At 47.1% G+C, this 130,873-nt stretch overlaps 2 protein-coding genes and 1 long non-coding RNA gene across 5 annotated transcripts in view; 1 reads left to right on the plus strand and 2 right to left on the minus strand.

Moving 5' to 3' along the window:
* Positions 1–48,373: 48,373 nt before the first annotated feature.
* Positions 48,374–106,163, minus strand: AMOT (angiomotin). 3 transcript variants are annotated; one of them, XM_042039872.1, is made up of 13 exons: positions 106,080–106,163; positions 80,881–81,046; positions 78,562–79,480; positions 71,605–72,058; positions 70,061–70,205; positions 68,638–68,730; positions 65,950–66,095; positions 56,307–56,456; positions 54,642–54,832; positions 52,663–52,785; positions 51,788–52,020; positions 50,805–51,029; positions 48,374–49,804 (listed from the first exon to the last, which is right to left on the minus strand). In XM_042039872.1, the coding sequence occupies exons 3-13, from the start codon at positions 79,431–79,433 to the stop codon at positions 49,704–49,706; spliced, it is 2,733 nt and encodes a 910-aa protein (XP_041895806.1). In that variant the 5' UTR covers positions 79,434–79,480; positions 80,881–81,046; positions 106,080–106,163; the 3' UTR covers positions 48,374–49,703. The 3 variants fall into 3 exon arrangements, with proteins under 3 accessions (XP_041895806.1, XP_041895804.1, XP_041895805.1); XM_042039870.1 differs by lacking the exon at positions 106,080–106,163 and adding an exon at positions 94,384–95,189; XM_042039871.1 differs by lacking the exon at positions 106,080–106,163 and adding an exon at positions 85,849–85,987.
* Positions 106,164–109,144: 2,981 nt separating this feature from the next.
* On the minus strand, positions 109,145–120,634 carry PGK1 (phosphoglycerate kinase 1). The gene is made up of 11 exons (XM_042040117.1): positions 120,478–120,634; positions 117,863–117,913; positions 116,926–117,081; positions 116,668–116,812; positions 114,438–114,541; positions 113,620–113,739; positions 112,694–112,808; positions 112,221–112,400; positions 111,509–111,686; positions 111,227–111,325; positions 109,145–109,605 (listed from the first exon to the last, which is right to left on the minus strand). Exons 1-11 carry the CDS (start codon positions 120,540–120,542, stop codon positions 109,565–109,567), a joined length of 1,254 nt encoding a protein of 417 aa, XP_041896051.1. The 5' UTR covers positions 120,543–120,634; the 3' UTR covers positions 109,145–109,564.
* A 4,885-nt stretch (positions 120,635–125,519) lies between these two features.
* LOC121670217 overlaps positions 125,520–130,873 on the plus strand; it is a 7,883-nt gene continuing 2,529 nt past the window's right edge. The window contains exon 1 of the long non-coding RNA XR_006018072.1: positions 125,520–127,239. This is a non-coding gene — a long non-coding RNA (uncharacterized LOC121670217). The remainder of the gene's footprint in view (positions 127,240–130,873) is intronic.

A 130,873-nucleotide genomic window follows, 5' to 3' on the forward strand; every position in this document is an offset into this window, starting at 1 on the left:
AGAGAAAGAGACACACACACAGACACACTCCCACCCCGAATTTCCTTAGCATGCATTAGAGGATGCTTTCAGTACAACCAGGGAGCTGTGACCAAAGGTTGGCACCATTTCAGAAAGGCATGATTTCCTCAAAAAAAAAAAAAAAATCATTTTTAAAGATAATTAATTGACCCATTTCATCTTTTGCTTTTATTCTTTTTTTCTTTTATGTGCTATTTCCTCTAGCCTATCATTCCTAATCTGTAACTGTGTCACCTTTTACACAATCACATTTCTTACAATAGGCATCTTAAAAGAAAATTAATCCTAAAGAGTCCAATCTATCCTGGTCCTTTCTGGGCTCGTGTTTCTGATCTGATCCATTTTTTCCATGCTGCTCAAAAGGAGTGGAAACAAATCTTCCTGCAAATCACTGCCTCCTTCAGCCTGTGATTCCTCTTATATGATTCATTTAGTTCTGTATAGGAAATAAAATGAGGCGAGATGGTAGTTTTTTTCCCACTGAGGCAAGTTTATATTGGGACTTCTTGGAGTCCAGCACTTCTTACTCTTCTTACTCTCACTGTGGTACTACTAAAAACACACAGGAAAGTGAGCTGGTGAAGAAGAGCTGTGAAAAATGCGAGGGATCTGCAAGGTTTCTCCATGTTAGGAAACACAAGGGTTTTGTCTCAGGCTGCTCTAGTAAACAGAATGTAAAAATGCAGAGTGAGAGATGGAATAATCTCCCATACACAATATAATTTCTGTGGGAGGAAGACGTCTGCACCCTTAGTTATACTGAACATGTTCTCCTTTGCCTGCATTGTGCTTTTGAGTCTCGAGTCTCTAAAAGATTCCCCTTGGAGAACATTGAAATGAAAGACTGAATCAAGAATGAATTAATTGTGCTCAGTCATTTTAACGCTCACGTTACCTGGTCCTTCGGAGCAGTGGGAAGAGCAGCTGCTGCTCTGCCCTGGCAGTTTCTGCTCCCTGCAGCCAGGAAAAAGCTGAATCTTTGTTTTTGATGTTTATTTCAGCCCCCAGCATCTTGGGGAGCACGTGAAACATTTGCTGATGCCAAAGTGGTCCCAGTCCTGGGATGGGCAAAGTGCAGGCTCCTGCTGAGCTTTGTCAGGAGCATTTGCTCTCCCAAGGTCTTCTCTACTGCAGAGGCACTTCAAATTTAGCCAGGAAGGCTCTGGTGAAGGAGTATCACATACAAACTGGTATTTCAGCATTGGTATGTCAGCTTTCAATCCTGTTTCAGCTTTCCAAGTCCCTTTACAGACTGGAGGTCACCCAGGCAGGTTGACCAGGGCTGACAGCAGTGACCTGATCAAGGTGCCCTCTGGTGACCCCTCCCATCCCAGCCTACCATGGCAATGAAAGTTGGTGGCTTTAATTTAAGACCTAAATAGTGCTGTGACAGCTTCACTCCCCCACTAAATATCACCCTTTCCAAGCCCAAGTCCCTTGCCACCAACTGGGGAAATTATTCCCCTTTGTTAGATGCATTGATGTGAGGCATGGATGCTGTGGCAGGCAGCTTCTCCTCTTGGAGCACCATTTGGCTTCACACACAGTGTTCTCTGGGCCTGGTTTGTGGCCAAGGAGCCAGCAGCAATGTCTTGGGTGCATGGTGAGCCCTTATTGTGCCTCGTCCTTGGCATCAGATGTGGTGGGGAGCACTGTGTAAAATTGGATGTGGAAATAAGAATAGTCCCAAAAGGCATGTGTGAGTATTACTGCCCACTAAACCTGCCTGCTTTTAATTTTGGAAGTGTTTCTGCTGTGCTGCTCTGAGCTTCTCCGACCTTTCATTCAGCACAGGCTGTCTCAGACTAGTCCAGAGGCTACTGAGCACTCAGGATGTGCAGTGGGGGAGAAGGAGAGAGAAAAGACGTCTGGAACTTGGATATTCCCTCCAAAGAAGTGCTGTTTCTATGCCACAAATCAAGTGCTCTTTGAATTTTCAAGGCTCACCGCCTCTTCCAAAGTGGCACAGAAAAGTCACCAACCCCTCAGGAGAGTCTTATGCCCATTGACTTTACAGCACGTTGGAGAACAATGCAAAATGAACATAGATTATCAAAAAAGTCACGGAGATCAGCCTGAGTGAACATTTTGGCTCTGGATGCAGCAGTGCCAAGTCAGAAGACAAGCAGATACACACAGCTCGGCTTTTTTCATAAAAGCACACTTTAAATGGATGTCATCCTTATATATTTTTAGCTTTTAATGTGAAGTTTCACCCCTTTAAAATTAACTTCCCTTCTGACATATAATGATGTGATTGTTCATCACATCTTTGATTCTGCATTAGCTGTTGGAATTCGAAACTCTTTTTTCCTCTTTTTTGAGTGTGTCTTAATAACAAAGTTCAGTTTAAAAAAAAAAAAAAAGTTTGTCTTCGTCTGCATTTCCCATGCGTGTGTAAAACTCACAGGCAGCTCCAGAGCTGCCTCCTGATCTGAAAGCCCTCCATGAGTTTTTATAAACTCTACAATATATCGCTGTCATTTCGTATTTAACAGCAGGTGCTATTAAGGGACATAAAATATGTCAGCGTAACCCCCGGAGGAAATGGGAGAGGAGCGTCTTGGTTGCAGAGCTTTGTGTGCAGCAGGAGAGTGACAAGTGGTGGGTGTTTGGTTCTGGCACGTTCTCCTGGCAGGCTCCTTGCCTTGAGGGGTGGGGAGTTATGGTACCACTCGTGTGGCACCAGCTCGTCATATATGAATTGCAAATTCCGATCCTCCCTTTTTTGGGGGGGAGTTTTTGGTGAGGAAAAGGCAGGACACTACTTCTTGTTTAGCAAACAGATCTCCTGATGTTCCCAAACGGGGAGGGAAAGGAAATCCTTAATGATACAGGAGTCATCAGTCATTGTCACATGGAATCAGCTGGGGTGTAAAGGCATCATTATCGTATCAGTGTCATCCCTGGGCCCTGGGGAGAAGGTGGTGACAGACATTGTGACAAAGTCAGAGAATCCCAGAATGTTTTGGGTTGGAAGGGACCATAAATCTCACCTCATTCCATCCCCACTGCAGGGACACCTTCCACTAGACCAGGTGGAAGGTGTTGGAAGTCAGACCAATGATTTTTACTGCAACCTGGAAAACTTCTTCCCATGTAGTAAACCTGGAACAGAAAGAAGCAGGAAAAATTCCGAATTTAGATCCCATCTCTGAATTTCACTGGATCTGATACATCTCCGAGGCTCTGGGCTTGGCAGAGCAGAGGGTGCTGATATTACCTGCATTTCCGAAGTGGAGGATCTCTTCCTCTGCAGTTGCATTTCACTCATACGACGAGATTAAAAAATTCTCAGTGGTTCTGTACACATGTAGGTGTATATATAGAGATATAGATAGATATATATGTATCTGTATATTCATCCACCCCTAGTGTGAATCTAGAGCACAATGTCCTTCTAGCCCAAATTTAGATAAAGGTCACAAAGCACCCTGGTTTTCATAGAATGGTTTGGGTTGGAAGACACCTGAAAGATCATCTACTTCCAAATCCTCTGCCACAGGCAGGGTCACCTTCCACTAGACCAGGTTGCTCAGAACTCCATCCAACCTGGCCTTGAACACTTCCAGGGATGGGGAAGTGTTCAAGTGTCCATTTCATCCTGGCAGCATCCAGCCTTTGTGCTTTTAGGAATCTTCTGCTACATCTGGGCTCTTGCTTGTACAGCACATGGAATGCAAGCTACAACCTAAAATACTCAGAGGAATTAAAAGCATAAAGGCTGTGGAGTTGTAAAGTGAAGGAAGGAAAACATTGGTTCACTGGTAAAAAGAAAGAAGGATTTATTTCCTATTTCATTCTTATTACATCGTGGATAATGTCAGTGAAGACAAAATGCAAATGGCACCAGGAAGAACAGAAACTTCCCCTAAATCAGGGTTTCTCACCCTTTAAGGGGAGAGCAGCTCCCTAAATGAAACCTGTCATGATTTTGGTATAAGAACAAGACACTGCAAAGGATGGCAAGAGATGTCAGTGTAAATGAGGCATGGGGTGTTCTGAGAGCTCGGGAGAGGATGTGTGCTCTCGAGCCAAAAGGTTGTCAGGAGACAGGGCTGAGGATCAGAGTAGCTGGAAACTGCTCAGGACTGGCAGGAGAACACTTTCCTGCCTGCTGTGAATCCTGTCTCCTGTGCACAGTTTGAAGTAATACAAAGTAGGCTCTGGAGGAGATAAATTATATTATTAGCTGTTTCTGACTTACTACCTTGCTCTGCATGGAGATTGCTCTCTTCCATGGACAGGGATTGGGAAGCATCACCCTAAAGAGGCTGGGATCACAGAGGGTCTGTGGGGTGTAGGTTGCAAAAGCCACCCAACCTCAGTGTTACAACAGTGTAGATGTGTACACACACACAGAGGTATAAATGTGCACTTGGGCCTGCTAAAATGCACAGTAAACACAGCACCATGTTTTCATGTTGTCTTATGTTCTCAATACTATATAGAGGACAACAACAGGAACAGGGAAGGAAACAGAGTTTTTGCTCCAAGCAAAATAACTGCAGCTTTTGACATCTACTTAGCTGGGAAAAGGCAGAGTGATATTAAAAAAATAAGAAGAACAGAAAAGCAAAACCCCATTTTTCAAGTTAATTAAACAACCGTAGCAGCCCAAGTTCTTGGTAGACTCCTTTGAAATGCACGGAGTTATCGCTCCTGCTTTAAAGCTGACTGTAAAGCACATCCTTTATCTTTACTCTCCCAGCCTCCTGCTCTCTGTAGATGAGTCCAGCTGCAGCCCAAGGAATTGCAATAAAGCACTGCAAGTGCAGCAAGGCAGAGAAAAGAGGATGACTCCATGTCACATGTGCAAGATCTCCTGGCACAACATGAGGAGTCACTCACAGGGTACCCTGGGTGTTGGGTGCAGCTGTGTCCTCTGAAAGCCCCAAATATCTGTAGTGAATGTGGCCCTCAAATAAAAGGTGTCTCACTTTTACCTGTGCCAGGATGGGTCCAGAGCCTGCTGGGGTATCCACGATGGCAAAAAATGGCATTTTCACTGTCGTTTACCAAAGCAATCCATTTACCGCAGTCTGTTTCAGCTGAGGCTTTCCAGATGCTCCTGCTGTGCATTAATCACCGACAGAAACCCTGAGGGTGGCTGGAAGAGCTGAGTGCTGCTGAGACAGGCAAAGAGAAAGAGCTGGTGCAGACAACTGGAAGGTTTTTTGCAACACGGCTTGATTGCAGCCATGCTGCAATTTTTAATGTGCTTATGATTTAAGATTACAGAATGACAGAATGGGTTGGGGTTGGAAGGGACCTTAAAGATCATCTTGTTTTACCCTATGGGCAGGGACACCTTCTGCTATCCCAGGTCTCTCCAACCCTGTCCAACCTGGCCTTGGACACTTCCAGGGATCCAGGGGCAGCCACAGCTTCTCTGGGCACCCTGTACCAGGGCCTCCCCACGCTCACAGGGAAAAATCTCTTCCCAAAATCCAATCTAAAGCTGCTGTATGGATTGTTTGCAGCAGTTTGCCTTAGAGAGCAGTGGGTGACACTGAGATGAGGGTGTTGGTGGGTGCCCAGCACGTCTGGGTGCTGCGGAGCAGCATTTGAGGCAGCAGAGGTTGGGGTCCCAAAGGCAGCAGGATAACGCAGGCCAGGAGCTCCCTCCTCCTCACTGAAAAACAAGAGATCTTCATAAAGACAGAGATTTCTTTCTCTTCCTCACAACTTGCAACAGCACTGACAGCCAGGGCAGGGGGCTGGAACCAGGGAAATAATTTGGGGAGCTGGAGGAGGCACAGGGAAGCCTGGCAAGGTTGGGGGGTGGATGTTTCAGCAGGGCTGGGGCTGTGGGCAGGACTCAGGGCACCCTTGCAAGCGTGCCCTTTAACCAGGTGGCTGAAACTGCAGCTTGGCAAGACAAAATCTGCATCATCCAACTCCACTGAGCGCCATGGAAGAAGGCCAGAGGCTTTCTGGCTGAGTGGATGCATATTCCTGGCCCATAAAATGTTTGGGGGGAATATGGGCTTGATATTGCTTTTTATGCATGCTGGCAACAGGTTTTTTAATAGGGTCACTCCCCAGAATGGCTGTAATGGTATTTATATTGTAATGTATATTCTGAAGGTATAATCCTCTGGAAGTGTCACATTTATGGGAAAATCAATAACATTTTGAAAGTTCTTTAATGTTTTATGTCACATGTGCTGCTTAAGTAAAATAATGGGCTTCATCCTCATTTACCAAGAATGATACCTTCATATTGAAAACCAATGTTTTAAAAAATTCATTTCCACATCGGATTTGAAGCTGGATATTTAATATATAGATATTAAGGGTTTTGATTAATATCTTAGTTCCGCTGTTCATAGAGCAGTGTTATTAATAACAACAGGGAAAATGGAGGCACTCTTTCATGCAGGCTTTAATGGAAAAATTTATTTGAAAGTTTATCTTGGAACAACAGGCATTTTATACAAGAAAAAAAATATATTGGTTAGTTTGCAGACAGTTATCCTACCAAAAATCTCTTGCTCAGAAAGGTTTTGCTGAGCTAAGGGCTATTTCCTTCATCATTTCTCCAAGGAGGCAAGGGCATCTCAGCAAATTCTGCTGAATAGAGTGTTGACAAGAGATGCAGATTGACACTGCAGCTCAGAAGATGTCTTCAAGCAGCTGTCACAACATGTCCTTATTATCAAATCTCACATTCTATTGTCACCAAAACCTAGGTGAAATCTTTATGGCCCTCCATGACAACATTTCTGTATCAAATGGGAGGTTCCTACTCCTACATCTAATGAGCCCTGAAACCTGATGATGGCCTCAGGCAGAACATGGCCCAAGCTGGATTTCAACAACATGGAATTTTGATAGAAATTTTGCTTTTTTAGGTGGGAAGAAGGGCACATTTCTGTGAAAAGTGTCTTTGCAAATCACCAGAGGGGAGGGAGCTGGGGAGGGAGCTGAGAGTGCTGGGCTACGTGCTGCTCTGGTGGTCAGAGGAGCATCAGGCACACAACTGAGCACATGGCTCTTTAATTGGCTGCATAAATAACAATGTAGGATCTGAGAATGCAAACAGCTCAGCTGTGATCGGTGTCTCCCACAGAGCCCGTCCCCGCCAACCCACCGCTCCCGAGATGCCTCTTTTAAAGGTGGCAGAGTCCAAAACCCTCACTTGCCAAAAAAGTTTGAAACTGGCAGGAGCCTCTCTCAAATCCCTTCTCCACAGTTGAATTCCCATATCCTCCCGGCAAGTGCCTCATGTGCTGTGAATATTTTATTGGCTCATTCCCTGGAGCAACCTACACACAGCTCCCTCCCATCCCTGCTGGCTCCTGTGCCCCGGGGAAATGTGCCTGGAAACTCAGGAAAACCCATACAATCTCCAGTCAAGCCACAGCAGCAGTGTCCTGTCCAGTTAAGCAGAGGCAGGTGAACTTCCATGTGAGCAGAACGGGAAAATAGTAGAAAAATTACAAAGAAATCTTTTTTTTTTTTTTTTTTTGCTTAAAATACATTTCCAGGCAATACTGGTTTCTTAAAATGTTTCTCTCTCAGATTTTCTCTTGCTGGACCATCCTGGTGTGCTGGATGCTGGAGATGCTGCTTGAGCAGTTTCCTAACAGGGCTGATGCAAACCCAAATCCCACCAGCCCATCCTTTCCCTCCCTGGGGGGGGAGGCAGGCTCGGCAGCAGAATTGAGTAAAATGAGGATTTTCAGCCACACAGAGGTGATTGCAGCCAGAAGGGCCAGAGCAGAGATTTAATCAGGGCAATGTGCTTTTAATTTGCTTTTTTTTCCTCCTTGTAACAGGCCCACTGAACAGCCTGGGAAGAGGAATAATTAATACATGAGGCCTGAGAGCAGCCTGGGTAGCAACTGCAGAAATTTCATTGAAAGCCAGGTTTAATTGTGCCTGCCAGCTCCCTTCCAGCAAACTGCTGCCACACCAAGTGCTTTGGAGGAAAAAGGGGACCATTTGCTCAGCAGCTTTGATGTTCTGGGCTTGCTCAGGCTGCCCTGGAGGGCATTTCATAGAATCACAGGATGGTTTGGGTTGGGAGGGACCTCAAAGCTCATCTCCTTCCACCCCCTGCCATGGGCAGGAACACCTTCCACTATCCCAGGGTGCTCCAAGCCCCATCCAACCCAGCCTTGGACACTTCCAGGGATCCAGGGGCAGCCACAGCTTCTCTGGGCACCCTGTGCCAGGACCTCCCCACCGTCACAGGGAGGAATTTCTTGCTGTTGATGGGTTTCCCTCTGTTGGGGAGCCACAGAGCTTCTCTGCCTCAGTGTCTGAGATGAAAACCTGGATGAGATGCTGGGGAAGTACCCATGTGCCCTGAACCCAGAGCAGCACAAAGCTTTAAAGCACAAAGAAAAGAATGACCCAAAGTCTTTCCACAGGCTTAGACCAAAAAGCTGACGTTGTTCTCTGCAGTCTTTTTGAAAACTAAACAGGATCGTTTTTCTGTAGAGCAGTGCTTTTTTTTTTTTTGTTGATGAAAATCTAGAAGGTTTTGAACTCCTTCAAAAAATACAAAATTCCCCATCTCCCTTTCTACGAGTCAGAGTTACTGGATGCGCTCAAATGAGATTCACCAACATCAGTCCTCTGATCTGTATTTTGTGATGAATAAACTCACCTTCAAAACTCTCCTGACTCGAAGCAAACCTGTAGGAAGAAAACAAATGAGCAAAAATTATTGCCTTCTGATAGTTATGCCATCGCTGACATGATATTTTATTAAAATTATGACCTGTCAAAACTACAGATTGCCCTCCACCTGCCCTAATAGTCCCTTCAGACTGTGCTATCAGAGCCCTTGGGAAGGCATCTCCCATTGCCCTGCCCACTCTGCATTTGCCCTGCAAATTCTGTAAGTCTCTGGAGCATTTAAATCATGAAAGGGAAGAAGGAGGCCGGGAGCTTGTTGTGCTGCACATATTGTTTTTCTTTGCACCATTTTCTTTGCTCCCCTTTCAATCCTTGTGTTTCATAAACTCTCTGCAGTTCTGCTGGAACAGAAATCAGCTCCCAGAAGACATTTTAAGAGCAAATGGTCCTGAATTTCCAGGCAGGAACCTGTTCCCAATAACAGAGCAGCTTTTAAGGCCACGGTGCAGGGTTGCAGCTTAAACTCAGGATGAAGCAGTGGTTGGGTGTGAGCGAATGCAGCAGCTCCACGGCTGTGTGAGCACTGGCAGGAGGCACTGCAGGAGCTGCATTTCCCTCTGATCCCAGAGGAAAAGCAGAAGCTCCCCCCCAAGTCTTTAATTAAACTCCTGGATAATGAGAAATCTCAGTGTGGAAACCCTCCAGTAGCACAGGGCAGAGTTAACACTCATCTCCCAGTGCTGGGTCCTGCCAGTGCTGGATCCTCCAGCTGCTCCAGCCCCACCACTGCCTGTTCCTAAAGCATCACAAGAGTTGGCACATCGGAATTCCCACTCAAGGCATCTCCATCGGCCGGGCTGGCACCGTGCTGGTGCTTGGCTCAGGCTCCAAAGCTCAAACTGGGAGGGGAAGACCAGGACAGAGGGCACCAACTGTGCTGGCAACCTGGAGGCAGACACATCATCCAGGGAGGAAATAACATTCTGTGGTTAGTCTGGGGACGTGGTTCCAAATTCCTCTGTAACTGACTGTGACGAATGTTCCTGGGTGGCATCAGTTTTTCCCAACATCCTCGAGCCACTTTGTGAAGCATGCCCTGCTTCAGATGGGCATCAAAACTCAGAGCAAGGCTGATTATTTGAGGTTTCTTCTCTGAAGAACTGGGAAATTGTAACAGAAAAGGAGATTACAGCAGAGACCAAAAAAAATGCAATTTTTTGAGCAAGACGTTGTTACCTACAAAACCCAGGTGCGACCTTCCCTCCCCCAGCACTCCCACTGCAGGGTACAGTCTCCTGCTGAGACAATAATATGATTTTGTGTTCAAACAGAGCTTTTTAAAGGAGGAAATAGCTACTTTCCACCTTCAGGAGAAAATGGAGGTCAGTCGTCCAGGGCTGCACGGTGAGGCTTAGCAGGGACAGCAGCAGATGAGGGACATGGGCTGTCAGCTCCCCAGGCAGACTCTCGTCTCTCTTGGCCAAATTGCTGGTGACTCAGTAATTTCACTTTCCGTTTCCTTCTGAACCTCCAGCAATTGTGAGTCGTGGGGCTGAGGGCAGTGTGATCCCCAGACCCAGAGTCTAATCAGGTTTTTCAGTTCCTAAATTCTCGGGTAGATTAGAAAGGCATTTTTGTTGTCATATTTAGGTTCATTAGTAGCCTGTCAGATAAATTATCTCTGATCTCGCTGATGACACTTGGTTGGGCTCCAGCTCCAAGCAGACCACAACGCTGCTGGTGGCTGCCTGTGCTATTCCCAGCCAGCTGTCAGCAGGAGAAGAGAAATCATTGCAAATTTTGTCACTGTCATTTGGTCCAGATTGGACAAACTATGATGGAAACTTTAATGTCTCATCAAAACAGAGCCATTGACTGTAAGTGGCCTTTGCAGGCTCTTCCTCTCTGTGCTCTCTAGAGCCATCTCTGAGTTGTTTGTGAGCAGCAAGGATTGGAGTTGGAAGGGCTGTGTGCTGGCAAACCTGATCACAGGACCTTCATTGGCTATGGGGGCTCCCATGGGAGACTGGATTTAAACTAAAAGAAGAGAGATTTAGATTATATATTGGGAAGGAATGGTTCCCTGGGAGGGTGGGGTGGCCATGACACAGCTGCGGCAGAAGCTGTGGCTGCCCCATCCCTGGAAGTGTCCAAGGCCAGATGGGATGGAGCTTGGAGCAACCTGGGATAGTGGAAGGTGTCCCATGGCAGGGGGTGGAATGGGATGAACTTTAGGGTCCCTCCCAACCCAACCCAAACCATTCCATGATTCCATCATTTAACCATCAATGTGTGGTTGCTCTCCCCAGCCACAGCCTTGGGAGCAGGGAGACAAAATGAGAGGCAGAAATGATCAGCCCCAAAGTCTTCTGCCTTTTAATTCATTTGCAGCCGATAAGTGACTTGTTGTTACAACCCGCTCACATTTTAAAGAGCATTCTGGCAGGTTTCCACCCCCTAATACCATATAGATAATTCTCTCACAATGTACCATAGATAATGCAATTAGCCTAGAGTTTCCATAGACATGTTTTATATTATCTACTTAAAATAATTCTGTTTCCTTGCTGTAATCTAATCTAGCTGTGACTTGGTGTGCCCTAAACAAGATATATGGTTGAAGACAAGATAGAAATAATAAGCAAGGGGAGGATAGGTGCTGTGTCCTTGTTTTTCGATTGAGACACTATGGATTTGGAGTAGATTCATTGCTCTGGCTGGCTGGGGTGGTATATTTGTGTGACAGTGAATATTTTAAAGGCATTGCTGATCAGAGACTCATGGAAATATTAAGGTTGGAAAAGCCCTCTGAGATCACTGAGTCCAACCATTAAGCTGACACTGCCAGCCCAGCACTAAACCATTTTACTAAGCACCACATTCACACGTTGCTTGAACACTTCCAATCACATCCCTGAGCATCCTGTTCCAATGCCTGACCAACTTTTCAGGTGAAGAAATTTTTCTTCTCAAATTCAGGAAGATCAAAGCACTCTGCTGGAAGAGTGTGACTGAGCCCCTTAGTCAGTGCAGCCCCTCATGGCTTTGGGAAGAGGGCAATGGATCTGCAGGGTTATTCCTGCTGCAGAGGCATGCAGGGCCTGCCAAAATCTGTGAGAAAATAAGGTGATGAACCAATATTCATGGCCTCAACCATCACCTCTGCCTTCCTCTGGCATCCAGCTGGTCCTGCCGGTGTCCAGGGCATGCAGAGTGGTGAGCACTCCAACAAGGAGCATCCTTCAGCAGCTCCTTGGCACGGCCAGAACACAGCTTTCCCTTCAGCTCAGCTGGCACCTCGATAAACACGGCTCCACCACCCCCAAAGCACAGGAAGGGCCCAATGCAAAGCAAAACATTAACAGTTATTAGCACTGGAATGAGATTTAATGATATGATTAGCAGGTTAAATAAGGACTGATGGGGATCATCCAGCTGCCAAGCTGGAGGTGTTTGCTGTGGAAAACACACATTCCCCACATTGCATATGCTGGAAATCTGAGTGACCATGTGAAATGTCCTGTGCCATACCCAGGAGCTCCCCAGTGATGTGAAAAATTGCCCCATCTACATCACAAAAGAGGTTTGAGGGTTTTTATTCCTATGTCATCCTCTAATGATCTGTGTGCTGCAAAATTAATTTCTATTTGGCTGAAAACCTGGATGGGCTTTCAGTATCTATCAAAACTTCCCAGTCCAACATCTGCCCTCTGCAACCACAGGCATCCATCACTTTTTTTTCCCCCCGTCTTCAAAGCATCTTGTCATGGATGGGCAGGAAGTTCAGGAATTCAGATGACTTGTATGGAAAGCAAGAAAATCCCCTGTTTAAATATCAGACCAGATTCTGCCTTGCATTTTCATGCACCCTCTGTTCCCATCAGGACACCTCTCTGGTGGCGTCTCAGCTCAAATGCCCTCAGGTGGGGTGAGTGCCACAGTCCCTGTCCCGAAGACAGGGGCTCCTTTTTGTGCCCTGGGGACTGAGCTCTATCAGTCAAAATCCTGGGAATGGGCACTCCTTCCTCCTGCCCTGAGCCAGGAAGCCCACAAATGTGCTTTCCTTGTAGACATGTATATTTTATAGGCAAACATTCAGCCTGCAAACTCCAAACATCCTTTGGAACTGTTGTCACATCTGAAAAATCTGATGGAAGCAGGAAGGCTCGCAGGTATAATACAAGTAGTGGTTCTGCCACAGTTTAAAGTCAGATTAGTCGATATAAATGGAGGCCCTGGTTGTGCTTGTAGCATCAGAGATGCATCAGCTGTTCAAGCTTCTGAGTGCCTTGTTCAGCAAGGCACTGGAGCATGTGCTCAGCTGCAGGAACATGAATCCCATCCCTGCACTCTGTGGGATTCGTGGCTGTGCTTAGGGATAAAAACACCCTCAAAGTGGCTTAAGTGCTCCAGGAGCAGGGATGGAGCATCTCATCAGCTTCCACTCTTTGCCACAGTGGCTCTTTGAACAGGTTCTGTGGCTTTCAAGAGGTTTGTGTTTGTGTAGAGGAGGCTGAGTACCCAGCCCCACTGTCACCTCGCTGTCTCCGAAAGCCACATTTATTCCCGGCTGTCTGTCCCTGCCTCGGACCGTGATTTCCACTTGAATTCCGTCACTGGTTTTGGCTTCCCTAGGTTTCAGTGTCTCAGTCCAAGTACACAATTTGTTCGACTCCCCTCGATTAGAAAGGCGTTCTCCCACATTTATCTATCTCACGGAGATAAAAGAATGTATACCATAAAAATAATTTCAGATTTAAACCCCTGCATTTATAATACTTCCCATATCGCTCCTTTTTTTGTCTTTAAAATTACTCTATCACCACTGAACTGCAGCGTCTCTAATCCGCGTGTGGATGAGGATGCAGGAAATCCAAAGCACATTATTAATACACAGCAATTTCCAAAGCATTAGAAGCAGACACGTATTATGGCAGATGCTGCAAAGCAGCAGAAAAATCTAATAACATGTAAAGGAAGAGAAAACCGTACTCCGGAAAGCTTTTTACAAGTTGAAGGAGGATGATGTAAAACCCAGTGGGCAGGAGCATCTGGAGATAAAGGAAATGGGCGCACAGAAATGCAGCACGCAAACGCTGAGCGCACGGCTCGATCACAAGTTAATTGCTGGGGAAGGGGTGGCTTTGTTCTGCGGCTATGAGAGGGTCCCAGCCCTTCTCCGCGTCCCAGCAGCGCTGATGTCCCGAAGGCAGGCGCTAATGGCAGGATTTATCACTGCCATCACACTTCATTACCGCAGTTTAGTGTTTAATGGAGCGAGCAGAGGCTCCTCGCCTGCCGTGGCCCCCGGCTGCGGCTCCTGGGCGCTCGGGATGGGCGGCTTTAAGGGTTAATTTAATGAGCCCGGCGGTGTGACAGCGCTGCTTGTCCTCACTCATCGGGAAAACAGAGCCGTGGCAGCCCCGGGTGGGACGCCCAGAGCCCCAGGGTGATGGTAGAACCCCATGCGGGATGTGCAGAGCCCCAGAGTGATGACAAAACCCCAGATGGGATGTGCAGAACCCCATGAGGGATGTGCAGAACCCCATGAGGGATGTGCAGAGCCCCAGAGTAATGGCAAAACCCCAGGTGGGATGTGCAGATCCCCAAAGAATGACAGCCCCGGGTGGGGTGTGCAGAATCCCAGAAAAAGGACAGCCCCGGATGGGATGCCCAGAGCCCCAGAGCAGTGGCAGAACCCCGGGTGAGATGTGCAGGGTCCCGGGGGGCCTTGGGTGAGATACAATCACTAACAATCACTTCCTTTTCCTCCAACCTTCCTGGTCAAAGCCATGTTTCAGTGTGGTGTTTACCAATTTCTGATTGGCAAGAAACAGATCTATATTTTTAATGAGATTCAAAATTTATTCTGCTCTCAGGCGTGAACTTTGAACTCTTGATATGAATTTCAATCCTGCAGATACACATATGAATGGTCTTCATGCGTGAGTGGTGCTATGGAGCTGGACAGGGACTGCTTGGATGAATGAAGCTCATCACATGCAGAAGTGTTTTTAGAACTGAGCAGCCCCTTGTGAGGTCTCACTGCACAAAGGAGGCAAAATCTGGCCCCAAAAAAAGGGAGCAGGAGCCGGACACAGCACCCACAGCCCAAAGGGAGCAGCACAGCGCTCATCCTGCAGGTCTCTCTCTGCCCCAGAGGGAGGGATCGGAGGGTTTATGGCTCTTGCAAGCTTCTCTCTGATCAGGGCAGGTTTACAAGAGTGTGTATAAACATGAACACCCTGTGATGGGCAGATAATGAAAGCATCTCCATAAAAAAGGAGAAGAATATACAAATGACTGAGCAAGCAATGAGCAGTTTGAAAAAGTAGAGGCAGCAGCCAAAAATCCCGCTGCATGATGGTGTTTGGATGCTGGTTGTCACACACAGCAACCCAGCCAGGTAATTTGCTGCCTTTAGAACTGAAACAACTTCATTTTTCTTGCTTGAAGTGTTATCTTGGTGCCAGCTGCTCTTGTGCTGCCTCTGTTTTGCCCTGCATCCCGTCAACCACACTGCTCTGCTGTGGGGAGATGTCAGTTTGAGAGAGCCCACAATCTAGTACAACCCCAATTCATCCAAATTCTTCCTGATACTTCAGTTATCGGATCAAAAAGAGCCTCAAATTTGGTATCCAAGTCACATAACACATGTTAAAGAGCTTGGAGAGTCAAGCCAGCTTCAGCTACCCTGCTTTAATTTTTTAAATGCCGAAGCTCCCCAGGAAGCATCCTTCAGAGGAGGATACCTACTTAAATCCTAAACACTCTGATAAAAACGCTATTTAAAACACTGGAATATACGAAAAGAGGCACTTGAAAGTGAATAAAACATTCAGCAAAGTAATTGTGCACACACATAAAACACTCACCCCGTGCACACTCCGCTGGTTTTGCTTTCTAAGCTTCAAATGATGGCCCATGAATTAATGCTGAATAGAATGTGAAGGTTATGGAGTGAAATAAAATACAGTAGCAAAAAAAAAAAAAAAAAAACCAAACTCTATAAATAAACCCTGCCTGCTGTCCTGAGCTGTCCCCCAAACACACATTCTTGTTCCACCCATGAATTGTAGTGCCTGGTATACTGTCCATCGGGGATTTAATTTCATTATTTCATCAAGGGAAGATCATAAAACCTGATTTTACAGCTACTGTAGAGAGGCTGAAAAGTGCCCAGGGAGGAGATGAAGTGTAGTGTTATTCCTGATTGACTCGAGCCAGTTAGATTGATTTCATCAGGAGGAGAATATTTATTAACATCTTCTCAGCCACTAAATAACCAGAACGATTTAGAGTCGGTGCCTGTGATACAGGAAGTCACCCACACCCTCACCAGCACCCTGGACAGGCCTGGTGAGCCTGAGGAGTCTCGGTATCCCTCTGCAAGGGTGAGACATTCATTTGTAGCACATTTAGCATAAAAACCTCGCTGCATTTCCTTTACACTCAGCCTCTTTTAGAGGCCACCTTGTGTGTTGTCCTGGGGTGACTTTGCGACCTCTATCCCCTATCGCTGCCCCATGCCCAGAAATTAATTTTGTGTCTTTCTGTGCCTTTAAACTGAGCCTGAGAGGGGGGAGAGACAAAAGTGAGGGAACTTTCTAAGCAGTTTGTTTTCTTGTTTTCAAGGACACAGAGATGGAGACGGCTCTGTGTTCAGCTGCGGCAGCAGAGCGAGAGTGGGGAAAGCACCCTGCTTGCTTTCAGCCAGGTTTTCAGCTCCTTTTTCTGTCTCCAGAGAAGGAAAGTTGAACTTTTGTTTTCCTGGGACTGTGGGTTTTTTTCCTTTTTTCTCTGCTGGACAGTTTCAACATCAGAATACATCAGGAGGACTTTCCACCGAGGCCTTGGCCCTGGAGGGGGGCCCACCACCCCGTCCCAGCTCCAAGGAGGGGGAGAGAGAGATCTACGGAAGGACTCTGAAATTTTCCCAGGTTTCTCTCAGCAGAGTGAGAGGTTTTCTTATTTAGCATCATTATCCTTTTCCCGTGTGTTTGTTAAATAAATAGCTTTTATCTCTTTCACTTTCCTTCGAGGAAAAAGTTTCTTTTTTCCCAGACCTGGTGGGGGAGGGATGGTTGTAACCTGCCTTCTCTCAGAGGATATATTTCTAAATTTGGCCAAACCAGCACATGTGTAAAATGAACTTTCATCCATCTGCATCTTCAAACTTAGTGGAAAAGGCTGGGTGAATCTCCTGGATGGCCCTAGATCTCATTTCAAAGGCATCTTCATAAAGATACTGAAATAAATGATGAAGAAAAGCCAGCCCAAACCAGCTCCAAATCCAGCTGCCGTTGAACTATTTGGGACATGCAACTTAGGAACCTCAGCCATTTTAAAATAAAATCAGACATCTGATTTTTCTCTTCTTAATTTAAACCTCATGGCCATCACTTGTGCCTTTCTGCAGGCGCCCAGCTCGGATCCCAGAGGTGATGGATTGTCTGTGCCTGCTGTGTAGGGCAGCTCTGCTGCTCTAAACTAGAACTGTTCTCACCCAACAGGTTTAAGCTGAACCTTTTTTCCCTTCACCTTTGAAAATATTAAGTCCAACATTAATACGAGGTATAATTTTTAGGCTTCTTGTTCCCTGCTTCCCAGATGCAAACTGGGCTGGACCCCAGCAGGGGTCAGTGGGGCAGAGCTCAGCTTTCTCTCTTCTTTCAGTCTCCATAACTTCTCCGTGTTTCCAGTCTGGATTTTATTCCATGCCAATTGGCACATGACAGCCCGGCTCCTGCAGGGAGGTAGTGAGGGAATACCTTCCTCAGGCACACAGGGGATTTTGCCCTGCCCAGAACCTGTCAGTGCCTCAGCATTGTCCTCTGCTCCATGGGAAAGGCAGGTTCACCTGCCTGCAACTCCTGTGCTCCTATTCCTAAACTGAAGGATGAGCTTCTCTGCTGGGATGGCAGGAGGAGGGGGTTACAAAGACCACCGGACCTCTTTAGGGTGACCCTGAGAAGGCAGCAGGGCCACCCCAAGTCCTTCAGCTCCAAGCCAAGCCCAGGCACTGCCAGTCACAGGGATGTCTGTAATGGTTTGCTTGACTCACAGACAGAAACTCTGCCAGATATCCTATCGAAAACCCCTACTTTTGTGTTGAGAAGTGGAGGCTCAGGGCAGTGTTACCAACCCAGTTTTAATTTAGAACCTCCTGATAAGCTGGTGCCACTTAAATGACTGCATAGGACCCATGCTCCGACGAGGTTCCATTGCTGTCTGCCCCTGAAGTTAATGTTTCCAAATATTTCTATATTTCCATCAATCATTGAGAGACTTCTTGTTTCTCTGAGCGTGCCATGTGCTGGAAGCATCCCCTCAAAGGGCTGCCAGGGCCAATTCAGAACCTAATCTTGTAATGAAAAAGTTTCAAAATGGCCTCAGGTTTGAATACATTAAAAATGAAGATAAAATTCTCGTTGGCATTTGAAGGTGCTGAGTTGATCCCTGAGCCACACTGTGTCCGCAGCTTGCCCTGGAACTTCTCTTTTACTTACAGAATCATAGAAAGGTTTGGGTTGGAAGGGACCTTCAAGCTCATCCCATTCCATCCCCCCTGCCATGGGCAGGGACACCTCCCACTGTCCCAGGCTGCTCCAAGCCCCAATGTCCAACCTGGCCTTGGACACTTGCAGGGATCCAGGGGCAGCCCCAGCTGCTCTGGGCACCCTGTGCCAGGGCCTGCCCACCCTCCCAGGGAACAATTCCTGCCCAATATCCCATCTAACCCTGCCCCTCTGGCAGTGGGAAGCCATTCCCTGTGTCCTGTCCCTCCATCCCTTGTCCCCAGTCCCTCTCCAGCTCTCCTGGAGCCCCTTTAGGCCCTGCAAGGGGCTCTGAGCTCTCCCTGGAGTCTTCTCTTCTCCGGGTGAACATTCCCAGCTCTCCCAGCCTGGCTCCAGAGCAGAGGGGCTCCAGCCCTGGAGCAGCTCTGTGGAAGTGCAGATTATGAGCTGTAACACTCAAATGAACCCTGAGCTCTAAACATGGACTGGGACCCCCAAAGCAAAGTTTCTTATCTGGCTTTGGTGATTGGCAGCCCAGATTGCCTCTGCTCTGAAGAGACCAAAGCTGAAACTCAGCTGTCAAATCATTAAGCCAGATCAGGCTTTGATCCAGGTTTCCAGCCCATCCAACCCTGTGCATCCCAGCTCTGCAGTGGATTCACTGTCCTGGTGGAGAGATGTATTTTCTTCTGGAATGAACAGTCCTTCAGTACTAATATCTGGCACAACCCTTCCCTCTAAGGGATGTGCTTCCCTCAGTAGCAACACTGAACAAAGAAGAGGGATCTCTGAGGAGAGCTATCAAAACCAAGAGGTCAGAAGGGAAGCAGAAGAGCTCAGGTACCCAAAAGCAGCCCATTGCATTGCATGACAGCTGGTAAGATTAAATTGTTCAGAGAAGAACAGCAAAAGCTTTTTCTTGTCTTCTCATAGTTCTCCCTCCAGTACTATTTTAATCAGTTTGGCAGGAGAAATGTCTGCAAGGCATCTCTCACCAATTTATTCTTTTTAGTGGTAAACATGTATGAAATGACAGATGTTCCTATGGAAACTTGAATCCCGTGGCCACTTGACAAGTTGTAGAAAATGAGGCCAGGGGCTTGTAACAAGTGATATGCTCATTACCTTGCCCGTGCTGAGATAGCAGGAAATACCCACCTGGCTTGGTGAGACAATTTCTGAGAACAGATGTGTTGATATTTGCAAAGCACTTGGAGATCCAGCATGGAGCAGCAGTGCCAGTGTGTGGTTTGGAGCTGGGCCCTGTTCCCTGTGAGGACAGCAGCAAAGCTGGGGCCCAGAGGTGGTTTTCAAGATTTCCAAGTGCCTGACCTTGCTGTTTCAGCAATACTTAACATTGCACTCACATACACACACATATACACAAAAACCAATAAATAAGATTTAATAATTTAATCATTTTTTCCTGGTACTCACACAGCTGCACTATTCTGGGAATCACTTCATTGCAGCATTCAGGGGCAAATTAGTCTTGTCAATAATTGCTGAGTGACAAGTGTGTTGTGTTTTCTCCTCCTGGATGTTTCCATCTCTCCCTCCCCTGTATTTAAGCACAGACCAGCACTTCTCGCTTGCTGTTCCCCTCACTGAGGGCCAGAGCTGTGACTCTTGTCTAACACTGGCAAGGGAGATGGACACCCAGGCTCTCTTCCCAAATAGGTTTCTGCCAGAGTAAAGATTCCATGGCTTGGGATTTGGTTGCTCTGAGATGAGCCTGGTGCCACCCCACCAGCCCTGTGGATGGTTAGCCCAGAAATGGGGTGCTTGTGCCATCAGACTGGGTGTCCCAGTCCTCAGAGTTCAACCAGCCAGTTTTCCCCTGTGTAAATTCTGAGGCACCCATCCATCCCTGCAGCTGGTGCCCTCTTTCCTGGCCACTCCACTCCTCCCACACCACATGGAAATCAGCACTGGACTGTGGAGTTTGCATCCTCCAGTGCCTCTGACCTGCTCAGGGTGCTGTGATGCCTCAGGGTTGGGTGTCTGGCCATGCCTGGGGTGGGAGATGCACAAAGTTCACAGGATCAGAGAATGCCCTGAGCTGGAGGGACCCACAAGGATCATCAAAGTACAACTCCTAAGTTCAGTGCTTCTACCAAAATCTGAGCCACAAAAATCGGGCGATAAGGGAAAAAACCTTTGGCCTGTAACCAGGAGTGTGTTTGATACCTGTGGGGATTAACAAATTGATTGTTTTCTGCTCCTGAAGATGAAGCCCCAGTGCCTGCACCCTTTGCCCTGCCTGGGGCAGCTGGGTCAGGGTGCAGAGCCTCTCTCCCCTCTTTTTATTCCCTACCTAATGCAGTCAGAGTAAGCTTTTCCCTTCATTTCCCCCTCTCTTCTCCATCAAGCAGGGCTGCAGAGATTCGGGCTTTCCTTCCAGGCACAGGCAAGCCCAATATCCCCTGAAGCCCCATCCCTCCAAATCAAATTTTGCTCCCCACCAAGGTCTTACTCCACTCCCCGTGTGCTGTCCTGCATTGCAGCCAATCCCATCAGTGCTCTTACTCAGACCTGCAGCTGAAATAAAATGCTTTTTTGTACAGGAAACACTTTTCCCAGAGCTGGCCACGGCACCCACCACAGAAGCAGTGGATAGGGATGGTCTCCCTGATGGACCACGGCCGCTCTCCCGATGCCCTCAGCCCTCGCTGGAGCTGGGCAGTGTTGGCTGGGGACCAAACCCTGGGCTAGAGCTGCTGGAAAATGCCTTTTTCAAAGTCAGGGCTCAACCTGTTGGGGAGAAAAACTCTTTGATCCATTTTCCTGGCACTTGCAACAGAAATGCAGCACAAATCTATTCCTGTGGGAATTTTCTACTCGAGGTACCAGGCTGTTTAACATGAGCTGGGGCTAAGCTGCCTGGAGATCAGCATGACAGAGGCAGCTCAGCTCTTCTTTGGGTCATAAAAATATTCTCAGGCACGTTTTTGGGTCAGGAAAATGTGTGGTAGAGCAAGAAAAAACCTCCAGCCTCTCTGTCCTGCTTGGAGGGGCTGCAGGGTGCCCTGTGCTGGAGGTATTACAAACCACCTCAAAAAAAACCTTACTGCAATCCACAATATTTTGGCTCCAGCTCTCACAGGAGTGGCTGGCACATCTCACTCCTCATCCATCCTTTCCAGCAGCCCCTGCCTGCCATGAGAACAGCACCAATTTGATCCCGCTGCTCCTCAGTCTCTTGACCAACAAAATTGCCAAATTAAAGCCTTGGAAAAGATTTTGACATCCTCAGCAGGAGTTGGGGAGGGGACGACGAGGAGGAGATTGTGAGCTCAGGTCCCCAGAGCTGTAAGTAGTTAATGAGGAAACTGCTAAGGATGAGGTTAAACCTGGCACTCCCCTCGGGTGAGTTACTGTGAGCATTGAACTCCAGGGCCTAGGAAAGCTCTTTTTTGGGCTTCACGGACTGTTTTCTCTGCAAACAAGTTTTAAAGTGACTAAAAGCCTGAGTATTATCAGCAGACGTATGAAACTACCACGTCTGCTTAGCAAGCACAGGAATCTGTGATTCTTTAGGAGAAATCAACCCCCCCTCAGTGCCACTCAAGCATCTCCATGGCCCTGTGGGTTTATTGAGGTCAATGGTTGTGTGCAGCCACCTCGAAAAAAAGAGCCAATGTCACCTCTGAGTCCCCTCACAGCCCAGGTGAGGCACTGGAAGTTGTGTGGGGTCTTCCCCAAGGGATGCAACCCACAGGGAAGGTGACCCCATGGAGGGAGCAAAACAAAATCCAGCCCCCATCATTTATTGTAAAGATGGGCTTCATCTCCCCTAAGAGGCAGGAGGTGCTGCTGGCTCCTCTGGATGTCCCTCTCCCCTGGGGGACACAGCCCCTTTCCACCTTCCTCTTACACCTGAAATCCTTCCTTTCACCCAACCAGGTTAACATTTCCCAGCTTCTCTCTCAGTTCTTGAATAACTAATACAGCTGGAAAATACAAGTTGTAGGTGTTTGTTTTCCTTCCCTGGGGACTGTTGTTGCTCCTTGTCGTGGCTTTTCCCCCCAGGCTCTTTGTAAGTGCCTGCCTGCACATCCCTGAGGGACTGCTGAGGTGCTCAGGTGCTTCACTAAGGGCTTAATTACCTCGAATTGAAATTTGGCCTCGTTTTCTATTTTTAACAGTGGCCCAAAATTAAGGCATTGCTTAAGGAAAATACAAAGAAAAACCATTTTGGTTTCCTGCTAGAAACTGGAGAGGGATTTACTGAAACAAGCTGCTAAACTGGGCTCAAAATTAGGGATAACTCATCTGTGGTGTCACTTCCTGACACACGGAGCACAGCATCCATCCATCAGCCCTGGTCCTGCCCCAGCATCGGGATCAAGCAGGCAACTGCACCTCACAGTAAAGCAGGTCTGGAGGACAAGCATCACTGCTCCACAGGGAGTGGAGCCCTTCCCAATCACTCCTAACAGCCAAATAACTTCTAAAAAGACATTAATGCTTCCTGGAGCAGAGCTGGAGCTGTATTTCTGTGTCATCTTCTCGGGTAATTGTCACTTGTTTGGGCCTGTGGCGCCTTGGCAGCAAGGATGGGTAGGCAATAATGGAGCAGGTTATTAATTATGCTGCTTTATAAACTCTCCATCTTATCTACAAGCAGATCTTTACTCTGACGAGGAGCCTGTGCACGCAGGCACAGCCAGCTACAAGGTGTTATTAATTGTAGCACATCCCTGTTTACAGAGATACAACCCCGCTTCCACCCAGAAACGGATTAAAGGAGACCTCTCCCAGAAGTGTGTGTGAAAAATGGACCTGAAATGAAATTCTTCACCAGGATGCTATTTTTAAGCCAGAATTGCATTTTCGCTCTACAGGCACATCAGCCCTGCAGCAGGGGCGTTAGATTAAACTGCAAAATTTAAATAAATGACACTTTAAAAATGCCCCGGAGTCAGGCAGCTCCCGGAGATGAGACGTCTGCAGGGAGAGAGCAGCGGCATGGTTGTGCTGTGGGCATCTCTCCTGGCTGGGGAAGCTGCTCTGCCCGGCCCAGCCCAGCTCCCAGAGCCCCACCCCACCCAGGCAAAGCCTCTTCTTTCCCTGTGCATTGCTCGTTAATCCTCGCTCATCACAGAGCAGCCGGACAAGTTGGAAATTGGCTTTTGAGTTGGCTGTGGCTCACGTCCCTCTGGTCAGAAATGACCCAGCACAAGAGCTGGCAAAGCTCCCTCTGTCCCATTCCACTGGTCTGGGAGCCCATTGCCATCGTTTTCTCAGCATCAATCCGAAGGGGCTTTACTTCTGCTCTCTTTCATCAGCTGGGCTTTGCACAGGCTCAGAAATTTGGCTGAAATACAGGAAGGCCCTAAAGACACCGAGAAGATAACACTGATAAACTTCCTTGTGCTTATTAGCATTTTCCCAAGAAATGTTTCATCCTCTCTGGTAGGCAAAGTGTCCCTATTTCCCCAAAATACCCAGGCTGCCCTCAGCCCCATCCTCCCCTCCTCGAGCTGTTGTGACAACACAGACACCCATTTTTACAGAACAACTCACCCTTACTGATGTCAAATGTTGTTAAAATAATCTTCTTAGAAAGCTGCTTGATTTATGGTTACTTTTTACTGCTGGGCTATTTTTTTTAAAAGAAAATCAATCCTTTTGTGTTTTCTCCTTTGAAAAATTCCTTCAGTAAATTTCCTCCTCTGAACTGCTGTGGCAGAAATCACTTCCCTGCCCTTTCTGCTTTTTAAGAAATGGGAAAATCGGAGGCAATAAATGACAAACCTCTGAGCCTCATTGACAGAAACGGGATAGTTCAGAAAAACAAATATTATTTATAGTTATCACTGTTTTCCTACTTGGTTTCTGTTTTTCAGCCGTGTCTCCTGAGCTGTGCTACATCTATGGGATAGCATTTATGGCTTTTTTCCTCACGTTGTTGGCAGTGACACGGGATGCCACCCCCTGTCCCTGTGATGGTGTGGCAGCTCAAATCCCTGTTTCCTGGAGTGCACCAGGGACTGCTCAGGAATTTCCCTGCTTGCTGCTGGGAGAACAGGCAAGCGGTTAACTGGGATCTCCAGCTGCTCCAGAGGCTGGAGGATGACTCAGTGCTTGCATCAGGCTGTGAGAGTTCAATTGCTTTTGTCCTTGTAGGGAACTGGTGTTATCAGCCCAGCTTCTGCACATGACATGCAGTTCTTCAGTCATTTTATGCAAAAGTGCACAGTAGGACAGTTTTATTTTTGGATATGGCAATGAGTGAAAGTTTGGCAGGAGGAGGCAGGATTTGGATGGAGGAAATCAGATAGGGCTCCACCCCACGTCTCTCCAGCTTGGGGAATTTTGGATTCGAGCACTGACGCCTGTTTTCTTTGCACACAGCAGAGCTTTGGGACTGAAGCCCCAAAGCAGCATAGATAAAAACAACACTTAGAAGGCTTTTGAGAGAGCCGTGGTTTTTCCTCTGGGTGTCACTGGGGAGGGAGGACCCCCACCCTGTCCCTGCCAGCTCACACCAAGTGTGAGGTCACCCCAAATCCCACCAACAAAACACCCCTGCAGGGAGATGACTGCAAAACCTCAATCCAACCAGGAGTTCTGCTGTCACCTCTACATCCATCAGATGCACCTTGAAGGAGGGGAGAAGGCCTGAGATTAGATTGCCCTGCAATCTTCAAGAAAAACTGCTTTTTGATGACAAAAGTGATGAATTGCTGTCCGTTCTGGGAAGATCATATCCATGTGTGGCAGTCGGAGCCACTCAGTGCTCTGAGGCTGAGGGGGATGAATCAGTAGAGTGGGGCCTGGAACTCATCCAAGGGAGAAAAAAAATCTCTATTTTATATACATATACACATACCTCTACACATGGGTATCTTGAGCCTGAAACCCATTTTCTGCTGTCCAAATAGCATCAGTTTTCCATTAAATACCCTGAGATTTTACCCACTCCTGCTCATGCCTTTGTTTGCACCCAGGAGAGGATGTTACGAGGATGAGGAGGGAAGTTAATGACGCCCATATGATGAGGTTTCATTAATAAACTGTTACCTCAGTGGCAGATTTTTCTCAGACTGTGACTGGTCTAGGTTGGACAGGTCTAGGTTGGAGCAACCTGATCTGGTGGAATGTGCCCGTGGCAGGGGGTTGGAACAAGATGGGCTTTGAGGGCCCTTATGATTCTGTGGTTCTATCATTCTATAATTGTCTGATTTTACAAAAGCAGGTATAAAACACACAATGCCTTCCCCAGATAGTGCTGTGGTTGAGATATTAATGGAGAAGAAATTGCCAATCTATTAAAAGACATCTGCTTTTAAAGATAAACCCAGCTAGCTTCGCTATTTCTGAGGTGACTCTTTTATTCCCAAGCCACCAGCTGAAAACTGCTTGGAGGCAGGCTGGGGGGAAGCAGGAGGGATCATTCCTCCTCTGCCCCAGCCCTTTGTAGCTGCTCCCCTGGCCTGGGAAGAAAAGCTGCTGCTCTGACATCTGCTAAAGCCTGGGCAGGTTTTAGTGCTGCTCCTCATTTATTGTGGCCTTTGGCCAGCAGCTCCAGGAGTGGCTCTGGCCACCTTGTCTGTTTGCTGTCTGGGCAGGCTGCCACGTGGGAAGGGGTAAGGACATGCAAAATCTCCTCCAGCATCGCTGCAACAGGTTGTAAAATACTTACAGCACCTGCAAGCCATGCAAGACTGGGATCTGACACGACACTGGCTTTTCTGTTTCCCAAACGGAGGAAAATACCAGCATTTAAAACACTCAGAGCCTGCTAAGGTCTGCTGTCAGGGCCAAATGTCAGGTTTCTACACATCTTTACAATGGCCTTAAGTGTTGTCTGGAGGTTTTGGGTTGGTTTTAAGCCTGTCTTTGATCTCTTGGACAGAAATGGCCAGGAACATCTCCAGGAGGCACATTGCAACCCAACTCATGGAGGAAACTCCTTCTCTGAATAGGATCTTAGAAATGGTTTGTGCTGGGAAGGACCTTAAAGATCATCTCATTCCACCCCCTGCCATGGGCAGGGACACCTTCCACCATCCCAGGTTGTTCCAAGCCCCGTCCAACCTGGCCTGGGACACTTGCAGGGATGGGGCAGCCATTCCCTTCAGTACACCAGGAAAATCACTGTCTTTGGAATGCAGTAAATCTGGATATGGGCTGTCTTTATAAGGCAGAGGTTTGGGTGGATAATTTATAAAGGACGGTAATAAAACAGACTGCACAGTTTAGATCTTAATAAAACTGCAGCGCCTTTTGTCTGATTTTATGGACAAATTTTATTAACTTAGTACCTTTGTACCAGAGAGGTCTGACAGGTTTCTTATGGCTGTGAGCTCTCCTGAGCAGCAGAAGAAGATCAGAAACATTTAGTGCCCGACAGCAGGAGATCACAAACCCCTTGCACATCCATCCTCCTGCAGGCAGAGGGCAAATCACAGAATTATGGAATGGTTTGGACTGGGAGGGACCTTAAAGCTCATCCAGTCCCAAGCCCTGCCATGGACAGGGACACCTTCCACTGTCCCAAGGTACTCCAAACCCCATCCAACCTGGCCTTGGACACTTCCAGGGATCCAGGGGCAGCCACAGCTTCTCTGGAGGAGCCACTGGCCTGGAGCCACCCTGGCTGCTGGCCAGGGCTGGCAGCACTCAGGGACAGCTGGTGCCTGGGAGCGCCGGGAATTAGGAACGGTTTGCTAACAAAGCTCATTCCAAGCCATAATCAGCAGTGCTCAAGCGCCCATCCACAGCCTTGCTGTGTCCCACCCCCACACCTCACATCGGAGAGGGTTACCCAAAAATACAGGGGTGATTCCTGCCTGTGTCGCTGTGACAGAGGGAGACTCCTGCTGGAGGACTCATGGGGATGGGTGTGGGAGGAGACCACGGCAGCTGTGGGTGAGAGCCCCTTGGGGACACCCCAAAAACAGCTCTGCCTGCATTGCCCATCCCAGCTTCTCCCTCCAAGGGATAAAATCCAGGTGAGAGCAACAGGTCCCAGTGCACTGCCCTTCCTCATCCCAGCTGGTTCATGGATGTTTTCACCTGCTGCTAATTTTCCAAATTATTTGCATCTTCCAGGACCAGCTCCCCTTTGTGAGCGAGCCACCACCCATTTGTGCCTGGCTCATTCAGTTAATGTCAGTAAATTTCTGCAGTGCTGATTCTGACACTTGTGTGCAAGACCTTGCACCCTCCACCATGGCCATGGGCTGAGGGAAATGGCCTTGGAGAGCTTCCCCACCAGGAACAGCCGTGGGATTTAGGGTGTTTTCCTTGGAGAGCTTCATCCCCGTGCATGACACAGCCCACATAAAGAGATCATCTGTGTGTTTTTCTCTGCTCTTTCCTGCAGGCAGGACAATGCCAGCAGACATGGGATGGTGCTGGGGTTTGATTGGGACTCAAACCCCATCCCAAGGCATCCACACTACTGAAGGACACAGCCAACATCCTCCTCCCTTGTACTCCAGGTTTAAAAAAAAAGGGGGGGGGGGGGAAGGAAAGAGAGAGCAGCAGCATTCTCATTTTGTTGCCATAGCAGCCTTCTGGATTATTTAGACTGATAGCATTTGTAAAAATTCAACAAAGGGTAAAGGATCACTTGGAAATGGGAGCAGATGTAACAGTGCGTGCCATATGCCACTGGGAAAAAAAATCTATTGGCAAAGGCAGTATCATCAGAACGAAAGCCTAACCCATATTGTGCCACGGAAAATGTCACTTTCTCTAGATTACAGGGTAGAGCTATAAAGCAGAGAAAATTCTGCTCACATATATAATTGCTGGAAGCACAGAGCCGCGGGGAGGTGGGCTCGCCTCCCCTCCAGGACTTGATGAACCGCCATGTGACACAAAGGAAAGTTGTTAACATTAAAAATTAATTAACCCTCACACGCAGCTTAATGGAACTCACTCCTGAGAAATCCTGCCCGCACAATGGATGAATTATAAGGGGCTCTGCGAGCGGGGTGAGTAACAGAGCCCGTGGAAAGCCGCTGACTTTACACCCTGAGCTGCTGCTGCTGCTGCTGCTGCAGCAAGGGCTGCAATAATGACAGAGCCTCTCGGAGCACCAGATCAAACCCAAGAGCTGCTAAAGGGTCCAGAACATCTGATGGTGCTTAGGGGAGTTACCTTGAGGAGCTATCCCAGCTCCAAGGAGGGAGGGGACTGGAGGCCAGAGGTGGTGAAGAGCTGGGAGGCTGTGGGTGAGGAGGGGCTGCTCCCCAGCATCAGCCTCGTCCCATCGCTCCTGAAGAGCGTGGCCCAGTGCTCCTCATGAATCCAGCTAACACCAGAGCCATGCCAGAGAGGCACGTGAGGGCTGAACTGAGGCCAGCACATCCAGTTTGTGGATGGATGAGGTTGGACAGGGCTTGGAGCAACCTGGGATAGTGGAAGGTGTCCCTGCCCCTGCAGGGGGTTGGAATGAAAAGAGCTTTAAGGTCCTTTCCAACCCAAACTATTCTGTGATTCTCTGGTTGTACTTGGCAGGGTGGAAGCCTGGCAGGGGAAAGCTCTGGTCTCACCTCCAGAACCCTTCTCTGCAGCTCCCTATAATGGAAGGAGGATAAGCAAGAACTCCCATTGCCACTCACCCAAGGCTGCACGGGGCTTAAAGGGCTCTTATTTATCAGATCCTCATTATGAAAGGGGCTGTTAAATGCCCAGACCTTCCTACAGCAGCCTGGGCAGCCATTCTGGCCATGGCCCCTTGCTTGCTGCTGCTGCCGCCGTGATTTTAAAATAAATAAATCAGAATGGCCACGTAATTATAGGAAACGAGGACACACATTAGGCTGGAGCAGCAGGGAATAATTATTTGCTGTCCTTCAGCACCCCAAAGCAAACAGGAGTGGAGGGAAGGCTTGCTGTGGGGAGGGATCCGTGCTGGGGCTGATCTCCCCAGTCCCAGGACATGTTCCCCACCCTGGCACTGGCACAGGACCAAGCACTGGCAGCCAGGGATGAGAAGCAATCACCAGAGCCGGGTGGTTTGGCACAACCAGGAGAGCCAGAGCCACATGCAGAGGGGAGGCAAGGACATGGCCAGAGGCACAGCAGGGGTGGAGATGAGGAATGGAGCTGAAATATTCCAAACTGGAGCGCACAGAGCCCCTGAGTCATCTCGGGCAGGGAGCTCTCAGCCCAAGGGCATCGAGACACAAGGGCCGGCCCCCGCAGCTCCTCGGGTGTCCATTGGGGTGGGACATCACCAAAGCCAGCCTGGAGGCCAGCAAAAATCACCTTGTCTGCCATTTCCAAGGAAAAAGTTGCTTTATTAAATTACCAGCCTGTGGAAAACGTATATCCTGTTCCTCTCGAGAGGAGAGAGACGCATAAAATTTGGGCTCGTTTTGACAAGATACCTTCAGTGAGTGTAAATCACCCACGGGTTGATTAACTTCCCTTCTTAGGCAATTCTGCAAGTTAAATGACAAAGCTTCCTCTCCTCCTGAAGGCTTTTACTGAACTTGTAATGAATCCAGGTATAATAATGTCTTTCTTTTTTATTATTGTTATTATTACAGAGCCAAGGCAGCACAGCAGCATTGCTGCCTGGGAGCTGTTTGTCATTGGTACAGGACACCTCTCGCTGTTTACCTGGTTTTCTCCTCAAATACCAGCAAATTAAAAAAAAAAAATGTGGAAAGAGAATTTCGTCAACCATGACAAATGATGCCATTTTTTGATGCATATGCAAAACAGCAAATTAGGCATTTGCTGATGCTCTTTCTTTTACAACGCAAAAGGGATGGGATGCTGGATACGGCCTCTGGCAGCAGCACAGGAGGGAGAGGTGGATGGGGTTGCCAGAACCAAAATATGATAAAAATATCAGAAATCCCCAGAAAACTCAGAAATTTCCCAAACTGGCCACAGCTCGTTTATATTTGTGACAGCAATGGCACCAAAATCCCACAGAGCTGGGAGCCAGGCAGCCCCCTGGGATATTCATCTCCTGGCCCTGTCTTGGCTCCAACCTGCACAGCTTCTCCCTGCTGAGATGCTGAGGCACTGAAGAGGAAGCTTTCCAGGCTGCTCAGGAACTATTTTAATTCAAGGCATAATTATTTGAAACAGCAATTAGGTGCTTGGTGAAACTCAGACAGAGACCCCTCCCAAGTCCTGTCTGAAGGGATCACTGAGCACCCCGGGTTATCACCTGTAGCATTCGTGCCCACCCCGATGGCTGGGGGAGTTTTGTTCCCTTTGTGGCTGAAGGAGGAGGATGAACATCCCTGTTCCTGGCTCTGCACACCTTCATCCCAACTGCTGAACCAGTGTTTTCCCCTGGGAAGCTGCCCCCAGGATGCAGGAACCCATTTCATCTCCCCAGCTTCACCTGCAGCATTTTGCCTGTGAGAACACCACAGCACAACAACAAAAAAATCTTTATGTGTGTGTTCTACTCACACCTTAAAATCTGAAATGTAAAATATAATAATTTTGGAGCCCACTTGCAGCAATATTTCTCTCATGCAGGGCAAAGAGCTGGGGCTGGGGCTGCTCCCCTGCTCCTCCTTCCTGCAGAAATTCAGATAAAAGAGGGGGAAAAAATCCTGCAGCTTCCTACACCAGGCTCAGGCAAAGCAGGGATGTGCTGTTAACACAGAGGGGTGATCCTGTGAGCTGCTGGAATGTGTTCTTGGATTGACTAATAACAAATGGTGATTTCTCTGGGCTGTAATAAGAGCAGGGACTGCAGCGAGGAGGGATGAGTGAGCACCCACCCTGACAAGGGCGGTTCCTCAGCGAGGCTGGCAAAGCCTCTCACACCTCGCACAGAAAGTCCAAGTATCTCTGTGATAAGTTTGATAAATGATGGAATACATCCTTAAAAATAAACTGTGTCAAGGAAAGCTGATAGCAATAAAGGAGTTATGAGAGGAGAGGAAATTTGCCATTCAGAGACAGATAACCTTGCAAATACTCTGTATTCCTGACACAGAAAGAACAGAACCGACACGCTCCCTGCTCTCCCGCCTATTCCAAAGAATCCGAGCTTTTCCACAAGCTGTGAAAAGGATCGTGCTTTATCTGCTCCTTCCCAGGTTCAGCTGAGGTTTCAGCAGGAGCTTGCTGAACCATCAGTGCCTGCAATTAACACTTGCAACTATTTTTACAGCGGGATCTGGGCTGGGTGTTGGAGAGCCCCCGGAGAGAGGCTCAGGCACACACTGCGGCGAGCGCAGCTTCGGGAGGAACATCACCCTGACTCCGCAGGCTGCTCCCTCCCTTCCATCCCCACAATGCTCATGGAACCCTGGGGGAACCCTGAAAACCTCTGGTCTCAGCCTAATCCTTAGGGGGACCCCACTGGGCACCCTAAACCCAGGGCTCAGTGTGGTCCTCACTCCCTGCTGAGAGCACGGCCAAGTGCTGCTGCCCTCTGAACATCATCACCAAACCAGAGCTTGGGACTTCCAGAGCCTCGAGGTTGGAAATTTGTCAAAAAAAAACCTCCCAGGTGTTATTTGGGCTGCAAGGCAGCCAGCCTAGAAAGAAGAGGCTGGAGCCTAAGGGCTCTGCTGCAAGCTGGGGTGGGGTGGAAGGCTTTGGGCTGTGCAGATCTGAGCTGTCCTAGCAGAGAGTTTGGGAGCAAGAGGAGATTGTATGCAGGATTGCTGAGGGAGGCTATGAGAAACTGTCCTGAGGATGAGATGCTGATTTATTTTGTAGCAGATTAAACCCAGTGTGGCTTCACAGAGCTCTCCAGCTTTACTCCAGGTCCCTCAGCCAGGACAGGCTGCCCACTGCAGGTACAAATGTGTCCTCTCATGACATGTCAGACGCTTTCCATAAGCAGAAAAAACAGTCTGGCCTTGGAAACTCTGGAGTGTTAAGTCTGGAATTGAATACACAACCTGAGACCATCTCTGGGGTACCCCAAATCTCTGGTGCCATGGGGGTGATGGTGACCAAGAAATCTGAGGTGATGTCCAGTGCTGTTACCCAGGCTGAGGATGTGAAGAGCAGCATTTGATTATCCAGTTCCTGGAGTGACCCAAATATAGGTGGCAGGTCATGCTGTGGATCACTCATAGCCACAACAATGACATTTTTTGCCTCTTTCTTTATTGCAGGCTCTGCAGGGCCAATGACCACTCACACTGCCCCAAAGGACACCTGCTGGAAAGCCACAGGCCTAGCAGGAATAAGTAAAAAAGCTTTCAATACAGTTTTCTTTTTGGTATAAATCCAAGAGAAGCTACAGTGAGTGGAAGGAGGCAGGATGGGAGGCACGGAATGGGAGGGAGGTCTCAGGGCTGCCATGGGCATCACTGTCCCACAGGACAGCTGCAGCCACCACCTCCAACTGATTTACTTTGGGGAGAAAAGGGGCTATATTTGTATTTGTGGCAGTATTTCACACCCCTTTGGTGGCAAGAAGGGGCTCCTTCTCCTCCCTCAGCAGCCTTATTCCCTGGTAGCCACGATCCAATGATTCTGCTTTTTAATCTGCCTGGGAGAAGGGGGATAATTAGAAACGAAGCACACGTGCTAAGAACATGCAATTACAACCATTGGGTTACAATTTACGTCTTATCCTTCTGTGCAAAGTAATTAATATAGTAAAAGATTATTTATACCTGAGTGAGTAGAAGGCAAAGTTAGCTCTGCTCAGTGATGGGACAGAGCCCAAATGTGACAGAGCCCAAAAGTGGCTGGAGGCTGGAAACCCAGGGAGAGGAATTCCTGAAGGAACAGGAACTGGTGTTTGGGAAAGCCTCCTCTTCTGGGTACTTTGCAGTAGAGGAAAAGAGAGACCTGGCTGGTCCTGCTCTGCCTTTCCTCTGCTCCCACTGCAGCACCTCTTTGGGGCAGGGGCTGCCCTGTGGGGTGGGTCTGACCCTGCTGAGGTTTTGGGTTTTATTTTAGGGTTGAGATTTATTAAAGATGAATTTAAGAGACTTTGTCCCCCATGCCTATGCAAAAGTCTGAGCAAATTAGCAGGGACTAATTTTTTTCTGAGGATGCACAAGCAGTCGGGACCCTGCAGTTTAATGAGTTTTTTCCCCTCAGCTCTGGCCTGCAGCTGGTCCCCACCAGCATCAGTTCAACGTACATTTTTATTAAAAATCACTGCAAGCTCCTGCCAGGTCACAGAAATAAGGAACTATTAAGCCTCAGCATCCCAGGGAAAGTTGCAACATGCCCAAGGAGAGCTGGCATGAGGTTCCCTTGCCCTGTCCCTGCTGTTTCTGGAGGTGGAAGCCCCAGGGACAGAGGATGAAGGCAGCAGGGATGAATGAAGCCCCTCCCCTGGCAGGACCCCCTTGGTCCAGGCTCAGAGGCAGATTTTGTGTGCCTTGGCTCTGTTTCCATGGCAATTTGCTTGGGAGCACCACTGCAGAGGGAGCATCCCCCTGGGAGCAGAATGGCCTGCAGGGCTGGGCGCGGGGCAAGGGTAGAGCTGCTGGTGGGTTTGTGCATGGAAAATGTGGGGAAAGAGCAGAGACTTGCACTTCTACTTCAATTTTTGACTTCAATTCAACTTTGACTTCAATTCAATTTCCAAACTGCTGCTCTTCTCCTGCGCTGGTGGGATTTACAGCCCTGTGTTCATCACCAGCTCTCTCCTGGCTGGTCTCTCCTCTATGTCCCACCTGGGCAGGGAGGAGCTGTTTTAGCCACTTTTAGCCCAAAGCAAAGGGCCAGACACTGCTGCCAGCCCATGGCATGGACAAGTCAGCCAAGCAGGAGCATGAAGACATTGGCTTGGGCACCAAAACAGCTGAGGGGGTTCACCACTGTCACAATCCATGTCTATCCAAGGCAAAGCCTGGGTGCACAATAAAGGTGGACCAGGAAACAAACTTCAGCAGCAGAAGGCACGTTTTAAAACCACCAGAGCACCCAGCAGTGATGCAGCTGTGAGGACACAGCTTGAGCCTCCCCCCAAAATGCACTCAGGTAAACACCCTCAGTCCAAGGGGTGGTGGGGTTCAGCTCAGTTTGGGAAGGCGTGGAGGTTTGGGAGTGGCTCAGGTGTGCCTGTGTCTGCCTTCCAGCAGCTCCAGCTGCTTTCTGATCCACCCAAGCTCCTCTGGCACAGGGGTTCTGCCAGTCCCAGATGGGATCCTGCAGGGAGAAAGGAGAAAATAGGGACAAAAGGGTGTGTGCTGAGGCAGCTGGCTCTGTGCTGGGTGCTGGGTGATCCAGGGGAGGTCATGGTCCCACACAGGCAGCAGGTCCCTCATGCCCGGGCTGTGCAGGAGCCTCCCCAGCCCCTCCAGTCACGGGATGCTGCTGCTGGAGTCACCCCAGGGCAGGGTGCACACAGTCAGAGCTGAGCCCTGGATTCTGCTGCCGGACCAGAGCATTTCATCCCTGGAGCAAAATCAGGTATGAGAAAGCAAAAATTACCTTGGGGCAGGTGGCTGAGGAGCAGACAGGCTTTGCTTCATTTTTTTTAATGACCCAGCCTGTTTCCAGAGTCATTTGCAAGAACCCTTTGACAGTCATTCACCCTGCAAGAAAAATTGGCTGTTTTACAGTTTATTAAAGGATTATTGCTCTTTGACAGTGCTGTAAACACGCAGGTGTTGTGGTGGCAGTGCAGATAAACAGTCGTGTCCATCTGGCTGTGGGTCTGCCTTGGCTTAACCAGCCCCAGGGTGTGACATTGGACTGGTGATGATGACTGTGAGCATCATCACCTTTTGGAACAGCACTCGCTCCTCAGATTTATCCATCGTGGCTCATTTTGTTCCTTTGGCACCAAGTCCTCACACACACATCTCCCACCTGGGGCACTTGTGCTTCTCCTAAAGGTCACTGCCATGAGTCAGGGTGATTTCTTCTCCCTCCAGGCCTCCTGAAATTCGTGAAGCTCATTCAGCAGGGAGAGATGAGCATTAAGGAGTGCAAAAGGATGTGCAAAACAGCAGTGAAATGTGTATTTTAAATTCTTTCCAGCACTGTAAAGATGGGGAAACCAGCAGCAGGCTCTCAGGGGCCCTGGCTGGTGGCGGGTTTTGCTGCTCTGTGACACAGTGGGGTTTGCAGGCACAGCCACTCCCTTCTCCCCCTTCCCTTCTCCCTCTCAGGGAGGAAGGATGAGGCACTGAAAGTCACCCAGCTCTGTGCAGTGCCTCTGCTCAGCTGCTGCCCTGGGCTCGAGTGCTTCACAACAGTTCTGGTGGCCATGGGAGGTACTTGCCAGCAGATGCTCCTCACTGCTGCTTCCAGAAATTGTGGTATAAAGCACTGTAATGAAAAATGGACAGAGCAGGGCCTCCAAACACCCTCTGCCAGCAAATGCCTGCCCCGGGTTTCCTTCCTTCAGCCACTTTTCAGAGGAGGCATACGAGACAGTGGCGATGCTGCAGAGCATCAACCCTTTGAAGGAGCATCCAATGCCCCAAGAGCAGACCTGGGCTGGGTTCTGCTGCTTTACAGCTGAGCTCAGCACGGGGCAAGGTGCAACCTGTGGTGTGAAACTCCGTTTTCATTCACAGCCCTCCCAGGAAGCGCATTAGTCTGCATTCTGCTGGGATAGACCCATGGTGCAGCCTGTGGGCTGTGAACTCCCGGGGTGAGAAGGGAATAAATGACTCAGTGGTGCTCCTGCTGAGCAGCATCTTCCTGTCCATCATCCCCAGCTGGGCTTTTCCCATGTGGGAACTGGGGCAAAACAATCAGCAAGCCTGGGATGAAGGAAGGGGCAGCAGAAACAGCTGATGTACCCAGGACAGCCTGTCACTCCTGGTGATCAACGCCATTGATGAACACTCGGTGAATTGATCCAGAGGGAGAGGAAACCCCATCAGGTCTGTGGTTTAGTGGCCCTATATTCACAGCTATGCTGAGATTGCTCAGACCCCAGTGGAACTGCTCCTCTCACTGCCCAGAACCACCCTGCAGGACACACTCCTCACCCAGGTGCAGAATCCAGAGCCAGCAGGTGTGGATTGGTGGCTGGGCCCAGCTTGGGCAGAGCACCCCACTCTGGATGGGGTTTGGTACCCAGCCACAGCCTCTGCTCCTGCATCCTCTGCTCTGACCAACACATCCCTGTGCCCAAACATCCAGAAAACCACTGGGAAGGGAAAGATTTTGAACACAGCCACAGCTGGGAGTGCTGGTGGCACGGTGCCTTTGCAGCACTGCTGTTTGTCCTCCTGCCAGCAGCACCGAGAGCCTCCAAGAGGATTCTCCAAGGCCAGCGGCTGCAGATGTGAGGGCAAAAGCCAAGCAGCACTCTGAGCTGACAGCTTTGCATCTGGCTTCTGCTCTGAAGGAAGTAATTAACAGGAATAATCACCCAGGAGCAGCAGCACGGCTGGGAGGGGGGCAGGGTTCATCATGGCCAGCTGATGGTGGACAGAGGGATGGTACCTCCTTCTCCAGGGCCAGCAACAGCAAAAGGAGCAAAAAACTCTGGAAAAGGAGAGAGAAAAGGAGGTTCCAGGCAGAGCCTTGGGAGTTTCCCTCCACCCCAGGCACCGGGCAGACTTTACAGAAGAGATTAAATAGTTCAGTGGTGGCCTGGCGGGGAAGCAGCACTGTCACGTTCTGAACCTTTCCCCTCGCAGAGCAGGGATCAGCTGCCCCAGCTCCTGGTGCGGTGACCAGGGCGCTAGGAGCGAGATAAGGGGGAGGAAAAGTTCCCCTGTGGGATTGCTGGCTGTCCCCATCACTGTGACCCGTGAAAGAGAGCAGGGCCAGGCCTGGCACTCGTTACCTCCTGTCCCATGTGCTCTGCAGCACGGTGGCATCTCCCATGGCACCGGCCTTGCTATGTGGTCACAAAACTCCTCCTCACCTGGCTGACACCTGCAACACCCATGAGGGAGCAGAAAAATCCTAATAAAATTAAATGAAAGCACTTAAAGCATTCCTGGGAGCTTGCAGGCACCCCTGCTCCTTGCTGCCAGTCACACTGGGAGCAGGGCATGCTCCCCAGATGCCAGCCCATGAGGGGACAACATCAGGTACCAGCAGCAGGACCCAGGGTCCTGTGTGGGGACATGGAGCTTTCAGAGGCCCAGTGGGGAGTGGCAGCAGCTCTGCTTCCTCAGCCTTGCTAGAAGACTTGCAGATGGATGTTAAAGGCATTGAAGTTTTAATTTTTTATGGTGTCTGACCGTTTATTTTTTAATTAAAGCTGCGCCGGTGCGGGAAGGGCTGGAGCTGTGGTTCCTGTGGCTGCGCTGCCCTGGCAGATGCTCGTGGTTGTGTTTCACCCACAGGTTGGGAAAAGAAGCAGGGTGGCCTCTGGGGGCACAGCCCTTTCCTATTTACCTCAATAAAAACGCTCAGAGTGCCATCTGTACTGAGTAGGGTTCCTAAGAAAGAAGAAATGAAGAAACTCCTCCAGGCTCCATCACCTCCAAGATACCAGATCCATCTTTTGCACTTACAAATGACATTACACATGTGCACCCCTGGAATGGCCTTTCTAGTGCTTCTGGGGGGAAGTAGGATGAAAAATCAGCCCAGGGTGCAGGAGCTGCTGGCTCATTTCTGGGAAAGAGAAACTGAAAAGTTCCTGGTTTGGGTGCACCAGCACATGGAAGTGGGGACTGCTGGAGTGGTCACCCCTTGCTTTGCCTTTCACACCAGCCCTGCTCTCAGCCAGTCGCTAAAACCAGGCATGAAAGAGACTTAATTACATTAGCAAATGGCTCCCAGGAAATCATTAACTCTTTTATGGAAGTGACCTCATTAGGCACCATTAAATCGGGCAGAAAGGGAGCCATCTGGTGCCTCTGACATCACTGCTCCAGCAAGGGATGGGATGCAGCCACGTACGCCTGGTATTCCCAGGGTTCACTCAGGGGTTATTTTCTTGTCCCTACAGCCTGATCCCAAAACATGAATCCACATCTGTGCTGAAAGACACCTGAGTGACCAGCACAGGCACAGGACAGCCCGTGCCAGGGAAGTTCAGGACCAGTGCCTGGTCCAGGAGATGGGAGTCCTGCACAGACCTGCAGCACAGTGGCTTTGACAGAGGGAAGGTGGAACAACACAGATGAAATCCTGAAGGAGTCAGAGCTGCCTAGGCTGGGAACACATCTAAATCAATAACCAGGCAGCCCAGCGTAAATGGAGATAATTAATTACCTCTCACTGCATTATTTATTATTGCAAGGATTTATCATTTTCTATAATGATTCATTATTTTCTGCTTGCTCCCTTCTGCAGCTCCTAGTCCCTGGTGCTGAGTCAACTCCAGCCCTGGGCAAACGGCTCACCAGGGAAAAGCAGCCCTGCAAAGCTGCTGGGAAAGCTGTTTGGTGTCCAGCATGCCAGCAGGTCATCCTGTTCCTGAGGCAGGGGGAATGAGCAGCCCCCTTTTTGGAGGGGGGAGTAACTGATGGATGTGTCCAGCCTTGCTGGATGATGAATGGCTCTCACGGGGGCGAAAAGAAGGGCTGCACCTGGCAGGCAGAAAGAGCCCAGGCACCTTCTTCAAAAAGCCTGAACATATATTTGTGGAAGAGTTGTTGAAACAGAAGGAGGAGGCCGGCAGTGGGATAGGATGGGGCTGTGGTTTGAGTTGGGACTGCGGGATGAGCCAAGCCTGGTCCTTAGCTGGAGGCAGGAGGCAGCAGACAGAGCAAATCGAGGGCCTTGATGCCCCTGCCTGGCTGCCAGCTCTGCCAGCAGCCCAGGAACCAGCAGGACGTGGAGATGGAAATTCGGGAGCGGCAGTGCCTAAGAGTGAGCATGAAGAAACACAGCTGGAAAGTGACTCTTGTTTTTCCCCATCTCCCATCACTGAGGCTGCAGTCGGCTGTGATTATGTTTTACCAGAGAAAACAGCAATATCTGCCCTATTACCTGCCCGGCAGCTGCAGTGAGTAGCCCTGGGGGCTGGGAGCACTCTCCTTTTAACACAATAAATGCCATTTACTGCACCCATCGCCGGGATCAGACGATATTTTCAGTTTCCCGGCTTGAAGCTGCTCCAGTCTCAGCTTCCACAGCAGGACCCAGCTGGTCCCCGTCCCTCACGGCCCCACAGGGAGCACCCAGCGAGTGGGCTTGGCCGAATCTGGGGTGCCCAGGCTCAGCCCACTTTGGCACCCACAGCCTGCAAAGCCTTCATTGCCTGGTCAGTCACTCTGCACTTAGAAAGACACTTTCAAGTTTGGATACAACGGGAAAAGCCTTTTGCAGGCAGCTGGGAATAAAGCGGGTGGTTTGATTCTTTTTCTTCAGGTACATTGGTCCTCTGCGAGACACAGGAGCTGATGCCAGGGCTGGTGGCTCGTCCTGCTCATCGCTCCCCAAGCCCCGTGTCGGGAGCGGGGGGATCGGGAGAAGGGATGCAGCATCGGGGAGCGAACCAGCAGGGAGCAGGACATACGGGATGCTGACGAATAACACCGGGCTCAGAGCGTGAATTCTCCGGGATGCAGCAGCCAGGGTGGCTGGTAGCCGAGCGGGTGGCTGCGCTGGCCCGGTTTCCCAGCGAGCTCCGGGAAGAGGCTCGGCAGCGCTGCGAGCGATTGCCATCTAGAGGTGTTTGGGGAAGCACTGCTGCCCTCGACCCTACAAACACAGCCCGAGCCGTCAGCAGTGGCACAGGTGGTGCTCCTGTGGGGCACAACACGGGGGCTCCTCCAGGACTGCGGGTGGCCGTGATGTCCCAGGACACCCGCCCGCCCCAGCACGGGATGGCTGCGTCGGGTCAGACCAGGAGAGAAAAGCTGATTGTGGCCGGGTTTGTGGCAGCCCCTGGGATAGCATCGTGGAATGTTAAAGGTTGGAAGGGGGCCTTAAAGATCATCTAGTCCCAAACCCCCCTGTCCTGGGCGGGGACACCTTCCACTATCCCAGGGTGCTCCAAGCCCCATCCAGCCTGGCCTTGGACACTTGGCAGGGATCCTGGGGCAGCCACAGCTTCTCTGGGCACCCTGTGCCAGGGCAGTCCCACCCTCACAGGGGAAGAATTTCTTCCTAATATCTAACCTAAATTTCTCCTCTTTTAATTTGTACCCATTCCTCCTTGCCCCGTTACTACAGGACGATGGGCCCAAGAGGCTGCGTGGGGAAGAGACAAGCTGGCCTGAGCCAGGTGAGGTGGGCACAGCCTGTGGCACCCCCAGGGATGGTCTGTGCCTGTTCCTAAGCCAAGGGCAGCCGCTGAATTTTGACATCTCTGCCCAGGGATGGGTGTGGGCTCTGCTTGGTGAGATGGTGAAGTGCAAAGATGCTCCAAAAAGGGTTAGCTCACAAAGATGCTGCCCCCAGACCCACATCATTTCAGTATTGCATTGCTTGTAAAGGGTTGGGGTTTTTTTGTGACAAAACTGCAAAACAGCTGTTTATTTTGCCTCTGTCCTCTCGCAGTCTGAGTTGCCTCCGTTCTCAGGTTTTGATGTGCTCAGCAAGAGACGGCTGCGGGGTGGGTTTGATTTGATTTTTTTTTTTTTTTAAGATAATTACATTTGAGGCTTCCCTGCTTCTTGCTGTCCCTGCAGAGCCCCCGCCCGCTCTCCCGGGGCAGCGCTGCCTTTCCTGCCTCCTTCAGACCGGCGCTTTGCAGCTCCGTGTAACCCAACGAGGCACCGATTGCTTTCAGAAGCACAAATGAATTTAATAAGGGTCCTGGAGAGTCTTTGGAGCCGCAGCTGCCTTGTGGCACCTCCAGCCCCGGGGCTGCATTTCCTTATCGATCTGTTTATCGGCGGTGCTGAGGGCACTGTCCATCCCCGGCGCCAGGACCCCGCCCGCAGCAGCGCGGACACTGATGGTGCTGTTTAGGTGAGAAATGGGACTTGCCTCTCATTCAGCTGGTCCGTGAAGCGTGAAATGCTGTTTTTTAAAAGCACGGGTGTCTGGGAGAGCCAGCAGTCAGTTCCTTCATGTTCCGTGCTGTAGGTACAGAGAAGCTGCGCTGAGCTGTGGATGGAGATGCCCCCCAAAAGCCCAAATGCTGCTGTCCAACTTTTGTATTTTGCTTGGGCTTCCTTGGAAAAAATGCTGCTTTCCAAAATCCCATTCTTCCCTTCCTTCATGTCAAAAACAAGGAAGCGAGAAAGGTGCATTTGGCACAGGCTCCAGCGATGCCTCTGGCGCAGCTGCCACAGCACCGTGGCTGAGGGGTCTCAGGGTGACCTGTCCTGGCTCAGCCGGGTCTCCCTGAAGGGCTGGGTACTGGAAAATGTGCTTTTCTCGCTGGTCAGTGCCTGAAGGCGGGGTGGTGCCCACTGACACACCTGCCCTGCCAAGGAGGGCCACGAGCAGCACTTTGTGTGGTTGCAGTGAGGGGTACAGGGAGCATCACTGTGGCGGTGGTGCCTCATGACCCCAGCACCCCAAGGCCCTGGTTTATAATTATCACAAATAAATACACGTGGTAGAATTGAAACCTTTTCCTACACGTGTGGTGCATGGTTGATTCAAGCCTGATTTGCTCAGCCACCCCAAAAAGTGCTTTATTTTCCCATCCAACCATGGGGTATCTGTTTTTGAAGACTCAGCAGCAGCATTTGAGGGTTAAACCACCAAACCACCACCCGTGAGCGGAGCTGGTGTGGCTGCTTATCCTCACTGCTCCTGGCGCTTGAAATGAAACAGAAATCTAGGTTTCATTATCACAGCAGGCTGTGGGAAAGGTTACATTTGGATTTTTGTGATGTGGGGTGTCACTCAGCAGCCTTGGTTTGGGCCGTAAGAGGGGTAGAGCAGACAGACACTGCCCACTGTGTCTGTACAGGCAGAACTCTTTCACTCTCCGGGTCAAACTGAGCTTGATTTGTAGCATGGGGCTGTGCCAGCTGGGCATCTCCACTCCTGCTGTTCATTTACTCTGCTTTAACCTCCATTTTCTACTCGTGAGTTGTTCACAGTAACCACTAATGCAGTGACTTTAATTATATTGATTTTAGGATGAAATTCTTCCCTGTGAGGGTGGGGAGGCCCTGGCACAGGGTGCCCAGAGAAGCTGTGGCTGCCCCTGGATCCCTGGAAGTGTCCAGGGCCAGGTTGGGCAGGACTTGCAGCACCCTGGGACAGTGGAAGGTGTCCCTGCCCATGGCAGGGGGGTTTGGAACAAGGTCCCTTCTAACCCAGACCATTCAGTGATTTTAGGATTCCAGGACCAGTGGAGGTTTCTGGGTCTCCTTCCAAGGGCTTAATCTGGCAGTGAAAAAAGATTTCCCATCAGAAGTTGTTTAGAGAGTGCAGGATTATGGTTTACCCAGACTTTGGGGTTTTAAGTGCCGAAGAGTTTCAGGAATGTCACTTCTTAGTGGCAGGGACAGCAATTTCTGCCCCACTACACATCCCATCGCTGAGCCTGGCAAGCCCCACCCTGGGATGGCTGAGAGGGCACCAGAGGCTTAGAAAGAAGGGAAAACAGAAGGATTGGGAATTGCTTAATTAGAAACAGTTTTCTCCTTTAATGTTCTGCAATTACTTTGAGGTCAGGAGAATTATTAGTAATATTAATTGCTGAATTTCCAGAGAACTAAAGTTAATAGTACCCTAATTGGGCTGCACCATCCAGCACTAATTGCTGAGTGCCAGCAGGCAGCTCATTAAGTCTTCCAGCCCTTCTCCCTTGGCAAATCTTATTTCTTCTAAGTCCACATCCCAGATAACATGGCTGCAGAGGGTTAAAATGTTGGGATAAGCACACCAGACCAACGAGACTGAGGCTCTCAAGGAGTCTGCCCCTCTTTCCAGCTTTCCAACCATGCCAGTGACATCTCAGGCCTCTCGCCTTTGGCATGTGTCCCCAGGCGGGCAAGGAAAGGTGTTTGCTGCTGGGGATGGGCTCAAGTGCAGATGTTTTGGCTCTGAACAGGCTGAGATCTTGTTCCAACCCCTGCCATGGGCAGGGACACCTCCCACTGTCCCAGGTTGCTCCAAGCCCCATCCAACCTGGCTTTGGGCACTGCCAGGGATCCAGGGGCAGCCACAGCTGCTCTGGGCACCCTGTGCCAGGGCCTGCCCACCCTCCCAGGGAACAATTCCTTCCCAGTATTCCATCTAAACCTGCTCTCTGTCACTTTGAAGCCATTTCCCCTTGTTCTATCACTACATACCCTTGTCCAAAGTCCATCTCCAGCTCTTTTGGTCTCTTTTAGGTACTGGAAGGCTGAGGGAAATGCTGGTGGTTCCCACAGGAGGACAGGACAGGGATTTGCCCCCTGCCTAAGGGGCACGTGGAGACAGAAATACTGTGGCTGTGAATGAACATGACCCAGGCCTCATCCTGCCCAAGCCATGGTGCTCTGGGGTGACCAGCAAAGGAAAAGCAACCAAAATACCCTCAAAATACTGAAATAAAGAACTGAAATGCTGCAGACAGGAGGGGTTGTTTCTTATTTTTTAGTTCTGAAATGCAGCAACAGAAAACAGAAGGGTAGAGACATCATGAAGTTCCAAACCTGCCCAGTTATGTTTTAAAAAAATTACTAGGGAGGAAAAGAAAATTTCATCGGGTACAATGAGGCTCTCAAAATTACCAGTTTTTATAAATTGCATGTATTTATGTGTGTGTGTGTGTGTGTATATATATATATATAAAAGCCTTACATTTAAAAGATTAGTGCTCCTTCTGGCAAGGCATCAACAAAATTTTTCCTCTCCTGTTTACCTCCACAATACAAAGTGAAGATTATCTCATTCCCACGTCACTATATATAAATAGCACTGTAAAAGCACCTTTACAAGGCCAGTATTTTGCTGCCATTTTATATTATTCTTTCTTACAGAATGCAATTTTATAGAAAATATATAAAATGCTCCAATTTCGCCTTGGGGAGCAGGAAGGGGAGGCACAGAGCTGTCGCTGGGGAAGGTCCTGTGGCATTATGGAATTTTGCTTTTCTCCAGAGGTGTTTAACAGCAATAACAGGCAAGACTTTACAATAAATAGAATAATGCAGCCCTTGGGACTGTGCTGTACTCACTGTGCACTGTTTTAGCTTCTAACTCCCTCTTCCCACCCATGGGGCTGGCGTGGAATCAACCCCTACCTACGTTGCACTTAGTGAGGATTTGGAGCAAAGGAGCTTTTTCACCTCAAGGCTGGAGCCAGCTGAGGGGCAGGGGGGAGGAAACCCAATCAACCAAACCTTAACCACCAGCCTTTTCATTTTTATTCCCTTTTAAGCCCCAATTCTTGGCAGGCCAAGTAGCAGATAATGGGATTGAAGGAGGCGCCTTTCCCATGCAGGTGTTCAGCAGATGCAGCAGCAGAGCAGGGACGGCCTCTGGGAGATGGTTGTGTCCAGGTGGGCTGGTCAGCAGGAGAGGTGAGGGAATCCCAAATCCTCCCTGTGTGGCTCCTGGCTGCTCTCCACAGAGCAGGGGTTGGATCTTTGCTGCCCACAGGGGGTTGTGAAATGCCCAGCTACTCCTCTCACACCCCCGTGCAGATGGGCCACACTTGTGTTATTAAATAAAGCAGCTTCTGGAGCTGTGGGGCTTTGTCTGGCCAGGTTTTTTTCTTTTTTGTCTTCTTGTTTCTGCTCTGGCACGCCAGAGAGATTTATAGAAACAACATCAAAAGGCCTGAGAGTGGAGGGGATGGATGTGCTGAGCTGACCACTGGCCCCTGGATTTGTCAGGCTGGTATTTATTACAGCAGGGGAGGCGACAGCTATGTTAAGATCAAACTCAAAAGTCAACAGTGAAATTGCATCAAGGCTGGCTACTTTCAAGCAGCTTGCCAGTAATCCCTGCTCCTTCCCTCCGACAGCACCATGAGAGGGGAGAGATAAATTAGGAGGCAGCAAAATGCACCAAGAATACAGGAACAAAAAGCACATGGGTCTAGTGAAGGCTGTGATGTGGAAAATACTCACAGGGCTGAAGGCTGCTCATGTGCTGATGGCCTCAGATGTCTGCAAAAGGGTCCAGGCATCAAAGGGGAGGTGGCTGTCACCGCAGCTCAAAGTGCTGCTAATCTGACTGTTAAAAGGTGTGAGTTGTGGGCAGCTGCAGGGCTGGCCAGAGGGAAAAATAAATCGGGATGCTTAAGGGAAGAGACTGGAATGACAATTACTTTATCCTGTAAAATCTCCAGTTAGGAGTTGAAAACTTAAAGACAGAGGCCAAGCAGTAGTGAGGACCAGGAAAGGTGAAGACTTTTTGTTTTGTATTCCATAAGCTTTTCATACTAAGCAAACTTACTGCAAAACAAGCACATCAGTGGGAAAAAGCTGAAACACAGGATGCATTCTTTAAAAATTCACAGATACACATTTACAAGACTTCTTAGTGCGTATTTACACGGATTATTTTGTTTTCTTTCTAGAATTAAAGCTGCCATAAACCTTCAAAGACTTAAGGGCTGTTTCAACAGCTGAATTACAAAACAGCCCGGTCACAAATTAAAAAATAAACTTGAATGGTTTAAATAAAGAGGAAAAAAAAATCCATGTGATTCACTTCAGTATAGACTCATACAGGAAAGATCATTCTCTTGCCACACTGTCTATGGTTGTGAAATGTTAAATTTTAGTATTTTAATTTATCCTTGGGTATTTTGGATCCTAAAGAGAAGCAGCTGACTGGGCCCCTGTTAGACCACAACCTTGTTGAGAGGGAAACTGCTTGAAACCATTTGCCCCCCAAAAACTCTCCGAGATGATGGTGGTGGAAGCCAGACTCCAAAACCAACTTAGAAGAAGATCTTTTTGAAAAGAAATGTATTTTCTTCATAAATACAGTACAATTACATTTTACAATGTCTTTTTACTTCCTAGACATAAAACCACTAACTTTTACAAAAGAGTTCCTATACAAATACATGAAAAGAGACCCCCCCCCCTCTCCCCACAGCCCCCTGTCCCCCCACCCCTGGCATGGAGCAAACCCACAGGCAGCACAGTGAATCCCAGGATAACCTGTGCCAGCCCTAGGCAGAGGAAGCCCAGTTATCCCAGGGTTTTCCTGCCCTGAGCACCCCGGGTTTGTCTCGGTGGGAAGAGCCCTTGGTCCGGCCGGGAGGCACCACGGGTGTCACACGTCCCACGCGCTGCTGGCCCCGCCGGGGGCTCCTGGAGCAGGAGGTGTCCTTGGAAATGGGTCTGGCCTAAAACTCTGCAAGTCCCCCCAACTCAGACAGCCCCAAAAACCGAAGTGAAGGCGATGCTCAGCTTTCAGCACAGACCACACGGGCAGAACTTCAGCCCCACCACGCTTGGTGACCTCAGTGTCCCCCTGCAGACCCCTGAGGAGCAACTCACACACCCCCTTGAGTCCTCAGGCACAAAAGTGCTGCTCCAGACTGCCCAGGAGCTGCCAGGTAGGAGCTGTTTAATTTGATATCAGCTTTGGGCCAGGTGGAACAAAAATCTCTGGATCTCAGGCAGTTCCCCAAGCAATCAAACCACAAAGGAACTGCCCAAGGGAAGGACTTGGGAGTTTGGCCATTCTGTAAGCAGTGAAAGGAAAGAGGAAAAATAACTAAACTTCATTTTCTTGTTTTGCTCTACAAAGAAGAATATGTGGCTTTCTTTATAAAAGCTACAATTCTGCTTCTAATACCCGAGTTTAAGAAAAACTCTTAGTCTAAAATTTTGGTTTGCAAAGGTCATTGCAATCATTGTTAAAAACCACTTTCTACTAGAAATAAGCTCTACAGAAGGCAAAGGAACTAGGTGTGCAGTTTGTCTCCTTAAAGCAGTTTCTGTTTTAAAAACAAAATAAAACTCTGTACAGAGACTGAAGACTATAGTACACATCTTCCTCAAAGTGAGCAGCTCATTTACATTCACATCAGGATGGCTCTGAGGAAGCTCCAGGGGAAGAATACATTCCTGATGGCTCCTGTTTGTCAGCAGAGGAAAATGACCTCCAACTTCCACGGCAAATTTCCGGGGTTTTTGCTTTTTTGGAAGAAATCAAAATTACAAAATAGGGCAAAGATCCTGACCTAAGCAGTGTAAAACTGCACCATCTTCTTCCAGAATTATTTCCATGGGCAAGGAACTGCCAAGACTCCTGCAATCCTGATGGTTCAGACTGTCAGAGACAGCCTGGCTTCCATTTCTGGAGGAGATAGTTGCTGTATTTTATTCACAGAAAGCTACTGTGTCCTTTTTGATTTGTAAAAATAAATTACAGTGGCACTCCATTCGAAAGCAGTGAGCTGCAAGGAGGATAAACCAATTATTTTCACCTGAACAGCCAATACTGATCGGGGAAAACCAGTTTTCTGAAAGAGGTTTTATCTGTAGAAGATTCACATTTTCCCAGACATTTTAGAATTAATGTGAATCAAGTGAGTTGTAACTGTTTTTTTAGAGCCCTACAGTTGTAAAACTTCTTTCCAGCTGCTGAGAAGTATTTGTAAAGATGGAATATAACTTTTCCTGACTCTAAAAGAAAAGCATTCAAACATTTCTCCCCCCCCTCACAGAGACACTCGATGGCATTTGATTTCCCTTGTTGCTCATTTTAAGCCAACCCACAAGATATAATATCAATGTTTATGCTGAAATGGCAGAAAGATGGACACCTTGAGCTAATGAGAAAAGCTGCATTTTCAACAACTGCAGAGGAGGAAGAGAAATCACTTCAAATCATCCAGGGTGGGCATTACTTCATAAAATGGGATGGAATTAAGCCAAGAGAAATAAAAGCAAGACATTCTCAGGGATGAGAATGAAGTGGCTGTGGACAGTGTGCCTGGAAAAGAGTGTGGAATGCTTCAGAGGGAAGGAAGGTCTGGAACTGTCTGGGAAGATTTGTCCCATGTGGCAGAGTCAGGCAAAGCCTTGCAGTGCAGCTCTGCAGTGCCTGGAGCTGGGCTGATGGAAGGGGTCTGTGCCTGGCCGGGCTGCACTGACCCAGTGCATCTCCTACCCCACTCTTTGCCATCTCTGCCTTCTGCAGGACTGGGAATATGGCCTGGAGAACCCTGACCAGCAGCAAATCTGCTAGAAACAATGAGAAGTGTTTTCCTTGGATTTTAAGTGATTATTGTAAGAAGGAAAACTCAGGGCTGGCTTTTAGGCACCACCTGTGCAGAGAGAGAGGCACCTCCTCTCCCCTCCTGTGATCCTGGGATCCCTGTTGGTCTGGTAAGGCCATTTCAATTGGACACTGCAGCAGTAGTGTCAAACAGCAATTAAAGACATTCACTAACTCTGTGACAATTAATTGCTGGATTTCCTTATTTCTGGGATGAAACGATCTGAAATGAAAATTTTGCTACTCTAATGCTGCACAGAAAGCTGAAACTAGCCAGGTTCGCAGTGTGTGACCACTGGGTAATTAAATATTTTAACATTCAAGTACAAAAATAAAAAAAAAAGAGTAGTTTTTAACAGAAATTAATATTGAAGTGTTTTAATAAAATGCAAAGACAGTAACAAAGAAATACTCATGTACTTCTATTGGTCTTAATCTCTCCTTATAGTTTCTGTAACCAAAGCACTGCTGCATCTGTGCTAGTTCCCAAAAATCTGGAAGTGAACCTCATGACTTAAACACGTAACTGTCTTCTGTAATGCCTCTGGGACTTTAAGCTGCTCTCTCCACTCAGATGAATTAAAGAACTATTTTGGAAGGAGAGAATCTGCCATCTGAACCTTTGCATGGAGCTTCTCTTTAAAGCTCTACCTCTGAGGCTTTGCTATATGAAAAAGAATCCAGTCTCTCCAGAAAGGAGGGACGTACAAAGTTGAAGGGCATTTGAAATACAGAAAAGGCTGCTACAGAGAAAGATCTCCACAGATGCAGTAGATTAAGCTGCTAACTCTGAAAAACAACAGGGCTTCCCACTTGAACTATGGTAAATTTGGAGTAGTTTCACTAAAGCCAATGGAATTACAATGTCAGAAATCTGATCTAACAGATCAGGGCTGGGTCTGTAAATTTAATTTATGTAAAACATGAATGCAATATATTATTTACTATCCACTGTACAAATTATTGAAAAAGTACTTAAGTATAAAAGTGTGGCAAATCTTGCAAAAAGAACTACAAATATGAAATGCGACATTAATCACCGGAGTCACTTGTTTTAATATAGAAATAATAAAGAAAGAAATTTGGGAAGTAAAAAAAAAAAATGTTACCACACTGAAAATGGAAACCTTTTCAGCCTAGGAACATGAAATACCTATTCTGAGTTCTTACACTGAGAAGAAAGAGGAAGTGAAAAGGGAAATCTCCCTTGATCACAGCTCAGATTTATAAAAGCTTCCCAGAACACCTGTATTCTACAACCATTAAGTGATGCTCACAACGATGTCCCTGGTTCTGAGGCCATTTTAAGGCCATTAAGCTCACCTTACTACATTCAAGCTAGACATGTAACCAGCACCTGTGAGAGCAGGTACTTCTGCTTAAGAGACTTGAAAAACACTGAAATGAAATATCAGATGTAGTGCACCTAAGTTCTAGTATTTTTCTGCAGATGTTATCAGATCCAGTATTTAAAAAATAAAGGGGGAAACTTTCAAAGAACAACTGTTACGGGTTTTTTATAATTTAGAACAAATTATAAATTAACCTGTCCAAACTTTTGAGACATAATATACAAGAGCAAACAGCTGAGTGTTCTTTTATTACTCAGGTACTACATTTTTTTTCCCAACAAAAATGTCTTTTAAAAATTTCTTGCTACTGTTATCCCAGCTTAGATCCTGGTACAGCCTTTCAGATGAGGTATTCTACCATCTCTCCATCTGGGAGGTCCTGCCCCACAGTCTGAACAGGGGCTTTTCTTTCAAGAGTGCTGGAGTGGAAGAGTGGCCCATCTATGTGATGAGGAAAAACAAGAGACAAGACAATGAAAGGTTTAACTTCATTGAGGTTAGAAATATGACATTAACATTTTACGTCATCTTGTATCATTGCCCAGAGAGCTAATAATTTCTTTAGTTTTAAAAAAATCAATTCCCACATATGCAGCCAGACATAAAGCTATTTTATCAAATTCCATTTGGGTACCTCCCACTGATACACAACTCCACATAAAACTGGAGTGACTGCATTTAAACCAATGCAGTCAGGGTAGATTTTCACCACCAGACCTGTTCTCCCTCGATATCCATTAAACAGCACAGCATGGGCAGGAGGCAGAGCCCAGCCAAATGCTCTCTGCCATAAAGAACAACAGCATTGTAATGTGTCTGTAAGGAGAAGAGGCAAGGTTGTGTAATCTGCATTGACTTGGCAGAGCAGGCTGGAAAATGAGCAGCTCTTGCCAGCTGGGAGCTCTGTGGGAAGCAAATTCAGCTCCTGTGACACTCACTGTCAACTGGATCTCCAAGGCTGAAGTTGGTCCTGTGACTGGGAAGGTACCAAGACAACTTTATTGTGATAGCTCCCTCTCCTGCTTCTCCCTCCCCCTCTCTTGAGTCCACCTGGCTTTGGATGCCCACTCAATGCAATGGCCAGTTGGAACAGCCCATTTTCATGTGTTTAAACCCCACATCCTACTCACAAACTTACTTCAGTGAAGACACTGACTCAGAGACTGCCCAGGGATTTGCATCTCCCTGTTCTCAATTCTCAGATCTTGCTGCACCTCCCTACCCAGTGTGCCCACGCTTATGCTACCACTCTCCAAGCTTTTGTTTTCCTTCAGAGCATTTGAGACCACTCAGAACACCGTCACACTTGTCCCTGAAATCCACTTGTCCTCACAAAAACTAACCCGAGTTTGCCTGGATGGAGAAAGGGATGTCAGGGCTGCTCCACGGATGGGGAGTGGGTGGCAGGGCCCCCCTCAGGACTGGGGCTGAGCTCTGTTACCTGTTTTCTCTGCACTGTAGGTCAGGTTGGTGCTGGGGAGTCGTGCTGGGGTGGGAGCTGCAGGGGAAGGAGCAGCTTTGCCCTGCTCACTGCCCCGGTCTGTCTGGGTGCTGCAGTCTCTGCTGCCTGTCTTCGAGTGGGCCGACAGCAACGGCGTGGAGGGAAGGACAGGAGAAGGGGTGGAGGGGATGGATTCGGAGCGATATTCTGTCCCTAGCAGAACACCTGCGTGGGAAAAGGGAAGGGAATGTCACCATCACAGAAAACTAACTGCTATCAGCTCTGCACCACTCTGCACTGCTTGCTCCAGGACCTGGAAAGTGCTCCCTCCCTCAAGAGGCCGCACTGGTTTGCCTTTCCCTTTCCACAGCACCTTCCAGCCCTGGGTGCTGAAGTACCCGAGGAATAGCAGTGTCCCCAAGTTGCTGCTTGCAGGTGGGCACTGATCTGCACACTCTGAAATCACCTGCAACAGGTTCTCATTTACATTTCAGGGGTTTTTACTCTCAGTTTTGGGCCTAACTTCTCCCAGGGGAAAAAAAAATCATCTGGGATTTGCTTTGTTAGAACTCCATTTCTCAGAACAATGCTGTCGAGCCATTCCAGACAGGAGTCATGTTGGTGCAGGCACAACACTACAGGATAGAAATCCTGATTAGAATCTCTGCTCCAATTCAAGGAGACTTTACACCTTCAGCCAGCTGTAACACCCAGCTGAAAGCAAGTGCTTGGGAACCCTGAAAACTGTATCCCAGACATCTCTAAAGTCAGGTGCCAAAGTGGGAATAGAGGCTTATATATTTAATGGCAGAGCCTGAGTATCAGGAGTCACTATTCCCAAAAGTGATTAAAATAAGCAGCTATTTCAAATGTGTCTCATCTTGCAGCCAGCTTTACTGTAATTAAACAGTCTGTCTGTCCAACACACCCCCCTCCAAGCAGTGACTCCTATATCAGAATTGCCACTGGTATTTGGAAATTACCCAGGCTGCCCTTCCAGCTCTTGTCTTCCCTCTTCTCCTCCAGGATGGGGGTGCTGCTCAGCGTTGAGGAGTGGGACAGCAAGCCCGAGCCAGCGTTGGAGATGGACATGAGGGACTTGGCAGGTCTCATGGAGGAGAGCTGCTCTGTCTTGCCGGGCTCCTTGCGGGAGCGCTGCTGCAGCACTTTGATCATGGCATCCTTCTCGATGATCTGAGCGTGCAGGGTCTTAATTCTTTGGGGGAAGGAAAAAGAACAGTTTAAGCGTCTCCCATCTCCCTGGACTGAGGCCTCAGTGTCCCCATGGCTGTGACTAGGACTCCCTTAGGCATTTGGGGAGGTGGAGGGAGGATGCCAGGACACTGTCCTGGGCACTGGCTGCTCTCTGGCCCACAGAGCAGATCATGTGAGAGAGTGCACTGACACACCCACCCACCTCTGGCTACTGGAAACTGCTCTAAACAGCCATGGAAGGAGCTCTGAGACAAACCTGAGAGTTATGGGCACAACATGGAACCAACAGAAGGCATTAACACACTTTGGGGAGACTGCACTGGGCCTAACCCCAGGGAAAACAGCTCTGTGAGCCTGTTAAGGGGCAGCTGGAGCCTGGGGTCTGATGGAGATACCCTGAAGAGAGAACAGGAACAAGCTAGATGCAAAAAATCTAAGACAAGACTTTTTTGCATTAGCCTTCAGTATCAAGACAGGTTTTGGATTGCTATGTGGGTACTTCCTTGGCCAAATGAGCGTCTGGCACTCAACATCCCTGCTGCTGGTGAAGACACAAGAATTTCTGGTTCTGAGGCGTCTACCCAGGCAATTAATTTCAAATCCCCGTCCCAAAGAAGCCAGATAGGACCAAACTGCACTTCACCTTCCCTCCATGTCGAGACATCTCCTGTTGGCCAGCAGGATCTCCTCCTCCTCCTTCTGGATGCGAGCTTCCAGCGAGGTGTCGTAGCTGGGGTTGGGCGAGTGGCTGATCACTGTCGTGTCCCTGGAACAAGGACAGCAGATGAAGACCTGCTAAGTTTGCTGCTTTCCCCCCAGCAGCACAAACATACTGCTCAAATGTAACAAACAAGAATATCCCACTTTTTTGAGTTTAAGCTGGCTCAGTGTCTTCCAAAAATCCAACTCCCAACTTCATTTGTGTCCTAATGAAGAAGGATTGCAAAAACACGCAGATCATTACAACAACCTCCTGTCCATCTCAGGCCAGTCCCTCATCTAAACAGAGTCACTGCACTACTGTAAACTGATCAACGAGGCAAATCCAAGGACACAGGGAGGGGAAAGGAACACCAGGCACTTTTCTTCAACTTCAGATAAAAAGCTTTTTCCCTTCCCCTTCCAACAGTATCATACAGGGATGTGAATATCAAAGGGAACGAGGCATGGAAGTTTCTTAAGCGATCCTAAGCAGCTAGGTCCAAAAAATTTGGAATAGGGTGAAAAGAGTTTCAGACTGATTCCATATAGTGCCTGAAGTTAACCTTGTGATAGTTGGTCAGTCCACTAACCAAATAATGAGTATTTCATCCTACTTGTGAATGTGGAAGGGCATGAGAAGATCATTCACCAAAGAAACCCAATCTGACCCAGTTCCTGCCAGGCCTCTAAAGCATCCTTCCTGCAACCTCAGCTTCCCAAAGGATGCCAGTTTCCACTGTTAAAGAAAAGGGAAAGAAATCTGGACAGTGTAGATGAGGTTGCCACTGGCATTAGTGGAATCTAGATGGAAATGGAAAAGCAGAGGCTCTTTCCTGACTGGGCAACATTCTTGTTCATTTAATGAAACCTGAGCAGGCCTAACACATCCCCTCCCACTCCATGATAAACAATAGACCAGGCCCCAACTTATCAGCCCACGCTGAAAATATAACATGGCCTCTAAGCACAAGCAGCAGCAGGAGCCTTTAGGGAATCTCTGGGGAGGTGGAAAACAGTGCACAAGAAGCATCAATAGCCTAAAATAACAGCTTGCTCCTGGAGCAAGATAAGATAAGTCTTTAAACGCTAACACAGCAGATCTGCAACTTCACCCCTGTAATTCCAGTGTGATCTTACAAGCTGGGAAGCCAGTTGTGATAACATCCCTATCTGGATCTGGCTCATGAAACAATCTACAGTAAAATCTGCTGTCCAGAACCATAAACTAGTGAGCAATGCAATTATATGCAAGGAAGGCCTAATGCTAAGGAGTTGCACTCCAGTAACAGCTCTTGTTTACCAACCAGCTGAGGCACTCGGGCCTATTTACAGCCGTAAGAAGTGTTTCTGTACAGTTGTCTTGGAATGGGACCTTGTTACCAAATTTCAGACACCCTTCCCACCCCCACAAGCAGTGCTCTCCATACAGAGCAGAATGTTTTGAGCAGAATTTCCTACTAGATGCTTCTGGTTAGTAACCAGACAATACCACAAAGTAATTTGCAAAAACATTCTGGAGAACAAGGAAGCCATTCAGGGTGAATGATGTGAATCACCAAGCTCACCCCATCTCACATGACTTCAGCAAGGATGGATTCCTGTTTTTAAAATTAAAAACCCCCCAAGCCTTTTCTCCTTTGAATCAACGGCTTCCAGGAATGGCTCAGAACAATTCTAGTCTGGAAAACGGCTCCTGCATGTGGAGGAATCCTCCCCTGGAAAAATGTTTCTAATTGTTGGCAATTGCACAGCTCCCAGGAAGAGCAGCCAAGCTCCACTTGCTTGCAGAGGTCTGAGGAGTTGTTCATACCACAGGGCAAGCGATCGCGGGAGGGTGGCATGACAACATTCCTGGGTGGGAAATATGACATTCAACTGGAAAAAGAAAATAATCCCAGTACTGTGAAAAGTCCCATTTACCTCTGAGCAGCCACAGTCGCAGCTGCATCCAAAGCAAACTGTCTCATCACACTTTCCTCCAGGTACTTCTGTTCCCACTTGGTCATGTCAGCTTCCAGAGCAAGGATCCTCTCTTCCTTCTCACGCAGCAGCTCCATGAGCGCCGTGGCGTTGTACTCGGAGACGTTGGCAGCTTGAGATGTGCCCTGACGCTGATTCCCAAGAGGGAAAAACCAAACCAAACAAAAATAGAAGTCTCAGGATGCAGCTGTAAGGCTCAGGGTTGGCTGGTTTGCTTTTTGTCACTGGTTTGACACAAGAATCCCCCCAGAGGGAAATGCAGTGGCTTTATGCTGTGTTGGGCAGACTAATGAGAAAATACCCGAGATGGAAAATACTCCTCCCAAGGCCTTTTTTCCATGTCCAAAGCCCCAAATATGCATCCCAGAGCTAGACTGTGCTATACAGGTGTGACATGCACAGCCCTTCCATAATGCCTGAAGTAACACAGACTGACTCCCAAGTGTTCAGCAAGGCACTGACTAGTATCATCCCTTCAAAAAAAAATACATCCTAAATATTTTTAAAGCATTTGGTTATTAAATTTATATGATCAGTGTATAGCTGGGGATTGAAATACTCCAGTGCTAAAGCAAGATTTGGAAGGCAGGCAGTGCTCCCTTTCAAAGTAAGGAAGCATGGAGGTTTGTTCAGATAACAGTTCAAGGAATAAAAATTCCAGTTTCATATGGAAGTCTCATGTGGAATTAGCAAGACATTTGACTTGAAAAACAAAATAAATGGTTTAAAGGAATAGAAATTGGGCTATTTTATGCTGAACTCAGGATTTTCGACCATGACAAGAAAGCAATGTTTTGTGTTGACTCAGGCTCAGCGTGAGGTTTAGAGTACCTGATCTTCCAAAGGTGTAACAGAAATGTTTATCAAACTACTGTAACTCCTACTAAAACCAATGCAAAACCCCAAGATTTAAATTTCTATTCCCATGCAGAGATGGAATTTAGGGGATAAAAGTAACCTGAAACTAAATATGATTTAGAACACAGGCCTGCATCCTATGTCCAGTAAAAATCAGAGACCTGACAGTTCACCTGTGTTTGACACAGGCTGAAGTAAAACTAAAACTTCACGTCCAATTCATAACACACCTGCACAATCTACTTCTCATTCATTCTTTTTGCTGAAAAAGGCTCATAATATAATTGCAATATAGTCAATGTGAAACTCCCATACATTTCCATCAACTGCATTTATGGAATTGGCTTTGATGGTTTAGTCTTGTGTGCTTTTTTTAAATGCAAAAGGTTTTTGAAGGCCCTCTTTTCAGGCCAGTTGTTAATGAATTTTATATAAAATCCCAAATGGTGAACACGATTTTAAAATAATTTCAGATAATATAACCATGTTATTTAAAGATAAACCAGCATGTAGCTATGAGGCTATTTCTACACCTTGTCACACGATAGATCCCCTATTGCTCCTTGCCTAAATCCTCTGGTTGAAACAGAATCAAATCACGTAAAAGCAATACAATGGCCAGCAAATCCATGACTCTAACTAGTGAAAAAGAAGTTTTTTAACAACACAAGATGAAAAACCCCACTGCCTTTCGCTTCTGTGTGGTGCAGGGTGCAATCCTACAGGGATCCCAGGGGCAGGGGGTACCTGCTGCATGCGGAGAGATTCCAGCTCCCTCTCCAGCCGGGTGCGCAGCCTGTGCTCCAGCTGCTCCCTCTTCTCACACGCTGCCTGCAGCTGAACCAAGGCCTGCTGCATCTTCTCCACCTTCTCAACATAGACCTGCTTCTTCTTCAGCTGAACAAAGGAAGAAAAGGCAACATAAATAACGAGAATGAGCGAGTGAACTTCAGGCTTTGCCACCAGCCAGGAAGAAGATGTCCAGGTGACTTCCAGAACCTGAAGGGAGCCCACAAGAAAGATGGAGAGAGACTATTTGCAAGGGCTTGGAGTGACAGGACAAGGAGGAATGGCTTCCCACTGACAAGAACTCAGGCTTAGAGGGGATATTGGGAGGAATTCTCCCCTGTGAGGGCCATGAGGCCCTGGCACAGGGTGCTCAGAGAAGCTGTGGCTGCCCCTGGATTCCTGGAAGTGTCCCAGGCCAGGCTGGATGGGGCTCAGAGCAACCTGAGATACAGGAAGGTGTCCCGATGGCAGAGAGCTGGAACTGGATGATCTTTAAAGTCCCTTCCAACTCAAACTATTCCATGATTCATGACTGCTGTCAGTGGGCCCTGGCCTCCTGCTCTGGACTGGACACTCAGGATGTTACAGCTCTGTCCCATCTCTGCTTTCCTGCTGGGTGTATTTGCCCTTTTTGTCCTCAGTGACCCCATGGTAACGATGGGGAAACAGGAAATTATCTGTTGCAAATGTCTGAGAGCAGCAATGGACTAGAAAGGGCACTAGGGACTGAAATAGTGTTTGAGTAACTTGACACACGTTTCCAAGGTAACTGCAGCAGTGTTTAGAGCTGGTCCACAAGCTGGGAACACTCTCAGTGCAATATTGAAAATTGCTGGCAGCATTTTTACAAGATTAAGCAGAAACGAAATCAAAATTTGTAGGATCCTATTGCAATCCCATCACAAAAATATAATAGGATCAAAGCACACACCAGCCATGGCCCAGGCTCTCCCCATGCCAGGTTTATCCCACCAGTCTGGACACTCTTCTTGGCCTGACAGGTCCTGCTCTGTTCCTGCCACTGCCCTTCCATCCTCCTCCATCGTTCATCCCGCAAACCAAGCTGCCACCCTGCCTCACAAGAAGCAACAAAAACTGCCACACTGAGCCTCCCAGTAATTGTCTTAGCAAAGTTAATCCACAGTTTAGGCAGAAAAAACCAAAACTTAAATACGGATGAAAATTTTAAAAAATAATAAAACATACCCAGAGCCCAGCTCTACTCAAATATAGGGAATACTGTATACCTGTGTGCATTATTTTCTGTTAAGGAAAAGAATAACAATTGCAATTAGCTGGCCCTGTGCAGCAAATCTGGGGCACTGCTTTTGTAGCTCTGATTGTCATAAACCCTGAAATACAAAAATAGCAGGAAGAAGGCAACTTTTCCCAACAGTCAGAGCCAAAGTTCTAGAGAAGCACCACAATGCAAAACACAGACTCCCTTATGTGAGTTCAAAGAGCTGTTCTACAGCTTCATGGAAGAAAAGTCCACTGAGGGATATTAAAGACAAAAGACACCACTTTTGGCTCAGGAAGTCCTTCTTGGAAGCGGAAAGTATTCTGGGAAAGTATCACTGCTCGTTGGCCCCATTCTGACAGTGTTCCCTAGGAATCTGCTCTCCGTTTCAGCAGACACAGGATACTTTGATCTGAACATGAGCTGTTCTCACATCGCACCTTTGTTCCAAAAAGGTCTCATCATGTGTTTCTTAAAAAATTTTCCTTTTTCTCACTCCTGTTCCTTCAGGCAATGCAAAGAGCAGGGAGAGAAAAATCTCCAAACGCTATTAATCCCAGACATAGTATCCTTTTCTTCTCTCCATAAAGTCAGCAGGCATCTAATCTCACAGCGTGAACATTGCTGCCTTAGAAGATTTTCCCCAACCAAGAATTTTATAATAAAAGTTACAATAAACAGTGAGCAATCCAGCCAAAGGACTTCCCACCAGTGCATGTACAGTAGAAAGGTATTTTTATTCTTTGATTGCTCAAGATTTCAAGCTTGTTTGGAATGGGAGGGATGAGAACATTTAAATATAGTTTAATATCCACTGCTGCTCTGCAGAAAATCAATAAAGATGTTATACTTAATAAATCTTTTTATTCCATACCATTGTGCTTGGTAACACCAATTTAAGGTTTCTCAGATTCCACTGAAGTATGGATTAATGCAGCAGTTTTAAACTTAGATTAACAGCAGCTCAAAGGAGCCAAAAGGGATAACCTATAGGCTCAGCAGCAGAACCCAGACATGGAGAGACTCAGTATCTTGGGTTTTGACCCGGACAAGAGTGAGGAACAACCTGATAAGCTCACTAGCAGTGAAATACCATGCATCGAGCTGAAAAATAATCTCTTCAAAACCAGCTCTCCTCCCTCTCTCTTCTTCATGAAAGAAATTAAGGATGAGGTGATGGACATTTGGTCTCTTATTACCTACTACAAAGCATTTAAATTTCTGAGAAGTTTTTTAACACACAGGCAAAATCCTGCAAAAGCAGCCACCGACAACATTTTACAGTTCCACAATTAACAAACCTGAGTATGCATATGTGTGGATTAACGTTCTGGCCCACATTCAAAGAATACCAAGAGCCCAGCCAAAAAGCAGAATTAGGACACAGAAATTCCACTGAAACATTCACTTTGAATGTGCTCCCATCAGCCAAACCTGCAGGTGAAAAGTTGCAACACAAGCTGTTGCCCAACTTCCCAGCACTGCCTGCACACGCCTGACTCAGGCACCAGACCCAACGTACAGGCACAGCTTGTTCAGTGGCTTTGCAGAAAGACAACATTTTTTTCTCCCTTTACAAGATGCACTTCATCTTCCAGCATCAGGGAGAATTAGGAATATTGGAAGATTTCGGGCTGGTGTGTGTATTCTTTTCAACAGCTTAAAACCAGAATTAGTTCACGAATTCCTCAAATAATTTTCAGGTTTTTGGAACCCACGTGTTCAGTAAGCTTTAAAGGCAGGGATGTGCTCCAGACAACTCAGCTTTCCTAATGTCCTTTGTCAGAACTATCCTTTATCTATAAGATAGTTTCATTTCATGTACTTGCTGCCTTCAGTTAAGTCACTGCATGTTTTGGCACTCTCATTCATTTCCAGCTCTGCCACTCTGCTACCGCAAGTATTTGTGAGAAAAATTTACCTTTCTGTGATTCTCCAGAAGTGGTGGAAGGGAAATCTAAATGTATAAATTTTTGGTTTTCATGTCTCTGACTTGATCTGAACTCTCAATGTAAAGAGGATCAGGAATGATTCTTCCAAGCACAGAGGGATTTCATTATCAGAAATCGAGAGTATGATCTTGTTTTCCTAAGACAGGAATTGGAAACAATTTCCTGAGTATTGCCAGGGTGCTGAAGACATAACGAAGATGGGAAGAAGGTAAAAAAAGCCAGCGTGCTGAGGCTTGTTCTTGGTCATTTGCCATGGATTCCCCACCCTCTTTTGCCCAGCAAAGAATCAAAACTGGCTGTGCAGTGTCAAGGGCCACAGCAACATCTACCAGGGCAGAGATGGCATCAAAGGATGCAGGAATTCTCTCTTTTGCATCAGGCCTTGCAGTGAACACGTGCTCTAGATAAGAGCTCATTCCTGAAGCTTTACAAGGATGCAGTCACACCCTTCGGGATGTAATTTTAAGTAAATATGACAAGATAGTAATTTTCCTTTTGATGGTACAGCATTTAACTAAGAAGCAAGCTCATGTTCACATCATGTATCGTAACTGCTTTGCCTCCAAGGGTGCTCTGAAAATGCAGAGCATTTTGCTAATGAGAATATCTTTATTATAACACCTATTTACGATGTAAGGTCTCACATAACCTCAGTGCATGTCTGGAAGCACAGCACAGCACTGCAGGATGACTGTATCCATTCCCAGCATTTCCTACAGCACAATTTTAATAATGTCCTTATCGTCTCCAGGTCAATCCCTGACTGCTTTGGAAAATGTCCTAACCAAGCATCAGAGGTCAGGCTGTAATTTTATCAACAAAATTTTCTAACTAAACCAATGTAAACAGGAGCAGTCACTCTCCAGTTGCCATTCACTACAAAGTTTATGTAAATTCTGCAACAGGACTGAGGACAAGACAAATAAAGATGACCAGGACTGGCCTGGGCTCTGCAGAAATTCAGTGCACAAAGAACAAAGCAATGCAGGGAATAGCCCTGAAAGATTCCCTGGCTGCTTGATCAGGTATTTCCATCTTCATTTAATTTCTCCCCTCCCTTGGCATGCCCTTGCATGCTCTAAAATCAATGGCCAAAGACAAAGTTTTCCTCTCAGAAACAGGGGTATTTGATTATTACTACAAGTGTCCAGCAGAAAGGAGATTAACATCCTAAAAGCCAAACAAATCCTGCTCCTCCATTCACTTAGGCTTGGACAAACCATGCAATGCCTTTCAGGGATCCCAGGTCCTTGCAGAAGGAAGGCTCTGAGGAGGGCACAGAGGTCCCATGGAAAGGGAGCAGGGGCACACAGGAAAGAGGAATTTTCAGTCAGGTCACCAGGCACAAGGGAGGCTGTAACATCCTCCAACTGGAGCTGCCTGTGCAGGACAAACACAGCCCTGGACACAGCAGGTGAGGGGGAAGGATCTTCTCTTTGGAAAGAGATTCATTGCTTCCAGATGCGTTACTCAGCAAAGATTTTTTTTTTTTCCTGGGGAAGAAGAGAAGACTTCCTGCAATGATTCAGAATGCTCCCAGGCATTTTGTCAAACCCAGCCATTACCCTCTTCATCTTGGACAGCTCCTATTTCAGCAAATTGGTAACACTCGTCAGCATCTGCTTGTCTCCCACCCACTATTTCTGATGTCTTCAAAGTCCTTTGTTTAATATATTCAGGGTGTTTTCATAACATTCTGGGTTTATCCTAAAGCTGAATCCACTCAGATGCAGCTGAAAATGTGTTTCCCCACAAGAATTTGCCTGCTATGGCAGAAATGTAGTAAAAAAAAAAAAAGAAAAAAAGAGACAGCAAGCACGTTTAAATCACCTCACCCTCTTGCAGTTGGAATATATTCCTCTAGGATGCCTTTGAACCCTCAGTTTGTTTGAATTTGGGCCCAACAAGGCGCCAGTGGCCTCAGCAAGAATTCCTGCTGAAACAATTTGGTAACACTATCCCCTTGCTAGGGAACAGTGTCTGTGGCATGGGAATGTCACAATGTCGTCGCCCCGTTTGTTTGTGTTAAAATAAAGTTCTAACTCTGCAGGCCACCTCTGGAAAATCACTAACAGGCAGAATATGTGAGACAGTGACATGGCAATAAAAAGGCAGTTCTGTCACAAGAATGCAGCTCATTAGAGGGAACCAGTTACAGGGAAAACAGGCAGGTTTCTCTCCTCTGCACCCAATCCATCCAGGAATGACAAGGCATCCAAAAAGTGTCCCCTTTAGAAGCAACTCTTTCCTGAAAGGAGTATTATGTAGTTCTCAGAGTCTATGTGAAACAAAGCTGTGGAGACCAGGAGTATCTTTTTACAGACCCAGGGAAGTGACTGGAAAAAACCAGACCAGGCATCAAGCAGACAGCTCTCGTTTGGGTCTCTGTTCTGAAAGTATCTCAGGCACAGCATAAAAAGTACAACAGATGTCATTGGGAAATGCATTTTCCCACTTCCCACCGGACAGAACCTTCAGTGTTATCAGAAATAGAGCATTTTTTCTCTCCACAACAGCACAGTGGGAAATGAATACAGTATCTCAGCTGAAAGCTGCTCCATGTGGAATTCTGATGGCTGAAGGATCTTAGAACTTCTAAACACAAGCATTTTTAGAAAAGGTATTTCATTCAAACTTGTCCCCTCCCTCAGCTCCCAGTTTCCACCCATTACAGAGGTCCTCTGTCTCCTCTTCCCACTGCAAGGTGTGTGTGTGAGGATGACAAAGAGCAGATATTTTTATCTTCCAGGTGGTTGTCACTATTCTTCAAAGCTGTCTCCTTGAGGCACTCAGTAAAAAAGTGGTTTGTAAAGCAGTGGAGCAAAGGAGTACAAGTCACACTATTATAAAAATACCACAAACTTTTCTTAAGTTGCAGTGTGGTCTTCCATGGTATGAATTAAGTAGGGTAAGCAGAAATGACCAAATTTGACAAAAAAATAAAAAAGTAAAACCAGTAGCACTTGTAGCCTCTGCACTCAGCAGTTGTGGTTCAAGTATTTGGCATCAAACTCCCACCTGCAACATTCCAAGTCTGGTAAGGACTGGCAGTCAGTCAGCATTTACTCAGGGTCAGGTGGGCCAGGATGGTCCTTTCTGCAAGCCCAGCAGCTCTGGCCCTGGCCCAGAGCAAAGCCCAGTTTAACTGCTCCATCTGCTGCAGGCTCTCAAGGTGTATGTGAGCAGATGTGGTTAAATCATGGGTGACCAGCCACAACCCTGCTGCCATCCCACTTGAGACTCTCACAGCAATCCATGCTCCAAAATGAGAGGTTTTCATTGCTTTAGCTCCAAATATTATTATCACTAACTGCTTCTGACTGTGATATACATTTTTAAGCCAACATGCATTTTACCTCAAATATGTTCAATTTATGTCAAATGTATTACATGTAATGAAAATAATCTGAAGTTTTGATTTTAGAAACCACAGACCAATACTCCCCTAGAAACAATTTGAGTAAGCTGCTGATTTATGCAAAACTGTGGAACATTTACTAAAGGGAAGAACAAAAATAGAGAAGTGAAAATAGGGGTTAATAACCGTGTATCTTTATGGAGAGTAGAGAAGTAGTAAAGTTTAAATATTATATATAAAACATATACATACTTAGCAATTCTCTTCGTAGACATATTTAAGTTTGCTTTAAATATTTATGATCACTCACCCTATTTTGCACTTTGCAGAAATAAACCCCACACTGTTAAAAACTGTAATGGCAGCTTGTTCTAAATTTGAAGAGCCATTTCACCCCTGCTAACAGGGGAAGCATTCTGTGAATGTCTACTTTTGCTTCCAACTGCTTCACACTATGCTTCAATATCTCCAAGATCATTCCTTTCTCCATCACATTTAACATCCCTTCATCTCTCCTTTCACTCTCTTGGATGCTAAAATCCAGTATATATAAAAACCCTCAAAGCTACACAGGTGTAGACAAGTGTCTACATTATACAGATGGGTGGTTTTGTCCAAACTGGCAATTCAAGCAAAGGGTTTTGGAAAGAATCTAAAGTTCCAATTCCAATGCAACATTTAAATTCTGTTACAGTGATATATGGCTCTCCCTAGAATGGAAATATTCTTTTTATAAAGGATCTGGTGCATATGAGGCAGGGTTACTCTGCTTAATAGGAAGCCAAAATGGAGGGGGGGGGGGAAGAGAAAAAGCTGAAAACTTACATTACAGGAGGCAACAACATTCCCCCCCCTCAGGTCCTGAGCCAGAGAGGCTGCCAAACCTGAGTCTAAGAAACTCCACCCTCTTCTGCAGGACCAGTTTGGAAATTCCCAACACTTACAGGGACTAGTCATTCAGATTAACCTGGCAGGAATAAAGAAATTATCCACAAATTGTTCATATATCTTGGCCAGTGAATGCCACTAACTCAGAATGGTGTTCTCAGCCCCTTCTAAAAGCACCCTGAGCTTTGAGCAGCTCCTTGGCCGCCTTTCAGAGTTACCAAACAGCCTGGGGATTTGAGAACTTTCCACAATTCAACACTAATGAGGCAACAAATGCGTTATAATCCTAAGTATTTCATTAAAAAGTGATTTGAGAAACCCACAGAAGTGACTCTTTACCATTTGTTTCCCCTTATTCCCTCTCACCTCTAGGAAAAAGCAGAGTTAATTCCTGCTTCCTCACTGAGACGCTTCCATATTTATCTACAGCAGGAAGGGTGGCACTTCCTGCACACCCTGGGATTCAAGCAAAGGTTGGATGCATGTGACCACAGGCCCTCTTGCAGATCATTTCACTCTGTATCAGTCTATGTGTGTTTTTTAAGCTTTCATGCAGTTTAGCCCAGCATTACTTACCTATTTCACTATTCTACCTAGGCAGAAATACTTTGCCACAGCACCGAACCCAATTCTAGTAAAACAAGAGCAGTCTTTTGAAAATAAAACATACAATTATTATTACCCCTCAAGGCTTCAACTTTACTGTGAGTGAGCCAAAATTAGTGCCTACACAGAGGTTCAACCCAGCCAAGTGCTGTGTGTGCTGGCCCAGCTGATCGTAGCACCTCATCCACATTGACTCCAAGCATTTCCAAGGAAACCCCAAGCATGTCCCATGTACTTGGAGTTAGTGACACATCAGACTTTTAAATAAGGTGCTGAATTTTGAATGAAAGCCAAAGAGCTCCAATACATTGCAGAATCAATGACAGAACAGTCTGAGAGCCAAAGAGAGCCATATTACATGTAAATTACCCTATAACCTAATGCTCCCTATCCCCTGAGTGAGTGCAAGTCAGCCACGCCAGGCTAAAAGAGGTTATGACAGCAGGTAAACCCACAACAACATCCTGAATGAGCAGAGCAGATACAGGGGAGATCTAGAGGGCTTGAGGCAAGGCTTCCACAAAGAGATTAAAGGAAGGCCAAAAATTAAGGACACCAGGGAGAGACCCAGGAAGGTTCAGGGGAAGGGCTATTGAGGCAAATCCAGAGCTCAGAGAAGAGTAGGCTAAAACTCAGAAAGCAGCTACACCTGTAGCTGGGAGAGGAGGGTATTCACTTTGTGTTTGATCATTCCTCCTCTGTTGGTACAATGGGATCCTGAAGGGAGAGAGAACTGAAAGCAGACAAAGGGAAGGTTTGAGGAATGTCTCTGAAGGTAGCAAAATTCAGGTGGACATAGGCACAGTGCCCAGCTGAGGGTGACGCTGAGTCCTGGTAGCCAGGGAGACAGCAGGATTGGAGAACAAATCTGCAGTGAGGAAGTGTGCTTGGTCAGGAGATTTCCTCCCAAGACTCTCCACGGAGGAAGAGTAGGAGTAAAGGAAGCAGAGGCTGGAGTGGGAAATGGGGCCTTTGAGAGGAGAGCAGTAGGCGGGAGGAAAGGACGGACACCATGACGCAGAAGGGCAGAGAGGTGAGAGCCATGAGTGGCAGGGACAAGGCTACAAAAGAAACTGCTGTGAAAGCTGCCCAGCTAAGCAGCTCAAATGCATTATCCCCTCTGGGGAGGAAAGGGAGAGAAAACGACTAAGGTCATGCCCAGCTTATTACAAATGCTGGGCACATACTGCATATGATCTGCACTGTCCCCACACCTGGCAAGAGGACAAGCTGCATTCATCTGATATTACTTGAAAGTCCCTCCAGATCTGAATTTCTGCCAAGTTCAGGAGGTTTCCAGGCCTGAGATTTTACTTCCAGCCCACTTTTACAAATTGAAACAGAAAGAAAACAAAATATGACTGCTTAGACAAAAGCACGTCCAAGGAAATACAGATTTGTGGCTTATCTGTTTAGCTAGTCAACACAAAGCTAAGCCGATAGAAACAGCTTTGAAGAAAGCAGATTTCCTTATAACTTCCACAAGACAAATTCATTCTCACAGTCACTTTTGGTGGAACACAAGCTACCCTGATTCCTCTCTCCCAGCATCCTTACCTCCTCCTCCAGTTTCACCACCTTGGCCTGAGCGTTGTTCAAGGCCTGGTCTCGGATCTCGATGTGTCTCCGCTGGTCCTCGTTGGTGGAGCGTGCAGCAGCCAGCTCTATTTCCAGTTTCTCTTTTTCCCGCTGTGTTTCCTTGTCTATGGATAAAAAAGTGATAGTTATCAATGCACAGCACTTGTCTCTGCCCAGTTTTCAGGAGTCTTTCACTCCAAGGGTGAAGGAAAGACTGCACTGGGACTCTCACAAGAGAGAGAATGCAAATCTAATGCTAAGGGGGAAAATAAAAGGACATGGCTTTCAAGGAAGAGAAGGGCCTGTAACCCTGAAAAACAAGTATGGTACCTTCAAGCAACAATGTGCCACAAAGATAGTGAGAAGGAATAGAAGATGCATCACTCAGTACAGTTACTCAGGTAATTTGTTGTGACTATGCAGATGGTTACTGAAACTTGGCACCTCCTCACCTGCGAGCTTTCAGTAGTGGAAAACAAACTGAGTAATTTTAATATCTCAGGCTGGGGAGAGAGATGGCAGACTTGTGTGCCTGAAAAACTTGTGCTCCTTTTTTCCACACCGACCTCCCAAACTGGAAGGCTGTTCTGTCCCTCCTCAGAGGAACATCCAGCAATTATCTTCAGAGGAGTCAGAAAAAAGTCAGCAATGAGAACTCCTCAGTCTTCCTCTACTGCCTGTAAAAATGACCCCCTGGGCCAGAAGTGAGGCACATACATCTGTTCTGTCACTGCTCAGAGCAGACCTGCCACCCCAAACACAGCAACTCATCCTTTTCTGCTGTTCTCCAGGAAGAGCTGGATGGTGTTGGAGCAGCAATGCTGAGTTGCAGGAACAGGGCACTGCCTTCATAAAAAAAAATAGATAGGATAAAAATAATTGGAGACTGGAGAAATTATCACACAGGGGTGTAAGGCAAAGCCACAACACAGAGCTGATGTCCTCTGTGTATGTTGCCATTCCCAGCTCAAGCCAACCAGCTCCAAAGATAACATTAACCCACTTGCTGGATGGATACACAACCACAGAATACTCCCTGGAGTGATCTACACCCAGCACTGATGACACCAGAGAAACTGCATTCCAGAAACCAATATCCCACGACAAAGGAATGAGGACAAGGAGTGGAAGGCTTGAAAAACAGGAACAAGGTGCTGGGTGTTAGAGCAGACTGCATATGGAGTACACAGGCCCGTTTGTGCAAGCATGTGCATAACTATATTTACAGGACCACAATTACTCCCTTTCTTCTGCCAGCAAAAAGCCAGGAACAAAGCTTTAGCAACACAGAGTAGCTGAAGATTCCCTTCTGCCAGGGAATCAACGCAGCCCACACACAGGTTGCAAAACAAACCTGTCCACCAACAGCACCCAGAGCTCTGCAGAGCAAGCCCTGAGTGCAGCTCAGAGCCAGACCAGGACATAAGGATAAATGTCATCACCTGCTTATTTTTTTTCCCCATCTTTTCTCAGCATTTCTCCTCCACCCAGGAATGAGCTGCTGACAGTGTGAGCACATTAACTGTACTGCAGAGACTGAGCTGCAATGAGACAGGGTGGCATTATGCCAGCAGGTATCAGTCAGTGCTACCAGGCTGTCTGTTAATCTGGAAATGCTTGCAGAGAGGCTTTTGGAGGTTTTGTTGCAGACTTTTCCCCAAATGAGAACTGCTTCACTTGACAAGTGCCTGCAGCACCCCTAGAAATGCTGGGACCTATGAAATGCAGCACTGTTGCTTCCATGTCCATCCAAAAGGAGAGGCCCCACAGCTTTGGCCTTCCCACCTTTCTGGGTACACCTGTGAACCTCAGTGCCCACCCAACAGAAGGAGAGACTAAACTCCTAGACTTCCCACTACCACCAGGAGTTTGGAATTCACTCCCTGACAGCCATTGCTTGCAATGCAAAGCACAAGGAATAAGCTAAAGATGACACAAGAGAGGGACACCAGCATCTGTCAGAGTAGGTGCAGTGTCTGTTGCACCACAGAAAAATTCTGTTTTGCAATTTTATTGCACTACCTTTTTATATAACAATTGGAGAAAAGTGAGCATTGTCAGAAGGGTGGAGTACACTGTGGGATGAGAGGAAAGTTGGCCCGGTGCCGTCGGCCTCAAGACATTTCAGAACAAAGGAAAAGCAGCATTTCACACCCGTCATTTTGGTTTGCCTTGTGATAAATCCACTGCTGTGGACAGCATTCCTGACCCTCACCCAGTCCAGCAGACTACAGGAGTGTTCATCCCCTTTATTTTTGCTGAACAGGATAGGGCAGTGGCAAATTAAAGAGGAAGAGATAGGAGACCTACCAGGCTCCTCTCCCACTAGCCTTAACTCATGCCAGGACTCCTGTTAGCCTGGGAAGGTTAATTTCAAAGCTTCCAAGGAATAAAATAGGTGGATAAAATGTCATGTAAATTATGGGGTGAACACTAATTTTACAGTTTAACTGCAAATTACCTTTGCTCCAAAATCTCTAATAAATCCCATCAGATGAACTTTACATACTGACAGAAAATGAACTCTTGAATCCCTCCTCCTTTCTCCACTGCCAGTTTTGGACTGCCACTGCCCTGATTTCTTTGCTGATAATTAACCTGCTGCACTGTCCTCCTTCCCAGGGTGACTGGAGCTTTCCACTGACCCATAATGGCTGTGTAACTTACTTTGTGCAAAGAGCTGAGAGATGGTTTTCCGATTGTCTTCAGATCCCTCAAACTCCTTCTCTGCCAGCTGCTTGTTGGCTGTCTCCATGCGTTCTGCAAAAATGTTCAATAAAAGCAAACTAAATAATTAAAAACTTTCAATCACTAAGTTACATCTGCTCAGGGCATTCCTGATGCTGGGGGAATGGATCTCCTAATTCTACAGCCTATCACAAGTTGGCACTCACTTTTGAAATGTTTCTAATTATGTCCTTAAGGAAATAACACTCAATGAGACAAAAGAGCTTAAAGCTCCAAAGAAATTATTTTAAACATTTATAACACAGAAGTTTATTTTTTCAATTTATACCTTTATTTTTTCCACACAAATAAATCTCACCATGCAACTAAAAGATTCTCTTATAATTCTCCATTAAATCTTAACAGAAGATTAAATCACTGTTGTCCAATTACCTGACTTGAGGGAATACTGTAAAACCCTACAAACAGCTTAACAGCTCTGCTGCTGCAAGCTGCTAGAAGTTTGTATCAGGCTGTGAAAATTAGAATGAAACGTTTATGCTGTGTTTTATTATGAATAAGATTATTTAACGAAGGCCTTTGTGTACAGTACTGGGAAATGTATGGCTTTACTTCCTGGATGCAAAACAATTTCTGGGAGTCTTAGTAAGAGACATGAGACAGTGAGAGCTGACAACATGCAGGACAATCAGAAGGCTTTCTTAAAAAAATTAAACTTGCAGTTTAAACAACTGTTTGTGCACCTTCAAAAATCTCAAATTGCAGATGTTTTCCACCTTCCAAACTAATGCTTAAACTTTTACCCCTGGTAAATACCACTCAACACCACTTTGCTGCCAGCCGTGGTGCTGCCTCAGCCTCTTAGCAAGAACCAGACACTAATAACATATCACTCTGGAAAAGGAAGGGAGATCCAAAAAAACAGATGCCTACATTGATAAGGAATGACAAGACCTTCAGGAAGAACAGACACTCTGCAGTTTGTATGTCAGTGCAAAAGGGTCACTGGACAGGAAATAAAGTGAACGTGCCTGGTGTGGGATTAGGCAGTCAGCAAAACCTCTTTCCATTTCTGTAAACTGAACAAATTGTACAAATTGTCTCTAGGATATAAGACATGAGAGAATTCCAGGCTTGCATCTGGTTTATGGTATTTGGCTTATCACATGTTTCATGTCAATGAGAAACAGGCTGGAAATGAAAGACTACAGCCCTCTCCTAAACCTGTCTTTTCCATTCTCCCAGCAAGCGCTTAAAATCTCTGACTACTGAATGCACCTGAGTATCCCATCATATTCCAGTCATGTCAGACACTGAATTCTGCAGCAAAACTCTGTCCTGCCAAGGAAGCATAACAATAAAAATCCCCAGCATTGAAGAACAGAAGTTTTACTTCATTTACCTCTTAAATCCCTGTTGAAATCATGAAGCCTACGAATTTCTCCTTCCAGTTTGTTTCTCATGGCCTTTTCCAGAGCATCCCGCTTAGAGGATGATTTCTCCAGGTTTTTGTACGCCTCTGAAACTTGCTGAATTTCAGTTTCCAGCTGCAGTGGAAGTGAAAACAAGCACTTATTATTTTTCACTAACAAATTTCATTCAGTCTCAGACAGGAGATTACTTTGTCTCAAGTGTTCTTTATTGAGGGAAACCTACACTTACATACTAAGTAAAAAAGTCTCAGGTCTGTGATGAATCCCTCTGTAGAAAGAGTATCAGTGGTTGAATAATTTTGCAATAAAATATGCTTATCCTTCCTTTTAGCCTTCAGTGTAAAGCTTCTCTGATCATCCAGAGCAGGAGATTCACTCCTAACTCTCCTTGCTGGGCACAGTTTGCTATGGAAGTGTGGATCCACACCACAGCAAACCCCATCAGCACTGTCTACAGCAAGTGATCAACAGGGAGGTGGAGGGAAGTGCATTTGTATCCTTCTGTCATTATCAGGAAGCTGTCAAACAATTCTCTCAAGTATTTCCTGGCCAGAAACCTTCCCAAAAAATACAACAAAATGAATATATGTCCCTGGTAAGAGGTAACATAGAGAATAATGAGTGTGGAAAGCCACACTGGTCACCTGAACTCTAAGACAGCCACACATTTTTCTGGCCCCAAACACTGCTCAGTGCAAAGGGCACAGCAAGGCCCACAAAGTCCTACATTGCCAAGTAGCATCAGCCTTTCCACAGCTGCAAGGCAAAAGCAAAGCTGACCTGCTGCACAGCTTTAAACCACTGGTCATCAAGAAGTTATTTATGTGAGGCAGCATAAAAATACCTCCACACATGCACCTTAATGATGGGTCTCACTGGGGTATTTTCTTTTAGTTGTCTTAGCATCATTTACTCTACTTGTTCCATGAAGCCAAAGGTGGCAAATAGCTGGGTCCAAATCAAGACATTAAGTTTTCATGGAAATTGTGTGGTGTTGAGAGAGGGACAAAAGGAGTGTTAGTCCCAGTCCTGCAGTACAAACGTGTTCAGTGTAGCCCCAGCAGCACTACTTGCCTTGCACACTGTGCTGCCAGCCAGTTTTGTAGCAATGTCCCCTGTGCCTCCTTGAGCGACTGTGGTCTCGTGCCATCCCTAACAGGCCCTTCCTGCAGCTCTAAAGTCTTTTTGGGAAAATGAAACCTGCTGCTATCCTGGGCAAGCTTTAACCTAACCAAGCAAGCCAAGCAGTCAGCTTCTTCAGCAGCTGAGGAGGATGGGCTTTTGAGCACGGACAATGAACTGCTGGCAGAAAACTGAAGGCTTTGATTCCATCTTCTGCCAAAGTTAAGCTGATGCCCAAAGGCACAGGACACAGACTAATCAATCTGCATACAAAACACTCTAAAGTACATAATCAATCCCTTCAGCAAACCATCCAACAGTTGCAGATTAAATGATCCCATTATGGACTAGACCAGAGATAGGAGAGTGCCTGAATTCCAAAACCACCCACCTTCTGCAGCCGGGCCACTTTCTCATAGCACCCATCCAGCTCCTGTCGTAGGGACCGGTTCTCCTCCGACAGGATTTCCACCATTTGCTGGGCCCTGGAAACGATGGCAAAAGGATCTACTTGCATCTGCTGATAGGGGGAAGGGATCTGCTGGGCCCGGGGCATCACGGAGTAGGAGTCGCCTTGCTGCTGCTGCGGGCCTAGGAAGGGCTGGCACAGTCGGTACAGATCTCCCTGATGGACTGGGTTGGACAAGAAAGGCTGCTGGGTCCGTGGCAGAATGCCAGGATCTGCCTGGCTGGGAGTCAGAGGTTGCTGGTGCTGGGAAGGGGACAGCCTGGAGGGTGGCGGAGACTGGAGCAAAGTCAAAGATCCCAGGGATGTCAAGGAAGAAGTTGGGCTGTGGTGGTGAGGTGGTCTCTGTTGTAACTGCAGCTGCACATCTGGGTTCTGCCTGGAAAACAGAGAGCAGAGGCTCCATCACAGTCATGCAGAGGAAGGTGCACAAACCTGGGGTCAAGGTGTGTAGCTCCTGTGCACAGGTCTTCCCATGCAAAAGACTCGTGTGAGGCTTTCTTCAATTTTATAAGCCTGTTTTTAAAAAGCATTTCAAAATCAAATCTTTACCAGAAAATACATTCTAAGGGCACAAATGTGTTTCCCCTTAAGACTGTATTTTATAGAAATACTAAGACAAAGCGCATCAACAACTACGGGCCAAAATTATATTCATAACTTTTCTCCACGCTTTGTGGATAAAACTGCTCAACTAAGGACTGCTAGGAACAGGTTCTTTTGTTCTGGCCTTAAATGTGCCATCTGTCATCGAGAAAACAATGAATTTTCTTCTGCAAGCCAGGATACAGAGTTAAAAGCATTGGCTAAGCTTGATGCTAGTATTCCAGCACCACTGATCTGAGCTTTCTGAAATATCAACCAACAAGCTGAAGCCTGGTTCAATGAGACAATTAAAGGATCTGAAAACCAACCTAAGAATCAGAAGCAGCATTTTCATTCCAACCTGCCCTGTCCTTTGCAGTAGGTGTGTTTACTGCTCCTAACTTCTGCAGGCTGTCAAAGACACATCTAACAATCTATAACATGCCTGAGTCCATCACAGAACTAAATCCAAGCTACAACCTCTCACATTTCCCAGGCTCTGGAGATCCCCAGCTCAACTCCTGCTGCATTAGCCAAGTAAGAAATCTCTCTGAGAAGACTGTGTGGATTTATCATGCTTGGATGACCTCAGGAGGCAGGATTTGCTTTCTCCTCCAAAAACATTCAACCTTTAACTTCTCTGGATGTTCTTTATTCTAACAGTTCAAGTCCCCCCCCCCTCTCCACGCTGCAGCCAGTCTCTTCTTGAGCACAGAGTTCAGCTCAGAGCAGACCCAGCCTGGCAGTTCAGCATGTCCTGAAACACTCCTGCTGCTCGGACAAAATTTCCCACCCTTTGGGATGCAGTTCAACCCTGCAGCTGGAAAAGCACACACTGTTGTTCCACCTGGCTAGAGCTGCTACAGAATACCCCCCTGGCTGCCTGTGCTCCCAGGAGGAACCCTGGACTCCTGCCCTGCAGAGGATGGACAGGGCAGCTCACAGCATTCCCACCACACCAGGAGCCTCGGAGGAACTGCCAACAGCGAGCAGGAAGCTGACCTGGGAACTAAAGGGTTACACAACAGGCTTCTCAGCCCAAGTGCAAACACCCAGTATCATCCTTCCTGTTCTCCAAGAAAGAAGGAATCACTCCTCATACCCATCACTCACACCTGGGCATTACTCACACCTGGCAGCAGCACAGCAGAGTTCAGCAGCTCTCAGCCCAGCACAGGGTTCACTGCTCAGCATCATGCCCCTCATGTCTCATTGCCCTGTTCCCAGCAGAGAAAGGGCATGGAAACCTCCAAGCTCCTGCTCAAATTCTCTAATGGGGAAACAAATCTAGCCTTTGTTAACTAAGAGAAAACAAAGAGTTGGTGCTCTAGCTACTGCTTCTCTCCTTCTCACATTCAGGTGACTGTGGTCCCTGCCAGCAGCATCATTTCAGGAGCTCTATTTCCCCAGAAATGATCATTTGCAGCATGAGGATTTCAGGGGTCATGCAGAAGAGTGATGTGCAATTAATTTCCTCAGGAATGTTCAGTTTAGTTGCAGCAACTTGGTTCTTCCCCTCCCTGGGGGGCAGCTCTACTTATTGTTGCATTGATTTCATTAACTTTATTTGCCAGTTCTCCTAATGAAGAATGAGGCAAAACCATCACGGGCCATGCTCAAGGTCACCTGGTTTGTCTCAGGTGGTTTCCAGCTGCTTTCTTAGCTCACCCAGTTGTGTGCAGAGTTAAAACTTTGCATCCTCACAAACCACTCATCTTCCTGAGTTTATTCTTTACCTATCACCACAGCTCTGCCTTGATGCTATAATCAATTAGGGAATAACCTTACTGTGACATTTCATCTGTGATGACCTACAGAGTTAGATCAAAAAGAAATACGTTGCCAGTCTGCCTCATGGATGCAAAAAACCAATTTTCAACCTACAAAATACTCTCTGCCAGTCTGAAAACAACCTGGAGCAGTTACTCAGAGAGACTGGTCTCAGTGGGTTAATCTTATAAGCCTAATGAGGATGATTTAGATGTCAATGTTAACAATTTGAGCTATTTGACTAAAAACGTCTTGTTATTCTGTCAACAGAGACCCAGTGGCAGAACCTTGCCATCCTGAGCACTAATGAAAGGAACAAAATGATGGCCAAAGAAGCACAACAGCAGCACTAATTCTGAAGGGACAGATGAACTGCCATGCCTTGTAATGATCCTTTTTTAAAAAACCTATTGTAAAGCACAACTCTAGGAAATCGTGGCTGAGTATTTCTAAACAGGATACATTTCCAAGAATTCCAGCTTCTTGGCACTCACATCCAGAGCCTCTCATAATCTTCAAATTATAGCAATCCTGTGGGCTCAAGCAAGAACATGAGAGCTTGGAGACTCTAGTTCTGTGGCATTACCAACAGCATGAGGGCTTCCAAAATGTCACACATGCATTTATATTCCCAGCAGAACGAGACAGCACAGCTCGGTTACTACATCCTACCTTTAAAAAATATAATATTTAAAAGTCCTAGTAACCTCACAATGACACCAGACTTTTTAAGACCTTGCATGCAAACTTTTACATACACATTCAAAGAGCTTTTTGGCATGCCCACTACTTAAAATTTTGTCATATAAAATACTTACATACATTTTGTGGGTACAAAATACCTGGCTCTGGGATTTCTTTATATTAACAAGATAATTGAAGAATTTATTTCTCCAGTAAAGCAATTTTGGGCTGAGAGAGTCAGAAAGGTGAATGAACACAATTTGGATTTTTCAAGATTTTTAAGCTGCACTGCAAAATGTAAAAGTAAAAATGACTATTGCTGTCACCTAACAGTATTGCCAATAAAATGGTAGCAGAAAATTCCCTCCATGAGAGAATGAGTCCTCAGGTAACCCCGCAATAGTCATCAAAATTTTATCTGAACCAACCACTTCAGAAAAAATGTAGACTCTCAAAACACATATACAACAAAATTACACAATCTCCTTCCATTTGCTTAAGCATCACAGAGACCTGAATAAACCAAATGCAGAAAAAAACCCCCTCAGAGCAATTATCCCCACAAGTGTTTGGGTTTGAAGGCATAACTTTAAGGGCCACTTCTCTGTGCACCACGCAGGAATCTCTGCTCCCCTGACAGCCCCTGGCATGGATCAGAGGAACGCTCCACACAGGCCAAGTACAAACCTGGATTTATGGCTCTGCAACTACAAGGGTCACTCAGCTTTTCAGGCAGGAAGACAGAGACAGGGAGTAAGGGCAGCTCTGCAGCCATCAGGGGTGCTCAGGCTGCCAGGACAGAGGGTCACACACAAGGTCTGTGGGCAGAGCAACACAGTGGGGAGGGCAGAAGAATGAAGGGATCAGGAAAGGTCTCTGGCTCGTTCAGGTTTTTTTTAATGCCTTCCCAGCTTCTCCTGCATGTTTCGTGTTCAAGAAGCTCCAGTTCCCCTCTCTTCCCCAGCCCTCCTGCACAAACCAGGAAATGCTGACTGCGGGAGGGAGCAGGCTCCACTCCATTACACAGCCGAAATCAAACCCAGGCATTTTTGTTCTGCTGCCCAGTCATACCTGATTAGCCCCCACTTTGATGCTGCTCAGGGGAACGCAGTGCACAGAGTGATTTACTAATTATGGGACAAATTCTGCAGACCTCCCTCTCAAAAACTTTCTGTGAAGTCAATGGGATTAATCACCACAGCAGGAGCTCAGTCGCTTGGGCTCCAGATGGAGGATGGCGCTTGAATCAGAGAGACAAGGAGCTTCCCCTGTACCCAAAACTGCATCAGAGACGGGGCTTCCTCTGCCCCCAAAAATGCATCAGAGACAGGGGCTTCCTCTGCCCCCAAAACTGTATCAGGGACAGGGGCTTCCTCTGCATCCAAAACTGTATCAGAGACAGGGGCTTCCTCTGCATCCAAAACTGTATCAGGACAGGGGCTTCCTCTGCCCCCAAAACTGTATCAGAGACAGGGGCTTCCTCTGCATCCAAAACTGCTCCCACTCTTGCTGTGCTGCCACAGGAGACCTTGCAGCCCCCAGGACACAGAATCCAAGGCACCCGTGCTCTGCTCTTAGACTGGAGGTTTGTTTTCACCACCAATGCTCAAGTGCAGTTGAGGTATACGGGAGGGAACAGGACCCTGGAGCTTCACACGAAGCCAGCCCTTTTCTTTAAAATTTCCAAATAACAGCAGAGATGCCTCTGGCATGCCCGGTATTTACATTAAACCAACATCATTACCAACATACACTGTTCCCAAACTTACACCGCCCAGGAGCAGGTGAGGCAAACTGTTTGCAGACTGGTTTAAACTTACCACACAGCCCATTCCTTTCCCAGACTGAGGAGGGTGAAGCATGAGAATGCTGTGAATTCCCCAATGTTTATCTTGCTCAACGAGTTTTATTTAACCGCATCATTAGGTCACCCTCAAATTCCCCCGAACAATGAGGGGAAAAACCCGCAGAAAAGGGTGTGGCTTCGGGAGCAGAGAGAAGGGGCTTTGTTTCCTTGACGCACAGTTCAAAAAATGCACACATTTACCAATCCAAATGAATCCCGATAAACGCCGAGCTGCGGCGCAGGAAAACTGGAGACTTCGAGGACACTCCTGGTGCGAGGCAAAGGCTCTCCCCGGAGCTGTTTGCCTTTAAAATCCCCACACCATCACCCAGCTGCACCTTTAGCAACATAGAAGGTTTCTTGTCTAAGTGACAGTTTCTGTTAAAGCGTGTGGGAGAGGGAGGGGAATAGAGGACTCGCTCCCTTCCTTTGCTACGCTGCTCTGTAATTTATGGATTAGTCTTGCAATTGTTCTACTACTCCAGCATTTGCTTGCAAAGGAAACCTCTCCTCTGTGCAGCTATTTAGGTTAAAAAGTAACCTCATTAGATTCCCAATGCTTTGAAGACAAATTTCAGTTGCTTCCCCTACTGGAAACCTTGCCAGCTGAACCTTTCTCCTCCCCCTCCTTCCCCCCACCATGTTCTTTCAAAGCAGCCAGGATCCATCCAATACAGACAAAAATCACCCTGTCTAGAGGAGCTGACTGTTGGCGTGTTTTCAAATACCTCTCCCTTAAACAGCAAGCAGGCTACATCTCACTGCATATAATATTATGAGTATTTCTGATGCAGCTGAACCATCGAGGAGCAGTTTCCCTGTCCCGTGTGCACAGAGGTTTGAGGCCTTTGAATTTGCAAAAACATTTGCAACGAGTTTCTACAATCATTACCCCCCTAAACCCTTTCTTCCCCTTTTCCTGGCCTCTTTATTATTTATTTAGCCAGATCAAAGGGCCTTTTCATCAGGCTTGTATGCTGCTGAAGTCATTTCAGATCACAAACAATGGTGGACAAACTCTGAAAATAGCTCCTCATAGGGCTAGGAAGGTTCTGAGCAGATTCAAACTCCCTAAAGCTCAGTTTCTGCTCCCAAATACTGACTGGTTTCTTCATGCTCCCCTCAAAATGTGCAAACACAAATGCACAGAGACCTCTCCATTTACATCCTCCTGTAGTTCCTCTGAATTACCCTTTTAGCTTCAGAATGAGGCCAAAATCATTACACCAGATCCCACCTGGTGTCAGGCAGAGACAAGGTGGTATGGGAACAGGTAAAGTAAAGCTGGGGTTTTAGCCCACCTTAATAAAACTTCATCTTCCCACATGGACATCAGTGTTTGGCTTAAGCCAAATCCAGCTCCTTATCTAGAGGGAACCAGAACAGGCTGAGATTTCAAATGATGCAAGAAAAATGAGCAAAAGCTGGACAAGCAAATCTGGGACGGGGCACATAGCATACACCATTTTCCTTTCCCACACTTCAGTCCACTGAAATTAAAATTTTAAAAACTCTACAGGAAGCTCAGAGGTGATTTTTGCTACCTGCACTGTTGTTGCTTTCATTCACTTTCTCCTTTCCTATGTGATGCAGTTTTAAGAAAAATCTTTGTCTGGCAGATGTAATTAAAGTACAGCTTAAGTCTTGCAAAAAGCAACTGCAAGTTTCTACAATGAATCACACCGTAACTTTGGCTTTTGTAGCAAAGCTTTTGTGAGGCTCTGGAGCCTCAGCATTAAACTTCCCCATACCATAAAATCGAGTTGGCTTGTTTTGGACTTTTTTTTTTTTTTTTTTTTTTTTTGGTAAAAAAGAGTCAGGCCTTGGTAACAGTCCTTCCAGACAGTCTGCAGCTGAACACAATGTGTCATCTCACATAATGAAGATGGAGTCTTTGCTGAAGGAACACCTGCCTCAGGAGTGACGGCGATGGACTGAGTGTTATATTGTCTTTCCCTACGTGGCTGTGATGGGGTTTGTTTTAAGGTCTTGCTTACCTGACTGACCCATACTCAGGGGGATGCTGATACCTCATCATAGGCCCATCAGATCTTCCCTGCTGGCTCATGCGATGGTCACTATAGAAATGCCCCGAGTCCTGAGGTTTGCAGTTCATAGACGGGGTGGACACGTTTTTGTAAGGATACTCTGGGGGAGGCCCCCGCTGCTCCATTCCTTTCATGCTGGCCTGGGAAGGGGGCTGCACCGAGTTCTTGTAGAACTCATTGGAGCCAGAATTTTTGTAAGGGTCGCTGGACTGCTGGGGAGAGAGGGGGGACAGCGGGGAGAGCGGCGCGCTCGTGACGGGCGCGTGGGCCTTGACCCCGCTGGTGGCCAGGGACAGCTGCATCAGCCTCTCGCTCAGGGAGCGCACGTGGCCTTGCTTGAGGTCCTTCAGTCCTTCGTCCTGGTGCACCTTCCCCGGGCTCACCCGCTGCACCGTGGGCCGCCCTTCAGTCCTCATCTTCTGGTTGGTGACGCCCGTGACGTAGAAGGCCGCCCCGACGCTGGCGTGCGGCTGGCCCCGGAAATACTGCGACTGCACCTTGGCCTCCTCGTAGGTCGGGAGGTCCTCGCTGTTCTGGAGCCGCGGCGACAGCTGCTTCTCCATGATGCTGTTGTCCACCTGTATCTCCTGGCCCTGGGGCTCCTGGCGGGCAGCATGAGTCACGAGCTGGTGGTCCTGGGAGCTCAGCCCTTCGTTCTGAGAGGCCGGGCTGCCAGTGCTGCTGAAAGGGGGGGCATTCCCTGTGGCTTGCTGGTGTAAGGCGAGAAGGTTGCGGTTGTCATTTGGGTTCCCGTATCGGAGCTGCTCCTGCAGCAGGCGCTGTAAAACTGTCGTAGCTGCTTGCTCTTCTGAATTCCTCATCTCAAACTGTGGTGCCTTTTGGGTGGAATGTAGAAGCTGCCCTTGACCTAAGGAAAGGAGACACGGTTATTAGCGCCTGAGTGGATCGGGCAAGAGATATTCAAGAGCAATGGCTTGAAATACAGAAAAAAAGCAGGTTAGATTACCAAAGGTTCCCGTAACAATGGGGGTCATCAAGGCCCTTGACCTAAGAAGGACTTGCATGCCCGGGGGGCAAAGCCTTATAAAGGTGATGAAAGGTGACTTGAAAGTTTATAGGCAAATCAATCGACTGCAAGCTGTAGGGATGCATGCCAAATACCTCAGACAGCATCTTGGGCAAAAAGGAGACGTGGAATTCACAGGATGATGGTAAAAATGCCTGAAACCTGTTTGCTTTATACTTAGAATTACCAACAGTGAAATACACTTCCCATATTTGTAGGCAGACAAGGATTAAAGTGTGGAATCAGCAACTTGTCAGTTTTAAGGGAAAGAAAAAACAAAAAAGAGGCCCATTGAGATAGCGTATGGTTCAAAAGAAGTAAAGAAATCTCTTAGCTTAGATACAGCAATTAATGAATACCTAGTTAGCCAACAGGTTTTCAGAGTTATGAAGCACCCAGAGTGAGATCAGCACCTATTCTCCCTGCTGCAGAAAACCCCAGGCACGGTGCAAGTGAGGACTCAGGAACTTCCTGCTATACAAAGGCAACCAAATCCTCACACATCTAAATATCCTCAGCGGAATGCATGCAAATGCAAGGGGAGGAAAAAGAGTTGTCTGATCTAAGGAACAGAAAAAGACCTCTGAGTGGCAGGAAAAAACACTTTGTCCCAATGAGAGAAACACAAAGAGCCAATGTCAGGCACATCCTAAGTACAGATTAAGCCAGTGACCAACAGCAATTACGTTTTGCTCAGTCTCCCAGTGGAGTCAGGAGTGTGTCATGGAAACTCAGGCCCACTGGCCTTGCATGAGTTGAAGCATCAAAAATTAATGATACCTTTGAGACATGTAACTGAAAGCAGAGCTACTTTTGAGCTAGAACAGCTCAGAATAGGGAGTAAGCCTTACCCGCTGGCCAAGCTGTGGTTCTGCCCTGACAGCAGAACACGTGTTGGTGTTCTAGCATTTTATTTTGACACCTTTTTTCTGTATAACATTGTCCCTTTGCAGAAGGTAACTTGCTCCCAACAGTTTGTTCTGCAGCAGAAGCAGGAATCAGGAGGCCTGAAGGGTCTGCTTTGTGCTGCATGTCCACAATCTCCCTGTTTGCTCCCTCAGGCCAGCCAACCCCTGCAACACAAGGACTCACATGGAGCAGACAAAAACCCTTTGCAAACCTTAATGAAGAGAAAGTTAAAATCCACCTCATTCCAGGCTGCTCACCACTGCAGGAGTTCAGGCCCTGTTAGCTGACCTGGAATGTGACTCCTCTGAAATCCTGTCTGAAGTGGCACATACCTTTGTCCTTCACTTGGAGTTCCCTGGTAAGGAGGAGCAGTTCTGCCACATGGGGGGACACACTCAGCTTTCCTCCTGCAAATCCAAGATCTCCACTCAGAGATGGCTTCAGGCTCCTCTTCAGCAGGCCAGATCACTTGATACTCTCCTCGCTCCCAAAATAACTCTGAGGGAAGCATTAAAAACATCATTTTAATCAGCACATGAGACCCTAGAAATAATAAACCTTGGCCCATATTTCAGATATTCCTTTTGTAGCTTCTTGTTTTCTCCCAGAGCCCAACAATTTTGATCTCTTTAGGATGAATGAACTCCCATGTCCCCAGCAATCTACTCCAGCTGCTGCTTTAATCATGACCATTTCTGCTCCAAGATTAAATGTTGCCAAGTAATGCTTTGTCCCATCTGTGCCTCCAAGTGAAACAGTGATTAAAACCCGCTAATTCTTTAACTCCATTGTTTTACTTTTTGCTCAGAATGAAAGCTGCAGCACAGAGGAGGATGTCCTATGCTTATGTCTCCTTTGTCAGTGGTGCTGAGTATTTTGAACTGTGTCATGTCAGCAGAAATCCTCTGCTGGACAGTGACACGGTGAAATGCTTGATCAACTTCAACACACCGTGCCTCAGAAATAACTGTGAGAATGATCAGTTTGTGAATATTAGCTTTATTTTACAGACTGGGAAAGTCAGGGGAAGAAAAGGACACTGACAGAGTTTATGCCAGAAATACACAGCAGAGCACAGCTCTAATTCCCAAAACGCTCTTTAATTATGGTACTTTTCTCTTTCAGAATATGAAGCAGTAAAGAAACTTTAACCATTGAGGGGAGAAGCAGGAGAATACAGAACAATGTCTATTTAGGCATTCTCACAAGAAGCAGTTCCTGAAGGTGTCCTAAAGAAAAAAACAAGCAATTGCAAAAGATGTGGAACATATTTGTGCACTCAGTGTGTTCATACTTAAAGGAAAGGCAATGAAAACAGAACTAGTGAAACTAAAAATATTCACTGATATGTATAATTTAACTTAATTTCCTGGAATGTTGCAAAAAATAAAGTGAACAGATGTAGTGAAGGAATGCAGACATGGATACTTCTGTCTCTGACTTATTACAGCACAAATCCACACCCAACAAAAACTATCTCAGATCTGCAAGTTAAATACTTGAGGTGTCAACAGCAATTTCAAGGCACATGAACAATATCTAAGGAGAGAACAAGGCAGTGTTGTGTGGTGTGGTACTTCAAGATGGTGGTTGAAAAAAGCAGCTAATGTCAAATTCTTAACTGGTGACTTAGCTCAAGAGGGATATATTGAAAGCAGCTGCCAGCAAATATGCAGTAAAGAACCTTTAAACCAGGCATTAAAGATAGCAGATAACTAGAGCAATTTCTAGCCTCTTTTCCCAGTGTTGCACAACAGAAGTTAAGGATTCCTCATCCCCCTCACACCAGAATCATCACTGACTCTTCTTTTTTTATTTTTTTAAACCAAGCTGCCCTGAGCAACCTTTTTATTAGAGCATAAAAAGGCTTTTATTATGCAATATGATGCTGCCTTTCCACCCAAAGATTTCTTTTGTCTCAACTGGAAAAATCTAAGGAGGTGGAGGGGGCTTGTTTATTTTTTTAATACAAAGATACAACCCAGCTTGAGACTCTGCCTCTCTGCCTTAAAGATTTTTTTTTCAACAGACAAATCCAATCTGTGCATGTTTAACTCCTTCAAATGCTCCAGGAACCATTTCACACGCAGAGCTTCACTCCTCAGCACTACCAGCTCATTCTGCTGAGCTGATGGAGGGAGGGCACAGTTCACATTGAAAACATTTGCCAGACCTGAATACTACTAATTTTAGTGTGGGTGTAAACAAGAAATCAACCTGGAAATCCAAAGCAAAAGGTGGGCTGAGATACAACATAAGGATATTCTGGCCAACAAATCCGCTTTATTTAAATATTGACTTGTAGCCTTTTTTTTCCAGTTTTATCCCATTATTTTTATTAACAAAGAAAATCTTGTGCAACTAATTTGGGTGGCAGCATTTCTGGAATCTGCTTTCTGAGCAGGCTGGAAACTCCTGGCAGAACTAGTGAGTTAACTTTTCTATTAACTAAACACAAAAATGAACAGTACTATCGGTGCTGAAGCCCATGTGTTATTTATTTGGACACCAAACTCTGTTTGTGTCAGGCTCTTCCAGCAATTTCGGTTTTCAGTGTGCCAAAGATGGAAATTAGTGAGATGCACTGGAAAAGTTGTTATGATAGAGCTGGAAGGAAATTGGGAAGGTTCTGTAGATACTTTAAACTGACGTATTTGGGGGTTTAGCCTACATCTATTATGATGGATAGGCTGAAATCAGACTGCCAACAACTCTGCCAAACTGTATGGATTGGATAGTGCACTCTCCATTGCCACAAAGCCCAGAAACACCTTCTCCAGTGGAGGAGAAATCAGGTTTAGATCAAATCTCATCCAAGGAACCACGGTGAGATTTCCCAGGCTGAAGCAATTTTGCAATTTGCTCCCAAGCATCACAGCTCTATCATCTTCCACCTCATTCTAACCTCTGGTCTGAAATTACTCCTGGTAACTTGAGGGAAAAGCTCTTGAGGAAACATCAGAACCTAGAACTGGTAGAACTAACACAGGAATTGCAAATAGTGCTGCACCATGCTGAGATCAAGAACGGGCATAAAAGGGGGTAGTGTAGGTACTATTTAAGGAAGAAAAGCCTCATGTTTGCAGGGCATTGTGTAAAAAACCCAGTAGCTGAAGCTTCTGTCTTAAACATCATGTAATTATGCACAGGAACCTTGCCAGTCCCTCGTGAGGAAGGAAGATTAATGAAGAATTTAAAATGATAATACTGCCAGGCTGTAGGGAACCAAAGCAGCACATTTCTGTACAGCATGCAAATATTTTCCAGCATTATAAAAATAAACAAGCTTAGACAAGTGAGCGACTCACCACTGTTTGATGAGTGGCTCTAATGCTATAGCTCAATTAACCTGCATGGAGCAATAATAACCTCACAAGCAAAGAGAAGCATCTTTCTTTAGCTTGTGAAACGAAGAGGAATGCAAGAGTCCCTGTGAGGACAGCCTGTGCATACTTGCCCAGAATTACTGCTTAGCCAAGGAGCTAATTAGCTTACACATCAGGTGGGATGGGAACAGGTTCACCACCTCATCAGGGCTGAAGTACAGTTAAGCACTTTCAGTTTTACTCCGAAGTTTTGTGTCACTCACACCTGAAACAATCCAGTGACAGACTTCAAACTCCAGATGCAAATTCTGCAAAGTAATTCTGTGTTTTTTCTTAAAGGATGTGCTCGTGATACTGCCCATCCTGGTTGGCAGCAGGGGATGGGATGCTATCAGGTAGATGAGGTTTTAGGCTGGTTTTTTAGGTGCAGGGTTACCTTCAGACAGACCTGCACTCTATAATAGAGGAGGGGACATGAAACAGAGACAGTGTGGACAGGACCAGCTGTGAGGTCCCCGGGCAATGCTCCCATGCTGAGTCACCCCCTGGGTAATGGAAACACTCCGCTGCTCCATGGCCCACGCAAACCCCGCAGGCTGATCCCTGATCCTGCAGAATTCACTCAGCCTGGGTGTCTCCAAGATCACTGGAACTGTGGTTGTTGTGCACACACACTCACTCTGAAGTGGCTGGGAGCACCAGGGACTCAGAGGCGAGGTCCCAAATTATTCAATGAATACTGCAGGTTATCACTGAATGCTCTTTGCTTCCTCTCAGTCCTACCCGAGGAAGAGGAGGAGGAAGGGAGGGAACACACATCAGGATAGTCCTGGAGAATAAATGTTCCCAACGTCTGGCGCCAACACCCAGACCTGCAAGGCAGCACTCAGCAAGTCCCAGCACTGTGAAAGCACTTTAGCACCTGCTCCTAACCAGGAGGAGGTTCCAGACTCCAACCATAAACACCTCCCCAGCTCCCATTCAGCCCTCCCGGCCCTGCCTGCCTCCATCTGCTGCCCGTGGCTCAGGTGATCCCGGAGGGTGGCACCGAGCAGGTGCATGGAGTGCTGCCAGCATTACTCATCTTCATTCCAGAAGGGCAGAGTCACCGGGCAAACAAGAAAAACTTCCTTCTTTTAACGAAAAACAAGAACAATGTCACCCGGAGGGGGGCAAATAAGATGCATACCCATTGTATTAGATCATCGGGCTACAGCAACGAGAGGCCACTAGAACAACCAAAGACTGGTCCCAGTTTTAACAACTCTCCCAGTCAAACTGAGTCCACCTGAGCAAGGCTTAGACTGTCCCTAGCCCTCAAACACTCATGTCACTGGGACCAGGCACAGGGAAGCCTGGCAGGCCTGAAGAAAAGGGAGTGAGTTGCTTGGCCTGGCTGGAGATAAATAAGTCAAGACATCAACATGGGAAGATCCCCTCTAAATAACATCTCAAAGGAAAAAACTGAGAAGACCTTACTTGACCTTTGAATTACTGCTCCCTTCACTAAAAAGTATCAATTTCTTCACAGGGAAGTTCCTATAATCTTCACCAACATAATTTAGGCTTTATATTACAAAGGAAAAAAAAAAAAAAAAGAGAGAAGAATAAACACTTAGAAAGCCCGGTATAAATAGGAATGTGTCATGGCTTTTAAGCATTTTGAAAAGAATGCTATGGAATTTCAAGTTCCTCCATAAAATTTTAAAAGTCACAGGGGCAGGAGGATTTATTCTGAATATACCAGTCTAATAGGAAAACCAGCTGTTTTTATTGAGAATATTTCTTCATGAAGACATCCCACCATTCAATTACTTAAACTGTTACGCAGCACCACCTAACACTGCTCACGCATCTGCAGAGTCACAACGCTTTATGGGCAGGTACTGCCACTTCTGCATAATTAGTGAAACACAAATTCCAGCACAGGCAATGGGAGCTCTGCTACCAACTCCAGAAAGGCCAAGATCTCACCTTTTAGACGTCCTCTTGCTAAAACCAGCTCAAGCTCAGGCAGCTTTAGCCACACCAGGTCTCATTTCAGAGGCTGCCTCCCAGCACAGACCGAGCAAGATTCATCTGCTTGAAATTTCGCAGATTTCCAGTAATTATCCTTGCAGAACTGGGGGATTGCTGCAAGCCCAAGCCGCAGTTTTAATTCAACATCAAGCTTTGTTTTGTCTTTTGCGAATGCTCCACTTCTTGCTGCTGCTGGCACTCAGGCAGCGCCCTGCTTCTGTCGTCAGCAGCCCCTGTCCCACAACTATCCCAACTATGCCTCAGCACCAGTTTCATTGCATTGTGTGGTTTCTCCATTCCTTCCCTGATTTAGTCCAGGCCTCTCCTCGGGGCTCTCAGATAATGAAAACCATGTGAGAGTAAAATGTAATCTTCAAACACGCAAACCAGTTTCATGTGCATTATCAGAAGGGAGCAAAATGTTGACAGTGCATCATTTGTCCCTACAGATAGGATCAGACTCTTTTAATTGCTGCTGAGATAAAACAAAAAAAAAAAAAAAAAACAAACCCAAGATTGGAATCACCATCCACATTAAAAATAAAGTCAAAATTCGAACCTAAAAGCTTAAGCACTCCTGAAAACAATGGAAATATTATCCCTAAACAGATACATCCATTTTGTGCCACCTTAAGGTAGTTTTTCCTCCTATGTCAGTTGTGACATCCTGAAAATTTATATCATAAGTTGACACAAATAAAAAAATGTAGGTGGAGAAGGATGCAGGGAAGAAAACAACCACTACGGCCTAACTTTAGCATGGAATTTTCTGGCTTTTCCTAGCAATACCACAATTTAAACTATTTTAAGCCCCCATATGGAGGAGCTCTTCTTATTTCAGAAAGCAGTTTCACAGAATTTAACGGGACTAACCACAGAATCCGGAAAGCAGGCAGGCATGGCCCCTCCTCTGGTCTAAGGGCTGCTTTTTGTTTCCTTTAGAAAAAGAAACAGCTAAAATACAGGTAACCTTGCCAGTTGTCAGTCACAGATGCTGTGGCCCACAGAAGGGCACAAACCTAGTGCAGTACTGGGATAGCCCAACACCACCAAGAGATCTCAGCAGGTACCACGGGTTAAAAATATGAATTAAAAGTAAAACCCTACAGAAGATCCAGCCCACTGCATTTTAGACAGCAAGGATGTTATAAAAGTGGTTTTGGTGTTGTTCTTTTATCGTAACCACATGGGCTTTTCATGTGCACCTTGTAAAAAACCTTTAATTACCTATAAGATGATTAATTGAGCCTCACCACCACACTGGGAGGAAGATATTACTCCATTCATTTTAGCACAGTGATGACTGGCTAAGTCCTGGCCTACATTGATGTTTTTTGTTGCCACAACTATGTCACTCAGGGAATTGATTTCTTTCAATGCAAGTATTCCAGCAACCACTCTAAAACAGATGCAGTTACAGTAGGAAATAATTTGTTTTAGGTGTATTGCTTAGGAAACCTCATGTAAACCACACCAGCACAACTTCTTCCTTGCTAATATAAACTCCATCACTGCTAGAAAGATTTTCTGTAGTAACAGGAGCAGCAAGCACAGATTCTGCCTAAATGGATCAAGGATGTTGGCATCCCAGGACTTGTGCAAGCAGAAGGCAGAGGAACCTTCTGAGTGTTTCCTACAGCTGGAGAAGATACTTCTGCAAAGGATCCTCAGCAGCTGCAGAAAAATAGTTAAAGATTTAGAGCTCTAATGAACAAAATGAACTTCATGCACAGAAACCAGAGGTAACACATGGCTCCTTGAGCACAAATCCAAGGTGATTAACCTTCCCTGCTCCCACTCAGAGCTCAGTCAATGCCAGCAGGGCTGGTGCAGGAAATGCATTCAGCTCTCCCCTGCCTGAGGAATGCAGTGCCAGGGCCTCTCCAGGCTGCTGTCCTGGGTCTCCCAAGGGAACACATCCTGCAGTTTGCCTCCCCCAGCACCACCCTGGGCCCTGATCTCCATCCCAGCCTTTTGAGATTGCTCCATGGAAGCATCCCTTCAAATCCCCTGAGCAGCAGGGGATGGGGCCAGCAGTTTCCCACACACAGTTTCTATTGCCATCCCTACTCCCCCAAATCAGAAATCCACTGGGCTTTCAACACATGCTAAATCCACTCTTCCCCCCAGGGGTGCTAAGCTTTTTTTATTGCTTTTTCTTTTTTTAAAGGAGATCCAAGTGCTCCACACCCAATCCCAATTCAACAAGAGCAAAAGCTGCTCTTTTCCATGTAACTTCGGAGTGCTCTTTTCTGCCCGCTCTCCACGGATCCCTGATCTTACCCAAAGGAAGGGTGGAACAGGCTACATAATGGCTCTTAGGCGCTTCAAGCTTCATCATTGTACAGTAAAAAGCATTCCAAATTTGTTTTTACCCAATACAAACATCAGCACTCAGCTGTGATGACTCCAGAAAACTCCAGATTACCACCTCCTCGTGCACCTCCACAGGCTCTCCCAGGATCCCAGACTGGTTTGGGTTGGAAGGGACATTAAAACCCATCTCATTCCAACCCCCCGGCACAGGCAGGGATGCCATCTCACACTGGTTTTGAAAATGCTGCTCTCCAAAAATACAGAGGAGGTTTCAGCTTTGTTTCTTTTCAAAAAGACAATGGGAAAACAAGGAAGATATGTTTTCCCAAGCCCCACAACAAGACAGGCTAGCCCTAGTATGAAGCAATCAAATTTGTTTCAGCTGAACACAGAACCACCCAAATTAGAACAGCAGGAAAGGTCCACCAAACCCTGATGGGAACAAAGTCACTGAAATGTGGAATTACTTTCCTTGAGGGTTACAGTAAATAATCCTAATATATTAAGTAATTCTTTCAAAAACCAAGTTGTGTAGAGACACAAAACATTTTAAAAAAATATTTCTGTGACACAACTCTCAGACAAGGTCTTACAAATGCTAATTAATTCATTAAACAAAATCCTAAACTAGTTTAATTCATAAACATTCATATAAGAGAACTGTTCAACAACATCTTAGTCTACTATTAGACACTGTAAGTGCTTTGCTAATACAAATAAGCCTTCAAAAACCAATTTTATTGGATCAGTGAACTTTTTTGTCATTTACACAAAGTCTGGTTCTATACTGTGACCAATACTGGTGGAACCTTATATAGCCCAACAGTTTTTACTGAGGAAAATGACCAAAGGCCTCTCCAAACTCCCAAGGAATTTCAAATATTTCGTATTAAAAAAAAAAAAAAAAAGGTTATTTTAAGCTGAGACACAACCAAACTAGACAAGAGTCATTCTCAGAGAGGACGAGAAAGTAAAAAAGCAGCAAGTATGAATGGCAGCATTTATCTCTGAAGCCCTTCTGCAGGACCAAGAATGCAGACTGCTTGCCACGAAGAGAGGAGACGCTCAGCTCTTGGGAACAGGAGGGAGCCCTCACTTTTCCAGGGCCAGCCAAGCCCTACGGGAGCTGCCCACGACAAGGGATGCCACATCCTACAACCACCACGAGGGATGGCCACAGCTCCATCCCCAGGCACCAGGGGAGGCTCCAACACACGTTCTGTTCTTCCTGCACCTAAGCCAAGCACCTCACACAAACCTCTCCACTCTACGAAGACAAGATTTTAAAGAAGAAGAAGAAAACTTCCTTTTTTTTTGAGAAGTTTGTTTCCATAGGCCTTTGAATTCTGTTCACAGGGTTTTTTTTATTTATGATACTTCATTTTCCATTCCTATTCACTCCTCAGGCACCGAGCTCCCACTGACATCAAATGTCTGGTTTGCCCTGAATGGCCATTTATACACAAGTAAGTTTCAAATCTATTCTTACTTTAAAAATTTCATCCAAGTGTCCATGTAAACACAAATTCCATCAACCACGAAAAACTCCTTTCACTTACAGGCATAGCAGGCAGTAAGAAAAGATTCAATTACATATTTAAAAATTAATTGCTCCTAGAAACAACTTCACACTAGTTTTCCCCAAAGTTGTTGGATCTTTTTTCTGTCTTGAAGACAACATTTCAAGGCTACTCTGGAGAGCCAGGTAATACGCAAAATTTGGATATTTGCTGACTTCAGAGTTCTCCATACAGTCCATTACTTTCACATGGACACAATCCCAGTCTCAGATCTGTCCAAAGCATGAACCTTTTGCAAAGACTGAAGGTATGGCCATGGAGGCTGCAGGATGAAGTTCTTCCTGTGGCCAGCACTGCATTCCAGAGCTGTTTGGGAATACACTCTCTCCTGTATAAAAGGGTTTAACAACTCCTGCAGCCAGACTGGACTCACAGGGCAGGTATGTGCCTGCTCTTTCATAAAAGACAATGATTTAAATCTACAATATGATGCTGCTGCCACATATGGGGCACGTGCACAGAGAGGATCAGGCACAAGGGTATGTGGAAGTCTAACCTAGAAAGTAACTACTCGTCAGAAAGTAAGAGAAGCAGAGAATTCCTGAAAGCAATGAGCTTAGAGAAATGGGTTGTGGCCCAGATTCAACACAATGGACTAAATCACTTTGACAAATCCTCTAGTGCTTCCTGAAAGTGTATAACCCCAGCAATAGGCAGTTTGGAACACTTCTATGAGGAACCAAGTCCTCTCTTGTATTTCAGTGGACAGAAGAGGAGAAAGAGAGCCCTGGACCTTATTGCCAATCCCCAAGAATGGCTGTTCTCACACTTTTATAAACACTTGGTCTCCATGGAAGGGGGATACCTAGCAGCAAACATTGGCAACCAAGGACATTCCACTCCCACTATATTGTCCACAATAGCAAGGAGAAAAAAAAAATCCATAAGGCTGCTTTGATTAGGAACCCTTTGAGAGGACTTCTTCAAAAGTGAGTGTCTGAAAATACCTTGAACTGTGGGAATGTGCAACGACAGCCAGATGGGGGAAAACAGGCATCTTACTTTATTCTGAAAGCATTTACACTTCAGCCCAAAGTGGGAACATCTATTAATCCAAGAACCTTTTGCCAGGAACAAGGTCATAGTTTTCTTTTTAATTCACAACAGAACCCAACACATAACATATTCTGCACCAAGCAGAGAATCGCATCATTTACAGGTGTTTGGAGCCAGGTTTTAGTTTAATGCATGTTCTTAACGTGTAAGAACTCTATTATATTGGTTTTGTCCTCCCAGCAGGGCAGAGCTCTGCAGCTCTTTAATAACCACCAGTAAGAAAGAAGCAAGAACTGCACGAGGAGTTCTGCCCCACCAGGGGTATAAACAGACAAATTCTTTCACTGCCAGAAGTATTTATACATTAACACACTCTTGGACTGTTGATAATTCTAAAATTGAAGACCTATTCCTGTGTATACATTAATATGGCAGCAATCTACACCAAACTCAGATTTTGCTCCATGTTAAGAAAATTAAGCATTAATGAGCTCGAATTTTACTTGAGCTGTTTGTTCATTGCAGTGACAGTGAGCCCCAGCCATGGAGCAAGGCATCATTGTGCTGAGCCCTAGGAAGAATTAAATGGTGCAAGTTGTTCTATCAAAATAGCCACCAAAAAAAAAAAAAAAATCACATTACACTCAACTGGAAACAAAAGGAAGGGCTAGAAGTGGGAGAAGCATTTATGCTTTGAGAACTTGGGGGGTTGCAAATTCTCAATTTCACTGTCATGGTTAGGAAAATGTGGCAGCAAAGCAGTGCAACCTTATTTCTAAATAAACAAAAAGATTGGTCAGTCTACTGATGCAAGACAGACTAAAGAGAACAAGAGAACTATTAAATTATCTCCACTTCTGGGATTCTGGCTATTCTTTTGCAAAGTGAATAGCTTATGCTAATCAGGATGCATCTGAAATGCATCATTCAAGCCTCCTTGTACAAATATAGTTCTTATTTATCCCAAAAGATCCCCACCAGCTGGCAATGTTTGCATACAATGCTAAACCCAACCTCAAGAGCCCATGCATTATGAGTCATTTTACACTTAAAAACATTAGTTCCCTTCAGTGTTCTCCAAGACGGTGTATCCCACGAGAAGAACCTTAGTGGAATTCAGCAATACTACACTATGTTACCATCCAGCTTCCTCTAGCACAAAGAAGTTACAAGTTTTCTGTTGTTCCGTGGGTTTGGTTTTTTTTTTTTCCTCCTAACAGCGTTTTTCCTCCAGAACATCTTTGTGGAAGGAACAAAAGGATTTGCACCAATCCCTTCTATATAAATCAAATATTTATGCTATGTCCTCTTGAAGCACTTTCATCTAGTAACCTATGGAATGTGATCTCCTGACCTCAACACTTAGGCACGTCTAAATCAGCTGCCCTTTGAGCTGTATTAGAGGCGGCAGAGAATTTTTATACACTTGTATCAAAGGCATATGAAAACCTTGTGGCCCAGCTGTGGCATTCTCTGCTACGAAGCATTAGTCCGAAGTGTGCTTCAGGAAAGGGGAATGACTGTCCCACGTTTATGGCACAGTCTGATGCCATGTGTCACCAGGAACAGGCAGGATGATGAACCACGCTACCAGCACATTAACCAGCCAGCACAATTTAAATAAGTGTCATGGCAAACTCCAATCCCACGTCCCACCACGTGGCCCATTCTGCCCACTCCACACTGCCCAGTTCCCTTCTGCCAGCCCCCTCCCCAGGGCAGCCAGCGCTGCCTGCAAAACACCTCCAGAATCCTAAAGACAAAGAGCTTGTGGGATGAGCAGGCACCCCCATTCCCTCCATCTAGAAATCCCACCCTTTCCTCAAGAAAAATAAATCATTCTATGTTGTCTTTGTGGCTCCCAGGAATCTTTGATGGACAGGGTTATGTTGCAAATAAGTGTCCTGGAAGTAAAAGAGAGGAAGACCAGGTGTCCCAGATGAACCTGCAACTTCAGCTACAGCACAAATTTTTCCAGGGTCAGCTCATGACCCTACTCCCTCGAGGAGCAGTCACTGAGGTAACCCTGGTGAAAGTCTGACCCAGAGATTTAACAGGGTCATGGTCCTGATGGTAGGGTTCATGTTTTCATAGCAGCCCTGAAAAACCAACGTGATGCTGCCCATCACTCACATGGGAGCAGCACGAGGGTGTAGGGAAAGCTCGAGAACACAGCTCCTGTGTTCCCACCCTGACCTGGTAGAAAGGCTCAGTGCTCAGAAACAGTCAAGGGTAGCAGAAAAATGTGAGCCAGCGGCCAAAACCAATGCCCTGTCCTCTGCCCCAGGATGGATTCTGGTCAGTCACCTGCCCTAGGCTCCTCACAAGGTGCCCCACTGGCTGCTGCACCTCAGCAGAGACTGAGGCACCCCCAGTTCTCAGAGGGTCCAGCAGCTCAGACTTGCTGTCCCAACTTTTCTGCTTTCTTTTCCCACAGAAATCCCCCCAGGAAAGAGGAAGGGAAAAAAAACCTTAAAAAAGAAGGAGGAACAGGGAGCAGGACAGACCAATATGTAGCATTTCCTGTATCATCCACAGGAAAAACCCACGCAGTGGGGAAGAGCTCGATGTCAAGGCTGGTTTCACCACATGAACACGCAGTTCCTCCTGCTGGGGGATGCTGTGTGATTCCACAGGGAACAATACAATCTTCCCTGACACAAGGACTCCTACTACTAGCCACACAAAATTCCACGGGTCTTTCCCTTGCAGAAATGGCTGGTAGCAAAGAAGGAAGGAGGGGAAGGAGGAATGTAGATACAGAGCTGGGGGAGAAGGAAAATGAGACATTCCCTGTGGTATTATCACTTGTAAACCAGGACACACTCAGCACTCGGCCCCTACAGAAAGAAGTATTCTGCAAAATATGTTTCCCTGCACAGAGACTGGGCCTCCATCCAGTTATTATGTGCACATGTCCCTGCTGAGTTTTCAGTCTTACTTCGAAAAAAAAAAAATCACAAAACAAAGAAAACATCCCCTCATATTCACTCTGCGCAGTGCCAAGCATGCTCCTGACCATGTTCAATAATCTGTTAAGGCGTGTTAATTATGGGTGCAACACTTTTACACCTTGTGACACAGCAGTAAAGCACTTAATGTAAAACAAATTCCAATGTGAAACAAGAAATCAGTCGATCGTGGCAGCCCTGTTTGCACGTGTGATACATAAATGCACATGTGAATGCACATACGTGCTCCTCTGTGGAGCACGACCAGCAAAGACAATCTCAACACGTGGATTACAAGCACAATGACTGCAATTATTTTCTCAAAAGAAAAGAGCACCACAAGAAACGGCTGCTTTCAAACACAGCCTGACACAAACCCACTTCAGCGACTTCCACCGAGTTTTACTCAATCCAATTACACACAAGTACACCACTATTCATTTTGGCAATTTACTACCATTGGTGAAATAGGTGGATGAGTGTATTTTTTGGGGGTTTTTTTGCAAGAATTTTGCAAGATGAAAAGTAAACTTTACAGGAGAGAGAAGTGATGGACAAAAGCTGACAGAGAAGACAGCCAGTCTAACTCCCAGGTTTAGACTGAAGAAAGAATGCCGAGTCCCTTGCAGCATGAGCACATCTCTTACCTACTGATCTGCTGAAGACAAAAGGGTTTTCTTCTTTTCAGAAACTGGACACTTGTAGCTCGTTGGGTCAGTCACACAAAGCTTCCCTGCTGCCAAAGGTATTCTTTTTCCCCTCGGGTTTTTGTTGTTGTTGGTTGGTTTTTTACCCCAGAGAGTAAAGGGCAGAACAGTGGATTCAGCAGGGGCAAAGGGTGGAATTCGAGATTTAACGGGCTGGAGAACTGCAGAGCTGTCTCCAAAAGATGCTGTATTTCAAGGCGCTTTCATTTGCAAACCCTTCTTCATCCTCAGTGTCAATAAAACTGGAGGAGGGGGAGTAAACTTTTTTTAACCGCAGAAATAAACCGGACTCCACAGAACGGGGAATGTGATACGAACTGGATTTGTGGCTCGACTTTCTCTTTTATTATAAATAAATATACTTTCAGAACAGGCAATCGAGCTGGAAGGGTAAAAAAAAAAAAAAAAAAATCCCAGAGTCAGCCAGGACCTGCCCGCGGTCGCTGGGAGGAGGATAGCGGTACCTCGAGGGCGGCAGAATAAACACAAAGAGGGGAAAGTCCGCGCGTCCCGGCGGTGGCAGCTCGGCTGTCAGTGGCAGCGCCGCCCGGGGCAGTCGCAGCGCCCGCGGCCCCGGTAGCGAAGGGCGGCCCGCGGCATCGCGCCCGGGCGGGCTCGGCTCGGCTCCGCTCGCTGCTTCTCCGCGGTTACCTGTGCGCGGCGGCGGAGCGGCACCGGGGCAGCCTCGGCGGCACGGAGCGGAGCCCAGCGGAGCCCAGCGGAGCGGACGGCACGGGCGGCTCGGCTCCCTCCTCCGCCTCCTTCCGCTGCTGTGGGCGCGGGCGGCCCGCGGGACGCGCTGGGCCGGGGCGGGCAGGAAGCGCCGCCGCCCCCGGGCCCGCCCCGCCCGCGGCACCGCCCCCGCTCCGCTCCGCTCCGCCCGCCCGCCGCTATTGTGTGCGGACACACGGACACACGGACCGGCCCGAGCCGCACGGCAGCCACGGCGAGCAGCCGCTGCGGGTCCCGGCCCTGCACACACGCCCCAACAACCCCACCCTGTGCATCCCCGAGAGCGTGTGCATCCTGCAGCTCTGGCAGCCTTGGGGCCGTGACCAGCCCTGGGGAGCATGTTCAGTGCCCCAGCAGCCTCCGAGGGGAGAATCTTTCCCAAATACCCAACCTAAACCTCCCCGACACAGCTCCAGCCGTTCTCTTGGCTCCTGACCCTGCTCACAGAGAGCAGAGATCGGAGCTGCCCCTCCACTGACCCTCGGGAGGATGTTGAAGACCACAGTGAGTCTCCCCACAGCCTCCTCCAGGCTGAACAAACCAAGTGATCTCAGCCACTCCTCATAAGAGTTTCCATCTAGAACTTTCCCCATCCTCGTGGCCTCCTTTGTACACTCTCTAAAAGCTTGATGTCTTTTTTATATTGTGGTGCCCAAAACTGCTCAAAACATTCGAGGCGAGAAAACCCCAGTGCAGAGCACAGCAGGACAATCCCCTCCCTCACCTGGCCAGTGATGCTCTGCCCAGTGGCCCCCAGGACAGCCCTGGTCCCTCTGCGGGAGGAGCCACTTGGGCACCTGTGGAAGCCCCATCAAAACCAAGCTGCCAAGCCACTGGAGTGAAATGGATATATATCAACGTACGCCAGCCCAGGACTCACTCTCCTTTTCACTGGCCAAAAGCTGAAAATAAATGAAAAGTATGGCAAGAAATGATCATGCTAACTGCACATAGGCAGGGTATTAAAGGAGATCCCTGTATATAATGTTCTCCTTAAAACCAAAATGTACATCATGTGATCTTCCAAAGCTCAGGCTATCCTAATAGGAAATATCCACAGACTGCTACTACTCCGCCACAGCGGGAAATAATGGTCAGTGTGGAGTGGAAAGAAGAGACTGAAGACACTTGTTGTTCTCCCGGAATACAACTCTGATTTTGCTGTGTTTCGGCATTTTATCACATGATAAAAAGATGGTGGCCACATTCAGAGGTGGCTTTTGCTGAAGTCTTCAGTGCCTGGAATCACACTGTGGAATTTCAACTCCTAAAACAGTTTAGCTTCAAACATTCCATAACCTTTACAGCAAAGCATGAACACATCACCTTTGTGCATGTGTCCCCATTCAAAAGCCTGTAAAAGGATCCCAAAATGTTGCTAAAAAGAAAGACCTAATGCAGTCATGTTTTGGAAGAGCTAACAGAGGATTAGTAATGGCAGTAACACAGTCAGCTCTGCAGTGGAACCAGTCTTTGCATCAGAGAGGCAAAGCTCTTGTTCTGAAATGGGCTAAGCAACACCAACTTCTCACCCAATCCCTGTAATCAGGGCAAATCCCCAGTCTAAACAAGGCCAAGAGATAACAAACTGGTCCTTCAGTTGGGACTTATTTGTGTACAAATAATCGTACCCTGCCTTTCTCACAATCCACCTCCTCCTCCAGCTTTTGCATAGGGAGCACTGGAATCCTCCCCCAGTGAGGTCGTTCCTGTCCTGAACTCCCGAGGAGGACAATCTCCCAGTGACAGCTTCCACTTGGCTCCTGGTCATTACCTTGTAATTTCAAAAAGGAGTGAAACAAAAAACTGAATGCAGCTCTCACAGTGTGTCCACAGCTGATTAATACATAAAGGCCTGATCATGCAAATATGAAGCCCACTGAGCAGCCCCAATTTGGTAAGGCTTGGGCCTCAGATGCCACCAGTTTCCAAAAAAGAACTGAAAGTGCAAAACTGGCCACATGTCAAATCCTTGCACTGTGAAATTTGGCCTTCTTGTGAGGAGAGATGGCATGATTCAGCCATTTACCTTTTAATCACTCTGAGCAAATAAATCCTTTCCGACATTCCCAACTCTTAACATTGAAAAGAAAGACTTTGGACAAAAACTCAGGAAGTCAAATTACAGAAATCCCAAATGCAGCATCTATAAACATCTATTTTTTCCCCCCTCATAATCAACATTCATTCACTGGAATGTTTTAATGGAAGAAATGTAGAAACACATGTAAACAGCTCATTAACATCCCATAACCTTATAGTTTGAAGCACCAAAGGGGAAAAAAAAGGCAGTGCAGAAGCAGCTACTGAAGCCCACATTTGCTGGATGCTGTGGGGCAGCGCTGTAAGGGAAATGCACATCTAGAGTGAGGGAAAGAGTTATAAACTGTGCTTCAGTCACACATCCTGTCTCCCTCCCACGTGCTCAAAGAAAATATGGGAGTAAAGAGAGGAGGTAGAGTCATCAGCAAAGCACAACTATTGCCTCATGCAGGCACTGGGGAGCAGCGAGCCTTGCCCGAGGCATGTTAACCTCGGCTCCTCTGCTGCCTATTCCAGGAGCACTGCTCATGTTCAACCCACACAACTGGAGATACCAGCCTTATCAGAACTGCAAAAGAACAAAGCTGCATGAAATCCAAATTCTCTTCCTTAAAATACTCTCCCCCTGTATCCTCCCTTCACCCAGCTCCCCGCCCAGCCCGGTGCTCAGGAGCTCCAGCACATCTGAACGGCTGCCAGCGGAGGAAGCGAGCAGTTTCCATACACACATCACGCCACAATGTGGGAATTCAGGAAACAACACAAGAAAGGGGTTCCTAATAACTGTTCCAGCGTGCTGGGGCCAATTTATGCAATCACACAAAGGTCACGGTGGTTGTGCTAAAAAGCACAAAAGATAAGAGCTACAACGGCAACTAGTTCAAAGTAGGAGAATAAATCCCGGGCTGAGGAAAACCTGGAATTGCTCCACCTACAATTTTTTTTAAGAGGTTGTCCTTCACATTCTTGAAAATTCCTCCATCTTAAAGTTCCTCCCTCCAGGAATGGCTGTAACTCTGCCGCCCTTTGTCCGCAGCAGCTGGAGCTCAGGAAGCTGCTGATATTATCCCTCCTGTACAGACACACCACAGCTCAGTTCAGCATCCACTCAGCACAGTGCACAGGGGCTTGAATTAATTTCCATGGATCTCTGATCTTAGGCCAGTTTAACAGAGCTTTTCTTCTTGCAAATAAATATAAAGTGTCAGCAGGGCTCAGAAGTGGCATTTAGCTCATGGGGCCAGACAGAACATCCCCACCAAAGTGAGGGGGGTTTTTGTCTATAAAATACATTATTGGGCAAAATAATGACCCTACAGTAAAGAGACAGTAATACAGGAAATAGTAAAAAAGCCTAAGAAGAGAAGCTGAGCATATTTGCCAGGAATGTGAGCAGAAGCAAGGCATAGGCACTTCTGAAAAGGGAGAGTGTATTTCTTGTCATAGAAGCCAAACTCAGAATCCCAGCATGCTTTGGATTGGAAGGGACCTTAAAGCTCATCTCATTCTATCCCCCTGCCATGGGCAGGGACACATTCCACTAGACCAGGTTGCTCCAAGCTCCATCCAACCTGGCCTTGGACACTTCCAGGTCAGTTTGACAGGTACTCATTGAAGAAAAGGAAGTAAGCGAACCAGTATGTTTGGGAACACAGATTAAAACAAGACTAAAAGATTTCAAAATCTTCTAAAAATCACCAAAAAATGAGTGCAGAAGGCACCAAGGTACAGGAGGGTTGGACAATTGGTCCAAAGTCAGGCTGGGAGCTCAGTCTGCACTTGCAGAGGCCCTGCCTTGCTGCCCACACGCACAGTGAGCTTGGACATGCAGTACTGCAGCTTTTGCTGCTGTTTTACCACCTGGTTTTAGCACCCAGCACCTTCAGGGTGGCCCTGGCTATCTTTAAGTCATACACAGAGGATTTGGTGTTGCTGCCACATCCGGCCCTGAGCTGTAACAAAGCCTGAAAGGCTTCCTCGGGTCCTGCCATTGGGTACAGCTGGAGAGCAGCTACCATTTCTGAAGGGAAACAGAATCAGACAGGAGACTGAGGCATGAATTACATGAGTTATCATTCACCAAGATGGCAACAACAGCTATTCACAGACCAACAGCACCAGAAATTACTACCATCAAACCTGACATGTGTGGAATTGCTAGAAAAATTCTACTTTTCCAAACACACGAGCAGGAACAGTTACACACTATTTATTCCTCTGACCTTCACTAAGTAACTCCTGTGTCTTTCCACACAAATGTATTATTTCACCAATTCTACACAATAAAACTTTGATGACCACATAACTTCTGGGAGGGAAGTAACTGATACAGAAACTTCTGCATAGCCAACTTCCTGCCCTGTGTCTACTGTGATTTACACCGTAACACAGCCCCAGCTCATCTAAGATTTTTCATGCTGCTGTGTGTGAAGAGTTTTAAGTCTGTCAGTCTGGGAGGTACCTCTAATGGGTTGTAACTCAAGTGCAGCATGGTTCCTGGGGTGAAGAAAAGGCCTGCAAGGAAGGGGGGGAAAGGAACAGCTCACCACAGTGAAATGTAATATAGAGGTCAGCAGTGACATGTCACCCGTGAGGTGATTGATCAGGTACCACCTGTAAGGAGAATTATTCTAACTGCTGAACCTTGGCCCCTCTCTATGCAGAATTGCAGAAGAGAGCAGTGTATCCAGGAGAGCGGTAAACAACTGCCAACTATGGAAAAACAAATGTTTCAGCTTTGCCCTAAACACATTCACATCCCAGTGTTCCACAGTTAAATGTAGTTTGGGCAAAATAAGGTTGGTCTCGAGAAAGAGATTTCCTTAGACATTGTTCTTCTCCCAAACACAGACCTGTAAGCCTTTATCTGATGTCTATCATATGTTAACAACCTTGATGTAGGAAAGTTGACCATCTCCCTTGCTTCTCTCTTGCTCCCTTCCCTCTGCACTCTTGCCTCTCAAGTCTCCTTAAAAAGAGATGTGTCTTTAAAATCTGCTGGAATTAATTGAAATATTCCCTCAATTTCCAGTGGATTTGGACCAGAGTGAGCTTTAAGAGTAAGGCATGGAGGCACTGAACTTCAACACAGTATTTGTTTGCTCTCAAGGACTAAAGATTGTATGAAATTACAAGCGAACAAGATGCACAGCAGGCTCTGCAGCAAAAACCAGACTTGCTAATCCTGATATTTCAATGATCATAAAGCCTAAGAGGGGACAACCATGGCTGATTTGATATCAAAAAGCCCAACCTCTTCAAAGCCTCCAGGCCTTAAAATGGTGCAGCTGTACTGATAAATACCACAGGGATGGGGGAGAGGGGGTGCTCTTTGATTTAAAGCTCTTGCAACTCGTTTTTAATGCTGATGTCAGAAGCAGACTCAGAAGTGAGAAATGAAAGAGGCCCAACCAACAGCAATCTCTGGCTGGGAGCAACCTTGCATTGCCTGGGAAGGGTAAAGGTATGGTCTCAGTGAAACAGTGCCATGTGCATGCAAGAGCTCTGCTAGTTGCAGGAGCAGAACCATCTTCCCCTGCTACACAGAAGCTGTACTGAAGAGTAATCAGCTTATTCTGAATGTGAAATTAAAGAAGAGAAATGAAAGGAGAAAAAAAATGTTATGTACAAAAAACATAATGAAACAAAAGAGATTAATTTCTCTTAAACAACTGCTTCAAATTAGAATTTTTATGAATATGTAGATGTTCTCCTAAAAACAATCTTTCCCCTGTAGTAAGCTACAAAAAGACTGATAATTAGAGAGAGCAAGATATCAAGTTACAGGTAATTGATTAACATTTCATTTTCATGTAAATGAAAAACTAAAAATAGAATTATGGAACAAAGTCTGATTAGATTTTACAATCAATTTCAGAAGCTGCTGCCACATTCTGGAAGAGCACCAGCACTCTCTGCTGGTGATCTTTGTTCAACAGTTATCAAGAGAAAAATGAGGGATGAAAATGCATTATGTTCTTGATATGAAATGCCATTTTTGTTTTAAACTGATTATTAATTAGATCCCTAACAACTTGGCAAACAGCAACTCTAGGAGCTAGGTATGCTTTTGGAAACAACACAGTCATTACTAAGAACTGCATTTACTCTGGGCAATCATCACTCACTGGAATAAATTTCACTGTCTCAAATAAACATCTGATGTAAATGCTTCTCTCAGCAGAAAGCACTTCTGTGGTGCTGCAACACAAAGACAAGCTGGTGTGAGAAATTCCCATGATGCCAAATCCCTTGGCTCCACCCTGACTTTCCATCAATTTTTGAGCTATGCCAAGAAAAACAGCTCTCCTTTAAAAAGTCCTAGCACAGCTCCAACACCTTCCCCGATGGGAGCCACAGTGGGAAGGCTGCTATGTTTTCATCAAAGCAAACCTGCTCCCAGCCCTGCCTCTGTTCCACCCTTTGCCAGGAAGCTGGAAAAGCTTTGATTCCCTCTCCCCAGGATGCACCCAAGCCGTGTCTCCTGGATTACCTTACACACCTGAGCCAGAGCTTGCACAGGGACAAACAGGCAGCAAAAATAAACCCAAAGCCAAGCACCTCAGTGCCAGCTGTCCCAGCTCCCAAACTGTGCTCGGATCAGGCACCAGGAAGAAGGGTTAAAAACTGGTAAATTGAATCCATGTGCAGCTCATGGAAGTGTGGGAAACAAAAGAGACAATGTTGAGGACAGAGTATTCATTTGCAAAGGGCTCAAGTTTCTTGGCTTCTGCCATCTGCTTCCCAAAGGCCATTTTTCAAGGTAGCTTTTTGTTCTTCAGTTTTGAATGTAGCTGAGGAAAGACATCCTACTCCTACTTAGCTAACAAACTAAAGCTCAGTGCATGTTCAATGGCTTAAAATATTTTGTCTTTTTAATTCCCTGGGGACAAGAAAGAGTTGCAATATCAGAGATGGGGTTTTTCTCCTGGGATTTGGATCAAAATTTTACATGACACAGCTCACTCAAAGACCTCAGCCACCTCCATAAATATTCATTTACACTATGGTATTAAATACATAAAGAAATCCAGTGTTTACCAAAAAAAATACACAAGACTTCATAATGCAGTAGATATCTGTGTATTATGTGTAGCAAGATACACAGCCCTTTTGACTATTTTCCTTTATGAAGTAAAAATCGGGAAGAACAGCTCCTGAATTAGAGAAACAGCTCAGAGTCCTAAAAAGAACATACACTGTGGTAAAAATAAGTGAGTTTTAACACAGGCATAAGTCAAAGTCAGAAATAATTGTTCTAACGCATTCTGCTCCTGACAAATCTCAAATTTAGAAGAGCTTCACATCTGCTGAGAGTCCCAAGGAACTTTTTAAGCATTCAGGGATCACTGACACTTGGCAGAGTGGGACAGAGTGACAGCCAAATGCCAAGCACAGCTCTGAAACACTGCAGGAGGAACAGACATTCCTGCCTAAGGGGCAGAGCAAGTTTCCCACTGTAGAGAAGGACAAGTTTTCAAAACTGAAGTTTTCTACTTTTCAAGGAATTTAATATTGTGAACATGACATGATCCAGCCAGAGACCAGTGATGCACAAGGGATGAGAAGATGCTCAAAGCCTTGAGAACTTGAGCACCTGTAGGAAATAACCATGATTACTTTTTTAATATTATTAACTACACATGCCAGACTGTCTTAAATATTCTCTTCCCACATTCCTACCCACACCTTTACCTTCCTGCCATAGGAATTCTGTATTCAGCTCTGCCCCTTGATCATTAATGCAGACTCCTGAGCTTCAGACTTCAAAGCAAGGCAGGATTAAGAGTCACAGGCTCAGGACAGCGTCAAACCCTCCCTGTGCAGGAACCTCCACTTTGTGTTCGACTCCACAAACACCTCCTTCTATCAGGACTGGGAAATCCAGGGATTTATGTGGAGCTTCCCACAGATTAAGTTAATAAGGGAGCCCAACAGTGCCTCATCTCCTTCCAAACACTGGTGAATGAAAGGAAACGGGAATGTCTCCTGGGGTAAAGGAAAGAAAGATGTGAGCGCTCTACAAACGTGCAAGGGAAGAAACCAAAGGCTTCATTGTGTGGAAATGCACTTCTCCAGGAAGGCTCTTCTCTTCTCCCTCCCCTAAGCAGCACATGAGAATGTTCTTAGGGAACCCATCATCACCTACAATCCTGGTGGTGGTTTAGCTTTTATTCCTGACTTTTCTATTTTTCCCTCTCACCCTCCCTCATTCTGCTGCTCAAAATGCCTGCACTCCCAGCTTCCTCATTGCTGCAGGTCCTCCCCTGCCATATGCAGCACATTCCCAGTAGCACCAACGTTACTGTGAGCTCCAGCCATTGCCTCAGTACTCAAAGCTTCCAGCAATGAGACTGAACTACAGTTAACACGATACAAATGAAGAAATTACAGCACAGATATATAAAGATACAGGTCTGTCCAAGACCCCAAGGGACTTGGGGACTCATTTCAGTGTAACTTGTAATCAGCATCCCTTTGAGTTATGTTTGAAAATTACACCAACTTGGCCAAGACTAAGCCCCATCAGGCTCAGGCAGAAAGGCAGTCTGTGATTTTCAGCTTTATTTGTAGCTGCTCTTATGTCACCAACTTTCAAGGAAATTACACAACACCAGACTAACACAGGTGCAGTTCCTTTAGTGGTAAGAAAGCTGCTACAGATCACCAGACTCAGGAATTTTCATCGACAACATGGTCTACACCTGCTCTGTGTTGGACATTGCAGTGGTACAGTGGGAGAAGCTGTTGTAGAGACACACACTGTCCTCATTAGCCTCATGATCCCTTATAAAGTGGTGGTAGATGGTGTCACAGAGCAAAGATTTACTTACTGAGAAGGTGAACTGCAAAGCCAAACTCAGAAATTTCTCTGCCTAACAAGAACGTTGCAACTAGGTCAGAGCTGAGCGCTGGGTGACCACGGATCAGAGCAAAAACATTCCCACAGAATAACTAAGATGTGACAGCAGGTACTTGGAATGAGAACAAGGATTTCATCCACATAGTCCTGCTGCTGAATTATGTGGGTAAACTGTGGTCCTGAGGTAGCCAGCTCCCAGCAGGACAGGCAGGTGTCAGGATACACAGACCCAGTTTAGCACAAGCAAACTAAATTCCCAAACAGGAAAGCCAATGTCCAACTTTGATGAAATTTGACAAAAGAGTTCAGAGCAAGTTTCAGGTCAGAATTCTGTTTAGGTTGTGGATGAACTAGATCCGAGCCACAACCTTTTTCTGTACCTTCTGGACTCATTTGGAGCAATGCTTCTTATTTCCAAACCCTATTTCAACTAAAAGACTCCATCAGTTCCATGCCCAACCCTGCTCAGCTCAGGCTGGACATTTTGGTAAACACAAGACCTTTATTCAAATGGCAAGGAACTTCAACAGAACACTCTCCAGGCTGCTTTTGGTCACTGAAACTCCCTCCCTTGGATCCTGCACATGGAATTACCTGTCCGTGGGGCAGACAGGTCAGGAGACGGGAGATTTGTGGGTTAATGGGATAGTGTTCTGATCAGGGAGATTAGGTTACAAGGCCAGGCCTTTGGACGCTGCCTTCTTCAGTGTGGCACTTCAGTTTACAACTAGAGATTTCTCCTAATTAGATTGTACTCTTAATTATTTATGGCCTATATTATCTGCAGAACCTGCCCAAAACCAAAGCCTTAATAAGGATAGAATAATCATATTTTTCCCTCTTTTGTAAAGCACCTTGAGCCTTGCTGATGAGAAATGCTAGGATGTGATTAGATGCTTAATGAAAAAATTATCACTAGAAAGTGGAATAAAAATGAAAAATGAGCTAAAATGGAATTTTCTATTTTATACTGCATCGGGGCTGAATTAAGAATCATTTATCAGAGGCAACACTGAAAATTTTAACCTGAAAATTGAGTGGAGATCTTCTTTATGCATGTCATGGTGGGAGAGCACAGGTGAGGATGCCAAGGACCAGAGTCCGGGCTGGGATTTCAGCCCCCCAGGAGCCTGAAATGTGGAAGTGCTGGGTTATCCCACCACGTGCAGCCAGCTCTTGGCTGGTGCCAGCACCAAGAAAAGCAGTGGTGTTTAACATCACCCCAGTTCCTTTGTCCACCACAGCTCCTCCACACTAAAGATTTGGCTTTCCAGCCCCCACCTTCCTCAGAAACTATCCTGGAATTGAGGCAGATGGGATCTGAGCTGCTTAGACGATGTGGTAAAAGTCACGGTGAATATTTCTGGCCCTGCCTGACTCAGTCTGTGAATGAAATCCACAATCCCTCAGACCGTACCGGGGATGGCCAAACCAAGGCACGGATGCAAAGCCTTTAACCCTTTGGGGATTATCACTCTCCAAATTTGCTCTCTCAGAGATCAAAGCAGGAGGATTTGGAGACGTTTCTGTTAAATTCAGAGCTGGGACAGGTGCGGGGGAGCTCCTGCGGGTGTCTGGGGCCGGCGGGAGGAGAAGGGCAGAGCAGGGACCATCTCTGGCGGCTGGGGCAGAGGCTGTGGGTAACAACACATCCCCGGCACTACCTGAAGCTGACAATGGAGCCGGGGAGGGGCCGGACAGATGAGCAGAGAAGGCACCCACACACCATCAGCAGCCCCCGAGCCTCGCCGCCTGCCCACGCCCAACCTTCCCCAGAGCCCCCGAGCAGTGCGGGCTGAGCCCCAGAACCGCCCCGCACCGCCCGGGGAAGGAGGAGGAGATCCCCGCGAGGGCAGCGGGGACACCCGGCTCCCCTGCCCCGCCTCGGGGGGCCCGTCCCGGGCGGTGCTTGAGGGGACAGCGCCGGCCTTTCCCCGCGCTGGGCGCCGGCCTCACCCCGCGGCCGCAGCCGCGCCCTCACCCCGCGCAGCGCCCTTACCCCGCGGGCGCCGGGCCCCGCGGCCGCCCGCACATCCATCCCGGGCCGCTCCCCGCGGGCTGCCGCGGCCGGCACGGCGCTGAGCCACGCCGGGGAGCTCCGGCAAGGGCCCCCCGCCGATGCCGTGGGTAACTTTCAGCAGGCGGCTGCAACTACGGCGCCCGGCATCCCCCGGCGGGCCGGCGAGCGGTGCCGGCCGGGAGCTGTAGTTCTGCAGGGCGGGGGAGCCGCCGAGCGCCTGCGGGGAGCGAGCCTCGGCTGAGGGGGAATCACGGAACCATCGGGGCTGGAAAAGACTTCTGAGAGCATCGAGCCCAGCCTGTGACCGACCCCCACCTTGTCAGCCAGACCAGAGCACTGAGGGCTGACATCCAGTCAGTCTTTTAACAGCTCCAGGGATGGGGACTCCACCACCTCCCTGGGCAGCCCCTTTCAAGGTTTAACAATCCTTCCCATGAAGAAATTCTTCCTAATACCCAACCTAAACCTGCCCTATCATTGGTTCTCTGGGAGCATAGCCCAATGCCCAAACTCCTGTCAGGGAGCTGTGCAGAACCCTGAGCCTCCTTTTCTCCAGGCTGAGCCCCCCCTCAGCCACTGCTGCTGCTCCAGCCCCTTGCCCCAGCTCTGTTCCCTTTCCTAGACATGCTCCAGCCCCTCACTGTCCTTCCCGGAGTGAAGGACCCAGAACTGAACACAGCACTCCAGGTGTGGCCTCAGCAGTGCCCAGTCAGGGGGACGGGCACTGTCCTGGTCCTGCTGGCCACACCATGGCTGGGGCAGGCCAGGTGCCAGTGCCCTCTTGCCCACCTGGGCACATCTGGCTCATGTTCAGCTGCTGTTGACCAGCACCCCCAGGGCCTTTCCTGACAGGCACTTTCCAGTCCCTGTGCCCCAGCCTGGAGTGTTCCATGGGGTTGTTGTGGCCAAAGGAGTTAAGCTCTTTACTTATTTCCCCTGGCTCTCGTTATCAGCCCTCTGAACCTGCTGTATCTATTACCTTCATCATCACATCATGAGCTTTCTTCAACAGCCTTGCTTCTAATCTCTCTTCCACAATATTTCTAACAGGGACCATTCCTTGCCCTAGAAAGACTCCCAATAAAAGTAATAAAATTGTTAAAGCCAAACTGTCAACGTATTAACAGGCAAAACTTAAAGGCCATAGAAAGTCTGTCACTGAAGTACTCAGCTGCAGGCCATCAAGTGTTCAGCTCCTGTGGTCTCATGTTCAGATGTTCCACCCATTTTTATTTACAACTACAGTTTATTTTTATTTAAAGCTGAGTATGCCTCTGGCCCTGCTGTGCAAGGTTTGCTGTGTTGAACACAGAACAGTACATAAAACAAGCCATGTGGAAACAAAAGGACGTTTTAGAGATGTGAGTAGGAACCATCCAAAGTCCAGGTGGAAAAATGCTTTTAAGCAGAGACATCTGTGTTTACAGAGCATCATTACTGCTTGCTGTATTTGATTACAGATAGCTTTGTTTTGTTGTTTTTGATGGAGAGAGGAAAAAGCCAGCAGAGGTAGAGGCCACACACCAACCTTCCACTGTAAAGACCCAGAAAGGAGGGCTGGGGGAAAGTCTGTTATTGCTCCATAGGAATCCAGCAGCACAGAGGCACAAGACTGAAACAAAAATGGGCTGTGCTGTCACGAGGCCTTGGTTGCCAGAGCCAGACAAGGAGGATCTGTTACAAGATGTGGTGGAATGTTTGTTTTTGTAGTACTGGATTTCCAAAATCCATGGTCTTTTTGTGGCTGACAAGCCCCCTCCTTTCTTTGCCTCGTTCCTGCAGCTGTTGGAGGTCTGCACCCCTGCCTGGAAAACATGAGCACAGCACAGCAAAAATGTGCATCATTCATGTGCCATCAGACAATGCTTGGGAGAGTTACAAAGGAGGGGAGGAAGAGGAGGAGGACACCACAGTGCTGCAGTAATTTGCATTATTTCTACTGTCTTTGCAATAGTCACTTTCAGCTTTAAACTGTAACAAGTATATATTTCATAGCAGCTTTACCACCCTTCAGCATTATTGGGTTTTAATTCACACCCCCTCATAACCAGGTAAAACTTGGCAGAGTATGTCTGTTATAACACATGCTTTCATTTTGTTTTGGTAATATTTCATATACAGAAATGAACTTCAAAGCAGAATCTGTGTTGTGACCTGTTGTTTACCTCAGGGATTGCCCTCCATGGCTCATCCTGAAGGTTTTTGCAGTGCAGAACCTCCTGGGAACACCAGAGCTGGGGACTTCACTGGGAATCAAACCAGGCCATGGCTGCCCCACACCACTCACTTTTCTTGGATCCAGCAGAAAGATCCACAAGCAGTTCAGCTGGAGCAGTGACTCTCCTCAGAGCAGAGCTGTGACTGCTGCCATAATCCAAAGCTGAGGCCAGGCTGAGGCTGGAGAAGGCCCAGGTTTGGTTTTGAGCCACTCTGTGCTCACATTTGGGCCCTGCAGCCAGCACAGGAGCCAGCACGGGACAGCCCACATGGAAATCCAGCTCCAGGCACTGGAACCACCTTGCTGGGCCTCCACTGACAGTACCTGCAGTTCTGCCGTGTGCTGAAGCCACACACAAACCTCAGTGTCCAACTGTGCAGTTTTACCATGCTACTCCTAGTGCTTTTAGGACCACAAACTTCAGCAGAGGCACGTTGCAATTCTGTTTGCTGGGGACTTCATTTTTACCTCCCTATATTGACGTTAAATACATTAATTGCCCACTACAAGGCAAGTCCTCTAAATGACAAGCAGCTGAACTTGCATTTTTCTTACTTGACTTACACATTCAAAATTTCATCTTACTTTATTATGAGGGGCATGAAAGTTCTAACATAACAGCACATCTGTGGCAATTTACTTCCTTACCAAGTTCACTTTGATGATGACTGGGTGCTTATAGAGCCACTGGGACAAACATAAAAGGAGATTTAGAAATATTATAATTAGAGCAAATAGGAAAACTAGCTCAGATTCCTGATGCTAGAAGGTATTTTAATGCAGACCATTCTAAAAATCTGAAATAAGGACAACATACAAACTAGGAGCACTTTAAATATGTTTATTCAGCAGCTATTACAACCAACCTCCAAAAAACTGGAGTCCCCTCTGGTTTCTGAACCGTGTCAAGTGATGAAAATGCCTCTAGGATGGAAGCTGGACAGTGCACTCCTTTCTGAGATATATGTCTAACAGGGATTAACCTCTTTGAAAAGGCAAAATATAAATATATACACTCTAAATTCACAACAACAGTTTCAACTCACTACGTTAATTCAAGTGGGGTAACAGTGGACAAACCCACATCATGTAAACTGCAGTCGGAAAAATCTCTGCTGTCTCCTGCTCCAAGGTCCCGTTCCGGTTTACATTCTGGGATCTGCCTCTGGCACAGCTGGAATACAGAAGCGCTGAAGTGTTGGATCTCAGGGGCTGTGCACGGGACCAGGACATGGGGCTCTGCTCTCTACACGTTGCTCAAGGCATCCACACCAGGGAGAACCTTACCTGGGGGCAGATAAAACACAACAGCAGGGTTAAGAACCCCTCTGTGCTCAAACAACTTTGCTTCAGGCTTGCAACTGAAACACTGAAAAGAGATGCAATTTAAAGAAGTAAATCAGGAATTACAGGTTGAAAATGGAAGAGTTTGGCTGCACACTGACCATGGTGGTTTCATGGACTTGCTCCACACAGTAAATCCACCCAGAGCACAGCTGCACTCAGATGTCAGCAGAGAGATTCCTAACACAGCCCAGCCATCAATTCTCAATTAACAGTAATGGCACGTTTCTGTCCAAGTCTCTGCTAGGGCCAGATCCAAACACCCAACATCCTTTTCCATTAAATTTGATGGCAAACAGATTTTTAATTGGATTTAGGGAGTTGCTGCATACTTTCTTAAATCCCTAGTGGCACGTAAATAGAATTCTGGGGAGTGCGGCGGAAATTTTAAGAATTAATTTAGAGAAAAAGCCTCCCACGAGTCTCAAGTCTTTTACTGTGACTAAAACACCCAGGTTGAGACATTTACATGTCTCTTTCCAACTGGTGGAATAAAAGAATATGCTCATCTTTGAGTACAAGGGCCTAGATTACTAAAGTGCTGTGTTTTCTACAGCTTTTTGAGCTTTTTGTCCTACTTTAATAATTAACAGACACCACTCTGGTTTTGCCTTTCCTCAGAAAAACAACCTTCTAATGCTCAAGCTGTGCAGCAGGACTGAATTGTTACACTGTTCACAACTCACTAGCTTGCTGGGTTTTCAGGGATTTCCCCCCCCTTTTCTTCATCTTCAGAAGCTTTTCTAATTAGCCAGACTTCCGTTACATTTACAAGATCACACACACAAACCCATATTTTGGGCCAAACCTTAGACAAGTTTGTCCTTTTGAATACACAGCGTTTCCTTCGAGCCATCTGCATTCTTTCCCTTGCCCATCACTCCCTAGGCAACAGAAACAAAAGCTCTGTCTCCCACCTCACTCCTGGAAATAGCAGCTGCAAGGCAGTTTATTGAAGTTTCTCCTCTCCGGAGGAGTTGACAGCATTGGATAATTTACACACACTGGGAAACGGCAAATTACCAGAGGAAATGAAAAGTCGTTTAGAGAACAATGGAACTCGTTACAAGAATCTCGTCAATCCTCACCATTTTGAATTCCAAGTGCCCTCGTGCAGATTTGTCAGTGAGCACTAGAGGGCTCCCCCAAACCAAGGGAATTCCAAACAGGAAGAGGAGACTTCTGGCAAGAATTCCAGACTGTTCTGATGAGATTTCCCTAACAGAAACCAGGCATTTTAAACAGGGTGGTTGGCATGTCCTGAGGGATCAGTGACAAAATCCAGCCCACTCTCTCGTTCTCTATCCCAGTGGTTTTGCCTTCTGGGAGAGGCAGACTGTGCTGTTTGCAGAAATACTTCATTTTCCTTCCTCTCTTCCTCTGTGAGGGCTACAGAAGAGCAGCAAGAGGAGCCTGTGGCTCCAAAGCTGCATGAAACCAACTCCACATGGTGGGACAGAAAAAACCATTCTGCTATTGTTGTGCTTTTTTGACTACCAACACATGGTAAAGCACCCAGAACTCCAAATTTACTCAAACAAATGAAGATAAAAAGAGGATTTACCCTCTAGCAGCTCCAGGCTGGCACCACCTCCTGTGCTGACATGGCTGACTTTATCCTCAGTGTTCCACTTGGCACAGCAAGTAGCTGTATCTCCACCACCTGTAGCACAAGCAGAATCCATGAGACACACAAGAAATTCAGATTTTGTCCAACTGAAGGCTCACGCTGAAGGACAGAGGAGAATGTGAGGAAAATAATTTGACCAATATTTTTAACACAGTGCTGGCCAGCAGAAGCTTCCTTCATTCATTGAGAAAAACAAGAACAAACACAACTACTTACCAATAATGGTGATGCAGCCTTTTCCAGTTACTTCTACCACTTTGTCCATCAGGGCTTTGGTTCCTTTGGCAAACTTGTCCCACTCAAAGACCCCAACTGGACCGTTCCACACAATTTGCTTGGCCCTTCCCACAACTTCTACAAACTTCTTCACACTCTCAGGGCCGCAGTCCAGGCCCTAAGGGAAGTGAGAGAAGGCACAGATACACTCACTGCTGAGCCCAGCTCAAATCACCCATGCCCAGCCAGAAGCTTCTCCCTCACCCCAGACATGAAACAAGAGTTTCTCTGTATGCAGGGACAGATTTGCCAGCAGCTGCTGCAAAAGGGTGGAGTCTGGTGTGGTATTTATCTTCCTAACACCAGTAAGTCAATTTCAAATCAATGTCAGATTCTTGAAGTCTTAGTTAGGGAACTTTGCCAATGCTACTTAAATTCCAGCCAAGTAAAAGGGATTTCTACTGCATTCAGATCTGCAAGTTGGAGAGGAATTTTGCCGTTTTAATCCAAATCTCACAAAAGCTACTTTAGACTTAAAAACTCAGAACAACAGGGCTTCAATTTCATTAAACCAACAAACTCTACACAGCTTGACTGCCCTCAAAAACATTTGCCAAGGATCACAATTAATCTTTCTACTCCTTTAGGAGTTGTCCGACCCACCCTCTTCCTTATTGCTCCTCCTCTCAGTCCCTTTCCCATTCAAACCTACCATCCAGCCAGCAGGAATGCCTGAAGCCACTGTGGCTTCCCCAGTCTGTGCGTTCTCATCAAATTTGTCAGCAGTGATGAAGTCAACAGGCAGAGTGATCTTTACACCGTTCTTCTCCGCCTTGGCCATCAGGTCCTTGACAATTTTTGATCCCTCTTCATCAAACAGAGAGTTGCCAATCTAGAGGAAATAATTGGGAAAAGTAAGAGGTGTTTGTTTAGTTCACGGTCATGACAGAAGAGAACATCAGCACCCAAACTGCTCAGACAGCAATTCTGGAAAGATTGTTTTCATAAAGCACATGGAGAGACATAGCAGTAATCCGAGTTTTGCAAAGGGATTGTCAAGTAATTTCTCAGTGCTCCCTACTCCTGCAGAGAGCCAAGATACCCAGTGCTCAATCCCAGAACATGTAAGGGGCATTCAGACCACATTCTTCACTAGGAGCAGACACGGAATTGTTCTCCTCGTACCTCCATGTTGTTGAGCACTTTGAGGAAGGTGAACGCCATTCCACCACCAATGATCATCTCATTGACCTTATCCAGCATGTTATTGATCAGCTGGATCTTATCCTGAACTTTGGCTCTGGTGAGAGAGAAAAGGAAAAAGAATGAACAGTCAGTATCGTGACTATGGTATGTCAAGGCTGTTCTAGAGAATGATCCAACAAAGGAGTTGTTGGGAATGGGCAGAAAGAGAATTTAGCAAGTTTGCAGGCCAGCAAGAAAATTCAACTTCCTAGAGCATTATTCAGCCCTCCATTTCTTCATTTTTATTTAAATATAAACCTCATTTGGCCCCTTAGAGCTTGATTTCCCCAGACTGCCCAGCCAAGTCAGTTCACCTGACGAAATGCACCTCGCAGAGCTGCAGTGCTGGACTGGGCACACATGTGATGAGACCTGGCTGCAATTAAATATTTCTGCACAGGAGCAGTCACTTGGTTGTGCACCTTCCAGTCCCTTTGCACACCAGGTGCTGGGGCAGAGCAGAGCCCATGCAGCCCCAGCAGGGCTCCGTTGCATAATGAGAGGTCATGTCAGTGTGCCGAGCCTGAGCTCTCCTGTACCCTGAACTGGGGAGGAAAGGTCATTGACAATGTCTGGGCCATCACATGGCTTTAACTGCTCTCCTGGCTCATCTGGGCAAAAAACTGCTGGGGACTGTCTCAATTTGGGGAGTGTAAAAGGTCAGGAGAGACAATGAGCAGCCAGATTGTACCATCGCAGGAGCAGAACTGCTCCTCTCTAATCCAAGTCTCAGATCTCAGGAGTCAGCTACAAATATGAACTGCAGATACACTTGAAAGGAAAGCACTTGTTTAAACCAAGCCAAAACCACTTGTCATTTGTTAGAGGAGTTAGAGAAATACAGTCACAATGTTCTTGAGTCTTACCCTCCAAGAATTGCCAAGAAGGGTCTCTCTGGACTCTCTAGGGCCTTGGCAAAATAATCCAGTTCTTTCTTCATCAGGAAGCCAGCAGCCTTCTGAGGCAGATTGACACCTACCATGGAGCTGCAGAATGAAAGTAAAAAGTGAGGAATGGAAAGATTTACATGTAGAAACACCCCCATGTCTCACAGCATTGCAAAGCCAACCCTTCAGTCAGCTGAAGCAATGAGAACAGCAACCACCTACATGAAAACACACACAGGGGCTTTGTTCACCTAGTTTGATAAGACAGCTGTACATGCTTAATTTCTGCCATTGGTTTTGCACAGAAATATTGATCTGCAAGACATTTATCATCTCAACTAGTGATCCAAAACACTGGAGGACAAATAAGAATAGCCAATAGCAGGGATTTCCTCTTCCAGGAGGACCACTGCAGTTTGCAAGTACACATCTAAACGCACTCCATGAAAACAACCACTCTGCAGTGATGAATCTTTTGGAAAAGAGGGCTGTTGTGATTACAGGACAATTTATGTAAGCCCTAAGCAAGTAATTTTTAGATCTTCAAAGTCTAAAAAAAGGCAATGCAAGTCTTAAGATCTTGTTTCAGCTTTCTCCTGTTCCCAGAGACAAACTTGAAAGAGCATACCCTAATGACAACTACCTCCAGTAAATCCACTGCTGAGGAACAAACACAGCACAGTGATAGTGGGATAAGCCCAAAAGGAAATTCAAACTCCTTGGGGGCAATATTTTATGTGTTTCCATGGCAGATACTGTTCTGCAGTTCTGCCTGTGGAAGGGAAATGGGTACCCACCTGTGAGCTCGGTGGGCCGTGCCAAAAGCATCATTGACATAGACATCTCCCAGTTTGGAAAGAGAGGCTCTGAAAGCCTCCACTTTTGCAGGCTCAGCCTTGATCTAAAAAGAAAAAGGAGGACAAGTTTGTACCCTGAGACTTTGATTCTGAATCGAAGCTCAAAGTCAGCAATTTGCCTCATAAATGCAAAGCAAAGAAAGGTCAGCTGGAGGAACTCATCAATTCATCCAGTGGGTCAGTCTTATTTGCTTTTTCCCAGTCCAGCAGGAGCAACAAAAAAGTTTAAATGGTTTAAATTCCATTTTAAACTCTTAGACTGCTACTGCAAGCCTGAAGACTGTTCCCACTTCTGAACTGCAGTACCACAAACCTTTCAGTCTCTCTCCAGCAGATTTCCAGTGTTGTGTGGTGAACACAGGTAGCACAGAAGGGTGTGGAGAGACAAGGCAATGCTTAAATCACACTAAACAAATTCATGCTCACTCACTGAACAAAGAAAGCACAGTCTCCAAGAGCCACAGGTAAAAGGATGAGCTCCTGAAGGACTGATTTAGCAACTGCATTGAGGATTAACTGATGAACAGTCCGACAAATGGCCTCACACTACAACAGGCCACAGTGAAAGCAGCCAATGCTGGAAAACTGGAGATAAGTGTAGCATGTAGTGGGCAAGAACAGGTGTATTTCTGTTAAAAAACTTTTTCTCCCTCCTCCAAGCATCCCACCAAATCCTCATGGGATGGCTCATGCAGTTCAGTTCTCCTTCCCACCATGAGGAGACAGCAGAGCTCACTTGGGCAGCAGGTGACTGCTCAGAGGTGGCTGACAGCCACTTGCTGTAGAGGAATAGCCCAGACTGGCAGCCAGGCCAGCCCCTCTCCCAGGGCTTTTCTGCTCTGTCAGCTCATCACCCCACGGGAGGCCCCTGCCAGCACCCAGATGTGACCCCGTGGGGACAATGGCAGGAAGGCACTCCAAGAGATGGCAAGGGGGGCGTTCAGCACAGCTTTGGGGGCCCTTTTTTGCAGAGCCTGAGCAGGAGACAAGTTCAAGGGACCATACAGATTCTAGAACAATGCTGCCAACTGCTCCTTCACTCAGCAAACTGTCTGGCTTTACAGAGACTAAGTGCTCCAGTTAGAACCAGTACCATCTGTGAGCAGAACACAAGAGGCTCTGACAGAGGAACCACTACCACTGCATCTGCTTTGGAAAAACACAGTTTAAGCACCAGTCAGGAACGTGCAATCCTGTATTGCAAACGCTGTTTCCATAGCACTGACTTTCACCTCTGGTAGGAGAGGCAGCTCTGTCACAGGCACCTCTCCTGCTGTGCTCAGTGCAGTGTGTGCTTCCACATGCACACATCCAGCTACATCATCTGGGAATTCCAGAAACACACAGAACCAAGGGACTGTCTCCCAAAGAAAATGAAATTCCTGCCCCACTCTTCTCCCTGCCACCATACTTGCCGTGGCACACAGTTCTGGCAGTGAGTAATTCCAGATTTGCTCCATTTCCCCCTCTCATCTGCACAGGCTCACCAACTCTCTGCTGTGTTCCTAAGCTACAGGAGTCCTGTGTCAGCCCATAAAGGGCACCAGGCTATGTCAGCATTCCCTCCAAGCACTGGATCTGAACAGAGCCAAGGCCTCTGTAAAGCCAGCGGGGTCACCATCGCTAAGAAAAGCAGCTGTCTGGAGCAAGCACTCTGCTGACCTTCAACAAAATGTCAGAGGTGCAAGGCAGCCTGGCTCTAGATAACTACTCTGAAGAGCAGACAGGCTTAGAAGGTTTGATAATCCCTGTGCTGCAGAAATATTAGCCATATAACCCAAGAAAGAAGCATCATTCTTATGGGCCTGGTGGCAACAAACTAGATCCAAACTGGTTTTCATTTTAAACATCCAAAAATGAAGCCTAACAAGCAGCAGTTTCTTGCACAGCCCTATTTAGTTTCTTTGTCGTTTTTTTTACAGACTACACCACCTTTGACAGAGTCATCTATAGCCTTTCACTTGAGCTGTTTCATCTTGGAAATTCACTGTATTCCACTCAAAGCTTTTGCCCAACAATGGGACACACTGAACTGAAGATCTCTGACATCCTCTGAAGAGCAAATTCACAATCAGTGTTCTAGAGAGGCTGCCGGCTCCTTGTCAATCTGCAGCAAAAGAGGTGGTAAGATCAGAGCAGGCACATATGAAAGCCAGACTCCAAGTTTCACCTTGTTCCCTGAAGCATCCTTCCCTTTCCCTTCCTCTTCAACATGGAATCGGAGGTTCTCTAGCAGGATGACTGAGCCAGCAGCAGGATTAGCACAAGCGTTCTCCACCTCAGCACCAACACAATCCTTCAGGAACAAGACATCCCTGCAACACAAGACACACTGTAACCTCACCAGTGACTTCCTGGTGGAAAGGAAAACATCCAGGTCCCCTGACAGGGAGGGCCTGATGCACACGAGGCTGCTCTTGCACTTTACCTGCCCAGGAGTGCCTTCAGCTCCACAGCTACTGGGGCCAAGGAGAACTTGTCAGGCATGGGGACGCCATCCGGGCGACCCAGGTGACTCATGAGAACCACGGACTTGGCCCCATGGTCCAAGCAGTGCTTGATGGTAGGAACAGCTGCCTTGATTCTGTAATGGCACAGAGAAACAAATTAATAAGGACTCAATTACCAGCACAAGAGCTGGACAGAACAATTCCTTAAGAAAGCATCAACAAAATTCTCCATCCCAGCCTGTTTTCATACATTTCGCTGTTATTTTCCAAGCAATACAGGACATGGAATTAAAATGCATTTTGTAATCTAAATTCTGCTGATTGCTCAGCTAAGAAATGCCAGGAGACACTTGAACACTACCAGGCTTCCTGGGTTACTCTGTGATCCTGCAGCAATAGAGAAATGATAAGTAGTGAGCACATTGTGGGGAACAAAACTGGCACCTGCCTGCAAGTGGCTGACAAGCAGGGCGAGACATCTGGCATCAATGTTTCTAAAACCCAAATCTTTGTGTGCTGCACTGCAACAATTATTCTAACAAAGACAACACAGCCCCAGGGTAAGCAGGAGGCACAGAGACTTCTGGATAGTAACAAACAGAGACAACTTTCATACACAGCCTAAGGGATGTGGCTGCAAAATAGTCATAACCAGCTTAGGAAGTTTAGGATCTCTAACATATTTTCTCCATATGCTTTCCACAGCAGCTACAGCAAGCAGCAGCCTTGTAGTTAAGTGTAGTTTCCTAATAACTGCAGGGGGTTTAATTAAAAATGGTGGGACTTTCTCTGATATCCTTAATATTCTGGTATGAGTAATGGCAGCTTAATCGTGGTAATGTTCCAGGTACTGGGGAGAAGTCAGAGACACAGCAGACTTTGGGGCCTCCATTTGGGATGGAAATTATGGCTCACCTCTGATTGTTGGTTATTTTGTGATCCTTCATTGGAACATTGAAGTCAACCCTAAAAAAAAAGAAAACCACAAGCAAAATTAAATATTCAACAAATTTATTTTATTACTTATTTATTTTATTTAATTTTAAATATTCAACAAATGAATGAGGGAATTTGCCAGAAAAGGTCCTGGCTAGAAAAGCAATGTTACAATTAGAGTAAGATGTTCAGCTCTGCCCTGTCCACAAGTTCCATTCTGAAATCAATATGTTACCAGCCATTTCTGCTTGTGATAACACCACAAATGGAGAACAACCACCGCTAGGATTTCTCAGGAAAGCTGGGCCACCAATATATCCTAATGCTCAGGACCAGAGCAGCAGTGACGCTGAGCAGGAAAAGATTGAACTTTTTATTTTTAAACAACATGATTTCAGATCCCCAACAAGGAGCTTCCAAGAGAAAGGGAATGAACAACGACAAATGACCTTGTGTTCTCTAATGAGGCTTCTAAAACACTTGGCTGGACTACTGTGGCCAGCAGGCAGTTCAAGGAAGCTTTCATTTCTGTCCTCTGCAGCTCGAATCTCCCTACAGCTGAGTGCTGTGGTTTATCACATTCTCCCTGGAAGGCCTGACTTGGATCTTGAGGTAACTTCCTGACTCGTGCCAGCTGAAGGGCTGGAAGGGAGGAGTTTCACCAGCCCGATCTCCTGGCATCCCTCGTGCCCATGTGCAGGAAGCTGCGTTTCGTAACTGCGGAGGCAGAATTGCTCACTGAGCTACAGAAGGGAACACCCATAGCTGGGACAGCGAATGGCAGAGAGCAGAGTGTGCATCCTTTATCACTCTCCACGTTAAAGAACATCCGAGTTCAGCAAGCTGAGTGAATGAATCCCCCTGCAGCCCACTCAGCACGTGAAACAAATGGGAAGAAAAGACAAAAGCTGCCAGCAAAACAGGAGTAGCTGAGCAGAAAGAAATTGAACTGGCAGCCCCACAGCACAGTGGTCGAGTTCTAGAAAGGGCAAAGAAAAGCATCATTATCGGGCCATTATCCTAAAAGGAGAGAATAAAAGAACAGGTTGCTTTACAGAGCCATCAAAACTACAAAAGAAAGACCCAGCTCAGCCTTCTTTCCCCCTGCAGACCATTGAAATCTGAGCTGCCCTGAACCCTCTCTCCTCCCCATTCTCAACTTTTCCTGAAGCTTCCGCATTAAGGACCGGAAGCTAAGCAGGACTGAGTACGCCAAAATGACGATGAACATGAGCAGAAAATGAAGAGGTATCAATTTTAGTACTACCGAAAACACGTGGTGACTCGTTTCAGAGAGGTGAGATGCAGGCAGGAGACAGAGCCTGGCAGTCACCTGCTGCGTTTGGGTAGCCCCTCACAGAACAGCAAAGTTAGATTTGTGCATTAATTAACAGAGACTTTGAGCGGGCAAACCCAGCCCATCGTCTGCCAACGCACGGCTGCTCTCTGTAACATGACTCAGAAATGGAAAAAAACCAGACAGATGGCCAAAAAAACCAGTCAGGTACAGACTTTTATAGAGATAGAAAGCTCTTTTGTTATACCAGACTTAGAAAGTGCACAGAAATCCTGAGCAAGCTTCTTCAGTACTTGCTACACGGGCTGGTTTCTGATAACCAAATTTTTAGGGAACTAGGTCAAAACAAGGTTGCAGAGACGAGGTAAAAAGAGCAAGTTGTCTGTCATACTACGACTAAGAGAAGCTATACTTTTGCTGTGTCCCTGCCTACTCACAGAGTAGATAACACACACGTAGCAGCCACATTATAGTGACCTTGAACAAACTACCCCACAATAAAAGTATTTCGAGCAGGACATATCACGATGCACCTTGGTGCCCTTATCTCCCAGGATTTGGCAACAACTCCAACATTAGGCGTTCAGGCACTGATGCTTTAAAAGTAAGCCATGAATGCCTATTTTAGGGTTTCAGACCAGGATGTTCTGAAAATCTGCGGTGACGCCCCATCCCTGGAAGTGTCCAAGGGCAGGCTGGAAAAGGTTTGGAGCAACCTGGCCTAGCAAAAGGTGTTCCTGCCCTTGGCATGGGAGTAGAAAGAGATGAGCTTGAAAGTCCCTCCCAACCCAGGCAATTCTGTGATTCTATGATTTGATTCCGGGTGCAAAATGCTGAATTATTATTGGTATCTAGATAGCTGGACAGAGCCGTATCTTCACTTTCTTATTGCAATGCTTTGTGAAATTTCAGTAAGGAAAAAATAACCGGGAAATAAGCATTTTTGGGGGTAGTTCTCTGGAATAAAAGCACGGCAGGCTGGCTGGATTTCGCCTCAAGCCGCCTGTGGCCGACACACGTGCGAGCGGGGTGATCCAAGGCGGCAGAGCCTGGCCGGGATTTACACCCTGCCCGGCCGCCACGTCCCCCGCAGGGAAGCCAGGCCGACTCGATGATGGATGCAGGAGCCTCTCCAATACCCAGCGAGAGAAAAAAAAAAATGAAACTAAAACCGCACAGGTCGACACGTGCCGGGCTCGAGCAAGGGGCTGCTGCCAGGGGGCACTGGCCCGGCCCCAGCGTGGAGGATGGAGCAGGGCGGCCCCCGGAGACGCACGTTCTCCCCGAAACGCCTCACCTCATGACGACGCGCTTGCCCTTCACGTCCACCTTGTCCAGGTTGAGTTTGTTAGAGAGAGACATGTCTGCTGCTAGCCCGACTGCCGCTCTACCCGCACCGCTTCGCCGCCTCCGCGTTCTGCCGCAGCGCCCCCCGCGCCGCCGCCACCCAATCCGCCTCGCCCCGCCCCCCTCATCAGCGATTGGTTTGTGCTGTCCGCCCTCCGTTTCTATTGGTCGAGTCTCCTGTCCATCAGCGGACATCCCGTCCCTCGGAGGCGGGGCTGCGGCGCCGGCCCCGGTCACGTCCCACACGCAGCCGCCGGTCCCTGAGGGAGTCGGGAGTGCGCGGGGCCCGATTCCTGAGCACCAAATTAACGGTTCCGCACCTTATCTGAGGGAAAATCACCCGTAAGTGGTGTCTAAACGTGTGTCGGCTGGTGGGAATCCTTCAGATGAAGGGCAGGCACCTCACAGCTGAGCCATAGGCCTGGGGCAGGCCAAGTGTCGACAGTAAAGGACGAGACAAAACCCGGGATATTTTTAAGTGACCTACATAAATACTTCTCAAGACAACTGGGGACAAAACAACTGTTTGAAGGGATACACCTTTCAGCAGCATGGTTTCATAGAATCAAGGAATGGTTTTGGTTGAAAGGGACCTTCAAGATCATCCCGTTCCATCCCCTGCCATGGGCGGGACACCTTCCACTATCCCAGGGTGCTCCCAGCCTCGTCCAGCCTGGCGGACACTGCCAGGGATCCAGGGCCACCCACAGCTTCTCTGGGCAACCTGTGCCAGGGCCTCGTCACTCTCACAGGGAAGAATTTTTTCCTAATACCTCATTTAAACCTACTCTTTTTCAGTTGGAATCCATTTGCCCTTGTCCTGCCACTTCCAGGCCCTTGTCTCTCTCCATCTTTCCTGTAGGTTCCCTTTAGGTACTGAAGACCGCAAAGCCTTCCTTTTTCCAGGTTGAATAATCCCAATTCTCTCAGCCTTTCCTCATAGCAGAATCGCTCCATCCCTCTGATCATCTTGGTGCCTCCTTTGGGATCTCTCCAACAGCTCCATGTCCTCCCTGGGCAGGGGACCCCAGGGCTGGAGGCAGCCCTGACCCTGCCCTCTGCCAGGTCAAAGCCATTCCCTGTTGCCCTGGGACTCCATGCCCTCGTAGCACGTTGGTGGGTGCAGTCCAAAATCACCTGCCCCAACATACGTGCAGCCTCTAACGCAGTGCAGTGGGCTGTGCACTGGGCGACAATAGCACAGTGCAATGGACTCTACTGGGTGAAAAAGGAGCTCATGGGCTTTTGTCTTTTGCCCATAGGATAGGCCTTTCTGTTGCTGACAGCGTTGGTTTTTTGCCATGCTCACAAAAATGTACAGACACCGCTGAGAAAGTGGTGATGACAAAATCAGTTCTCTGCTGACAGAAAGGTGCTGGAGAGGGTCCAGGGAAGGGCAACAGAGCTGGGGAAGGGTCTGGAGAGTCAGTCATGTGAGAAGCAGCTAAGGGAGCTGGGAAAGGGGCTCAGCTTGGAGCAAAGGAGGCTCAGGGGGGACCTTGTGGCTCTGCACAACTCCCTGACAGGAGGGGGCAGCCGGGGGGGTCAGGCTCTGCTCCCAGGGAACAGGGACAGGATAAGAGGAAACAGGCTCTGGTTGTGACAGGGGAGGTTCAGGCTGAACATCAGGAAGAATTTCTCATGGAAAAGGTTGTTAAACATTGCAATGGGCTGCCCAGGAAGGTGTAGAGTCATCATCCCTGGAGGTGTTCAAGGAATGACTGGCACTCTGTGCTCTGGTCTCACTGATAAGGTGGTGATTGGTCAAAGATCAGATTCAATGGTCTCAGAGGTCTTTTCCAACCTAAATGGTTCTCTGAGTCAAATGAGCATGCACTGACTAGAAAGTCAACAGAAATGTACCTAGAGAGCCAGACTAATGAACTGCTCACACCCTGAGGCAGAAGGGTGGGAGTCTCCTGCTGCAAGACTTGTCAGAAAGCTCAGGAAAGCCTGGATGGGCCTCCAAGACATCTGAAAGGTATCAATCCCAACAGCAATAAATGCTGAAATACACAAGTGGGAGCAAACTGACAGGTGACATGAAATCACCTGTGAGGTGGTCACCAGGAAATACCACCTTAGTTTGTCAGTGTGTGTCACTGTAGTTTTTTATCTATTGCTATAAATCTACATTCAGGTTTCAAATTAAATTAGGTCCAGTAACAGTCTCAGTGTTGACTGCAGAGTAAATCTGGGGTGTACCCAGGGGTCCCTCCTGTGATGTAGCAACCCAGACCTGACCTCAGAATCATCAGGTGAGACCTTGTAACCCAGAGCCCCTGGATGGCACTTACAATGTCAGCTGTGGACAGGGACACCTGAAAGTGTCAGTGTGAATAAAGCCTTCACCAAGGCCCGAGAGTAAAATCCTAACCTGGTCCTGAATCCAGCCTCTCCTCAGGAGCTGGGATCACCTGCATGAAGCACAGCTGGCCAGAGCCACTTCCAACTGCCAAGCCAGAAGCACAAGTGACAGCAGGTGAACAAACACTCACCTTAGAGGGACTCTGGGTGAGGAGATAAGGAAGGGCTTCTCTGGATCCACACGAGCTGTAACTATTTAACTGTTCTGAAATTAATCCATTTCCTTCTCCCTGTTCTACTTCATGCTGTGCTGCTTTCTCCAAAGGCAAAGGTTAAATTCCTCGATGCTGACTCAGAAAGGAAAGCTCTTCCCAGCTGCAGCCCACAACCCAGCCCTTGCAGCACCTCCTGCTTTCCCTGGGAAATGGGTTCATTCATCAGGACAAGGCTTTAATTTCAAAAGCTCTCCTGTCACCTCCTAGGGGTAAAAAAGTGTGGAGCAGGAATGTCACAGTGCGTGGTGGCAGGAACACAGTAACCTGAGCACCCACAGCGATTTAGGACAGCCCTGTGCCACAGCTGAGGGAAAAGGGACAGCAGGACACTTGTGAATCCCCAGGTAGACAGGGCAGTCAGCAATAAAGGACTAAGCAAGCCATAAATAAAAATGACCTAGAGTACTCTACTCAATAGGACCAACTCCACTGTATCCATTCCATAGGTTAGGAGAGTATTGGATAAGAAGTCTGTAGCAATCTTGGCACTCTTAATGAAGATCATTGTTCTGGCAGAAGTGCAGCCATAGCTCATTCAGTGTCGTCTGGTTTTATCCTTATTTGGTTTTCCTCCCTTTTTTTTGGTGAAGAACATGAGATAGAAGAATAGCAAGGATGTCAGATGAGAACCTGAGGCGGCAGAACACAATTGCAGATGGGATATGGTCCAGGCACCAGAATTTGTGTCTTACAAAAGGAGTTACAAAAAAAGGGGAAGATATACAGACACACATTCAAAGCTCATTTCCATTCTTGAGTCACCTCTCTGTCCTTTCCTCCTGTTGTGAAATATTTAGAATATACTGCAAATATTTAAAGAAAAAAGCCCATGCAAACAGTTCAACCCCTGCACTTTTAAATTAACCAGTGCAGCAAAGCCAGGAGGGCAAAGGGCTGCTAATGACAAACCCAAGGAGCTGGGGGTTAGACCTGTGACCATCCTAGGAACTCACTCCTAGGAATATGGAGCAGCAGCTGTACTTTAGACTGGCACAGGCCTCTCCTGCACGATCCTGCCAGCTTCATTTATCCTAAAGGAACAGGACTGTGCAAGTTTAGGCAGACCACAGGCTTTGGCACACTGGGCTGTGTTTGTGTGAGACAAACGGGAGGGCTGTGGTTTGGAGACCAATAATCTGCATCTCCCTCTGTGTCGAATGAGCCAGGCTGCAGAAACTTCCTGCTTTTAGAAGCACCCGCTGCAGTTGAAGCTTCCACTTAAAAACAGGCTGCAGCACAAGGTCTGAGGGCTCTGTTGTTGCAGTGGGAGATGGTCAATATTCAAGCCCAGAGATCGTGTAGGAAAGATAAAGAGCATCCAATCTGGAACTGTGGGAAAAGCTGCCTGAAAAACGGGCACAATCCTGAGAGAATAAAGGCAAACGTGTCCTGGCTGCTCCCTCACCTGGCCGATGCCTGCACCATCTCATTCCCAACATCTGCAGGGACAAAGGGTGTCAGGGCTGTCCGTGCATGAAATGAGGGTTAAGTAAAAAATGCTGGAAAATCCTTCTTCGTGTCTCTTTTCCCTGCACCTCTGTGTGTGTGTCTACAGCTCTCCAACTCTCCTTAAAAAAATTATTTTAGAGATGTGTTTAATGGGGCAACCCAATCTCACCTGATCAGCAGTTTTCCTTCATGACCAAGCAGACATGGTACAAATTCACAGCTACTACTTAAATTGTCCAGTCAACTGGAAGGGAAGAAAACCACCCTAACATTGCCCATAGCACAGCTCTGCTGTCAAGGCAGATGCTGAATTTGGAATCAGAGTCTGACCTCAAGGGCTTGTCACACTGCTCTGCAGAGATGTGGTCTAAAATCGTTACTTAAAAAGGAAAAAAAAAAAAAAAAAAAAAAAAGAAAGACCAAATAAAAAGTTTATGCACCCGAAATTAAATGAAAGCAAAAAGGGAACGGTAAAAAAAACCATGCGGGAAAGGCATGATGGTAAAACGGAAAATGGATTCTATCAAGCCTGAAAAGCTGATGTTTGAGGCAGCCACCAAACTTCTCACAGGGGACACCACCACCAGCACAGGTGTGAAGGGACTTTTTTGTGCCCCAGAATTGTGAATCCACAGCCCAAGCTACGTGCACACACTGCAGATGTGAAGTGTATTTTTACTCCCAGCAAGCACTTGGGAATAAAAAAACCTCAGCCCCAAAGCTTGATGTCTAAACAGCAACACAGAAGTTATAAAACAGCTGTCGAGAGAAACAAAACACAGCAAAAACAAAGCAGAAAGGGAGCAAAAACTTGTCACGCTGGCCGTGTTTCCGAGGGTGACAGGTTCTGCTGTGCTGGGAATGCAGCACCAAACACAAAAATCCTACTGCAGCTCCTGGATCCCATAGCAGGAAGGACATGGAGAGTCCCAGTGGGAACTGGGGATGCAGGACGCGGCTGTGCTGCCATCACTCCCTCAGGAATAGCCAGGTTTAGCTCATTCTGTCTGCCCAGAGAGGGGGGATTTGCTCCTGGATCCCCTGGAATGTTCCAGGCCAGGCTGGACATTGGGGCTGGGAGCAGCCCGGGACAGTGGGAGGTGTCCCTGCCCGTGGCAGCGCTGGCACTGGATGAGCTTTAAGGTCCTTCCAAGCCCAAATCGTTCTGTGGTTCTTAGAGCCCTGGAATTCTCGTGACAAGAGCTTAAGGTCCCTTCCCAAAAAAACCCCATTGCACGACTCTGCAGCTTCTGGAGCCCTGGGTCCATGGAAATGCAGTTTCAGAGGAGCTCCGAGGAAATGGTGTTTTGGGGAGAGCAGAGTGGCTGGAACAGAGGAACAGGAACAGTCTCCTCGAGCAAGCCCTTGTGTCTCAGGGAGCGGGATCGGCTCGCTCCTAATGCACCTGGTGACTCCCAGAGCGGGGGATGGAAATGCAGCCCTGGTCCGAAAGAAACCCTGCCCGGGAAGGCGGGCTGGGATTGTGAGCTGGCTGCGGGAGCTCGCTGTTAAAGGCGATCTTTTGGCTGTACAGGTGCGCCTTTGTCTCTGTGCGAAGCACCCGGCCGTAGCGCCCTTTGTGCTGCTGCCTCCTGATTTCCTTAAACTTTTATTAAACGGTCCCTTTTCTTCAACTTTCCTTCAAATTCTACAAAGTGAAGCTCGGTTTGGCAGCTGCGCGTGCGCGGATCCTCGCGCGTGCGCAGATGGCTGCGGGTGCGCGGATCAGTGCGCATGCGCGGGCGGGGACGCATCACCGCTGATCCCTCCGCGGGCAGGACCGCATCACAAATAGTCCCTCTCGCGGATCACTCCGCGCCGGGACGCATCACCCGTTATTCCTCCGCGGGCATGACCGCATCACAAATAGTCCCTCCTGGTGGATCACTCCGCCTGCGCATGCGCATAACCGCTGATCCCTCCGCGGGCGGGCCGCAGCACCGCTGATCCCTCTGTTCTGAACGGGATTGTGATGTTGGCTTTTTGCACGTTCCATCATTGTTAGGAATGGATTGTGATGTTGGTTTTTTCATGGTCCTTAATGTGAGAAAAGCTTTGCCTGGGTTCTGTAATGTAACGCTGTAGAATGTCTGTAGTTTGGGTGCTCCGTTTGGGAAGGATGGGGGGGGGTCTTCACATTCCTGGAAAATCTTATCCGAAGAAAAGAACCCGAAACCAGAGGGAATGGAGCCAAGGAAAACGATAAGACTGATAAGATGATACTCAGCAACTCCAAAGACTTAATGAATGATGCATGATGGTGATGAATAAAAATAAGCGATGTACTTTTAAAGCCGATCTTTTGGCTGTACAGGTGCGCCTTTGGCTCTCTGCCGGAGCACCCGGCCGTAGCGCCCTTTGTGCTGTTGTCTCCTAATTGTCCCTTTTCTTAAACTTTCCTTCAAATTTTACAAATAGCAAACCTCGTGTTTCACAATTTGGTGCCCGTACGGGGATAAAGGCTCAGCTCTGGGATCTCCCGGGGAACCCAGAGCAGGGGGGTGCCCCTGCCCGCTTTTGGCGGCCTCGCTTTGTGCTTCCCGGCGGGGTCAGGGGGGTTTGCAGTCAAACACCCGGAGCGCAAGAGAGGAGACAAAGCAACAAGAAAGGAAAGAAAAGGCTCCCTGAGGAACCGCGGTAATTAAACACGTAAAATCTTGTGCACCAAGACTCCGAGAAAGGTGAGTATTTTTTCTTTCCTCTTTTTGGGGGGATAAGGGGGATGAAAGTGTGTGCATGAGACGCGGGCTGGTTACCCCAGAGCTGCGAAGCGAGTGTGGAGCCTCTGAGGCTGCGGCTCTGCTCTGCCGCGAGGGAAGCAGTCAGTAAAGAGGCGAAGCCAAAGATAAAAGGAGTGAGAGAAGTCCTGGGTTAACTGGGACGGGCTTTCAGGGAAGGGATTGGACTCCTTGAAGGGAGGGAGTCAAGAATTTCCTAGTATGGGATCCGAGAAATTTAGGGTTTAAAAGACTGCCGGATTGAGGGTTCAAAAATTCGAGACATCCGGCCTTAATTCTGCTAAATGGAGGGTTAGTTCCGAAACATTTGGGTTTTGAGACTGCTGGATTGAGAGTTTAAAAAAATTTCAAGAAATCCAGGCTTAATTCTGCCAAATTGAGGACAAATCCGAGACATTTGGGTTTTGAGGCTGCTGGATTGAGAGTTTAAAAATAAATAAATAAATAAAAATTCAAGAAATCCAGGCTTAATTCTGTCAAATTGAGGATTACTTCAAGAAACCTGGAATTTTGGGCCCAGGGGTGAGCATTGGCCAACAATTTGAAATTAAAAGGTACCTAAGCCTTGTGTGGTTGTGACTGATAGCGCTTGAGAAAGGGAAGTTGGAACAATAAAAAGGAGGGAGTGGGAATGAATGAGAATGTATGTGATAGAAATGTTAAACCTTGAAATATAACTTCATTTTCTGGAAGGAGGCATATTTTATTAAGAGGAGGGAACTTTTGTATTCTAGGAGAAGAAAGGGGAAAGAGGTGGTGAGGTTTGAATAGTTGTTTAGTTGGTTTTTATTAAAAAGGTGGGAAACAAAGGCCTGGGGAAGATAGATAAGATTCTGAGAAAATGGGACATAAAACTAGTAAGCAAGAGTCAGGGAATAAAAAAGGGAATAGAGGCGTGCCAGCGGAAATACCCCAGGAAAGCCCTTGGGGAGTTATGCTGGCTAACTGGAATACAAACCCAAGTACAAAGGAGAAGAGTAAAGTCAAAATGATCCAGTTTTGTATGTTTGGTTTGGCCGAGAAGGAAATAAGATCCGACCGTGTCTTCTGGCCCAGACATGGCTCTTGAAGTCTGGGTCTGTCAGGCTTTACAAGGATTTGTAAATTCAAAAGAACTCGTTAACATAGAAGAAAGCAAGTACGCTTCATGTTCGGTGGGAAACAGAGTCTAAGGGGATAAGAATTTTAAAGTTGTCCGAGACCCAAGGAAAGGAGCAAAGGGAAAGCAAGAAAGAGAAGGGCTGGGAGCCCCTGGCAGCATCGCCCCCTCCATTCCCGCCTGCCTCGCCCCAAGCCCAGGCTCCTGTGGCGCCCTCGCAGCCGCAGCGCCGCTCCCGGAGCCCGAGGTCCCGCCTGTGCCGGCTCTCAGGCACCGCCCGCGGCTCCACCGCTTGTCCCGGCGGCGGCGGCTCTGCCGGTAGCCCCGCTGCTCCCGCCGCCCCCTCCAGCCCCTGCGGCTCCAGCGGTAGCCCAGCCCGCCGCTTTTGGGGCCCGCCCCGGCCCCGCTGGCAGCCCCAGTCCCGGCCCCAGTCCCGCTGTCCGCGGCCGTTCCAGCAGCCCCTGCCCCCGCTGCGTTCTCTGCCGCGGCTCCATTGAACCCGGCTTCGGCCCCGCGGGCCGCGCTGGGCCCGCCGGCAGCTCGGCCTCCTGTTGCCGTGGCTGCTGCGGCCCCGTGCAGAGGCTCCACGCCAGCCTCTGGTACCGGCCCCAAGCGCTGGTGCCCTTGGCGGTGCCGGCAGCAGCCTCCGCCTTTGCTCCCCCGCTCCTGGAGGAATCGGCCTCCGAGAGGATTCCCACCTCCTACCCCCCCTCCCTCCCTCGCCTGCACCGTTCCCCTGGCAGCGACCGCTGCTGCTGCTCCTCTGAAAGGAGAAGCAAAACACCAAAGTTCCATCTCGAGGAACGAGCCCTTGCAGAAGGAAATAATATCTGTAGACGGTTCTTGCAGATGCATCCAAGGAAAAAGAATGTCAGGGTATGCTTTAGTTGATGGGGGGACTATGCACACTGGAAGATTTAGCACACAAGAAGGGAAATACATCTACTGATTCAAGTTATGCTTTTGGAGGGGTGCACGCCTTTGGGAAAATCTGGGAAGAAAGGGGATTGCTTGGTTCAGAGGGAAAGGGGCTGATGCATGGGAGACTTGTTTTGGAGGTTTTAGAGGCATTGGAAGTGCCTGAAGAGAGAGCTGTGGTACATAGGGGGGGACAGCAGGGGGATGGCCTCAGAGATGGGAGGAGGGAGTTTGGCAGATCGGGGGGCTGAGGATGCTGCAGAGAATGGGATAAAAAGGGTTGTGTTAATTTTGACCTTGAAGAGCGAAACATTGGAGACTCCAAAATTCAGTGAAACAGAGGAAAAAGAATGAAGTAAGAAGGGGGGGAAAGTCAGACGAATGTGGAAAATGGAAACTTCCTGACGGAAGGCAGTTACTTCATAAGTCACTCACCAGAAAAATATTAGAAAACGTGCATCAAAAAACTCATTGGGGTACTAAGGCTTTGTGTGATCACTTTCTAAGGAATTATGGGTGCATTGGAATCTATGGGTTGGCTAAACAAATAACTGAAAGATGTATGGTTTGCCAAAAAGTAAATAAGAAGGTGATGAGAAAAACAACTTCAGGAGGTCGTGAGTTGGCTCTCCGACCATTGCAAAGTATCAAAGTATCCAAGTGGACTTTACTGAACTCCCCCACGTGCAGAGGTGGAAATTCTTGTTAGTAATAACAGACCATCTTCCCCATTGGGTGGAAGCTGTTCCCAGTGTCAGAACCACAGCCAATGTAGAATGTAAAACCCTCTTAGAACAAATTATTCCTAGGTATGGAATGATTACTAAGACAGACACACTTTACATCCAAAGTTTTACAGCAACTAACTCAAGCCTTAAGAATAAAATGAGAACTGCATACCCCGTGTGTCGTGGGTTCAGTTTGTAACCGGGCGGAAACACCAATTTAGTGTAGTGGTTTGGTCCAAAATACTCATTACTGTTTATCTGCTGTGAGATAAGAATTAGGAGAAATGCAAAACAGGCACCAAACTTGAAAGAATATAAAGAAGTTTATTAACAGACCTAAAAGAAGAACAAAAAAATTATACCACCTTCAGAACTCTCCTCCTCCCCACACCTTCCTCCCTTCTCCCACTGACAATGTGAAAAGACAACCCTTAAGATGTTCAGTCTGTTTACCACTTCCATAATAACCTTGTTCAGTCCATTTAGAAAGAGAAGTCTCTTCTTGCTCATGCTATGAAAACATTATCACAACGAGACAGCCGCCCACTTCCAAATATTGTTCAGTCCATTTAGGAAGAGGAGTCTCTCTGCCTGCGTGTGAGTCCTTTCCCCCCGACTTGCAGCTTTTCCCGCAACTGCTTTCGAGGGTCCACTCTTGAAGTTTTTTGGGGTACAATTTTAAGGTTGAGCCGTTCAGAAACAAAAACAGAGGCCCTTCTCCTTCCCTGGGAGCAAAGGGTCTTCATCATCTTCATCGTTAGGACTATCTCTGGGAGCATCTCTAGGGACTGAGGTTTTCTCCTTTCCCGTTTGGAGCAAAAGTCCTCATCTG

The sequence above is a fragment of the Corvus kubaryi genome, unplaced genomic scaffold (assembly GCF_017639235.1).
Source record: "Corvus kubaryi isolate FWS band 111438036 unplaced genomic scaffold, C.kubaryi_AGA036_p1.0 37395, whole genome shotgun sequence".
NCBI lineage: Eukaryota > Metazoa > Chordata > Aves > Passeriformes > Corvidae > Corvus > Corvus kubaryi.

What these genes read in the sequence shown, in the direction of transcription:
- PGK1 (XM_042040117.1), bottom strand. Translation starts at nt 120,542, where the DNA reads ATGTCTCTCTCTAACAAACTCAACCTGGACAAGGTGGACGTGAAGGGC. An exon ending in GGCAAGCGCGTCGTCATGAG is followed by an intron (nt 117,914 to 120,477) that starts GTGAGGCGTTTC and finishes CTTTTTTTTTAG; the next exon opens with GGTTGACTTCAATGTTCCAA. An exon ending in TTCTTGGCAATTCTTGGAGG is followed by an intron (nt 112,809 to 113,619) that starts GTAAGACTCAAG and finishes CTCTCTCACCAG; the next exon opens with AGCCAAAGTTCAGGATAAGA.
- AMOT (XM_042039872.1), bottom strand. Translation starts at nt 79,433, where the DNA reads ATGAGGAATTCAGAAGAGCAAGCAGCTACGACAGTTTTACAGCGCCTG. An exon ending in AAGTGGCCCGGCTGCAGAAG is followed by an intron (nt 70,206 to 71,604) that starts GTGGGTGGTTTT and finishes CTTCCACTGCAG; the next exon opens with CTGGAAACTGAAATTCAGCA. An exon ending in GCGACTGTGGCTGCTCAGAG is followed by an intron (nt 52,786 to 54,641) that starts GTAAATGGGACT and finishes TCCTTGTTCCAG; the next exon opens with GGACACGACAGTGATCAGCC.